Source organism: Rousettus aegyptiacus, unplaced genomic scaffold (genome assembly GCF_014176215.1).
Source record: "Rousettus aegyptiacus isolate mRouAeg1 unplaced genomic scaffold, mRouAeg1.p scaffold_m13_p_1, whole genome shotgun sequence".
Lineage (NCBI taxonomy): Eukaryota > Metazoa > Chordata > Mammalia > Chiroptera > Pteropodidae > Rousettus > Rousettus aegyptiacus.
This window is the reverse complement of record NW_023416284.1, coordinates 71770718-71914896: the sequence shown is the minus strand read 5'-3', so window position 1 is coordinate 71914896 and position 144179 is coordinate 71770718. Positions and strand designations below refer to the sequence as shown.

The window sequence follows — 144179 nt, the reverse complement described above, 5'->3', positions numbered from 1 at the left end:
GAGATAGAGAAGAGAAGGGCCAAGCCCCACTTAAAGAACCAATCAACAAAATTAATGTAAAAGTTCCAGGAGCATTTGTTAAAAGATCTCCTGAGACAATAGTTCTTAAGGGTAGGACACATATTTCTGATGGCTCTTAAATATCCTCCAGGTGGTCTGTGAATTCCTTATAGGTCTAAGAACAGTAAGAAGAATTTAAGACAGCACCTCACTGCTCTAAATAAATTTAGATCTCTCAACCCAGATAAATTATGTCCCAGAAAACAAAGGCAACCAGCCATGGAATTTGTTATATAATTGTCAATTGTTTTTAAGGAATCTTGGAGAATGAAAGGAATGCCAAAAAATTAAAGATAAGAAAATATTATCTTCTTATTCATAAAGGATAGATTCTGTGATTCATCAGTGTATGTATTTAACAGAGATTCTTGACAAAATTCTAGGGAATATTATTAAGTACTTAGTCTTTAAGTACTCAGAAAATATAGGGGAATAGGCAAAAATTTTAAGGATTGATAATAGTTTATTTTACTTAGGGAAAGAATATATACAACAGTGTTTATCAAACTTTAATAAGAATGTGAGTCACTTGGAAATCTTGTTAAATGGTGGATTCTTATTCCATGGGTCTGGATGGGGCCTACGAAAATACATTACTAACAAGACTATGAGAATTCTTTTTGTCATTGGACCACACTTTGTATAGCTAGGCTATAGAATAATATCATATACTCTTGAAAGAAATGTATATTGGGGAAAAATTTATAATCATTAGAATTTTAAAATACGCATGCTTTTTATTATAGCAATTTTGTTTTTAGAAATTAAGTCTTTCTCATTTGCATGAAGACCAAAGGATGTTCATGGTTGCAATTGTTTATAAAAGCCAAAGTTTGACAACAGCTTCTCAGTAGAGGAGTAATAAATTGTGGTAAACCAAAGATTATTTTGAAACCATCAAAAAAATATTTACTGTCATGAAAGATCTTCAGATATTTCATTAAAAGAGATAATGTAGAGCATTATCCAATGTACACATTTTAAGAAATCAAATATGTACATCAATACAGAAGGATATACATCAATTTCAGAGTGCTTTCCTTTGAGTAAAGACATAGGACTAGAGTAGGGGAGTGAAAAGGGAATTTTCACTTTGTAGTGTTTTTCCTCTTGTATTTTATATACTTTAACAAAGACTTTGTCTACAGTTTGTGTAATTGTTTGTAATAGAAAGGCAAGAGATGACCAATGAAAGTTGTGACGAATTCATGAAGAATCTCTTCATGAATGATGTCAAAAAGAAAACTGCTGTTTTTCTCTACTACTACTACTACTACTACTACTACTACTACTACTACTACTACTTCTGCTACTACTACTCACACTACTTCTGACACCAAATGTGTGTACTTTCCACACTAAGTATTCTGACTCTAACTGCCTGGAACTAGCACAGATCCTACTGGTTAAAGGTTCTGTCCCACAAGACTTTCCCCACTTCAGAAGCCAATCACAAATCTGGGCCTCCAGTATATGTGACTATAAATCAGGCATTCCCAAGACCTTCTCAAGTTTGCTAATTTGCTAATAGAGCAAGATATGCGGGAGGGGTGCTGAGCTTCTGTTCTCTCTCTGGTTGTGTCACCTTCCCAGAACCTTGATGGGTTCATCAACTTGGAAACTCTCCAAACCCCTTCAGTTAGGGTCTTTTATGGAAGCTTCGTCATGTAGGCATGATTAATTAAATCATTGGCCATTAACGATTAACTCAACCTCCGTGCCTTCCTCCCCTCTCGGAGGTCCAGAGGTGGGGCTGAAAGTTCCAGCTTTCGAATCACATGCTTGATTCCCTTGGCAATCAGCTTTAATCCTTACAGGTTTCCCAAAAGTCACCTCATTAACATAGATTTAGTTATAGCTCACTGGGGATTGTTATGAATAACAAAAGACACTTCTTTCCCCTTTATTGCTCTCTCACTATTTTAGGAACTAGGAACAAAAACCAAATAATATTTTTAAAAAATGTTTCTATCACTTTGCCACTTAAGAGATTATGAGGGTTTCAGGAGCTCTGTGCCAAGAACAGGGAACAAAGATTGTGTGTGTGTGTGTGTGTGTGTGTGTGTGTGTGTGTGTGTGTGTGATATTTCTTATTAGATCTCAAGGACAATGACATGGATTTGTAATTATTAGAAACAACCAAATCCAGATCCCCATTCACCATCAAGAGAAGTATCTTGCGGTGTGCTCCTAAACTTTGTCCCTGGTTTTATTTTTAAAATATGTTTACCTGCGGCTTTCATGGGAAAAGGAAAATGTATTTTATCAAATTTTCAAATATGTTAGGCTGGAAAAAATAGCTAATTCATTGGATGATAAAACTAGGAATTCAAAAATATCTTGACTATCTGGAAACATTGACCGTTTCTAAGAGAATAAAATTGATTTGGGATAAATATTAAGCCCTACTCTTAAATTTAAAAATCCAACAACACAAGCAAAAAACGAGAGAAATATGGATTAATAACATCTCATTTGACAAGACAGAGATTTTAGCTGACTGACACTCCAAATAAGCTAAGAATATAATTTGGCTGCCACAAACATTTGATCACATAGTTGGAAAAAGGTTTCTCATGATTCCAACTAGAAACAGAAAAGAATTTTCATGAAAAGAAATTTCAGTTCTCTATAAAGAACTGTAGCCTGTCTAACCAGAAAATGGATTGTTTTGTGAGGTCTTATATTCAAGCAGAGAACGACCTCTTGCCAGATGACATAGAAATGCATCAGGTACACGACCTTTAAGGCCAATTATGGAATTTTAAAAATATACAATTTTATGACATGAATTAACAATTGACTAGTGATTTTTAATATTTACAAACTAGATATAATATGATACCTTAAACAAATAATTTTATTCATTTGATCGATTCTATCAATAATGATAGTTTTACGATATGAATAAGATTTAGAGTCAGTGGTCCAAGGGATTTTTGCCTCACTGAATATGGTGTATACTTCTTTATTAAAGGTACTTCCTTAAATTCCAAACCTGAAAGAGATGATGAACATCTAGTCTAAAATAATCTCACTGAAAATGAAATAGAATTGTGTGGTGAAGCAGAAAGAATCCTTTGTGTTCACCCTTAGCCTTACCCCAGTGGGGGTGAAGAGAGCTGCTTTTCATTCCTATACCCTTCTACCCTGGCCACAACAATGCTAGGGCACCTAGCATCAAGGATGGCTGCTACATTTGAGATACTGGTAGTAGTGGTGTAGCAATTCCTCTACCACACCTATGTCCTACTCTGACCACAGTTTTGGGTGATATTTCAGAAACAAAATCCCTCACCTCCTAGGCAATGAAGATCAGAGCCGTAGATAGATTTTCTGCCCTGCGCATAGCCCCCAGCTGAGGACTGTACTTGGTACTATGCCTGTCAATTTTACTGATGTTAATGGGAGTTTTCCAGCCAAAACATTTTATGGTGCCCTTACACAAAACTATTGTGCCATAAATTTATGTTTTTAATCATTCTTCTGCTAAAAAAAAAAAATCAAACTACTAATCCTAATATTTTCATGGCTTAATTTTTACAGGATATAAATTTGCTATCAGCTGCCTTGATGTTGGTGTTGGTTTTGGTATGCATGCTGTTGGTTGTCAAGTTAGGAAAAAAAATAAGCCTTCAAAGAAAAAAGCAAATAGGTCCATTTAGGGGATTTATGTTGTACATAGGAGGGAGGAATTTGTATCTGTGTATGTATGTTATGCTGTCACTCTAAAATTTGATTCAAGTGGGCAGAAATATGCTAGTAGTTGTTTAGCTACTCTCCATAAAAAATAAAAACAACACTGATTTGTAGTAGTTGACAAATTCTATGGTTAATTTCAAGCTAACAACATGGATACCACTCAACTGGGCTTTGGGAAGAGATATGCTAATAGTAGTCTCTGACGAGTTAAGCGAGCCTCCTAAACTGGAAGTGAGGGAAGAAATTTAGTTGGGTATTTAGAGTAAAAAAAAACAAATGCCTATAACATTTGACACCTGGACTGAATCTTTCTTCATAAAAGATTTTACAAAGGTATTTCAGGCTTGTTGGGCCTGGTACATTAAAATAAAGCAATATTTGTTTCTCTTTCCTGTCCTTTCACCATTTTGATCAGCTGTCTAAATTTGCATTCTTACTAAAAACTATTTTAAGAATGAAAATTGCAGCTATTCTAATATTTATTTTGAGGTCCTTCCTATTTTGTAAAGTTTAATCTGTATTTTTAGATCAAAGAGGAAACTTTAATAGCAAAATTTGGTGATTATAAGAAACATAATTAGATATCTTTAGAATGATTCCTATACCAGAGACATCCCTCCCTCCATAAAATATCTACATAAATAGTTTGGCCTATTTAATATAATGAAATCTATTAGTTATGGTTGATATTCCTTGTTAGTCAGAGTGTCAGAAATTCTTAGCTGGATATCCTATATCCATTGCCAATGCCTCTTCCTTGCCTTCCTGAAGAGAAGCTGGAAAACTAAACCATGTTTAACAGGTCTGTCCAATAAGATGTAACATAAAGCTCACTTACAGCTTATAGAAAAAAGGAACAGATACGACTATCAGCAACCTCTTTCCTCCCTCTTCCTTCTTTCTGAGTTGAGTGTGAATATAATGCCTCAGTCAGTGGCAGGCTAGCTCATGAGGCAAGTAGCATGAGGATGAAAGCTAACATCATATGGATAGCAGATTGAAAAGAGAAAAACATAGGATGAATCCTGATAATGTGGTCAAACCATTGTCTAGACTTGGAGTGTCTTGTTCTATGAGAAAACAGCCTTAATTTTGTAAATAACATCATTGAAGTATAATTTACATACTATAAAATCCTTCTATCAAAGTATAAAATCAGTTGATTTTAGTAAATTATAGAGTTGTGTAACTATCGCAATGCACTTTTTCCCTCAAACTCATGTTCAAACAATTTCCATTCCCAGCATTGACCCTAGACAAGCAGATCAGCTTTCTGACTTTAAACTTACCTTTCCTGGACATTTCATTTAAGTAGAATCATGCAGTATGCAGTCTTCTACATCTGGCTTCTCATTTACAATAATGCTGTTGAAGTTTATCTGTGCTGTAGCATGTACCAGTATCTTCTTCTTTTTTCATGCTGAATGGTATTCCATTTGTATAGATATACCTCAGTTTGTTTATCCATTTGTCTATTGGTTGATAACTTGGCTGTTTTCAATTTGGGGACATAACAAAAAATACTGGTAAGAATATTTATGTATAAGTTTTTCTGGACCTAAATACATTTTCATTTATCTTGGGCTAGATTCCTATGAGTAAAATATGGGAGTAGCAAATATATTTATGACTAACATTTCAAGAAACTGCCAAATTGTTTTCCAAAGCGGTTGTACCATTTTACATTCTCACCAGCAATGAGTGAGAGTTCCAGTCTCTTCACATTATTGCCAATATTTGGTATTGTTTGCCTTTTTTAAAAAAAATAAACATTTTTACTAGGCATATAGTGATATCATGTTGTAGCTTTAAATTTAATTTCCCTAATGATTTTGAGTAATTTTCCATGTGCTTACTAGCCATTTATTCATCTTCTTTGGTAAAATGTCTATTAAAGTCTATTGTCCATTTTTAATTAAGTTGGTTGTCTTCTTATTTTTCAATTGTCTGAGTTCTCTATAGATTTTAGATACATGTTCTTTATCAGATATATAATTTATGAATATTTCTCCCAGGTTTATCTTTTTGTTTTCTTAATCTTGTCTTTTGAAGCACATTTTTAATTTTAATAAAGTCTAATTTATCAATTTTTTATATTTTAGAGCTTGTGCTCTTGGTGTCATGTCTGAATTCTTTGCTAACCCCAAGAGCAAGAAGATTTACACCGATGAGTAAAGTTTAACCATTCGCTCCATTGGAGCTAATTTTTTAGTATGGTGTAAAGTAAGAGTCTACATTTATTTGTTTATATTATTTATTTATTCCAAGTTTTACTTTTTTTGAATATAGATACTCAATGACCTCATTACTATCGAAAAGACTGTCCTGTCTCCATTTAATTGTCTTGGCATCTTTGTTGAAATCAATTTACCTTAATAAAGGGTTTATTTATGGAGTCTCAATTTTACTCCATTGATCTACAATGGAGGTCACAAAATATGGTCTGTAGGCCAAATCCAGTTCACCACCTTTTTTATAAATAAAATTTTATTGAACGCAGCCATTTTCATGTGTTTACATTGTTTGAACTGCTTTGACACAGCAACAGCAGAGTTGAGTAATTGCAACAGAGGCTTTGCAATAGTGAAATCTCAAATTTGCTGTATGGCACTTTATAAAAACCAATTGCAAATCCCTGATCTATATGCTCATCCTTACATCAATACAATATTTGTGACTTCTGGTGCTTTACAATAAGTCATGAAATCAGATAGTAGAATTCTCCAATTTTGTTCTTCTTAATAAAAATTGTTTGCACTATCTTAGGTACTTTGCATTTCCACATAATTTTAAGAACAGCTTGCTAATTTCTGGGGAAAAAAATGGAATGTTAGAATTTTAATAGGAATTGTGTTGGCTTTATATACCAACCGTTTTGATAATATTGAGTCTTCCTATCCATAAACATGACATCTCTCTATTTATTAGATCTTTCATTTTCTTCAATAATTTTTTTATTTTTCAGTGTACAAGTCTTTGATTTCTTCTGTTAAATGTATTTTTAAGTATTTTATTATTTGTGATGTTGTTATAGACAAAATTATCTTCTTAATTTCATTTTCAGATTTTTATTGCTACTATTTAAATATACAACTGATTTTTATATATTGATCTTATATTCAATGAACTAGATAAAATAGTTTTTCTCATATCTTTTTGTGGATTTTTTAGGATTTTCTACATATAGGCTCATGATATATATACATAAATAAACAGTTTTATTACTTTCTTTCCAATATGGACTGGATGCTTGTTTTTCCCTCCAAACTTATTACACTGCCTAGAATGTACAATATAATGTTGAACAGTGTTGTGAATAGACATCTGGCTTTTTACCGTGATCTAAGGGAGAAAGTTTTCAGTTTTTCACCAGTAAGTGTGATTTTAGCTATAGGTTGTTCACAGATATTTTTCATCAGGTTGGAGAAATTTCCTTTTATTTTTGATTTGTTGAGATTTTTTTAAACCATAAATTGGTGTTGGATTTTTCACATGATTTTTCTGTAACAATTGAGATAATCATGTGATTTTTGTTCCTTACTATTTAATTAATATGATATTCTATATTAATTGATTTTCATATGTTAAACCAACCTAACATTCCTGAAACACGTCACACTTTTTGATGGTGTATAATTCTTTTTATATATTTCTGATTTCTGTTTTTTAATATTTTGTTAAGAATTTTTATATACATGTGTATGATATTGACTAGTTTTCTTGTGATATTTCTATCTGCTTTGTTATCAAATTTGTTATTCTATGATGCTTTCATAGAATGAGTTTAAAGTTATTATCTTTTCTATTGTTAAGAGTTTGGGAAAAATTAAGTCACCAATGAAGCTACATAGATCTGAATTTCTCTTTGTGAAAGATTTCTAACTTATGAATATATTTAGATTTTCTATTTCTTCCCAAATCAGTTTTCAGAATTTGTGTCTTTCTAGGAATATTTTTACATTTTATCCAAGCTGTCAAATTTGTTGCCATGATATGGTTTATAATACTCCTATAATCCTTTAAATATTGGTAGGGTCAGTAGTAATATTACCTCTTTTGATCTTGATTTTGGTCTTTTGCATCTTCTTTTTAATGTTCTTGGTCAGGATTTGATAGTTTTATTGCATTCTTAGTTTCATGTGTTTTCTCTGTATTTTTCTATTTCAGTGACTTTGATTCTAATCTTCATTACTTCTTTTCTTTTTTTTTTTGCGTTGGGTTAAATTTTCTCTTTTTTCTATTTAAGTTAGAAGTTTAGGTCATAGATTTGAGACTTTTTTCCTGAAGTTGGCTTTGCTACAGATTAGATGTTTCTTAATGAATTCAAGGCAAACAGGAAGTATATGTGAAACGTATCTTGTAGTGAAGTCATTTTGATAACAACTAATGTTTACTTTATAATAAGGTCAAGATGCTTCTTTTCTGACAAACATTAAAATAAAAAGGAAGATCTCTGTTCACATGCTGATTTTCAGTGGCTATATTTTCAAATCTTCGACTATAAAAGAAGACCCTAATAGAATTATATAAATACCTTTTAAGTGATAATATACTCTATCAAAATTATATGATTGTACTTTGATATCAATATTTGACAGCACCAATCTATGTAAAAAAAAATATTTTCAAAGAAAATATATAAAATTTCATTAGTATTTGCAATCAATTTGATAACATTGAATACTAAATTTGAAAGCTAGTTAACCAAAATGTCATCCCCCAAAGAGAATTCCATTCTTCTTATTACTGGACTTGTCTTACCAAAAAAAGTTTTCAATTATTATATTTTCAATTTTCTCAATATAAAATGCTTGAAAATTTATTTTCTCATTTTACATAAATATGTACATAATACACTTGATTTCACGTCTTCATCTACAGTATTTAAATGCCTTTTTTTCAACTTTTGGAGCTGCTTACACTTTCATTGCCTCTTTGCTTAATAATTTATAGTATTATTTTATATTGGTAGACAATGAATACACTATTTAGTTTTTTTCTCTAACATAGTTGATTATTTCCTCAGTTAGTAGCACTTTTAGGCTTTGTTTTCTCAGAAAGCATTAGGCTTTGTCAGGGCAAACCGTACAAGTTATGTTAACACACAATCCAATACATTAATATACATAAAAGTTGTGACATCTTACACAAACATACTCACTCTTGGTGGCAGTGCTACAGATTTGTGTTCTACAAATACAGTTTTTTGATGTATGTTAATTTACAAAATTCTCATCAGAAAAAAAAATGCACAATACATTTATAATTGAATGCACTATTATTGAGTATTTTCATGACAGAAGAGAACTTTCGTTTTGATCAGATGTTAATGAGAACTAAATCCTTCGTTTATAATTTAATATATTTGATGTTTGGAAGAATTTTTCACAGACTGTTTCTGACTCTACCTTTCAAGCATTGTTTCTCCTCCACTATATATATTCCTCTATTATTGTGTAAATTATGACAATCTCTGGCTATGCACTCCTATGTGTTTGAGGCAGGGTAATTCAGCACAGTAGACAGTAGAAGTATTCCTATAATCTGTTCTTATATTGGAACAGCCACCAATAACTTAACTATACATGAAAATAACTATAAACCCCATAAATATACCCTTCTAAACTTCAATTAAATTTATCCCTAATGCAACTTTTCTTTGGCTAGTTTCCAAAATAGAATACAACCATTCTATTACCACCCAAATGAGGGAAATTATAATCGGAGGAAGGTTGGAACAGAAAGAGACAATGCTCTTAACTTATTACAGTTGAAAATATTTTTGCAACAATTACAAAAATATACTTCTTTGTGAACACATTGCTGGTACCCTACCCAGGCCTTGGAAGACACCTAGGCATATAGGATGTTCTGAAGCTTAAGCTTAGTTAGATAAAAAGATAAGTAAGAAATAAGTAACAATGATTAAGCAGTGGAGATTTGGAAACCGAGATGATAGGGGTAACAGAAATTTTCCACTACATGCCTTTTTATCATTTAGACCTTGGTATACCTAATTAAATTACAGTGTTTTAATTGAGACCAGATACGATAAATTGGAAAATAGTGGGAACTACATTAAGCACTAAGTGAGCACTGCCAGAATCCTAACTATCTGACTGAAAAAAAAAAAAATCAGAAACTGACGATATTTGTGAATAAAACAGTATATCTAAGAATTCTGAGGGCTGGCAGTAGACCACAAAAACTGAGCAAGTAGTGAGATGAACATTTCTCATCAACCACCTTCAGTCTCTCACCATTTAGAGGGTCTTCACTAATATTGTATTGAGATATAGCCAAGTATTACATGACATGATTTCATGGGTACAAAAGTTCTGCTGTTATAAATTCAGGAAGTGTTGAGCTCTAAAGTTACACTATTGTCCTAGTCACTTGTGTCTTTTAAGCACTTAAAATATGGCTAGTACAAATTGAGATGTGCTCTAAATGTGAAATATATATAGTGTTTCAAAGATATAGTATAATAATGTTAAAAATAAATTTCACAAAAATTAATTGGATTTACCTTTTGAATAATATTTAGAATATATTGAGTTAAATGAAATCTATTAACTTAATTTTCTCTTTTTTTTCACTATTTAAAATGTGACTACTAGAAACATTTAAATTACGTATATTCTCAAGTTACGTATCTGGTAGAGAATGATGCTCTAAACGCACACTCTCTCTGCTCCTACAATTTGTAAGACTGCTGAAGACATCACTTGACACATCCACACCAGCTTTACTACTTTTAAAGAGAAAGTGAAATTTCAAAATATCAAGAGTTAAAAAACTCCCAGAATGAGAAAATTACATATCTATCACTACATTTGAATAGATCCATTAAGGTGTTATATAATTACATTGCTTCACAAGTTTGAAATTATCTCAAGAATTTTCTTTAAAGTAATAAGTAGCTTCTCCAAATAGTTCATTCTCGTTTTTTTACTTATTCATTTTATGCCTCTCTAAAACATCTTAAGTTACATAAAATGAGAATGATGGACTTCGATAATTTAAAAGCAATTTTATAAAAAAAATTAAAAGCAAAAACAAGAACATATACAAAAGCTGAATGATTTCTTAAGTAATCAAATTAATTATAGAGTAAATATTGTACTGGCTCACTCTTCAATGTCAGCTAGTCTACAGATCAAAAACTTATGTAGGATGATTCAATATATGGAAATCAATCAGTACAATATATCACATTAACAGGATAAAAGAAAATAACTATATATAATCATCTCAACTGATGCAGAAAAAAGCACTTGAGAAAATTCAGCGCACTTTTATGATAAAAACCCACAGCAAACTAGGAAGAGAAAGAAACTTTCTCAACATACTAAAGGGCCATATAAGAAAAATCAATAGCCAACATCATACCCACTGATGAAATTGTGAAAGCTTTTCCTCAAAGATCAGGAGCAAGAGTAGGATGCCTGCTTTCCCTACTTCTATTCAATATAGAACTGGGAGTCTTAGCTAGAACAATTAGTCAAAAGAAAGAAATAAAAGGCTACAAATTGGAAAGAAAGAAGTAAATTTATCTTTGTTTACAGATGGCATGATCTTCTGTGTAAAAAACCCTAATGATTTTACACACACACACACACACACACACACACACACACAAATGTTAGAACTAATAAACAAATTCAGCAGAGTTGCACCATATGAAATCAAGACTCAAAAATCAGGTGCATTTCTATATACTAACAATGAACAATCTGAAAAGATAATTAAGAGAATAATTCCATTAGCAATATCATTGAAAAGAATAAAATATTCAGCAATAAACTTAAAGAAATGAGACAGTTGTATACTATAAATTACAAAATGTTGCTGAAAGAAATTAGAGAAGACATCAATAAATAGAAAGACATCCAATGTTCATGGATTGGAAGACTAAATGTTGTTAAAATGTCAATAATACCCAAATGCCAATAATACCCAAAATGATCTATAGATTCAATGCAATCCCTATTAAAATTTCAATGATTTTTTTCCAGAAATAGAAAAATTCATGCTAAAATTTATATGGAACCTCAAGAAACCTAGAATACTCAAAATAACTTTGAAGAACAGAGTCAGAGGTTTTACATTTTCTGATTTCAGCACTTACTACAAAGCTATGATCATCAGAACAGTCTTGTACTGGCATAAGGGCCAACATGTAGACCAAGGGAAAAGAACAGAGAACCCAGAAATACATCCTCACACATATGGTCAAATGATCTTCAAAAAAGGCAACAAGACTATTCACAGGGGAAAAGATAGTCTTGTTAACAAATGGTGTTGGGAAAATGGGACATCCACATGCAAGGGATGAAGCGGACCTTTTGCATCATTTTGTGTGAAAAAAATTAACTCAAAACTGTCACTCTTTTTTCTAAAATGACTACATCATTTTGCTTTCCCTATTTTTAGTAAAATAGTAAATATTTTACTATTTAAATTTTGTCAAGAGTATGTTTATTTAAAAATGTTTTAATGTTAATTAAATTTTTTTCCTTTATATAAAATCATCTCTGTGCTATATTAATCTTTTAATAGGATTTCATATAATAAATATAAAGATAGTAGATTATTCAAACAACTACGAAGTAATCCAGGCTTTGAAGAGGGTTGCTTCCAAATCTATAAAAAGATATCTCCTCCATTTCTTTTTAATTCTCTTAGTTCAGACCTAAACATAAAATAAAAGTAGCTATTCTTTATTTTCATGTTTTTAAAACAAAAATAAATAACCCATCACTTTGGTGACTTTAATTAAAAAAAAATTATAACAAATCAATGTCATATGCTCAAAGCATGCCTATCAGATGAAGAAATAAAAGTTCAGAAGAAGAGCAATGTGGAATTTTTATTAGAGACCAGAATGTCTAAAATCTAACACACCAAGTATTGGTGAGGATCTAGAACAACTGGAACTGTCATACACTACTGACGGGAATATAAAATGTTACAACCAATATGGAAAACATTCTGGATGTTTCTTAAAAAGTTTCAAAATACCCATATGACCTAGTCATTCAACTCTTAAGCATTTACCTGAGAGGAAGGAAAGTACATGGTTACAAAAAGCATAGTACACAGATGTTCCTAGTAGCTTTATTTGCATTTCCTCAGACTGTCCAGTTGTCCTTCAACATGTGGATGGATAAACATAGGCCTATTCATAAAATGGAATATTGCTCAACAATATCAACAAAAAAAGAATACAAATGAATCTCAAAATAATTATGCTGAGTGCAAAAAGCCTGACGACAAAAGAATACAAGCTATTTGGTTCCACTTATTTAAAATTCTAGGAATTGGAAAATGATCAATAATAATAGAAAGGAGATCAGTGGGTACCTAGAATGGAAGAAGAAACATGGAAGTTCAAGAGGGATTACAAAAAAACGAGAGTATACAATTATAATCTTGGTTGTGATGGTTTTGGAGGTGTATGTAGATGCTACAACTTAACAAATTATGTGATTTAAATCTGTGTAATTTATTTTATGTAAATTTTCCATCAATAAAGCTGCCAAAAAACTGAATTCCAGCAATATCTGAAAAATGTTTGACCTCCTTATCATGTCAGTATGTTACATAAATAAGAAGCCTTGTTGACAAGTTTGAACTGTAAGTTGTGGTTTTTAACACTTAGAAGCATTAGATGATATTGATGATAAGGAAGAAACAGTAACAGAAATGAGCCATTTAAATGATAGAATCCCTTTCTCCCTTTAACTCCTTTTCTCCTACAACCATTGAACAGCCAAATGTTGTACTCTCCAAAAGTTGCCACTAGCACATGTGCCTCCTGAACACTTGAAATATGTCTATCGAAGAGCTCAATTGTTCATTTTATTTTCATTAATTAACACATTAAATTAATTTTAACCTCAATTATAATAGCCACATGTGTTTAGTGGCTTTATACAATATTAGGCAGAGCAACTCTAGAGCACTTGCTAGAAATCTATTTCATTGTCATTCTTCCCCTGTCTGATTGCTCTTTTTAATTGGTCTGTCCTCACCAAAGGGTAACAAATAAAGATGATGATTCCTGGCAGTGGTGGTGGAGGCTTCTGCTTTTGAAGATAAAGCAAGTGGGGATGATGAGGTAAACACATCTGAACTTAGATGAACACTTCCATCCTCAAAGAAATTTCTTTTGGACAGCACTGCTCTCTGGAGGGTTGTCGAAGGTGTTGGAACATGACAGGTTTGAAATAACGTGCAAAATGAATTTTGCTGTCTGCTTACTTGCAAAGCCAGGAACTGAAAAAGTTATGAAGCTGTACTGGTTGCCTGTCTAAAAATACACAGAACAAATACTACAACGAATCAGCCATCATCAGGTGGGCTCAGAACACAACCTGGTTGGTCATCATTGCTCCAGACACCAAGGAAAGATGAGTCTAAAACTTGGCACCAAGGCTGGATTTTATGTGGATACTTGAAAAACTATCTACAGAATGTACTCTTACATAATAAATAAGCTTCCCTCACCGATAAATGCCAATTTTCCAGTGGACCATGGAAAATTGGCTATTTTTGGCCACTCCATGGGAGGCCATGGAGCTCTTACTTGTGCTTTGAAGAATCCTGAAAAATGCAAATCTGTGTCAACATTTGCTCTAATTTGCAACCAGTTCTCTGTCTTTGGGTGGGTGGGAAAGCAAAAATCTCTCAATGGATATTTGGAATCAGATCAGAATAAATAAAAGGCTTATGATCTTGCTGTTCTTAGGAAGTTTTATTCAGGTTCTGGTTAGAAATGCCCTAGGAGATGATGACTAAACATTTCTGCAAGACTGCTGTTTCCTGACATCAATTGTTTCTAGATTACAAAAAGATTATGTCTATAGTTACTTTCCATTGCAATCTTTATTAATGACCACATCGGACTTAATGCAAAATTCCTGAGTACGGGAAAAATCAGACACAGGAATCTTCTGAATTATAGAAATTAGAATAAAGAAAAAGACAGTTATTAGATTTAAAATATAGTGCTAAAAGTTTCATTCTGTAGTCTAATTATCTTCTAAATAAATGTATATAATATAAATTTTAAAAGTTCAAGTGTATAATTATAATCTTAGAAGGCTTATCAACCATCAGACACATTTGAATGGCACCACACAGTTATTCTGACTTTTCTGTAGCTGCCTTTTAAAAATGAGGGCAGCCGGATCTTATCTTACAGGTCTCTGGCACTTTTTATGAGGTTGTAGTAAATCATTCAAGATTTGTCTGAAGATCAAGTTTTGTTGAATGAAGAATGAATTTTCATTGCTACATCTGTGAAGTAAGAAATTAATCACATTTTTTTCCCCAAATCAACTGAGATTTAAGCCCCTGGTATTATTTTTATTACTCTTCCTCTTCCTCTTTTTCTCCTCCTCCTTCATAGCAGAATCTGTGCTCCATTCTGTGCTGTAGAATTCTCCCCCTTCCTGTTGGCAGCCCTGTCTCCATAGGCGTTTGCAGAGGTTACATTGATTTTACTTCATCCACTTTTATTTCATCATGACTAAGAAAATCCACAAAAGCATACTTGGGTACTTACTAAAGTTTCAGAAATGCAGAATTTCACTCATTAATGTTTTTATTATTCTTAAAACATGAAATCAAAGATGTAGCCTCTCTAGGCTGTTTCAGTTTAGATTCAAGACTACTTTCACTGACACCTGCTCCATGGTCATGGACCATGTCTTAAAAGTTTTTATTTCAGCTAGGCCCTGGTCCTACTCCCCAACCCCACAGCGACATGCACCCTTGGCAGCCATGCATCTCACCAGCCCTGGCACTGAAGCCTGATCCTATCTACAGTTCTGTCTTCTCTGGCTTGCATGGTGCCCCATACCTTTAATGCTGCTACCCCTGCCAGGGCCCCCGTCCACCATGCACTACCTGATGGATCCATACATATCCTCACCTTTCTCTTTTCAGTCACTGTGCCTCCAGCTTCTCCAGCCTGCAGCCCTTATTGATCTCTCAAAAGTAGAATTATGGAAACAGAGCCAATGCTGAGCAAGATCCCAGCTCCTCAGTCAGAGCTGCTACCTTCCTCCCACCACCAGTCCACTGTTAACAGATTCAACAGCACCCATAATATTTCTGAAATGACATTAAGTAAACAAGATATGCTCTCTGTATCATATGGAACCCAGCTGCTAATGGTCTAGTCCCACATGAGATCTCATTTAAAAGAATAGTAACGCAGAAGCTAAGAGAACAACAGCAAAAGCCAAGACTTTACTATAGCTTCAGATATTCTTCAGGGGGCTCTGGTGGGTGCAGACAAAGGTACCCCACACACTACTACCAGCAGAAACCTGAATGGTGTAAGAAAAAGTGTGCATGTTGACTCTTTTTCTTGAATTCAGTAATTTCTTTCTGTATGATCACGTTCTGGTGCTGGCAGCTGAAAAAGCCACTGACAGCTGTGGAGTTATTTTCTCCTTTAGTCACAAGATGATGGAGATAATCTAGGATGGGAAGTGTGGGGGAGAGAAGGAGACAAATGCTCACTGCTCTGACCAGAATTGGGTAAGATGGCTCATAGATCATTCCTTCATGAGGACAAGACACCTAAATAACTCATGATTCTATCTCTTTCATTTGATGAGAAACAACTGGTTCATATCAACAAAGTTCTTGAAGTGTCAGAAAGAAAGATCAAGTTTTAAAAACAGACTTATTGTCTAAGCAATGTACTAGATACTCAAATCTAATAATAAATATATATTTTTTTAAAAATAGCTTTATTGTCTTTTTTTTTAAGGATCATTACAAAATAATTCATCTGGATTGCATTGTTTCCCCCCAAAAAACTGAGGAATCCATAAAACTCAATAGAATACTATTTTCCAACTATGAGATCTGTCCAGAAAAATTATTTAAAGTTAATCCTTCTGCTTTTGTTGATGACTGTTGAACTAAAACATACAGAAAGTTGGATATCTAGGGTTGCTCACTGCAATAAGTTTTCAGGTGCCCTGACAAGGAGTGTATGTGATTAGAGAGAATTATTGTTTTGAAATTTTTCTACTTGCTGTCTTAGAGATTCCATGAAATTGCAGATCAGCCACTCTTTTTTATATATGTGTGTGTGTGTGTGTGTACTCTCTATTTAATACAGGTAAAGTACAAATACATGTATAAAATATTAAATTCATAATAGACCATTAATTATTATATTTATTCTTTAAAATTACTTGGAACAATGAAAGTTTCTTTTAGACAGTGAATATTTTCACAGATTGTTTCCTGAGTATTATGTATCAAAATATTCAGTTCAAACAATATCTATTGAGAGCCTTCTATGTTCCAGGTAGATGGATATTTTAGCATTTCTGCCACTTCCACTTAAAAGGGAGTTGCTAATTTTAGCTAAATTCTAGGTAGACTTCTCCAAATCCCACGGTTTTTCTTTCTTCATCACCATTGACTGTCTATCTTATAGCAATAATATAAACCTTTATTTCTCTATTTTAGCTGTATGTTATGGTTTCACTTTTAACTTACAACTACGAAATACATCACATAGAAGAATCACACAAAAATATACAAATATTAACATGTTCTGTTAAGAATATATGATCTTTCTTATCTGTTCTATATTTTCATTATTTTAAGATACTACATTAAAATAAAAAATATTTGTTTGCCTTCTTACTATTAAACCCTGACAAACCATTTGCCTCAGGCAATTTCAATTTCTCAATCCCTTTTTAAACTCAGAGTAAAAGAGCTGAATACCAGATTGGCATATTTTTCTATACCCACTCTAAATTCAAACTGGCCTCTAAGTTTCTTAAATTTTCTTAAAGAATCTCCCTCCCAAAAGTTTAGGCTGTCTCTAAACTTTTGAATCTGGCATTGCTTTTATTAGAAAATAATAATTCTCTTATCGGCTGTTTTTAAAGCCATTATCTTATTTTTCCCCAATAATTGAAATTTAAAAAAATATTAAACACTCTTGTTTATAGTTTTATTTTCCTTACTATTTTGGACAAACTTGTCTATTTCTCTAAGCTCTGACTTTACATCAGTTAGCAAACCAACAAAACTGTTTACCTGCCACTGACTATATATCTTACACTGTCCGTGATTAGGGCCACTGCATACAGCTGTGTGCCTGGCACGAGGGCACCTAGCTAAGGGGTAAATAGGGGCAATTTGTCAATATATGCCAAGAAGAAGAAACTCTGGGCAGCCCTTGCCTTAGTATTGGATAATGATATAGAATAAATTTGAGATATGTATGATTATGCTTTTAGAAACTTAAATATAGATAGAGGAGCCTTAGAAAACAGAAAACAAAAAAAACTTTTTTAAGTAATTTATTTCCAATTTAATGAAACTGTAAAATTCAAAGGTATTCAATGGAGGAAGAGTGGACTGGATGGAGTATCTAGGTATAACTCCAACGAGTCAGTGGAATATAAAAAGAATCCTTAGGTCTATTTCTAGTTACATAAAATTTTCATGCAGGGACAATCTTATCCACAAAGTGGATTATCAGAGACATGCCCTGTGGTTTGAGTAATGTCCACCAGCCCCCCGCATCTTCTCAAATGCCTCTGAAGCTCACCCACATCTACCTCAGTGCCTGGGACTATAGAGTTTTTCCTATGAGTTAAGGAACAGCCATCACAAGACGTCCTTTTAAAAAAGAAGATATTCCCCAGAGAATATCAGGTTAAACATACCAAACATGATCTGCCTGGATGATTCTGCTGAGCAAGGCTGTTCACGCCTCTGCTCTGGGGAACCAGAGCCTGTGTTCACCTGAGGCTGAGAGGCTGGCTTTGAGGGGGACTTGGAAAGAAACGGCAGGAAGGAAATCCTTTTCTCTGTTTTTCACTTTTGTAAGTTATTGATATCTTGATAAATTTTTAGATATAGATGACTCCGAGAAAATATGATAAAAGCTGTGGACCATCTTTTCTGATAAATGTTCAAAACCTAAAACATTATAAACAATTCATGGAGCTCCCAGATTCCTAACGTTTGTTTATAGATCCTAGGTTAAAAATCTCTGTTCACTGAACAAATAAAATGTCATTTTTAGTATCTACATTGCTGGGAAACTGGCGTTGTTCACCTCTCTTTATTCTATTTATAGTTCATCTACTCAACTTCCACTCTCATCCCTTCCTTTCCCCCACATCATTTATAGGTTGACAGAGCCATCAAAATAATGACCAAGGGGGTGGCTCCATAGTGTAGTGGTTAGCACGTCTACTTTACACGCAGAAGATCCTAGGTTTGCGCCCCAGGTGGAGCCATGGGCCAGGCCCAGGTGAACACTGCAAGCTTGTGGGAGGAGATACCCCGCCTTCAGAGATCCCCTTCTTAAGGGGAAATGGCAACATCCATAGGTCAGGGGTGGAAATGGTAGTGGTAGGGAATTAAAGGGGGGGGGGGGAAATAATGACCTTCATGTAGGATAAAAGAAGGCTGTGTGCTGCTAACTCCAATTTGTTTCCATGTTCTAAAACTATGTAACGAAGAACAAGGAGTAGCCAAAGGAAGCTGGGATGTGGAAAGTGGCAAGGGGGAATGTGGGTAGTGGAGGTGATGTTTTAGAGGTGATGTGATGCCGCCAACTCTGCCATACTTGTTGCTGTTTGTTCAAATGAAAGCTCAGTATAACGTATTAGGAAAAATCAGACCACAGGGCATACCATCAAAGAGTTTTCTCTCATAGACTTTGGGTCAGGACATATGGAAATAAATGAGCTAGAAGTCCTCACTAAGGACTTCGAATGGCAAAAGTTTGAAATATTTCAAATTTGTTTTCAAAGTCTTTGACATTTTGGGCACAAGGTTCCAATGTTGCAATGGAGAGAAGGAAAGTCAGGATGCAAGAGTTGAGCTACCCAAAGCAATCATGGCTAGGTATTACCCCTGCCAAGGGAGTTTGTATTGCAGAGATGGGGCACACATAACTAACATAACTTAATTTTTCTATATCCCATAAACCTCCCCCTTTCTCTGCACAGCTCACTCTGAGGTACTATAAAGTTCTACCACTGTCTTTAGTCAGGTTTATTCACATCAGCTCAATGGAAGCAGGATATCAGTTTTTATTTCTAAGTATTCTTGGTAATGCATAGACATCTAGCCCATCACAACTGTTCAGGTATCTAGTCTTATAGTAAGTGTTTCTGATATTAACTAGTAGTTTCTATTCATTCCTATTTGGGTTTTTGTTGTTGTTGTTGTTCCTACAAAGTGTAGTAATTAAGTGCACAAAGTCAAGCCAGACTACTTGGATCCCAAATTTCACTACTAATGCTGCTTCGTGATCTTGGGCAAATTGCTAAACCTCCATTTGCCATTTCTTCATTGATAAAGTGCACATAAGAACAGCACTCACTTAATAAGGCTGGCGAGTTAACCCCGTATAAAATGCTTAGAACAGAGCTTGGCACATGGCAAGTGCTTGTTAAGTCTTAGCTATGGTTATCAGTCACTGTTTGCTGAGAGTGCTGCATTTTCAGCACCATGATGTGGGAAACAATTGCTAGTAAAATTATCATTGGTAACTTTCCACTCGGAAGTCATTATAATAAAATATAAACTTCCATGACACACTGGGGACACGTCCTTTAGAACTTCTGACTCCTGAGAAGATGTGTTTGTGGAGGCACATACGTCACCATTATCCTTTCCTCGTCACAGGCCAGGAAAAGCTCCCCAAAAGAGCATCATGGTCATGGGATTTTCCATTTGCCAGTGAAAGACCATATCAATAGGGAAAAGGGGGCTAAGGTAAGAAAGCACAGGGGTAATAATCTGATTTGTCTTCACAAAGGATGAAGCAGCCATGTGGGTAGAGCAGGCTTCACAAAGACCTGGGGCCCAACATTCATTTAGGGAACAACTTGGAATCCAGAGACCCATTCTTTCTCCATGTACCAGGCGAAACACTGTTCCAGAAAGAGCATCTATTTGGGCTCATTGGTTTCCATCCAGTATACCCCTTGTGGGGAGAACTTTTCACCAAGTCAGCACAGAGCTGGATAGTCTCCTGCATGTCAAACTGATACACAGATACATTTGGACTCCAGGAGCAAATTCTGCGTAGGGATCATGAAACCTGGATTCCATTTGATACTTGTAGAAGCTTTACAGGCTATGAATTTTGAGGATCTAGTCACCTACTCTCTGTCAAGGGTGTAGAAAAGCCCTTTCATATACAACAGTTAGTTTAACAGTTTTATGGTACCTAAAGAAAGACCGAAGAACATTAAAATCATTCTAATGATAAGCACCACCTTCCCCATGTGTTTACTCTATCTTCAGCTCTTGATACAGCCCTGGCTGGTGGCAACTATCCTTTAATCCAGGGGGACAAAACAATGGCGAGGAGGAGACTTAGATGCAAAAGTAGGAGCCCAAGGTGGAATAAAGCCAAGATATTGCTAGCTTTGGTGAGGAAGAGGTGTAGAAGTTGACGTGGCATCAGCAGATCATAGTACAGCAGATAACAAGACCATTTGCTAAGGAGAAGGACAATTTTGGGTTGGAATCTCAAAGAGGACTGAAAGATTTAGAAGATTTCCTTGACTCATCTCTTTCCAATCCCAGAGAGTAACATCAAATTAACCACTGTTATCCTGATTCTGCTCCAAAACTGTCTATAGTTCCCCAGCGCCTGCCTAATACCTCAGGCTAAGATGAAGGCCTCTACCAGCTGGGATCTAGCTTTCCTTCCCAGATCTGACTCCCACAACTTTTCATCCTAGCTAAGCTCACTGACTGTCCTTACATGTCCCATCCTTTATCACCACTCCGCTTTCATCCCTGCTGATTTTTCATCTTGAGTGTCCTTCCCCCATGGTCCACTCATTATTGTTTTTCCGCTTGAAGGCTCAACTCTTACTACCACCAGAATGCTGATCCCCTGTACTACAAACAGCCTCCCTCTCTTCTTCACGTCCACAGAACTTTGTTCATACTTCTCTTAGGACACTTTTTTCAGTCTTCCTTACACTATAGTTATGTGTACTCTCTTTATCTTCCTACTATATTATAAATGTAAGGGCACAATTTCTACCTTACTCACCTTTCTACTCTATAATACTTTATACTCCAATGCAAAATATACTTAGCTAAAGGAAATGCTCTATTAATATTTGTTGAAGTTAATGCTGGGAGGAAAAAAGTCATATTACACTGGATGCCTGGAAGTGTCCCGTGAACCTACACAAATTGGTCTTTATGGATACATTATTTTTTGCATTCCTGGAACATACATGTTCTAAATACTTACATACTTCATTCATGCATTCATTCATCCTTCAGTATAAATGTGTTGAACACGTATCAAATACAAGGCATGTGCATGATAGATACGGCACTGGTTTTGGATATATGCAGTATGTGCATTCAGTTCTCAGGTTTGTTACTTAGTTTCCCTTCTTTTCGGCCAAAAGGAAGCAAAGAGGCACTCTTCAGCAGACTATTGGCCAAGAGCAATGTGTAATAGAAATAATCTTTATTTAAGTTGTGACTTATATGGTTAGGATAAACCCTGTAAATGCACAGAAACAAGTTAGATGCAATTTTAAAGTCAACATGAGATATTGGCTTTTTAGACAGTCATCCTTGTGTTCATTTGGAATTTTTGCATTAAAAAGTATCATTCACATCCCATCTTTTTCTCTCTTATCTGTAATTATTTTCCTGGCATTCATTCAATGAAAAACTTCAAGTTCACTTTTGAAAATTGAAAAAAAACTGACGAAAATTGAAAATCAATGTTTTCTTCTAACCTTTTGAACAAAAATGTAAAAAAGCCTCCACTTTTGTAATTATAACCAATATATAATGAGGAAATGGCCACAAATTTACACACTTAAAAAATAAATTAGTTTGGGATACAGATGTTTTAAAATAATCATTTAAAAAATATACATTTAAAAATGTTGTTTGAAGAAATGAGTGCATCTGAACTTGATGGCTAGCTAAAGTTGCCTCTCCTGCCAGGGCCTTTATCCATGTACTGAGGTTGGGGGACATACAGGCCTGCCTCTTGCTTCTTAAGGATCTATCATTTCTTTACGCAAGTCTTCGAGGTCCAACCTTTCTGTGACCCCTTCAGCCAGCAGCTTCCTGGATCTTTCCAGGCTTTGCGATGCTGCCTGATGCGGTGACTTCATTGCTTTCATAGACTGGCTCTTGGCTGGTTCTCTCTCTCTCCCTTTCCCTCCTTCCCCATCTCCCTCTCTTTTCTCCCACGGCCCATCTGCCCCTCCTTTCCTCCATCCCCCTCTCCTCTCTGCTCCCCTTTATTTCCACTCCCCACACGCGTAGCTTTGCTCTCCTTCACTCTCTCTCCCCCTCGGCCTGTCTGTATTTGGAGCTCCCGGAAGCTGCCGGCGACTCTCCCCAGGAGCAGCGTGACTGACACCGACTCTCTCTTTCAGGGGGGAGGAGGAGGAGAGGAGAAGGGCAGGCGGGAGGAGGGTGCGAGTGGCTGAGCACGGATTTGCATTGCCGAGGACAGGACCCCAGGACACCAAAGCAGGTAATCCTGAGGGGCTGGGCCGGGTGAGGGAGGGGAGGGCTGCGGGTGCAGGCGAGGGGGACGTCCGTGGCTGGCGCTCGGAAGTTGCACCGAATAGGTGGGGTGCAGAGGGGCCGGGACGCGGCGGCGGCTCCCGAGAAAGAAAGACGGTGCGGGCGCCTGCAGAGACTGGACGCCGGGGACCTGGGGCGGGGGCGCGGACCCCGGGCGAGGCCCGCCGCCTGGGCGCGGGCGGGGGCGGCCTCCCCATCTGGGTCAGCGCAACTGCGCGCCCTGCCGCTGCCGCCGGCCCGCGCGTTCTGGGCGCCCGGGGCCGCTTACTAGTCGGGTGCGGGCTGAGAGCAGGTTTGTGGCTGAGCTGGCGGCGGCCTCGCGCTCCAGGCTCTTCTAACTTTGCGGTGCTCGCCTGCCCAGCTCTGAGCCTCATGGGTGCGTGTGTGTGGGGAGAGGGGACTGGTATTGGACTGGTTCTGATCACAGCCACCTCGGTCAGAAAGTGCTGAGGGGGAAAAAACAGCCCTGTCTTCTCTGCAGAACCTGACTTGAGGCAATGTATCACTGTAAAAAAAAAGAAATTGCAAAGGCAACTGAGGCATTGAAGGACAGCTTGGAAAAGGGCTCCTCACAGCTGGGTCTCTGGTTGCTTTGGATAGAGGGTTGTTCGTGGTGGTAGCCGAATTATCACTTTTAGGGTTAATAATCATATATGCAGATGGTCTCGTCGGAGTGGTGTCTGACGTCACAAATAGGCTGCAAGTTTTAGCAATAATTAAACTGTTGCGTTCTTTATAATGAGTAAATATCCGTGACAGCATTTAAGATATTGAACAAGGATTGAGTCCAAATGGCCAAAGCAGAGATGAACACTTAGTAAAAAGATTTGCTTATATAGTCATGGGAAGCAGAAGCTATGGGACTTTCGCACCTTCGTTGACCAGAATCTTTTGCAAAGCGTTTTTCTTTACTGTAAATAAAGATTTATTTTAATTTAAACTACATGCCTAAACATTCTGGGGTAAAATACCCAAGCCCACTTAATGTAAGATTACAACAGGGGAGAGATATTTGGGGAAATTTTTGTAGTTACCAGTGTCTAATTAGACTGTAAGCCTCTTGAAGACAAAATTGGGGGTTTTGTTCTTACAGCGCCAAATGGTATTTGATTCACAGCGTGTAATGAGCAGACAATTTATTAAAATAACTCAATAGCTTGAGTGTGGCTATATCATGACTTCTTGAAATTGCATAATTTGCAAGAAAAGACTACTTCATGAATCCCTAAATCTAAAAATCCTTCATAAAGTTAGAATAAAGGTGTCATATAAATATTTATTAAAGATAAAGAGAAAAAAAGAAATTGGCTACAAGAAATCATGAAAGTGACTATCAAGTTGGTCTTGACTAGTAGAAAATAGGATTTTGATACTCATTGTTGAGGTTAGGAGTCAGTTTTGTAACTATAATATAGGGTTTGGCAAACTCTTTGAGAAAAGGGCTGGATGGTAAATATGTAGTCCTTGCTGGCCAGCTGATCTGTTTATTAACTACTCAGCTATGCCATTGTAGCTTGAAAGCAGCCAGAGGCGATATATAAAGGAACGATGTGCCTCTATTTCACTTGATTTATGGACACTGAAATTTGAAGTTCATGTAACTTTCACCAGCAGCAACATTTTCTTCTTTTTTCCCCCCAAGCTTTTAAAAATGCAAAAATCATTCTTAGGTTGAGAAAACAGGAGACATAAAAACAAGAAAGGGGTGGGAGTGTCCCGTTGGTAGTAGTTTGCTGCTGGCACCTACTATGTGACAAAGTTTGGAGAGGAACATTTTAAAAGTATTAATGGACTGATTCTCCTAGTCCCTAAGTCATATCTGGGAGTTAAGTTAAATGCCTTGAAGAGTAGTAGCATCAGTTTATTTGGGGCATTATAGTATTTCGTTTTGTCTTGAGTATTATCTAACAGATGTCTTCATGCATGAGGGTTTTAAAGCATTCATTCAGTATGTAAATTTTATACATAAAAATAACATTCTAAGTTTATCTAAGCTCTAAACATTATATTCAACTGACCACTTGTGACCCCATCACACAGCTTTAAAACTAGGGCTTAAAAACTAGATAATCGTGAGAAAATAACCCACAAAATGGACGAAAATATCTAAAAATCATATATCTAAGAGACTTGTGTCCAATATATATATAAAGAGCTCTTAGAACTCAATTAAAAAAAAAAAAAAGACAATCCGAATATAAAAATACTCAAAAGATCTGGACATTGCTCCAAAGAAATGGCCAATAAGCACATGAAAGGATGCTCAATACCAGTTATTCACCAGAGAAATGCAAATCAAAACCACAGTGAGATACCACTTCACATCCACTAGGTTGGCTAGATTCAAAAGGTCACGTAAGTGTTGGTGAGGAAGTGGAGGAACTGGAGCCTTTTATACACTGCCGGTAGGAATATCAAACAGTGCAATTGCTTTAAAAACAGTTTGTCAGTTCCTTAAAAGTTAAAAATGGAGTTACCATATAATAAAGCAATCTCATTCTAAGTGTATATATACAAGAGAAATAAAAGCATATGTCCACACCAAAACCTATATATAAATGTTTATACCAACACCATCTATAATAGCTAAAAGATGGAAACAACCCAGATGTTCATCAACTGATGAATTGATAAATAAATGTGGTATATCCATACGATGGGATATTATTTGATCATAAAAAGGAATGAAGTACTCATACATGTTATAATGTGTATGGATCTTGAAAATATTATTTGAAGTAAAAGAAGCTAGTCACACAAAAAAAACATATATTGTATGATTCTGTTCACATGACAACGTCCGGAACAGAGAAATAAACAGAGACAGAAAGCCGATTAGTAGTTGCTTAGGGCTGGGGGTAGGGAAAGGAGGGAGATGATAGTTAAAGAGTACAGGGTTTTATTCTTGAGCTACTGAAAATGTTCTAAATTTGACTGTAGTATTAGTTGTACATGTTATTGAATTGTACATGTCAAATGGGTTAATTGTATCATATGTGAGTTATATCTCAATAAAGCTGTTAAAGCAAGTAAAAAGGCTGGATAAAAAGAACTAGATTGTTACCTATACTGTTGGATCTTGCTTTGTGCTTCTCTCTTATACCATTCTCCATGTTCCTCCCAACCCTGAATTTTGTGTTAATCATTGCCTGGTTTTATTGTAAAACAGTTTTATGACATATGTGTGTATTCCTAAACAATATGTTGTTTAGGTTTGCTTATTTTTGATTTACAAATAAGGTATATGTAATAGTCTCACTTTTAAAAAAACTCAACGTTAAGTTTTTGAGGATTATCCATATCGTTACATGTAACTATACAGTATTTGTTGGCAAATATTTCACAATTTATCTATTCTCTCACTGATATGAATTTGGATTGGTTCCCATGTTTTACTATTAAAAAGAATGCTGATTAGAAAACTTTTTTTCATGTGTCTTGGCACACATGTGCAAGAGTTCTACCATATGAATGTGAATGTGCCATGTATTTTAATGATCACCTCCAAAAACTTTTTTTTTAAAAGTTGATTCTCCTGACTTTTACAGTAATGGCATGTACCCATCTTATGCATTCCCTCAGACCAAGATAAAGTGACTAGAACTGAGAGCCTAATTTTTCATCCTATTTAAATTCTAATTGTAATATCTATTTTCTCATATCCTAAACAAGTGTAGGAAAATGCTAATCTAAAACTTTACAATTGAATCATAACAGGCCCACTTAACCCAATCACTTATCAGCATCATTTAAATATTATATCAAAGGGACATTACTTTAAGCAAGGTACAAAATAGTTGCTAAACTTCACTAACATTTTTCTTATATGGTATCCTGCTAGGTAGTCCAATATTTCTGACATGATCAGTTTGGTTATCCTGGTAACAAGCCAGTTGCAAATCTGGCATTTTAGCCTTGGGCACTTTCTAAGTCTGCTCTGATTCAAGCTGCAAGCTTTTGCAGTTCATTCAGGATATTTCCACTTTACTGAGGAAAGGGAAAAGCACTCCAAGATCAGAACAGAGCATTTATAAGGGATTTTTTCAAGTGGTAAAATATACATAACATAAAATTTACCATTTTAATCATTTTAAATTGTGCGATTCAGCATTAAGTACATTCACAAAGTTGTGCAATAATTGGCACCATTCATCTCCAGAACTTTTTTATCATCCAAAACTGAAACTCTGTACCCATTAAACAATAACTCCCCATTATCTCCTCCTCCCAGTCCATGGTAACCACTATTCTTTCTTTCTCTGTGAATTGACCTATTCTAGGTACCTCATATAAGTGGAATCATACAGTATTTGTCCTTTTGTTACATAAGCTATTGTATCCAAAGGAATTCCATCTTGTTTTGTTTTTCTGTTTAGTGAACCCTTTTTCCACTAAAAGAAAACATAATTTATTTTATTGAGAAAGTATGTAATAGGATTGTTTCCCTATAATATACAGCCCTGTATAGGAAGGGACAGACATAAGAAATTGTATAAAACCAAAAGAACTTTCAGTTATTATAGATGGGGTCTTCATCTGCCCATTTAGTTATTAAGTCATCTAATAATCCTAGTTTCACATTAACCACTTAATCAAGTAGAGAAGTGCAGTTGGTTCCTAATTTTTAAAATTTTACATCTATCTGATGACTGGATGAATTAGATAACTTTTGAGGTTCCTGTTAGCTCCCAGCTTCTCAGAACTTAGAAGCCATTCTACAATATAAAAGTTCGATCTAAATCATTCTTGTTTTGATAAGAAGGAGTATTAAAGACCAAGAGGGTTCTGGGAGACTGAAAGTAGAAATGAGGTGGTCTAAATGGCACTACTGAAGAGGAAGATGGTTCCTGGAGAAGCTAGATGCTGGAAACACCAAAGACAAACCTTGCAGTACATAGACAAACACTGGTTGTCTTGTGTCTATACTTGTATTCAATTTCATGAGAAAATTACCTTCATTACTTTGCATCAGTCCATTTGGAAATCCACAGAAATGGCTGGAATCCACTGATTATTTATTCATTCCCCCATGTTGAATGACTGTTACATGCCCAGCACAGTGAAAATCACTTGGAAAGCAAAGATGAATATCAGTGAAGGATCTGACCTAAGATAGAACAGAAGGCCAGTTAAGCTGTGAACATAGGTCTCAAAGGATGTGCTTAGTTCCAAGCTCGTTTCTATTTATTTAGAGAAGAATCACAGGATTCTTATGTTGGTTATTTTACTCTAAGGCAACAACCATCAGTCTAATAGGACCACATTTTCCAGAACCAGGTAAAATAGGCTTCTGAGTGATGAATGCATATTTCAATCTGATTGTAGTCTGATGTGTGGTTGGGGGTGTCCATTTTACAGAATCTGAGTTTAGAAGCCTCTGTATTGCCCAGCGCGTAGGTTAGTGCAGTATAAAGGTGGTCTTTCCATCAAATGAATACTGTCTGGTCCTTCTGCTCACCTCTTTCCAGTAGCAGGAAGCTCAGATATTTGGTCTAGATAGTAGGTTGATGGAAAAGTCCATCTAATTGGTTGCTTGGTATTAGGCTAAACACAGACAGTCTTTTTCCTGGCATTGTCTTCCTGCATGGTAGAAGCTGTGACTAGAGATTTTTAGGGCTACAACACAAGTTCGCGAGTATTTGAACAAAATTTTAAAGTTCGAATTTTGATTTTTCTTCCATATCCACTTCTTCTTTGTTTCTTAGTACTCTCATGGTACCTACCGTCTACCCTGTCCGTTCAAAGTCCCTGCTGCCGACAACCCTGCATCCCTGTTCTGTCATCCTGCTTCCTAATGGCCTCTCTCTTCATCAGGGCTCCTCTCCCCTCAGTGTCTCCTCTGAATGGAAAGTGAACAATTATCTAATTTAAGTTCTTCAGTAATTGAAAGCTTTAATAAAGAGGTTTGTTAATGCAGATGAGTCTAGGTGGTCTAGACCAAAAACTAGTCTTTTTGATACCCAAATTCTCTTTCCCATCTCCTTTTCCATAATCACCTTTCTTTCACTTTACATAAGAAAAGCCTATCTCTAACATATCTTATTAGTCCATTTTACTAAAAGACCTACCTCTAATACATTTTATTAAATTGCATTGTCCAAGGATGTAAAAATCTAAGGAATGGGGAAGGCAAAAAATGGGGATGTTTCAGAATATCAGTTTTAGGGGTGAGAAAGTCGATGATTATGATTCCCGGACATTGCAAATCATGTGTTTTCTAAGTCTTCGTTAAAAAAAAAAAAAAAAAAAAGAAGGTCAATCTAATCAAATCATAAGGAAAAATTTAAAAGAGGATGAAATTATGACTCACATACAAATTTTTTTAATGAACATTTTTAACATTAAGGAATGAAAGAGCCAGAAAGGTCTATAATCAGTAAAAAAAAAAAAAAAAAAAAAAAAAAAAAGGGACCATTGATAGGAACGCTGAAATGAATGTGTTTAATAGATGTAATGTTGACTTCACAAGTCGAGAGGGAAGTCAGTTGAACTTCCACTGGATAAAATTTATTTGCATTCCTATAGACAATAATTACTTGCTTTACCATAAGTTTTCTGAAAGTTAACTTCTATGTCTTCAGAGTTGTGAAATAGCCTACTCAAGGATGATGAATAGCTGAGATAACCAAGATGGATGACTAAATAGAGTGCTCACTAAATTTCAGTCTTTCCCAATTTTTCCTTACATTGATGATTAAAATAATTTTGATATTTCATCACCATGTGATGTTTAGTATATAACTCAGAAGGCATTCAAAGGATTGAATGATATTTCTATTCCTGTCTTCCCATCCTCATTTATATGAACATAGTTTCCCAACATTTACATTGATAAGAACAAAAATTGAGAATTAAATTGAAGTTCAGTCTTGACTCATTATAGTAATAGGTATAGTCATTCACATGTGCGTTAAATAATTGAGAAATAAAAGTGCCCCAAAGAGAGACATTTCCAATTAAAATTTTTATTTACATTTAGTCATATTTGACATTTGCAGTATTTGTATTGCTTTGACACATTGCATTCTAATAATAGTAACAATCAGAAGAGCGTTTTTTGCCATTGGGTGTAAATTTAAGTGTATAAACGTATTTTTGCTGCCGAAAAAACATGTGATAAGGTAATGAATAAAAGACATGCAAGCATAAAATACATAAAACTAGGATAAACTTCTATAGGTCAAGTAGAATGGAATTATAAGGTCAAGAAGAAAATATAATTATGCAAAATTTGTGATTGTCAAAGAGCAGCCTGTTTTTTCTTTTTAAATGAATGATGATGAATTTCAGTGGACATACTTCAACAAATGATAAAATAATTTTATATGTCAAAGTTTACCAAGAGTGCTAAAAGTTACATTCTTCACAACTATTCACGTTTTAGTAAAAGTTCTTACATGTCTGCCTAAAAATGTGCAAGAGACTTTAACACAATTATTTTAAATTAACTGCAAGTAAAAATTTGAAAATCTCTTTGTAGTTCATTTTTGGTCAGAAAACATGACCAAAAATCAAGGGTCTATAATATGGCTAACGCTTTCTGCTAATTTAGTAAATAAATCAATTTATTAATTGACATGGTTCTTGTGACTTTTTTTTTCTGATAGATTTAAGGAAGACATTTAAGAACTAGGTCTTGGTACTTGGGACACCTCTCAAAAGGGAATGGTAATCCATTACATTTTATTTCTTTCTTTTAGGCAGTTAGTTATATCTCCATTTTACACACATTCCTATTTCTCCCCTTTGGAGGCACTCACTGTAAGGTATTATGTGTGTAGCCATGAATGTGTATAATAAGCAGACAGATACCGCTGTTTAGATCTGTAAATGTATAATGGTCACCAAGTTTGGGAAGTTTTTGGTCATTATTTCATCAAGTACGTTTTTTACCTCAATCTCTTTGTCTCTCCTGAGATTCAAATGACACTAATATTAGACTTTTTAATATTGCATCACAGGCAACTTAGGCTCTGGTTTTTTTGTGTTATGTGTTCAAATTTTTTTTTCTCTCTGTTCTTCAAATTGTATATTTATATCGAATTCACTGACATTTCCCTTTTTCATCTCCATTCTGCTATTGAGCCCATCAGTGGATTTTTAATCATTATTTTTCTGTTCTAAAATTTTTATTTGTTCCTTGTTTATAAGTTTTGTGTCTCTGCTGAGAACTTCTGTTTTTCCATTCATTTCAACAGTGTTTACCTTTACCTCCTGGCACATAGTTAAAATATCTCCTCTAAATCTGATAATTCCAACATCTGTGTCATCTTGAGGTTGGCATTTGTTGATTGTCTTTTCTCTTAAGAATTGACCACATTTCCCCAGTCCCTTACATGTCAAACATTGTAAGAGTGAGTTCTTGACATTTTGGATGTTATGTCGTGAGATCTGGGTCCTTTTGAAATGCTCAAATTTTTGTTTTATCAGGCAGTCAACCCTGTCTTGCATTCTGTGGGCAATAGTTCCAACCTCGGTTTATTTTTCAGAGTCTTTGCTGGGCTATTTTGGGTCCCATGGAAGCACAGTGTAGGGGTTAGTCTGGGACGTGAGCAGTTGCTTATGTCATAGTCCAGTTCTCAAAGGTTTTGTATCTGTCTCACCTATGCACAGCTCAGGGAAGGAACTGGGGCTTGTGCAGAATCAGAGAATCCTCTTCTTCAGTTCCTTCCTTTCTGAGATTCCTCTCTCCCTTTCCTCTCCCCTAAGAGCCTTTTTTCCTGGTCTCTTGGCTAGAAAGATTTGGTTTCTCTTGAAGTTTTAACTGCTCATGCTGCTGCAATATAGACTGAGGCTACCCTCAAGGCAAAGCCATGAGAGGAAAGTGAAAAGAAAAAATAACAGGGATTCTCCCACACTCTTTGGAGCACAGGGGCCCTTTCCCCTGCTCCTCGGCTTTTGGAGAAACTTTTAGCTGCTTATGCTGCTGCCTACTGTTCTGCCACATAGTTCTGTGACTGTGGCCACTCATGGGAGAGAAAAAGAGAAAAAAAAAATCTGGACTGCCCCTCACATTCTTCCATTTGCAGGGGCCTCCTTTCCAGGTCCTCTAACCAAAAAGAGAGGGTTGGTTCTCTCTGAGTTCTTGCCTGCACCCTCTGCACAGTTCTGAACTCAGGCCAACTCTGGAAAGAGAGAGAGAGAGAGAAAAGAAAACAGAAATGCACTCCCAAGTGGATCCCTTTTTCTAGTTTTGGTTGCTCTCTTGGATTCACTTGCTACTGTTTATCTTTCAGAGTCAGGAGTTGCTTTTTGTGTTTTGAACATAGTTTAGAGATAGGCGGCAGTAGGTTTACCCTTTCATGACCATCGTGGTAGCCCTCTTCCTCCTTTCCATGCCTTCCCTTATTCCCTGTTTCTCTCCATTTCCCCCACACCTCACCATTCTTTTCTTTCCACTTTGTCCTTTTTCTCTGTTTCTCTTTTCATTTGGGCTCCTAGGTCTAAAAAGCAAAAAAGAAGAACCTATAGTTTTTTTGGTGGTCCACAGCTCTATTTGAAAATTCTGATTCTGTTACAAGTAATAAATCACAGTCAAGTTTGAAAATAGACCCAGAGTCTGGAGACACATGGAGAAGCAAAAGGGCTTGGAGGAACACTCTTGGCTCCATCACCTGGCTATTTTAGGTCAGTGATCACAGTCACACTTGTTGAAAATGTCCCCTTATTAAACTCGACCCAGCACTTAAGAATTGATCCTTCGGATTTTTATTTAAGAGAGTTATTGAATCTGTTACTCAATTGTACATAAATCTTACATTATAATGCCAGAATGTTGAGATTAGGAAGAATTTCAGTAAACCTTACTACCTTCATCATTCTAGAGAAACACGGAGTTCTTAAAACTGTAACAAGCAACGTTTTTTTTAATAAAGTAAATATTTGTAGTCACGTTGTGAGAAATAGCTGACCCTATGAAATGATATCCCCTTTTACACTTTCAGTCAATTGTTTCTGCAGTTTACCTATTCTGTGGCATGATCATAAAAGTGTGGTGTATGAGATGTTATGGTCATTGTGCTTGGTGGATAGGAGAGATGGTAACACATGCAGTAATAAGTCACAGATTGACTACTCACTGGGTACAGATCACAGTGATAGTGCTATGGAAAATTCAGAAATAAATTATAGTATGACACTTAGGTGTCACTTTATAGTACATGAAGTTCACCTCATCGTCCCCTTTCATCTTCCCAAGAATCCTAGGCAGTCATTATTATTAGATTAGGTAGGTAATACTTACCATTTCATTCCAGAAATCCCTTGAACTTTGCAGCTCCCAACTGTCATCTCAGTATCACTGTAGGCACTTCAAACTCCCAGGTCTAAAACTGAGCTCCTCCTCTTCATTAGCCACCTCCATTCTCCATGGCTGTTTTTACTGGCACCACCCAACCCCAGAGCAGGACATCTAAGATGTCCTACCTTCTCTCTTTCCTTCCCACCCCCATTTATCCCATTTAATCCTTTCTCAGATTTTACTATACATCTATACATCTCTCAAATCTTCAATCCATTGTCATCTTCATAGTAAATCCCCAGGTCCCTTCCCAGTTTTATCAACCACTCTTTGTAACTGCTCATCAATCTCATTTCTCCAGCTTTCTTTGATAGTTCCTGGCACGTAAGCGAATGCTCAATAAATATTTTCCGATGGTAACACCTCCATGTCTTTGCACATGGTGGGCATAGGCTCTGGAATGCCTTTACTCACCTTTCCTCTGACTTAACACTTCATCCTTTGAGAGTTAGTTTACTTCCTAACTAAACTTTAGTAGCCTCCCTAATTCCTAGAGCTCAGTCGAGTATCCCACTTCTTGACCCTCCCATTCCCACATGCACTCACAGCATTTTTGTGTACTTTTCTACTATAGGATTTCTCAAACTGTGGGTCCTTGTACTCTGACATGTACTTCTTAAAAATATGGATTTATGGAAATACCCAGAACCACTGAATTAGTATAGCTGAGACTGGGGCCCAGGAATCTGCATTTAAAAAGCCCTACTCTTCCCCAGTGATCCTGATGCACATGAGAGAAAGAACAGTGAGAACCAATGATCAATTCCGTCCCCTGTCTTGGACCCTACGGATAGTTCCAGGAGTGAGGATCATGACCACTCGGAGAAATCACTGGCAAAGTTTAATTACCACCTATGACTTTTCAGGAGATGGGAGCAGCAAATTAATCATATTTAATAGGTTTTCGACTACACCTTTATAAAGAGGAACATCACATTTCTTGTTTTTTTTTAAGGCTTTATTGAGCTACAATTTTGCATACCATAAAATTCACCCATTTTAAGAGCACAATTCAGTAATTATTAGTTCATATACAGCATTGTGCAACTGCTACCACAATCCTATTTTAAATCATTTTCATAACTTCAAATAGAAATTTTGTCCCTATTTACAGTCACTCTCCATTCCAATCTCCATTCCTAGGCAACTGCTAATCTACTTTGTCTTTGCAAATTTGCTTTTTCCAGATATTCATATAAATGGACTTGTACAGCACATGGTCTTGTTCTGGCTTTCACATAGCAAAATGTTTTGGAGGTTCATCCATGTTGTAGCATGCATTAGCACCTCATTCCTCTTTACTGACAAATATTATTCCATTCTATGGAGATAGATTTTGTTTACCCATTCATTGGTTGATGGATGTTTAGGTGGTTTCTCTCTCTCTCTCTCTCTCTCTCTCTCTCTCTCTCTCTCTCTCTCGACTATTATGAATTATGCTGCTATAAACATTAGTACACAAGTTTTTTATGAGTGTGGACATATGCTTTTAATTTCTCTTGAATAGATAACTATGAATGGAATGGCTGGGTCATATAGTAAATATATGTTTAATATTTTTTATTGAAATTATTGGGATTACATTGGTAATAAAAATCAAATAGCTTTCAAGTGACAATTCAGTAATATGCCATATATATATATTACATTGTGTGTTCACCACCCAAAGTTAAATTTCCTTCCACCACCAAATATTTGACCTCCTTTACCCCATCTCCCTCCCCGCTTCCCCTTTCCCTCTGGTAATCACTAATCCACTGTCTATGTCCGTGAGTCTCTGTTTGTTACTTGTAGTTTTATATCGCACATGTGAGTGAAATCATACGGTTTTCAACTTTTCCTGTCTTATTTCATTTAGCATGATAATCTCAAGATCTATCCATGTTATCTCAAACGTTATCTCTATCCATGTTTATGTTTAACTTTTTAAGAAACTTCCAAACTGTTTCCACAGCACAACACCATTTTACATTCCTATGAGCAACGTAGAAATGTTATGATTTTCCTATAACCTCACCAGCACTTTTTATTATCTGTCTTTTTGGTTGTAGCCATCATAGTGGGTGTGAGGTGGTATCTTATTTTGATTTGTATTTCATTAATGACTATTGATGTTGAGTATTTTTACACGTACTGTTGGCCATTTGCATATCTTCTTTAGAAAAATGCCTATTCAAATATTTTGCCCATTTTTAAGTTGGAGTATTTGTTTTCTTATTATTGAGTTTAAGAGTTCCTTATATAGTCTGGATACAAAGAGAGCAATTCTTTTACTTTACGGAGGGACAAAAGGTCCATGAAAACCCTATCCTGCTCTGATCACCTGGCTGGTGGAGTCTCCATAGTTCTTCTTTTCCCAGTGCCAGAATATGGCCCTTGGCAAATTCTTGGAAGCACCTCTTTGACCTCCACTCTCTATGGCCATGCGGGGACACAGGAGTAGTCAGAGCTTCCTCAACAGCATTGAAGCCTAGAAACAAGCCTGGAGAGGGAGTTTCTTTTACCTGAGGAGTCGTTGCCTCACATTTAGCTAAGGGAATTCCTACTTCAGGAATGGAGTAGGGGTCTGTCCTGGTCCCACTTAGCATGCAGAGTCTATGGTTTTATGACTCTGTCCTTACCCAGTTTCACCACCCCAACTCAGGGCACAGATCCAGCCTTCAAGGTATAGTTAGATTCCCCCGTGGCCTTGTTGAAGAAAAATTACAAAATCAGATCTGTGAGAAACCAAGCAGAACTCAGAGAGTGGAAGAACTTACGTTTATTACGCTGGCAGACCCAGAGGAGCTAGGGCTCTGAAAGTCGGGGCCCAGAGCTCAGTTACAACATTGCTTATATAGAATTTATTTGGCAAGGGCTGATTGGTTCATTTGTCCTCAGATGGTTACAAAGCGCAGGAGTTGCTAGGGGGTATAGGAAGTTATATTTGTTGCTTAGAACAAGCAAAAGGGAAAATGAGTCTTTAGTTAATTTCTAGTACAGCCTATGCAGCAAATATATCTACAGAAGCAGAACAAAGAGCCGATTAGCCTTTTTGAGTGAAAATTCCTCTTTAGCCTCAATTCCCACTGAGCTCTTTCCTCTTGAAATAACCCAGTTCCCTGTGGCCGGGCATCCTAGAGTGCTGGCCTGTTCCCAATAGCCAAACTGTCAACTTCTCAGGGAAATCTTGGTGACTTGAGGACAGAGTCTATGTCCACCTGTGTGGCCCCAGCAGCCAGCATAGAACACTGTGAGACATGTTTGTATGTGATTTCCTTAAGTCAGTGAATGAAGAAGGAATGAGTTCGTGCATTGGAAGTGAGAGAGTGAGACTGAGACAGGCTAATTAATCTGTCCAGAGTCATGTGGGTTGTCAGTTAAGGGGCAGGGTCTCAAATTAAGGTTCTCTGATGCCAAAAATACTTTTTCCACTACATCAAGTTACGAGTGCTAACCTCTTAGTAGATTCCAACCTAGAGGAGAAATGTTTTTGTTACAAGACTGATCAGGGATGGTTAAGGAGTGGTACTACCAGAGTGCAGAGGGCAGATGAGATGGGAGGTAATTTCTATATGTGGCTTATTTTACCTTCTATAGTCTACTTTGGATGTGATGAAGATGAAAGGAAGTAAATACTTCAAGGTAAGTTGCCTCTGATTCTTGGGACACCGAATAACCTCTTGAAGGGATTAGAATTTGGAGAAGAGGTACAGTGGCACCTGGAAGGATGCTTGAGGCAGTGGAAACAGCAGAACCACACAGCATAGAGGAGAGATTGGGGGCCATGTGGGGGAAAGAGCAAGTCATCTCTGTGACTGGGTCTCAGGAGGCTGGTGAGGTATCGAAAGCTGGAGCAAAGTCCTTTTGAAAATCAAGCTGAAGAATTTGCTTTATTTCCTCCACAGGGGAACATTACTAGAGGCTTTAGAGCAGGGGTTCCCAATCTCAGGGCCAGGGACTGGTACTGGGCCATGTCCTGTTAGGAACTAGGCTGCACAGCAGGAGGTGAGCTGCAGGCCAGGAAGTGAAGCTTCATCTGTATTTGGAGCCACTCCCCAGCGCTAGCATCATGGCCTCAGCTCCACCTCAGATCATCATGCATTAGATTTTCATAGGAGCACCGGTCCCTGGTACTGAAAAGGTTGTGAACTGCTGCTTCAGAGGAATCAATTGGTTAATCAGGATCTCATATGTTTTCCCCAATTTCATGAAAAATGTAAAATATTTTTTCCCTTGTGTAACTCTCTGATCTTTTATATTCTGATTACACTGTTTCAACATTAAGCAACTCTTGGAACTCCTTTGCAATAAAATGAAAATAGTAGGGTTTTTTTCTTCCTCTTCTTCCTCCTCTTTGGTGAGAAGCAGGCTCCAGAAATGCTCCATAGGAGAGTAAGCAAAAGATATGAAGGCGGGCACCTTGACAATGTCAATGTATCTCTTAGTGAAACAACTCCCTGGCTTGACTGAGCAGGGTCCACTTCCAGCCCCTTCCCACCACAGTTGGGCAGGAAATGTATTTCATCACTCTTGATTTTCTAGGTATGTGCATTTTTACTTAGCAGATTGTGAGGACTAACTGAATGAATGAAACAGCCACATTCTGTGAGCCAGTCACTGAACGAGTGAATATATACTATGGTTTGATTCTTCTGTACATACTGTTACTGCAGGTAGTATTAATGAATCACAAGATCACGTCCCCCAATGATTGGTAGCTTCCTGAGAAAGGAAAGAAAGTAATTGATACAGTGATAGTAAAGAGAATTTAACAATCTAGGAGAGCTTGGTTTGATGGCAGTTTAATAAACATTTTTAAATTTGGGTGGAATTACAAAGAAAATAGTTTGTTGTAATTTGATTATTTTTTAGGAAGCTCACCTATAAGCCAGCTGCCCAGCCTCACTAGGAGAAAAGGTTTGAAAGTCTTCAGTTACCTATCACTTCAAGCCTATTTCTTGTTTAATCTTCAGCTCATGATCTTTGGAATTCTTTGGACGTGGGTCTCCTTTGCAGAATCAGGGGAGAAACTGTCACCACAATTGTTTCTGCACCTTTGGCCTAGTGAGGAGAGCTTTTAAACTAGCAACTGGGCCACCCACAGACCTGGCCCTTTTACTAACATGAAAATGTTACCAAAGTAGCATTCTGCCTTATTTGTTTCAGGAACTGGTTGTGAGGAACTTACCAAACCCTTTGGATAAGGTGGAGTTTTTTAAAATTTGAAATCCTGAAGAAGGAGCTGTGGAAAACACAAAGGTTCACGTTAGAGGCAGCAAGTGTGCTCTTGGAAATCATGGGAGGAACCACTGCGGCTATAAGTGGGAAAAACTAGTGTCTTTAAATGGAAGTTTCTCCTATGAAAATCTGGCTTTCCTCCTGATCTGGGATTGTGCCAGTGCGTGGGCAGGCAAGGGAAAGGCAGTGAGTGGTAGCCAATTAATTAGTCAATCAAATAATATTTATAGAATTCTCCATGTTCGGGGCAGCATGCAGACTCAGTGGGAGATACAAAGAAGAGCACTGGTCCATGAAAAACCTGGACTGGTCTCCTTGGGAGGCAAGGTTGTGCATGTGTTAGCAGAAAGATAGCACAAGGCGTTGTTTTGATTGGGCAGCATGTCTTATGAATGCCAAGAGTGAATGCAAACAGGCTGTTTTTCTGGGCTTATGAACGTTTACTCTAGGCCATGGTGTGTCAATTTTCAAAGCAGCTATGAAAGCTGTTTTTTATAACTGGGTAGACTGAATGGGTAGGACGTTCGTAGACCCTTACCACTGAGCACACAATAATTTGGGGGAAAAAATATGAGGGATGAGGAGCATTACTTTCCAAAAATGATTCCACAGAGATTGTGCTTGTGTCCTTTGGAGAGGACTATTTAAAAGCAAAGGAGTCATTATAAAATTGTGTAGGGGGAAATATGTGACTAAAAAAACTACTAAAATCCAGTAACATTTTCATTTTAAAGAAACCATTAAACATGGATTTAAGGAAACCTCTTCTACAATGTTGGAGGAATAAGTACATGAAGAGAGGGAAATGAAAGATTGAGAATAATAATAATGTGTATACTGACCTTAAATTTTCAGGTAGTCATTTCTATTGGCCAGATCCTCTAGATGACTGCTGAACATTTCACATGCACAGACTTGATGCAGTGCTACGTAGGTCTAACTATTCCCACGGAAAGCAAAACGTGATGGCATGTCTTCATAACAGTCTTTAACATGTTTGTCACTGAGCATGTGTCAGACTTTATACGCCCTCACGTATATACTTCCAGCAACCCTATGTGTAGGTAGTAACTAAAGCAAAGCAAAATTAAGCTTTTTTCCCAAAGTTCCCCAGCTAGTGATTCCAAAGCCTCTGTACCACCCTAGTTAAAGATGGGCAAAACAATAGAGACCTTATAAACTGTTTGAAAGTGTGGGAAACTCTTTTTCTGGGAGCTGCTTTGAGAAGGATAGAAATGCTCTCTTTTAGTTCTCTAGGACAGTCGTAGTACTATTGGTATAACATTGGACATTGCACATAGCACTGCACAGTCTTAGGAACTAAATATTTGTACTTTGAGGACAGGTTCTGTGGGATGACAAATGAAGCCAAAAAAAATATTTTACACATGATAGCTATCTTTTCTCCTAGGAAAATATTTCCCTGATACCTTATTCCAAGATAGTATATGAGACAATACTGACTGGCTTTCTTGTTGAAATGTATGAAGTATTTGGTGTAATTGATTTTTGAGTAGTGTAAGAGATGTTTGAATTATTTAAATATTTAGAATGATAATTTTTTTATTTGAAAAAAAAAATAAAAACCAAAACTGGTTTATAAACTCACCCAGAGACAAATAATAGACAATGCCTGTTTTCCTGTCTTTTGTACATGTCTTGAAAACAATTTATAAAGAAAATATTTGATCAACAACAAAGCACATCATCATGAAGGTTCAAAACACTGGGGACAAAGAGAAAATCACCAAAACTTTCTCTAGAGAGGAGAACACAGTTTACATCCAAAAGATAAGGAATCGGAGTGGATTTGGACTTCTCAACGGTAACCTAGGAAGCCGGAAGAAAATGCCTTTAAAATTCCGAGCAAAATTGCAGCCTGGAATTCTATATTCAAACTGCCCATAAAATGTGAGAGCAAAATAAAGGTATTTTCAAACTTGCATGAGCTCAAACAATTAACCTTTCATGTACCTTTTTCAGAAAACAATACTCTTTCTAATTAAGGAAGTACACCAAGAAAAAAAAAGGATATAGAGTCCAGGAAACAGGTATACTACATCAGGGGATGGGGGAGTGAAATCCCTAGAATGATTTTTTTATTCATCTTCAGTGAAGGCGAAAGTAGATCTCAGGTTACAGATGTAAAGCAGGCCTGCGGAACAATCATGCAGTCAGAGTAATTCTCTAGAAGAGAAATCTCTGAGAAGATAAAACTAAAAGAATTCCAGATGTGTTTGGCTCTGTTGAAAGGAGACTTACACAGTGTGGGGAAGAGTTTGGAGAAAAGTAATGTTTAAATATATAGAAAACCGAGAAGCTAAAAAACATGACTCTAGGAAAACAGGGTGTACAAAAGAAAAAGCGAAAAATAATCTTAGCATACCTCATAGTTGTGTCAACACTGATTCTTGGTCTCACAAAAATTGTGATGTAACACTACTGAGAGGATGGAATAAAAGGAAATATGCATGTATGTACTGGTGGGAATGGGACAAGAAAAAGGTAAACCCTCATGTTTTGGGTGGGAACTCAATAGATAATGCCTAAAACTGAAGAAAACAAACAAGACATAGATGTATAACCATGTTACTTAGAGATAGGGAAGTAATTACTAAAAGAAACAACTAAAATAATTGAAATGGTTGACTCTCGAGACAAAGAATGGAAGGAGGGCAGTCAGGGGACTGCTCTGTTTTTGTCATAAGCCTTATAGAACTGTCAACTGTTTATATTCTGTGCATGTTTGGCTTTGATAAAAATAAAAATTAAATGTCAAAAAGGGAAAAGTGAGGAGGAAATTCAAATAAGAAAAAAAAGACAAGGATAAGTTCTACTTCCCATTGTAAAGAAACTCAAGCAAGAATACTCAAAAATTAATGCAGAACAAGGAATTAGGATTAATCTCAAGTATCATTTCCTAAAACATTGAAAGAGAAATTTGTGAAATTCGATATTCCTCCATTTTTTCCCCTACCCACTCTCACACTCTAGTCAAATGTTGGTGTCTATCTTCGGTAACCTGTAGGATGTAGGGGACCTCAGCTTATGGTTGACTTTTACTTGAGTAGAATGACTGGAAAATCTGGAGGCCAAGTTTGAGCTGTGTCATTGAACCCCGTTGCTTGATCTTCCAGCTGTGTATCTTGCTTCTTTATGTTTCTTGTCTAATTCTTAGAACATTTTATGTCAGGCCATCTTGCCATTTTTCCCTCCTCCACTGGCTTCCTGATCCAAACTCATTCGTCTGTCCACCTGGCCTTGATTCATTCCTTACTCTAACCTTGCCGTCTGCATTTGCTTTGACTGCCCTATCCATTTCCCCTGCTTAATTCTTAATTTCTGGCTCTTACCTCCTCCTCAAATCTTGGCTAAATCCATTTTGAAAAACCAAGGCAAATGGAACTGCCTGGGAAGAATTTGGAGAATCTGCAGCTCTGTTCCTTCTTCATTCTTGAGAGCCAGGACAGCAGCTGAAGGCACATGTGGGGAGGTGTGTGTGTGTGTGTGTGTGTGTGTGTGTGTGTGTGTGTGTGTGTGTACGCGCGCATGCATTTTGGGAGAAGAGGATACAGCCGTCTTGGACCCTGTCATTTTCCCTGGGAATACTAACATTTATAATTTTGCCATCCTGGTGTTTTCTTTATTTGTTCTTCCATTTTTCCTAGAAACTGTTCTAAAATTTTTAACCCAGAGGCATCTTTCCAGCTTCCTTGCGTGGTCGTATTTTGACCTCTTAAGAGGCTGTGGCAAGACTACAGTTCATGGTGACTTTACATGAAGTGACATCTGATTTGCTTTTAGACTGCATTCCACACCAGTCTGCCCAGCCCTGCAGTTTATGGGCTAACTCCTGTTGTCTTTCAACATATGGGGCACTATTAGATAGTGTGCGTTTGGGACTTGTCTGGGAGGCTGATTAAGCCACAGTCAGGAATAGCCGTCCTGCATGTGAAATGAAACAGCTCTGGAGCTGCTGGAGGTGCTCAGTGTTTTTTTGTTGGGGGACAGGGCGTTTGCTAACAAAGCAAACACATTTTTTTTTCCTAACATGGGCTAGGTCTGTGGTGGTAACATTTGGCAAGTTTAGTAACAGGGAACATAGATGACTGTGAACAGATGGGCAACTATTAAAAGATTTGAGGGGCTTTTATCATTTCTCAAATGGCCTTCACCCACCTACAGGATACCCAGCTCCCTTACAAGCTTACGTAATGGATTCAATTAATTTTCTTCTTCCTTTTCTTTCTTTTTTTTTTTTCAATTGCGATGGAAGCAGAAGCTCTGACGTTAAGAGGAAAAGAATAGATGAGAAACTTCTAATTTTGAATCCTTTTGGGATTAGATGCTGATTTCAGCCATGCAGAGAACACTGCCCCATATTTTGAAAGAGTAGCTGCTGGCGGTTTTAGAGGAGATGACTTTCCAAAATAGCCAGTGAACTCCCCCATCCGTATCTGATGACCATCTGACATTTGGATGCAGAATTACAGAACTATCCACATGTTTTGATAAGTATAACCTTGCTTTTAAAAAAGGCAGTGGCAAGTCATCACTACATTTAAGCTCGAAACTAATGGACTACAAAACACAAAAGAGAAATGCATTGCCTAGTTCCTAGCAGAAATAGAAAATATTTACACATCTTAGAGCAATAAAATTTACCCACGCTCTGGGGCAGTGCTGTCTCTGATGCAGGAGTGTGCCAGTTCTCTGTGGCTCAGAACGATGCTTGGAAAGTTCACAAGGGTGAGAAACAGACACTAAGATGAGGCCTCTTTCACTCTCTCTGGGGCAGCAGCCTGATTTTGCCAAGAGCAGTCGTAGTTGGTATGGTCAGAGTTATGGTACCTACCAGCTGGATCTCATGAACCTGGACAAATGAGACTGGGTTCTCTTAATAACATTACGTTCCAGGGGCAGTAATTTTAAGGTACTTACCCTAATTAGATACACTCGGTGTAGCTATCTGAGATCTGTTCCTGATGGGTAGAAATACTCTCTAGGTCATTAAAGCCCTTTCAAATGATTTTTATTTTCCTTTTTGTTGTCGCCTAAAGTTTGATGGTGTCAGCCTGCTAATCCTGCCTGACACTCACATGGCCTCCATTTGTACCTGTGTTCTTCTAGAATGGCAGAGCTGCAGGGACTGATGGAAAGATTGGAGCGGGCAGTCAGCCGATTGGAGTTGCTGTCTGCGGAGTCACACCAGCCTTCTGGGAACTGTGGGGAAATGAATGGTGTCAACGGAGGTAGGGCCACAAACCGTTGTCGTTACTGGTCTCTACGTGGTTCACTTGGTTTTGTCCCTGTCATTTATTTCTCAAGAAATATTTCTATCGACTTTCTTTGACTGCCTCACTCTTTCCTTTATATGTGACCATGACATTAACCAGATGCAAGCAATCCCTGTAAAAGAGAAGGGGGAAAAACGTTTCAACCCACAGTCCACAAAAATCACCAGTATCTCTGCCTGTTAAAAGCATAATCCATGTGCCAAATATCATCATGCTTTCATTTTAGTGTTTATACTGCTGTTCCACAGTCAACGACTTAAATATATTATCTAAGTAATTATCGAAAAAGAAACTAATGTTCTCAGAATGTAAATGGGAAGGAATTATCATTCTGTAGATTTTAATTTTAAAGAGAACAAGTCATTAAATTTAAGAACTGCAGTTTTAAAGGAAGCCAGCCTGTTGTGAACCCAAATATCACGTTAGTGTTACATGATCACATCACGTTGTTTTACCTTTGCCTGTTCCTAACCAATATGCTTTTAAAATTATATGTGCATACCACACTTTTAAAAAAACATTTTAAAAATTATATGAGCAAATATAAAAAGTTAACTATTTCTTTAAAATGATACCATGTATGGCAAACTCTCTAAATTATCTACAGTAGTTTTTCCAATTCTTGTCTAAGGTTGCAGATTTAGCAAATGAAAATACAGGACATCCAGTTAAATTTGAATTTCAGATAAACTACTTTTTTTGGTATAAGCGTGTTCCAAATACTGTATGGGGTATAATGTATGGTACACACTTATTCTAAAATTTTTTCCTTGTTTATTTGAAATGCAAATTTAACTGGGCTATCTGTATTTAATCTAGCAAGTCTATTCTTGTCTCACATTCGTTTCCTCCTTATCTGACCCATTTTGAATCCTGTCAGACTTTTAGGGGCTGAGAAAAGCCTTAGGAAAGAGGGAGCTTCAAACAAAGCTTTGACCAGGCGAGATCCATGCTGGAGCTTCTAGAATTTCAGGCATATTTGGAGCTGTGCCTTGTATTACATGCCCTGGGACAGAAATTACTGTGTGAGCACAAATGCACAGGCCGGTTTTCTTTTTCTCCTGAACATAATGAAAATTAAAATGCTTTGAATGAATTGAAAGGGGGTGTTATTTAAAGGAAGGCTGCCAGGGGCCTGTAAGTCTTTTTCCGCATCAACTGAGACACATCTATGATTTCATTTTAAGCCTCTTTTTGTTAACTATATGGTTGGTCTAAGAGATTCAGTAAACCTTATTTGTAAGAAAATATTTTTATGTTCTCTTCCGTAACTTTGTTTCCTTATGACTTTGGCATCCAGTGAACAAAAGACATTTCTCTAAGATGGCCAACCACAAATATAAAACCTACGAATACATAAAATAAAATTAAAATCCAATTCCCAAGAGATCGTATAGTGTTGTTGTGTAGTGTTGCTGTGTAAGGCTGGGGGTGGGGGAGACCTCCATAATTTTAATTTCATTTAAAGAGCTACGAGACTGCATTTTTAATTTTCTTTAATAAAAAAAATCTAGAAAAATGAATAAGCCAAGCAAAATTGGAAGCCATAATTAAATTACTTAAATATTTAAGCAAATATTTTCTAATATAGCAAATCATTCCAAACCAGTTATTAAACCGAGGTCTTTTAAAACAACTTAGCTAGAAATTTATTATCCTACTTAAAATTAAGTAGGGTAATTAGTAAGTAGGATAATTAGTAAAATGTTTGAATGATAGCCTCCTTAAAACATTTGACTAATCTTAAATAACATTGTTTCCATTTCTTCTTAATTAGTAAGCTTCGGTAATTTTCTAAATTCTGTTTTTAACAAAACCTTAGAGACAACTTCTCGCTTTAAATATAAACATCATCATTGCAATGATGCTATAACTAAAGTTAAGTTTTTCTTTTATTTTAAAAAGAAAGAAGGAACTCGATCTATTACAAATCCATTATATGCACAGATCAAAGAACCACCTTCTTATGATACTTGTGTTATGATGTTTCAGTGTGTTTTGTTTTCCTCCTGACAATCAGATAAATTTGGCTCAGAAATGGAAGAAATTTTTTTGCATGCCTGCCAAGTGACAGGTACTATGTTAAGTTCAAGTTCTAATCCTCCAGAATCTTTGGTCTCCATGCATTGCTATACAGGGCCGAAAATGCCTAGACTGAGGGCTGCTCAAAGGATCAAGCTGGGGTGAAAGACAGGTTATTAAAGGCTTCCTGGAGGAGGTGTGAGCAGAGCCGAGAGATGAAAGGAAATTGTAAAATACTGCCTTTTATTATTATACCTTCTTCTGGGTAGAGGGTTGTAACATTTCTAAAACTTTCCACCACTTTAAATACCCAGCAGAAACCTCTCAGGCTTTTTCCATAAGACTCTTTTGGATGGTTTATCTGTTTCCGGATGGATCCATAAGACTCTTTGGGCTTGTACTCCTTTTATGTTCTGGAAGTTGGTACATACTGTATTTTGAACTTTAAGATAACTCAGTCTAACCTTGTTAGAAGTTAGACTAGGTACAGAGAGCTGTAAACGGTATTTTCATCACTCTTTGGGCCTGTGGAAATGGGTACTTGGAAAAAAGGGACAAAGAAGAAAACTTAATATTACAGAGTTATGAGTTAGATATTTCTATCCTATATGAGAAAGGGAATCCTAGGTTTTGATTTGTATTTTAATAACCTATAGTGCTGTTTCTCAATAATATCTTTCTCAATATTAGGGACATAGGAAGTCCAGGGCTTAGACAAATATTTTTCTGTGAAAAATGCAGAGCACACCAGATTGAGCTGTTGTCTCTTCAGCTTTTACAGTTATTTGGCAAATCAAAACTCAATCTATATCACCTCAGCAGTCATTTTCATACCCACCATCACCACTTCTCCTCCCTCTGGAAGTGAAGAAGGAACAAAATATGTAACATCAGCTTTCTTTTCCTACTTGCCTAGAGTCTGTTATTACCTTTTAATTTTCCTGGATAGCATTTGTAACTGGTCTGGTCAGTAAGAGAGAAAGTATGCTCGGCTTTGGATTAATAAGGTTTGGTTCCGTTTTTGGGTCTGCTCCTTATTTGACAGATGGCTTTGGTCAAGTCACATGCTTTTTACTAAACTACCAGGAACTAACAACATATTCTCCTTCCAAAGGTGTGGCACCCTCGGTGGAAGCTTTTGATAAACTGATGAACGGCATGGTGGCTGAGTTTTTAAAGAAGAGTAGGATCCTTGCTGGTGACGTGGAGACACATGTGAGTACTTTCCTCCCCTGTTCTATGTGGAAAGGATCACTACTATTAAAAAATAATAATAAATTAATTTTTAAAGAAAAAAAGTAATGAGGATTAGTAAAGATATTGAGAGATTGGAATCCTTGTGCTCTGCTGGGGGGAATGTAAAATGGTACAGCCAATATGAAAAAGAGTATGGTGCTTCCTCAAAAAATTAGAGATAGAATTATCATACAATCCAGCAGTTTCCCCTCTAGATATATACTCAAAATAATTGAAAGTAGGATCTTTAAGAGATATTTGTACCCCTACACTCATAGCAGCGGGATTCACAATTACCCAAAACACGGAAGCAGCCCAAGTGCCTGTGGATGGGTGGCTGGGCAAGGAAAATATGGTTCATACATATAAGGGAATATTATTCAGCAATAAACAGGAAGGAAATTCTGACACATGCTACAACATGGATAAACCTTGAGGATATTATGCTAAGTGAAATAAGCTGGTCATAACAGGAAATACCGTGTGATTTCATTTATGTGAGGTACCTAGAGTAGTCAAAATCGTACAAACAGAAAGTAGAATGGTGGTCAACAGGAGTGGGAGGAGAGAGAAATGGCAACTTATTTCGTGGATATAGTTTTAGTTTCGCAATGCAAAGTAAACTTCAGCAAAAAATTCTGGAGCTCTGTTTATACAACGACATGAATATATGGAACACTACTGAACTACCGTACACTTAAAAGTAATTAAGATGGTAAATTTCATGCTATATGTATTTTGAAAAAAAGTATAACTTTAAAAAAAGTTATAGACTGATAATCCATGGATTGGTAGAAGGCTAGTCATTTTTTGAATGCATTTAGTGAAAATCTAAAATAATAGCCAAACTAAAAACCTAAAAGAAGTTTATCACCAGGTTCTTCTTGTTTATTTGTCTTTGTTTCTCACAGAGGATTGAATTCCAAATCCATCTGCTTATAGATTTCTCAGCAATGACACAACCCTGGCAAAAACATTTTCAGTACAGAGTCACAGAAAATTTGATTCTTGAATAAAGTTGTGGTTTGGGGTTAAAAAAAAAAAGTAAAAAAGGGATTCTCTTTTGCTCAGTCCCAATTAGACATTTTATGCAACATCCAACACCGGTCTTCCAGGGGATTTGGTGACTGAAGTTATACCAGAGGTTCCAGGATTGTAATTAAATAGGTGCTTATCTCATCACATTTGCAATGAATTTGTTTGCCACATCTAAGAAAAATGGAGATTATTCTCATGACCTCTGTTTTTATTAAATATTCCTGTTGAAATACCCATTGGCAAAAGAGGGGAAGTTCTGACATATATGAGTTTTAGAAAAGTCTGTAATAAAACATGTTCACTTCAAATATGTCACAGAGCTCTGTAATTACTCTGCTCTGTTCTTGAGCTTAATGTTTTTGTTTACAAGAGACCATGTATGCAGTAAGATAGTGGATGAGCTTCTTATATTCTAAGGCATGATAGCACCTGAAAGCTAACATACAAAATGGAATATTACCCCAATACACTAAAAGGGATTTTTGAGTGATTGATGAATATTTACTCTCTTGAAGACAGTGACAATAATTATTGTGTCATTATTGTTAGTATTAATTAATGTTGACATTGTGCTTCTGTATAACTCTTGTTAGTAATATCATAAAATTATATATAGGAATTTTTTTACTAGAGAATGAGGCCTATAAATAAGTATATTTAATTTTATTTTAAAAATGTAGATTTTGCATACTAGGTCTCTTCAAATTGCTTAATAAACAGTTCCTTTAAATTCTTTTTAGGATAAAGTTGAGTTATAAATAAAATGTAGCTTGATTTATATTGTTTTTTTCTTTTCTCTACTTAGTAACCTAAAAGCAGTGTGACTCAAAAGAAATAATACTCTCAAGAATGGATATATAATACTTTTTTAAAAAATGAAGGAAGGCAGGAAAGGAGAGAGAGAAGGAAGGAAAGGAGAGAGAGAAGAAAAAGAGAGAAAAACACATCATCTGAAAGTTTAGACTCTGATTCTACAACACAAAGAAAAAGTACAGACAGCTATCATCCATCTGCACATTATTTTAATATATCGAACAAGTAGTTTATTTTTTCTCTCTTATAGAACCATGTGTCATTGACATTAAGCTTGCAGCTGCCGCCTCTCACATAAGCCAGTAGTGGGGGTTGAACTTTGTTCCAAGAACACACCTGTTGCCTAGAAAAAAAACCTCACATACCTGATTGTGTAGTATGGAAATCTGAGAATGACACAAATGTGCATCATGTTAAATCCTGTCCCTGTGTTTAAAAGCTATTTCACAGATACTAATAATGAATAAGGGCAGTCAAGCTATGATTTAACATCTGTCTTGATGTGTTGGCTGCTTGTTGGGCTTAATTAACTGAACATTCAATAGCCTATTGACAAAACAGACCACAAAAAAAGGGGTGAACTAATAGCTACAATTAGGAAGCTCTGCTGAATCGACCAACATAACAGGTTTAGCAAAGATTAGATCTTGTAAAGCCTTCTTATATGCAACATAAACCAAAGGGCTTATTTAAATTACTCTTAAACCTTGGAACACTGACACAACTTGCACTCCTTTTAAGAAAGAATAAACAATGCATCATTTTATAATAGATGTTTGGAGTAAATATAGTCCTCAATGTCACAGGAAAGGATCCTCTAGAAACTGGGCGTGCTTAATACCAAGCCCTTTGTCAGACATAATTTATCCTTAAATGAACAAATGTGAATTTTTTTTGTTTACAAAGCTGTCCTGTTGTTTTTCATGGTATATGGATCTACTAAATCTCAAGTCTATTTCTAAATGATTTGACAATTATGAAACAGCTGCAAATCATATAGCTCTTCCTAACTCAAACCCTATAGCTCTTCCTAACTCAAACCCTTTTATAGAGGTTACATTTGAAATGTTTCTAGATGTCTGGAACATTTATTTATTATTCTTGATTAAAATGGATAAAAAAGAAACACTCTCTTATCGTTTAATAAAAATGACAGAACCATGATTTAAACAAAAGGGTAATAAATTCAACTGAAAAGTATAACACACTTAAGCATGGTATGATTAAATCGCACTGCACTATTGCATTCTCTGACTTTATAAAGGATGGACCTTTTTAGATAATTGCTGTAGCGTCACTTTTGATGGGTCATCATCACTATTCTAGAGTTCCTAGTCCTTGCCATTTATTTAAACCATCTACAAAATGTTTTGTTCATTTTATACTGTGCTGGCTTGGTAGAGTTCAAAGAGTGGCAAAATTAGTATTTTCCTCTGACTAGCATTGGCAGTTTGTATTTGGATTTTAGAGCTGGGTCTGCTTTTTACAGCATGACCTTGAGTTAGTCCCTTAACCTGCTCAGTAACAAGACTGGATGACCTCACTTCCCAGGGCCTTCCGGCTCTCACAACCTGTTTGATTGAGTGACTCACCCGCTGTCTCAGCATTAAAGCATGAGGGGGCGATTTGGTTTCCAGTTGAAAAGCTTGTGATAAGGCAGCATTATCACTATTATAAAAAGCATCTTGGACTACGCCTGGGAAAGTACCTCAGTCATCTGAACATGTGAAGCAAGCAGAAGGCAACATGTCAGAAAGGGGATATACAGAACACTAACGATAAAATTCCACCCTCCTTTCCCATGATATATAAGGAAATCAGACTCCTTCGTGTAAAAAGACCTTGAGGTCTCCATGAGTCTGTCCTTCTTGGTCTTATAGGTTGTCTCTTCTGCTTTCACGTGGAACTTACCTCTGGGACAATTAATACAATCTCTGCAATAAATAACACAAAAATATGTGTTTATTTTACTAATTCTATTTGTATTCTTCCTTTGATCTTAGAAAACATTTATAAGTAATTTGTACTCATCTTAAAAAGTGACCATTTGCATTTTGGGTGCTTTATAACCTGGGACTACATAGAAACCCGCCTGCCCCTGCTAAGAAATATTATCAAGAGCACAAGTTTGGGATTGACTTAACAGAATAGCCAAATCTACACAGATCTCCCTCACTCTCTCACTCACCTTCAGACAAATTGTTCCTCCCATGAACTTCTGGTTTCCTGATAATTGTCTTCATTTGAACATTTATTTTTATTATAACTAGACAAAGAATACCTTGGCAGTCTCAAACCCAAAGGATCTGTATGTCTTTCATATTCTCCAAAAGGCAGAGATCCCCCAAAAAATGACTATGTAAAGAATTCTGCCTCTCGGTTTCATACAGGCTTTGAATCTCCTTTCTTACTGTCTTAGCCAGTTACAATAGTTAGAATTATTAGAGAGAGAAATACCTTAGAAATTATACATTCCAATATACAGCCCCTTTTCTTTTACTTTCTTTGACTTTCTTCCTCCTTTTCTTCCATCCATCCATCTTTCTCCCCTTCTTTCTGCAGAGAAGGAAACTGAACACTAGAGAGGCTAAGTGATATGTTAAATGGAACACCACGTCTTGATGTCAGAGCCAGGAATCTTGTCTCCAGAGTGTCAATCTGTTACATTGGGAGATGCCTGGCTGTGATTGGCTGGGCAGTTATGCCTCCCGACACCTTCACCTTCGTCAGTAACTGGATTCCTAGTGAGAAGCAAATGACACTTACCTGCCCTCTGCACTCTCGCTGTAACCGTTCTCCTCACCAAATGTCCACAATATAAGGAAAGGTCATTATGACAATTGGCTCAGGAACAAAGGCTGAGAGGGTGAAGCATTTCTGTAACTCGTGCCTTTCGTGTGTCTCCTCGGAGGAGTGCTGAGAGTCAGGGAGCATGGTGACCTCCAAGACAGATGAACTCTGTCCCTCATGGGTCTTCACTTCTGCCCCATTACATTGGCCTTATCTCAGCCTGATCATCATTCACTCCGTTGTTATTACCAAATTTGCAGAAGGTCATAGATAGATTAGTCTCTGTTATCATTCCTTCCCAAGAACGTGTAGAATTTTTATTCTCAGCATCGAACACATGCTTTGCTACCAAACATATGCTTTGACTAACAGCCCATCCCCTGCTAAGTTGTTGGCCTAAGTTGGAATCTCTCAGGTTAAGGTAATACCTGCCCTTTTTTTCCTTCCTGGACAGTATATGCTTTTGCTAAACTTTCATCTGAGTGCTTTTCTTTTGGCTCTTTAAAGGAAAGCTTCTAAGAAAACCTATGGAGTCTATTTCCTCTTTTGTTCTTTATTCACTGGCATAAGCAAAGTGGAAGATCCAAAATACACAGGCTTGCATTCTGAGCATGCCCAAGCTGCTGTGGGTAAGGGTAAGTAAGCTGGGTTACGCACCAGCAGGCACCTCTTGGCCTGCACCGGGGAGAAAATTAGATTACTGAGTTTCATAAAAATGGCTTTGCTCTAAGTAAAAGCACAGCAAGAATTTATAGCTCAGTCCATGTTAGGTGTTCCTGAAGGTAACCAGCAACTTTTCTCCAGAGATTTTTCTCCCCAGAACTACCCTTTCAGAGGATCGTTTCCCGTGTCAGAATTTAGTCATACTACCCAATGCTGCGAAATATGTGTCCTGTCCCTTTCCTTTGCCTGTTCCTTTTTTTCCTAGCTTTCCCTTCTTCATGAGACTATGACAATAATTTGAACATTTGTTGACATTTTCTACCTAGATTTCAGGATTATTTAATTGTTTGCCTGGAGGCTATTTCAGCATCTGAAAATTAATACATTGTAATGACCTCATTTCATTTAGATTATCTTGTTATTTCTATCCATGCACCCATCCCTACAAAAGACACACACATGCATGTGCACCATTCACATAAGAATTCTTCATGATGCTGTATTAGCTACATATGAGAAAAAAAGTTTGGTCAAGGATATGGGAGCTCTGACTCAAGAGTCACTCTGAGAAAGAAATGTGTTTACAGATTTGTTAGTGTGCATAAGGCAAGTACAAAATATGCTTTATTACCTTTAGTATTTTTGTTTTGTTTTCCAGTTGTAGTTAGATTGCAGTTCAATATTATAAGTTTTAAAATGTGATATTATACATTTTATAACATTTTGTAAGCCAGCTCTTTTTGCTATATCAATATAAGATGTTTTGGTTATGTAAAAGAAAACAAGGTATTCAATGAATTAATAATTTATCACTCCTCTGCATTTCCAATAGAATTCCTTCCCCTTTCAGAAAACACTTTGCAAATAAATATTTTAAATAGTAAGGTACTTGGAATGCTGATACTTTCAATTGCTTTAGTTAAAACAGCTTAATATACAGAAAAAGTAGTATGATTTATCTTTTTGGGTCCACTTGTTGAGTATTGAGGTTTATTTCAAGGTTCCAGAAGTATGCTGTTTTTCTCTGACCCTCTCAGTGTCTAGCACTGTGCTCATAGTAAGTGGTTAATAAATGTTTGCTAAATGAATGAATGAAAATGAATGTTTAGTGAATGAATCAACTCCTTAATGAATTATTGAATCAATGAATGGATGAATGTACTATGGCCGACAATTTGAATCAAACAATGTCCTAAACTAGCAGTTAAAATAAAAATCAAGGCCAGGTTTTAAGTAGTGAATTAGCAAGTGAAATACGGAGAAATATAGACTCGATAGATTTTTATTTCTCTCTCTCACACACACACACATACAGAAGAGTCCTAAATTTGTCATAGCCCAGACAATTTTTCTGGTACCTCCCATGTCCTTTTCATTCTCGTTCTTGTTTTGTAGTTAAGGAAAGTGAGCCATTGAAAGACTCAAGTTCTAAGGCAGCTGAAGAAAGCTAGATGAGAATTCATAAGTGATGTGAAAAATCATCAATAAATTGACATAGTCATTTCCAATAAAAATCCCATGAGCTCTTTCTGAAAATACTTTGCAAATAAATATTTTAAATAGTAAGGTACTTGGAATACTGATACTTTCAATTGCTTTAGGTAAAACAGCTTAATATACAGAAAAGGCAATATTTTAAACTGAAGGTCTCAATATATCCAAATATAGACAGTACCAAATTTTGGTACTTTGGGACTCCCACCCCAAAAATCATTTGTAAAATAGTTTCTTAAAACTTGGAAGACATTTGCCCATAGACCTAATGTAAGCAATGAGTGGTTTGGTTCCTATGCCAAGGTTCAAACAAGCATTACTCTGTGTGTAGTACATAGACCACTACCGTCCACAGAATCTTTACTAATGGTCTATCACAAGGTATGTACAGAAATTGTAAGACTTCAAAAAACTTTGATAACACTCCAACAGAGCAATTTTAAGTCTGTTCTATCTAGTAATTTAAAAAACCGGGACTCATGCTTTGTATGTCTGGTTTTCATTTCATGTTTCTAGTGAGGCTCTTTATTTTACCAAAGTATTAGTCTGTGACAGATGAGAAATTAAAAAGAAAAACCTCACCAAAGGTTTTTTTGAATAGCACTTATGTAATGCAAAATGCTGGAAAACATCTTTCCACTATGCTTAAAATGGATGCAAGGAAATAATAACAGTAAATGAAAAACAGTCAGTTATTATGAATACTGGTACCTGGAGGAGTATGAGCTTAATTAGAGAAAGACAAAGAAATTGGTGGAGATTTCTATGCAGATTATGCTTACTTTCAGCTGATGCTGGGCCTCATTCCTTTCTACTTGTGCTACCTAACATAGAATTTTTATTTTTCTTTATAAGTGGATATCACACTCCTTTGATTATATGGATTACTTTGGAATTCACAAGTGGGACAGAAAAATGCAAGAAAAGAGATTTTTCTAAGGATAATTGAGCAGTAATTGAAAGAAGAGAAGGCAAAGAGGACATATATACACTTAAAAAGATTCGTCTTATCAAAAATGAAGTCTGGACCAGTACTCATCTAATTGCTGACAGTGGTCATTTTTAAGGAGCGAACTTGCTAAGAATTTTTACTTCCTAAACATCTATGTCTTTTGCTTTTTACAAGTATGTGTTAACTCTTATCACCAGAAGAGAGGAAAAGGAACATTTGGTACTTAAAAAAAAATCTTTGAATCCAGGTATTGCCTGGAAGAGAGTTCACTGAGCACCAAAAGACAGACGAGAAAATGCAGGCACCAGGTGGTATGGATCCCACACGGCTTGGTTGTAGGGCACCTTAGTCTTCAGGGGTCCACGCTAGCTACACATTCATGGGGAGTAAGGGAACCAGTGTTTCAGCAAGGACCATTCACAGATTGAGTATTCATAGTAAAATCTCAGTGTAGATAAATTGATGTTGGGTGGACACAGTTAATGAATGAACAAAATCTGGTTCATAGCTAAATTTCGTCATCAGTAGAAATCAACCTTTTTTCTCTGCCTTATTTTCATTTTCCATATTAGTAAGAGAGGGGATTGTAAAGAAGGGGAAAGAGAAAGAACTAGTATTTATTGAGGGCCCATTATGTGTCAGGCATTTGGCCCACTGGTGACAGACATTGCTTCACTTGATCACTAGGCAAACACTTGAGGTAGGTAATGTTCGCGATAAAGAAGCCAAGCCTCAGAAAGCTAAGGTAACTCGCTTATGGCCATGCAGCTAGTAAGGGGTGAAGTTGGACTCTATCTAGGCCTATCTGAAGATCTAAAGCTTTCGGTTTCTCTACTACATTACCCTACTTTCCACCCATCTTAGTTCTTCATTATTGAGCAGTAGTTACTGAGTTTCTGTTGTAATAAAGGCCCTTCTATGTAGGAACCACTATCCTAGTCCTCAAGAACAGTATTACCTACTTGAGGACATAAGGCAAAGACATATGTATGACAGTCAAATAAGAGAATGGCTTAAATAACACAAGTGAAAGGACAGTGTTCAGTGTCACAGTGCATTCTGGAATCAGGAGTACCAGTTGTCTCTAATATTTCGGAGTGGTCTTAGAGCAGCCAAGTATTGTTTACTTGTATAGACCCAACATTCAGCAACCATGAAGAGTTCTGGCTTTTGCAGTCAAAAGATTTGGTTTAAACATGTTGATTAAAATGCTTTAGATTCTTTAAGTGTTAGAAAAACAAGTTAGAGATTTGGAAAGGGGCCAATCTGCCAAGTGTTTTGTAGCTAGACAATGATTGAATTTGAAAATGAAGTTAATTTAAGAGAATGGTTTCATTCAGAATATAAACTTGTAACAATATTCATACCTGTCAGAAAAGCAAATGGATTTAAACATACAATAGTGGTTTTTTTCCTATTCTCATGCCTCAAGAAATGTTCACTTTTTTAACTCTTTTAAACCTTTGATCTTCTAAAATATAAATTGCAACAATTCATTATTGAGAAGAGTTTTATGTTGTTTTTAAAATTATAGTGATTGTTTTTATATTACAAATTTTGCAAACTTTTTCTGAGCATTGTTTTTGTAACCTGCTTTCTCAAGTTAGACCATATGTTCTGGGTTCTTTCCATATCATTAAGTCATGGTCTACATTATCACTCATAATGACTGCATAGTATTTCATTGTATAGTTACAACATGATTGATTTGCACAATCAAAATTGTGTATAGGTGAGATAAATATACGACTATGAATGCAGGGCCCAGATGAGGGTGAGACGAGCAAGTCCCCGGGGTGTGACCCTAAGAGGGAACACACCTGAACTCCTCAGCAGTCTCACCCTGGTTCCGGCCCTGTAAGGATGGTCATCTAGTATTATTTATAATCATTTAAAAAATTAGTGACATTTGATGTTTTTAGATTTTCCCCTTTTAGAAATGAAATTGCAGTGCATATTGTTGTACAAACATTATTTTATAATTGTACAATTATTTTCTCAAGGCAAATTTCTAGAATTCGAAGTGTGCTAAGTCAATGGCAAGCATTTCCTAATATATATTGTGCCCCTTGCCCTCTCTCACACACACATCATGCTGTTTCATACTCTGCAGTATCCAAAAGTGTTGTAAGCTAGTAGGTGATAATTACCAACATGAAAAGTAAGAAATTTAGGGAAACAATACATGCTGTGAATGTGCATTAATATTCACGGAATTAATTGTTTAAAAATACTTTGCCCTCTGCTGGATGGGCAGGAAAATAAAAATAAAGCTATACTTCCCTATATAAATCATCCTTTTTGCAAAAGAAAACAATTCATCAGTTCTACCTTTGATCAATTTGACATACCAAAAAAATTTGTTTAAATTGCCTCTTTGAGGCTAGATATGACATGTTTTGGATGTAGCTTGTTGGTTGTTGAGGTCACTTGAAGTAGGACCAATAATGTCGCTGAGATACATAATAAATTTCAGGCATGGATATAGAAAGGACATGTTGGAGCTGTTCCTTAATGTCGGAACTGTGCACAATGGCTGCTGTAAATACTTATGAGAGCTGGAAGTTGCCAAGGCAACAGTCCTATTAGTGAAAACTAAACCTCTTTTATTATCAGTGCCTGAATGGTTATCTTTTTTATAAAATGTGGCTAGTAGTCTAATATTGACATTCTCAATTTACCTACTCATCTTTCCTTTCTAAACTGCAGAACTATTTAGCTCTATTCAATAAGCATGCCTCCTTTCTCTGCCATGAGAGTGGGATCATTGAAAAAAAAAAAACTGTCAACCGTAAAGGCAGTAAATATACTAATTTATAAAAATTACATAATATAAAGTTATTGACCTTCTGATATATGCTTTGGCTAAGACACAGCCTGAAATCAACTGGGACTTGGTTGGTATTTGAGCAGGCCAACGTCTTTAAATTAACTTGTCTTTATGATTTAATGGAGCATTGCCATTTTTTAAGTAAGTGGAGTGTGACATTACTGCTTCCTTTCTCTAGTGAGACTGTAAATTTAGACTCTGTAAATGTGTGCACACTGGAAACTTCAAAAAGGCAGCTGTGACTGAGTCATAAGCTTTAGGGAACCCGGTCGTCTTAAAGAGCCAGAGAGCCATAGTAAGGGGAACGATGGTCAGAAATGACTGGGTACCAAGTATGGTGCTTCCTGGGTTCTGGAGAGAAAGAAATCTTTTCTTCAAAAAAGAATGTCTTTCCCTGTTTTATTATAATGCTTCTTGTGTTTTGTCTAGCTAACCAAATGGGAAAACTTACCTTTTCAGTCATGGTTATCAGACATTCATTTATTTTAAGATTAAATGTTATCTGTTTCACACAACTAGCACCTTATCACTTATTACTATTCACACTCACTAATCACTCTCTGTGCTCATGATTCGTTTCCCATGGTTTATACCTGGTAGCACCTAGGCACATAACATAGGTACTTAGGAAATGCTTTTAGATTATGATATTAAATGATAAACTTCTATTTCACTCAGTGACATCTTTTAAATAATTTTTATAACAAAATTTGAATGTTTGATATAGAAAATTTTAACAATAAATTTGAAGAAGAGAACAAAAATCACTTATAATCCCACTACTCAGAAATGACTGCATGGCTTATTTATTTCGTAAGGACATTGTTCAAAGTTTTGTTTTCTCCTCAGTAAGATAGAATCAACACTGTAATTTGTGCCAGCCATATGTATAAGACAAGTGACGCACGCCAAGTACTGGCAGGATACGGGTAGTCCAGGTGAGCTATTAAGATGCTCACTAAAATTACAGGGCCAATTACAGTCCAGGTAAAGCTGGATGCTTCTTCTGTGTCACTGTGGCAGTTCCATGTTCAAGAACAAATAGCAGTCAACCTTATTTCCCATTTCTTAACTCTTAGGTTTAGACTCTATTGCTGACAAAACAGTTTTGCCCTCAGAACAACTTTTAGCACAAGCAGATATGCCAGTTTCTTTAGTTAATAGTAATTCTCACTTCTTGTGACCTTTCCTATTGGCACATTGGGAAGAGGGAGAGCTGTTTCTCAAACTTATCAGGCAAAACTGTAAAAGTCCATGGGAACTAAATAAGTCCTAAAGAAGAAGCATTATGTACTTGTATATTTTATTCTTGGCTGTGATGGCATAAAATGGCAGTTTGGGTGTTGCTTTAGTTCCCCAACCCCAACAATATTCTGAAGTACTTCCAAGCATCCCCAGATAAATATGATAAAAATAACCATAATAAGCACAAAGAATAAAATCTTGTAGTAAGTATAAAAGCATCTTTGGAGAAGTTGCCATTTTGAACATTCCAGTGTTTAAATTTTCGAACACAATGTTTGAACAGAAACATTCCAAGTAAAAATAGTTTCACATAGAGCCTCTTAGTAACCTCTCATCATCATAGTCACACCATCCTTTCCACCAGATAACTAACTTCCCCTAAGCCCTTTCCACATAGATTTGCATAATCTCCACACCTGCACCTTATCCACAGTCTCCACATACATACATCAAAGGCAGGTAACAGGGAGATGCTCTGTCACCAAGAGGATAAAACTGGAATGGAAGTTCCAAAATTCGGTCTGAATACTTAAATGGAATAAGTTTATTCTCATTTTTTTTTAAATGGAGGAGGGACTTCCAGTTTCTGGTTCCATATGTAAGGAGCTTGGAGATTGCCACTCCACCCTAACAACAACTAAAAACCTGCGCAGGCTGAAAAACAACAATTCTTCTTAGATCCATAAGAAAAAGCAGGACACAGGGCAAACTGCTGTCCCCAAGATCTGAGAGACAGATGAATACAGAAATTGCATCGTTCCGGAGCAGAGACTTATGAGGGAAACTGCCACAGGAACCAGTGCTGGGGTAGGAAAACCTGACCTGTAATTGACGAATTTTTGAAAGTTCAGCGTGGACAACTATGAAAGTGAAGAACTCCAAAAGCAACCAGTCATGAGGGAGGGCTGGGTCGAGGGTGCTCCACAATATTGTGAGATTTACCTCCAGCAGCTTGATCAGGTTTCCACAATAAATAATGGGGGTGGGAGGGGAATCCCCTCTGGCTTCCAGTAGAGCAAGGGAAGAAGAAACATTTTGAAATAAACCAGAGAATTCTATTCTTAACAAGGCCTGTCCTCACAGGAAACTAGTTAACCAGAGCCTAACCTGAACTGGGGGAAGGAAATACTCAATTCCAACTGGCTCTAGTCTTCCACATGGGGAAGGAAAATACCCAAGTCAAGCCCAATACCCATCCTTTCGTGCCTGAAGGGGAATTAGAAAATTGAGAAAGACTTGTGAAGTTCATAGTCCAGAGATAATAGGCTTGCTAAAAGGCTGAGGCCTAATCATAGGACTAAAGTACACTTCCCCTCCCCTCACACCTCAACATCACATTACAAAAGTCCTATTTGCAGCAATTTCTTTTACCCAGTACATCATGTTCATCTATCAAGAAAAAATTACAAGGCATACCAAAAGGCAAAAACAATTAGAAGAAATAAAGCAAGCATCAGAACCAGAAATGGCAGGCATGTTAGAATTTTCAAACTGAGAATTTAAAACAATTATGAGTGATGTGCTGAGGGTTCTAATGGATAATGTAAACAGAATGCAAGAATACATGGGCAATGTAAGCAGAGAGATAGATGTAAATAAAGAATGAGAAAGAAATGCTAGAGATCAAAAACACTGTAACAGAAATGCAGAATGGCTTTGACAGGCTTATTAGTAGACTGTACATGGCTCAGTCTCTGAGCTAGAGAATATGTCAATAGAATCTTCAAAAACAAAAAACAAAGAGAACAAAGACTAGGAAAAAAAAAAGGAACAGAATATTAAGGATTTTGTGACAACTACAAAAGATAAAACATGTATAATGGGAGTACCAGAAAGAGAAGGAAAAAAGAAAGGAACAGAAGAAATATTCGAAACAATAATAACTAAGAATATTTCCTAAATGAATGTCACACACCACACCACAGATCTAGGAAGCTCAGAGAACACCAAGCAGTATAAATACCCAAAAAGCTACACCTCCGTGTATCATTTTCAAATTACAGAAAATTAAATATAAAATATTCTAAAAGAAGCCAGAGGAAAACAATACCTTACCTACAGAGGAACAAAAATAAGAGTTACATCTGACAGCTTCTCAGAAACCATGCAAGCAAAAAAGAGAATAGAGTGAAATATTTAAAGTGTTGAGATTGAAAAAGAAAACAAAACTATCAACCTAGAATTCTGTAGCCTACAAAATTGTTCTTAAAAAGTGAGGAGAAATAAAAGCTTTCTCAAACAAACAAAAATTAAAGGAATTTTTTGCCAGTAGACTTGCCTTATAATAAATGTTAAAACAAGTTCTTTAGAGAGAACAGATATAAGTCAGAAACTTGGGTCTATAAAAGAAAGGAAGAGCATCAACTAAGGAATAAATGAAGGTAAAATAAAAACTTATTTTTACATTCTTAATTGATCTAATAGATAATTTGTTCAAAATTATAAGAGCAACAATATATTCAATTTTGTGCACTTATGTATATAACATATATATATACTTATATATGCTTACATATCAGCGTAATGAAAGACAGCAAGGGACAGATAAAGGGGATTAAGATTATTTTGTTATTATGAGGTACTTAGACTACTGTGAAGTGGTACAGTGTCATTTGAAAGTGAACTTGGATTAGTTGCAAATGTATTTTGCAAAGTCTAGGGCAACCACTTAAGCAAGTACAAATAGAAGTATACCTGATATGTTAAGAAAGGAAAGAAAATGGAATCGTGTAAAACGCTCAGTTAAAATCACAAACGGCAGAAAAGAAGAGGGTGACAAAAATAGAAACAAATAATAAAGGCAACAAATAGAAAACAGAATGAATGTGGTAGATATTAAACCATCAGTAATCACTTTGAATTTCAATAGTGTGAATGAATGCAGCAATTAAAAGACAGAGATTGTCAGAGCGGATCAAAAACACAATCCAACTATATGTTGTCTACAAGAAACACACTTTAAATATAAAGAGATATAAATTAAAAATAAATAGATGCAGATAGATATACCATGCCAATTTTAACCAAAAGAGAGCAGGTGTAGCTATATGAGTTTCAGATAGAGCAGACTTCCAAGTAAGGAAAGTTATCAGCAATAAAGAAAACCTTTGCATAATGATTAAAAGGTCAGTTCTCCGAAAAGACAATTCTTAATACATATGCGCCTAGCAACAGAAGATCAAACTGATAGAAGTGAAAGAAGAAATTGATGAAGCTACTGTCATAATTGGAAACTTCAAAACCCCTCTCTCAGAAATGGACAGAAGATACATTGTCAGAAAATTAGTAAGGATGTAGTTGAACTCAACAATGCTGTCAATCAACCGGATATAAGGGACATCTGTAGACTAGCCAACAGCAGCAGAATCCACAGTTTTCTCAAGCTTACATTAACATTCACTAAGATAAATCATATTCTGGGTCATAAAACACACCTTAACAATTTTAAAAGAACAGATTTATACAATGTCTACTCTCAGGTTTACTAGTAGACTAGACTCCTAATAATTAACAGTTCAATGTCATTGTGGAATTGAACTAGAAGTCAGTAAGAGATTAAGCTATGCACTTTAAATGACACATGGGTCAAAGAAGAAATTTAAAAATATGTGAACTCAGATGTTGCCTAGGTTTTTCATGGTGATCTTTTAGCGGTATATGCAAATATCAAATCATCATGTTGTACACCTAAAAGTAACAATGTTATATTCAATTATACTTTGGCGACAAAGTTACTTCGAACTAAATGAAAATGAAAACATAAGATCAAAATTTTTAAGATTCAGTCACTGAAAGCAGTGCTTAGAGGACAATGTATAATATTGAATGAATGTATTAAAAAAGGAAAAAAGATCTTAAATCAGTAATCTAAGTTTCCACTTTAGGAAACTAGGAAAAGAAGAAAAAAAAAAATAAGTAGAGGAAAAATCAATAAAATTGAAAACAGGAAATCAGTAGAGAAAACCAAAGAAACCAAAAGCTGGTTCTTTGAAATGATCAATAAAATTGATAAGCTTCTAGCCACGCTAAATAAAGAAAAACGAGAAAGGACACAGATTACTAACATCAGAAATGAAAGAGAGGACATCACTACAGATCCCATGGAAACGAAAAGGATAATAAAGAGATACAGTTAACAACTTTACATCCACAAATGAACCTAGATGAAATGAACCGATTTCTTGAAAGGCATATCTGCCGAAACTTACACAAGAAGAAATAGACAACCTAAATAGGCCTATATCTTTTAAAGAAATTGGATCAATAATTAATAACCTTCCAAAAATAGCACCAAGCCCAGATGGGTTCACTGACCAAACATTTAAGGAAGAAATTATACCAATTCTCTACAATCTCTTTCAGAAGATAGAAGCAGAGGGAATACTGCTTAAGTCATTATATTAGGCCAACATTATCTTAATATCAAAATAGGACAAAGACATTGTAAAAGAAAACTACAGCCCAATATATCTCATGAAAATGCAATATATTGCAAAAAAAAAAAATCCTCAACCAAATATTAGCTATTTCAAATTCAAAATATATAAAGAGAATTATGTACCACAACTAACTGGGATCTATCCAGGTGTGCAAGGCCAGCTCAACATTCAAAAATCAATTAATGTAGCATATCATATCAGCAAAATTTTTAAAAATCATATGATTACATTAATAGATACAGAAAAGCATTTGACAAAATCCAACCCCCATTTATGACCAAAAAAAAAAAAAAAAAAAAAATCAGTAACCTAGGACTAGTGGAGAACTTTCTCAGCTTGATAAAGATTATAAAAAACCTACAGCTAACATCAGATTTAGTAATGAGAAACTCGAAGCCTTCCCACTAAGATCAGACATATGACAAGGATGTTCTTCTAACCACTTGTTTTCGACATTGTACTGGAAGTCCTTACTAACACCATTGGGCAAGAAAAGGAATTAAAAGGTATACAGACTGGGAAGGAAAACAAAATTATCTTTCATTACAGATGATGTGATTATCATCTGTGTAGAAAATCCAAAAGAATAAAAAAAAAAAAAACCTCCTGAAACTAATAAGCAATTGTAGCAACCAGTATTTTTAGAGAATTTGTTAAAAATGTAAATTCTTGAGTCCACCTCCAGAATCTGAAACCCTGGGCATGGGATTCAACAATCTGTTTTAACAAACCCTCCAAGTGGCTATAAGGCAGGGGTCCCCAACCCCCGGGCTGCGGACTGGTACTGGTCTGTGGCCTGTTAGGGACCAGGCCACACAGCAGGAGGCAAGTGGCCTGTGAGCTAACGAAGTTTCATCTGTGTTTGCAGCCGCTCCCTAGCGCTAGCATCACTGCTTCAGCTCCACTTCAGATCTTCAGGCATTAGATTCTCACAGGAACACCAGTTCCTGGTGCCAAAAAGGTTGGGGGACCACTGCTATAAGGTACATTCAAGGTCAAAAACTGCTGGTGTAAGTCTTCTTCATGGCTCTTAATATGTTAACCCGAGTACCTTCATAATCTGATTTTATAGGGTCAGTGCTCATGTTTATGTCTACAAAATTAGGAATCTTTAATCTTATTTTAAGCAAAATTGTGAAGTGGGAAAAATTTGTCTTTGGCATCCTATCACCTCTTTTTGTGGGCCCATTTTCCTGTCTTGTTTTCATCTATCAGGTCCCTCTTTATCTCTTCATTGGCTGAGACTCAAGGGACTTCTCCTCTAGGGTAGATTAGAGAGCCCTACGGAATAAGATCTAAAATTATAATATCTCTAATTATGAAATGTAGTACATTGGTAGACTAATTAGGGAAGAATGTGGGAGTGGCATTGACAGTGACTTTCCCAGGGCCCACAAATTGCACCTGATGAGCAGATGCCCATTCCCTTGACCTTAGTCAGAGGAGGAATCCCTTTCTTTCACTGTCTAGTTCTCAAGAAATGGGTTGATGCAATTTCAGAAGATCTGGAAACACCTTTGGCACAGGCCCCTGGCTGGATGCGTTTTGCGTTCCTTTGAGTCTTGCCTGTGGCCCTTTCTCACAGTTGCAGCCGTTCATTTTGTCATCCACATGGTACTTTGCAGCCTTTAACTTTCCCAGTGAAACAATGCAAAGCTTTTGATGAGCATGATCAATTGGTCTTCCTCAGGGAGCCAGCCAGCTCTCTCCTGAGGGCATTAGATGGAAATAAATCGTATTTAGCTGGTGTCTCTTTGTCCTGAGACTTGCTTTAAACTGATTACCGAAATTCATTCTACTCTTTTCCTTAGGACCACAGAACAGGGTGGCCCACAGACCTATCCATTCATGAACCCCAGTTGCCTAAGTGATAGTTGATAGAATTCAACCAAAATGCACGGCCTTGACTCTCACCAGAACTGTCCCTTTCCTCTCTGCACACACGTGCTCACAGGCAAATAGATGTGCATGTATATCCGCAAAGGTCACTGAGGCGCTCTGAGCCCTGCACATGTGTGATGGACAAACTCAGCAAAAACCTTCAATTATTTGTCGTTACTGAAAATCCCTACGTTTGGCTTTTCTTTCACAATGTTTTGAACTGCCTGAGTGAGCCAAATTCTCCCTTTCAAGTTATCAGAACTCAGCAGGTTCTGTAAATTTCCTCCTAATTAGGGCGCTGTCTGTTTGACGGGACTCATGGAACTTTCCAGAAGTAAGAAGCAGGTAGGTCAGAATATTCCAAAGACGGCATGAAACTCCTTTGAAATGTGGACCAGTGAGGTTAAAAATGAATGTGGTTTAGAGTCTGCTAATTATGCCCAGAGTTCCAGGGAGCTGCAAGAAGTGCACAACTGAAACCTCTACATAAGCAAAGTGAAAGGGAGAGTCGTAGATGTCTAGGTAGTCGGCCATTCTCTTTCTAACCTGTATCCTGATTATTGAATGAAAGGCCATTTGGAGGAAGAAACTAATTAATAAAATTGACCATCTTTGCTAATCAGACCCACCAGAAAATTGCTCCATTAGCAACAGGCTAAATGTTGTTTCTAGGGAACATAAAAAAGGTTAATGATAGTGTTCATCCTGGGATAACTACAAAAATATTGTTACCGTTACCTCTGAGCAGCAATTTTAACTGCAGAAGACTGGCAATACCAAATTAATGTTCCCACAGCAAGTATAATTCAGTCAACTCTGCACAGCTTTACAGAGATGAGGATAATGCCTCTGTATTATTGTTGCTGGGAGAAGTGCAGTTATTTTATTTATATTCAAGCTGTGGACAGCTGTATTCCATAGTCTTCTTTTTGGAAACGTGGTTGACAAAGTACTTCTGAACCACTGAAAATACATGTTTTGATACATGGATAAACATTCATGCAGTTCAGAATATCGTATCCATGAGGTCATAATGGCCTCTTGGATAGGAAAATTTGAAATATTCCCCCCAGCAGTATAATCCCAGCAAACAGGCTACTGAGACAAAGAGGAGTTAGTGTACTGCAAAATGGAAAATATACCCTCATTTAAACATTCATGAGACTTAATCAGTTATACTGGTGATGATTGAATTTGTGATTTTAAATAAATGGTCTACAAATCTTGGTTGGACTTCTAGTATTTTTTTTTTGCATTAGAAAAAATAAATCATCGGACAAGAAATAATGAGAAAAGTTAGAAGCAATATTAGGGAATTCATTTCAGTAAATATTTTAGAAAATTTGTCAGATATCAAAATGTGATAATGAAGTAGAATGACAAAAACTAGTCATTTCCCAATTACTTAACACATTTATTCTTGCAGCCCAGAAATATTGTCTGATATTGACACTGGTATCAAATTAACCTAATTTTATTGCTGCTTTTCTAGTTATCTGTTTGTGGAATAGTATTAAGCTGATTCTTACCTACCTATCAAAGAAGTGAGTTGTTATCCAGGATGACGGAGAGATAGAAACTGCCCCCAAACACAATGCAAAGCTAACAAGGAGGAGATTAAGGGTGAAATCAATAAGTTTATGAGTATAAATTTACAACCAAATAAAACTAAATCAGAATTTTTCCCTTCCGCGAAATGCGGGGAAAGGGTGTCAAAAAAAAAAAATCAGTAATAGTAACCAAAAAAAAGCCATAACCTAAACTAATATATTTCAGTAACTGCTGGCTGAACAGCTTTTAGTTCTAACTCTGCCCCTATTTTCCATCCCTTAAAGACATACCTTAAAAGAAATGAGATCAGGAGAGGAAAATGTGAAACAGGAAAAGGTAGACATACGGCTGCTTCCCAATGCAGATGTAAAGGTTCATGTGTGGGCTCTGAATTGGATAAATAATCTAAAATCTCATCTCCATCAGGATGGCCTATGTTCCAAGTAGACTGAGTGAATTCTGGTTTAGGACATTAAACATAGTCCCAGAAGAATGAGCGCCCAAATTCTCAAAGACTGGACAGCTGAGCTCTCCCTTTTCCTGTGCCCTGTAAGAGTAGATAGAGCACAAGACAATTAGCCCTCAAACTAATGCTTGAAAGAGAAAATTAACTAATCTCAATATGGTAGCAAAGGCTTAACGAATCACCCACATGGCAGCTACAAATACTGTGTCAGAAAGGAACCTAGAGCTTGAGAAAGGAAAGACAGACTAGCCTTCAAAGAAAAAAAACTTAAGGAACAGAAACAGATTTCGCACAATGGCTTAATAAGAATATAATATATTCTTAGAACTTACTAAGAACGTATACGTATCTTTTTAAAAGTTTAAAGCAAGGTGATAAAACAGTAAGAATGAAATGAAAAGAAAAATTGAAAGTCTAACAAATCAAGAATAAAAACAACATTAATATAGGAATCATATATAAACAGAAATGTTAATGTACATGAGCCCCTGTTGAAAAACTGTTTACCAGCAATAGAGAAAAATATTCATATAATCACAGTAAATACTGATGACAGACAAGGAAATTAAAGGCAGAGGAAGAATCTAAAAGATATGAAGACATTGAAATATTATACAATCTGAGGATAATAATTGGAGACCCTGAATAGAGATTCTAACAAAAGAAACAGAAGAAATACTAAACAATATAAGAAAATTTCCCATAAATGAATAAAGGACCAAATCTATTCCAAGAAATATAGAATGAGCGAAACCTAAACATATCTCAGTTAAGCTCTTAAACTTCAAGGAGAAAGATGTAATTCTTCGGATATAAAACCAATTTCCTACAAGAGAGCAAAAGCCAATTTCCTACAAGGGGTAAAAAAACCAAGCTGGCTTCAGATTTCTCCATTGCCACATTTAGTGCTATGCTATATGAAAATGCAGAGAGACCCAAGGATGTTACATTCGGCCAAGATGTGGTTAAAACATAGAGGTTACAGGGAGACCTGCTTAAACCTGAAGAACTAAAGAAGCTGGGACTCTTTTGAAGAAAATACTTGATAATTAGAGTCCAGCCAATAATAATATATCAAAATAACTCAGAAGGAGAGGCATTATGGAAAAGTGACTGGTGAGAATCACAATGTATATTTAAATGTAGAACTAATATCTAAACAACTATGAGAATTAATCTTAAAGATAGAATATAAATACTATCAATTGGGCAAAATAAAAATATTAACTAAAAAACATGGAAGATAGAGATAGAAAGAAGAGAGAAAGAACTGAAGTTTTTCTCTTTCCCAATTGATTCCCGGTCAATATTGTCTAAAATTGTATCAGATACTTTAAAATGCCAACACACAATTATTTCAACTTCTTAATATTTTGTAATCTTTTTTTAACCTTAGAATGATCATTCAAGGCATAATTATTATAGTGCAGAAACTTTTATTTGAAGTTTATTCTCTATGCAATCATAATTAAAATGTATACTTTTTATTTTTAAAAATACACCAAGGGTATGGTCTCATTTTATAAAAGTCTCTTTACATATATATCTTAAAAGGAGGCTGCAACAATGTTCATCCGATATTTTAAAAATGATTATTTCTAGGTCATGAGGCATTTTTTAAAAACTTTAATTTTTGCAATGTTTGGCATTTAAAAAACATATTCTAAATGATATCCTTTGTGTTATGAAAACAACTGTGCAAATTTTTTTTCGAATTAGGAAAAAATGCCAAAAATGATTAATTGTGGATGATGTGAATATTTGGAATTATTTTCTTCTTGGTACTCTTATGTAATTGTTTAAATTTTAAAAATTAAAGAATTAATGAATAATAGTGGGTAGAGGGTGAGGATAAGAGAATATGATACCATGCGTTTGATGACATCTCCCCACACAACTCCTTTTGAGGAAATTCAGACCAGAGAGCAATGCAATCTCTTCCAGGGCCATCTTAATGAAAACAGTTGTAGAAGCTACTAGCTCTCAGTGAGCAGATCTTTATGAGGCTGGCTTAAGGGGCAATTTTCTTTCCACCAGAAGAGATAGTACAGCTTTGGGCACACTATGAAAGAGGACAGGAAAGACACTTTTTGAAAACAATTCCACTTTGGGACTCAGACTTTTGAATGGCTTTCTGGAGATATGATTCACATGTCATAACATTCACTCTTTTAAAGTGTACAATTCAGGGGTTTTTAGTATATTCACCAAGTTGTGAAACTTTTAGCACCGTCTAGTTCCAGAATATTTTCATTACCCCCAAAAGAAACTCCATACTCACCAACAGTCACTCCTCACCCCTTCCTCCCACCAGCCCCTGGCAACCACCAATCTACATTCTGTCTGTATAGATTTGCTTATTCTGGCCATTTCATACAAATGGAATCACACAAATGTGATCTTTTGTGACTGGCTTCAGTCACTCAGCATAATGTTTTTAAGGTCCACCCATGTTGTAACATGCATCAGCACTTCATTTCTTTTAATGCCAAATAATATTCCATTGTTTGAGTATATCACATTCTGTTTATTCATTCATCAGTTGATGGACACTCTGGTTGTTTCCACATTGGCATTATGAATAATGCTGCTATGAGCATTTATTTACAAGTGTGTGAACAAGTTTTCATTTTTCTTGCTGAATCATATGGTAACTCTGTTTAGGAGCTCAAACATTTAAACTTCCCTCTTCTTCTTTGTTCCCAGGCAGAAATGGTGCATAGCGCTTTCCAGGCCCAGCGGGCTTTCCTTCTGATGGCCTCTCAGTACCAACAACCCCAAGAGGTAAGAGTGTATCTTGAGAAGGGACTGGGAAGTGTAGGATAAAAAACAAGGAGCCACAGAACCAGTAACTGTGAGGGACATTCCCAAAATGCGATTTGTAACATGTAGATTCTATCTCTAATCCAGAGAATGGATTAGAACATTTCTTCTGTCTACATAATCTTATCATGGCCAAATTCACACTATAACAATTGACATCACCAGTTTAAAAGGTCAATTTATTTATATCATCTGTATCCTATTCTTTTTACTGGTCTCACAATCTTCTTATAATCAAGGAAGGGTTTACTACTAATTCTTAGTTCATACTTGGTGCTGCTTTGTTACTGAAAAGTGTTCACATCTGTCGTCGTCCTCATATTCTGTGTCTGAATTTGATGATCTTCTATTTCCTAAGTAGCATAGACAGGCTAAATTAGTGTGTAATGAGTAAAATTATTCATTAAAAAGTAGACCTGTTATCAGCATACCTTGTTAAATAAGAAAAAAATAAGAATTGTTCTTTTGACTAAGTATTCTGCATATGAATTTTGGTAACAACCATATAAATATAAGATAATTTAGTATTCATTATAACACAGTAGCCTAAATTGAATAGCTCACTTTGAATTCTAAAGCAGACTCCTGAAATTGAAAAAGTTGAGCCAATAATCCTGGGAAACTAAGACTTTGGCTTTCAGGGTATGAAGCTCTGTTCCATAAAGGGCCAAGACCTGAGACCCAAGCCCTCCCTGGAACAGTTGTTCCCAGCCCTGCCTGTGCAGTAGAATAACTCAGAAAATATTTTTAAATACCAATGCTTAGATCTTACTCCAAGAGGTTCTGGTTTAATTGGTCTGAGAAGTGGTCTTGGCCTTGAGAGTTTGGGGACTTATCAGGTGATCTTAACTTGCCACCAGAGCTGCCAACCCCCACCTGGATGGAAATTTTGTCTAGGAAAATGAGGCATTAGCACACAGCCTAGCCAAGCAGCTTTGTAGGGATGGAAATATTCTGTGTTCCACTGTGGATGCATTTCCTCCTCGGCTTTCTCAATCCCTGATATTTTTCCCCCCTTTTGCAAAAGAGAACAATGAAACTAGATCACGATGTGATGTATTCTAGAGACAGCCTTAGCCTGGCTTTTCTGTGATTAAAGCAAGAGGAGAGATGACTTCAGTGCATCATTAAGAGTCTCAGATAGAGGGAATAACCATGACTTTTCTTGTCTGGTGCCCTACGTGATCCCTTCTTTAAGCATAAAACAAAAGATCTCTTTCACATAAAAGTCGCTTATTAAATATTGGGTAACGAAGTGAATAAGTGAACAAATGAATGCATTGGAACTGTGGCATCCCAACCCAGAATGAGCCATGATCAGGGATAATGTGTGACTTAGCATATGGCTGTGCAGATTCTTGGGTACAATATCTGTAACTCCACCTTCTTATTCAACTGCATTCTTGATAAAAGAGAGAAGAATGAATCTGTTCCAGGGAACTCATACCCAGGAAGGGCATGCACTGGCAATGTTCCTTGTAGCTCTTATTACGTGCTCTGAGCATAATAAACCCCAGCAGGATTGGGTAAAGAAAATGCAAAGCAGTTTTTTGATGGTCACCTCCCTTTCTGTCTCCTCTATCTTTACCCAGAAGACTGTCCTAGTAATTCACTCAGTAGAAAACAGATATGAGAGGTCACCCCACAGTGGTGAGAATAGTCCATGGCTAGGCCTTGGTTTTCCCCATATACATTCTAGAAGATAGATCGTAAAGATTATCATAAAGCAGGTCATAGTTTCTTGTAGGAACAATGTTGTAATTGTCCACATCATCCTTGCTTCCTTCTTTCAGGAGAATATTAACTCTTGTAATTTTAATTCTCATTAATATATGGCAATGGTTCCCAAACTTTAGTGTATATGAGAATCATCTACAGGGTTAAGACACAGATTGCTGGGCCCCACTTAGAGTTTCCCACTCAATAGGTACTGATTGGGGCCCAAGAATCTGCATTTCTAAAAGGTTCTCACATGATGGTGAGATGGTGCAGCATGCTGGTCCAGGGACCACACTTTGAGAACCTGTAGTGTATGGATGGCTCTCACAGTTTATCTCTAGCTCAGATTTATTTCAGGTGCTTCCTATTTTCATTACCAGCTGCCTCTAGAGACTACCACTTCTCAAACTCTAATCTTCATTTGAATCACCTGGAGATCTTGTTGAACTGCAGAGTCTGGATCAATAGGTCTATTGTGGGACACAAGAGTCTGTAGTTCTAACAAGCTCCCAGGTGATTCTGCTGCTTGCTGCTGCTGCTGCTGCTGCTGCTGAGTTGTTGCTGTACTTTGAGCAGCAAGAATTTGTGTCACCACCTGAAATCCTCTGAGATGGGGCAGGGCTTGGAAACAGGCATATATTAAATATTAGGTGGGAAGAACCCTTAGAAATCATCTCTTGCAGCACTCAATCTAAAGATGAGCCAGGAGAGGTTCAAAGAGATGATAACTGGTTTACTCATTAGTTCCAAAGCTGATGACTTACCCCAGGATAACTCTAATGAATTGCCCCAGAAATCCCAGCCAACCTGCTTCACCACTGCACCAATACTCTACACTGTTGCTTTAAGCCAGAGTGCCAGCCTTCAAAGAGACTGCAGTAGAGGGTGACCATCAAAAAGTAAAAATTTTTTAGACTTATCAATCATGAGCAAACTGCCAGTTGAGCAAGGTAAACCATTAGTGCTACCGAAATTCAGGAAAGTAGGGATCTTGTATCAGGAAAGACATCAGAGAGAAAATAAAATGGCAATACAAGAGCAACAATACAGCTGCTTCCAATGTCATGTTAGTACTACAATAATATTAATAAACTCAAAAAAACTGCCCCAGATTAAACATGTTTTGGAAAATCCCATACTCTGTTCAGGAAAGAAACACGTTAAACCTGATTAAGCCTACGCTTTCCCAAGCTTATTTGACCAAGGAGGCTCTTTGTAGCGTGACACTTATTCACATCCTGCAGGAAGCTGGTGCACCAGTTTGGAAAATGAAGACGTGCACATTGCTTTTAAGTTGGTGGCAGGATTCTCATGTGAAAAAGGGCCAAGAAGCCCCCATTCTGTAAGTGCAGAAATTTTCAAGGGACCCTGGCACACTCAACTATCCATTTTTGATGGGCAGATATGGGGGAAAATATGTTATTTCTAATTTATGAGCACAAAAAATGAAATTCAGTCACACATTAATGACCTGGCCCTGGGGTCTAGCCCTGGGCTCGTTCCTTTACTCACCATTTAAAGTTCTTTTCATAGACATTATACATAATAAGAGCCATACTGCACAGTCATTTATAGGATTTATATGTCAAAATAAAACTGTCGAAAGTGTTTAATTGAATAGAGAGAGATGAAAGAAGGTTTTTTTTTTTTCTTTTAGCATTGAGACATCTCACATCACTTGGGAAAGATGTGAAACATAATCTTTTATCACCTTCACCATCAGTGAACCCAAAAGTCTGGCCTGAGCTAAAAATGTAACCTCCAGTAGACCAGTGCCCTGGATGGCCACCACCATAAGGAATGCCATCACCAGAGGTCTCCAGGCATTCACCCATGTAGGCCCTACCTCCTCCAGCCCCAGTTAATTTGCAGGCAGATGGGCAGCACTGGGGTGGAGGAGAACTGCCCCTGTCATACCATACGTAGAGCAGGCATTCCCCCTCCCTCCCATGCACACTATCCATATTCTCTCCAACATTTCTTATGCTGCTAAGACCAGGCAATGAAATCGTCTGCATGCGCATGTGTGCCTGTGTGTGTGTGCACGCGCGTGTGTGTATGTGTGTTTATGGCATTAACTGGTCCACAGAGAAAAATATTAACCCTAAGTTTCTAACTTCGGGAAAGATGATTTGTGGTCATTGACTGCCCTTTGGATTTTATTCTATTGAAAAGACTAAGAGTCAGGATTTTTATTCCTCTAGAAGGAGAGGTGAGTTTCTTCTATTTGTCTTTGTTTGGGCTTGTATTTTAAAAGGAAATAGTGCCTTCTCATGCATAGAGCAGGAATCTAAAACTGATTCTTGGTCCTTTCGTTTGTATACACTCTGGAAAATTAGAGAAGGAAGGAAGATGAGAGACTCCTTCTGGCCATTCCTTCTTCTCTGGATAAATATGCACGCCCAGCATAGCGCTATCTTCAAAGCATGCACTTCATAAGGATTTTCTAATGCATGGAGTAGTGATCTCATTTGTTATAACCTGTTACTCTTAAACTAAGCAACAAAGCCCCATGGCAGCAACCTTAGGACTTCAGCTTGGCACACTGAGAGATCCAAATTACTAGTGGGTATAAATATGTTTACGATTTTTATAAAACACATCAATTTGTGAGGGTTGTCAAGAGTAGAAACTTTGGACTTGGGCCTACCTGGATTTGAATCCTAGATCTTCTACTCCTTAGCTCTGCTATTCCAAATGCAAGAAAAACAAATTTATCTGTGCCTCCTAAATTTGAGAATCTGCTCCTTTTTAGGGTGACTTATGGTAAGCCCATGTTTCCCTATGTGAAATGGGAATAATAGTTCCTACTCCATAGAGTTATTCCGATTACTGAATGAGAAAAAGCAACAAGCATCATGTGACGGAGAAGAGTTTAATATTAGAGAAGCCCATCTGCGTTAGGAAACAGTCCCCAGTTCTCAAAGGCCTAACAGAGGAGACATTTTTTTTCTTGCTCACGTAAGGCCTGCTCTGTGTTTTTGGCTGAGAGTCTTCTGTATAGTCATTCAGAGACCCAGGCTTCTTCCATCTGGCAGCTCCTATCTCCCCTAGGTCTTCAACTATCAAATTGGGAAAGAAAATGCGGGATCATTCCTGAGAAGGTTTTATAAGCCAGGCCTGGAAGTAGTAGCATGTGTTACATCCATGGTCATTCCTAGCAGCAAAGGAGGCCAATCAACCTGTATGCCTGGAATGAAGAAGTCATAGATTTGGTGAACATGTAGCCAATCTGCCAGAGTGGGTAACTTGGTTTGGCGAAAATGAGGTCCTTTTCAGTGGAAATAAATTGTCTTTCTAAACATTCATGTGGGTTTTTCCAGGCTAATCTCCCAGTAGCCACTCAAAGAAGGACAAGAAAACTTTCAAGTCTAACAGCTGAATTTGTTTTTATTACACTAGGGTATATAGAGAAAAATATATAGATACATGTATACAAATATCTGAAAGTTTCTCTTAATTAGAGTGAGTTCATCTTTTGTGCCTCTGTATTGTTTTGCCATAACTATAAGGTATCATATTATTGTCCAATATTTTAAAATGCCAAACAGAATAGACACGTTACTTTGATCTCAGAGCATGCCTTGGGTAAATTACTAGGTGCCAGTGGCAGGTCTGGAAATTGTAAGAAAAAAACAAACGAATGAACAAAGCCAAAATCCTAAGTGTTTTCTTACATCTGTGCCCAGAAAATGTCACTACATTGCTCAGTCAGAGTTACTGAATCTTCTTGAAAGATGTGACCATGATTAGTGCTGCTAAGTTCTATTGTTAGGGGGCATATGACAGATAACATAATGCAAGAAAGTAATTTTGGCCCTAATGTAAAATGAAATGTGTGCTTTAAAACATCACTATAAAGTTGTTTTCTTAATACAAAGTCATCAGGAAAATATTCGGTTGAGTGACCGGTATTAATTATATGTGCTGAGCAAGTATTTTTAATGTATTTTAAATATATAATTCTATATTTTGGAAATAGAAAAGAAGAACTACAAGAAAAATAAAACATAAAAAGTTGTCATCCTCTGCATCATACTGTTATGTTTTCATTAAGTAGAGGTATTTCTGGTGGTCTGAGTTGACAGAGAGAGTTTCAGGAAGGAGTAGCTCTTTGGAATCTAACCAGTGGCCCACTTCATGGCCTTTTCCAGACTAACTCTTATGTTCCACTAATATGCTCTTGATACTGCTGAATGCGTTGATTCTCTTCACTACCAACTCAAAAGCACCCAAAGGCAATGCTTTTAATTTCTAGAATAAGAGTATAGGCTTAAGCCCAACTGAAATATCTACTCGAGTACAATCTATGAAGAGAAGGTAAAAACCGATTATTTACTGATACCTACAGGATTGGTTTTTGGAGGAGGATTTCATGTCGTAGGTGGACGAGTGATGCAAAAAGAAAGCTTTGCTTTTCTTATGAGCCTTTCCATGGCAAGAAAATTACTTTGGTAATTACACCCTGGCTAGCATGTGAAGGCTGGATATAGATGCTGGTTCACGAAGAATAAAGCACCAGGGAAGAAAGAAGAGGAAGAGGTTTGTGTGATATCATCAAGGTCTGCTTGAGTTGACAGCTTGAAGCTACCCAGGCAGTGCTGAATCCCAACAGGAAAGCTAATCATTAGTTTATCAGGATGCAGAGAGGAGAGTAATCAGAAAGGAGAGTAATTCTGTCATTCTTCTGCCCAGACTGTTTGCTTTAGCAACATAAAGCTGTGAATGAGCCTGTGAACTGTGACCATGGTTAGTAGCTTTATAGGTATTTAGAAACCCAGGACTATGGAGGCAGAAAGGATTTGCTAAGATCCTGTGCTGTTGGACATCACTCATGGTGACTTTTTTTTTAATCTGATAAGGCACATTAGCTCATCTCTCTTTGTGTAAGACATGAATTGGATAATGAATGGCTGCTCAAAGGAAGTGAGGTAGTTATCACACACAGGGGATTTGGGGATTATCTGAGGGGTAAAGGTTAATAAAGAAGGATAATATCCTTTGTTTTATCAACTATTTCATACGAAGTTTGCTACAATTCCAGACTGCCTTGATGGCAAATTCTTCTTAAAGGCTAGAGCTGTGTATATGGCTAGAGAGTGTTTCATTCTTTGTTTAGTCAAATGTTGGGATCGCTTCGCATTTTTAATAAAATAATTATCAACTATCGTTCTCTACTGTGAAGCTAAATGTTTATATGCTAGCTGCCATTAATCTGATATTTAAAAAATTCAGCCTGAATCAAAAATTAGTTTAAAAAGAAGTCACCGAGTCATTCAACAATCTTTTTAAAAACCAAATATATTTTGGCCTTTGATTCAGATTTGCTACTTGTTCATCATTTCGGCAGCCTTAATTTGGATCCTCTTTGCAGGACGTAGCTTCTATCATCTGTACGAAGCTGTATATGTGAAAATAGCAGACGGGGAGAAGGTAATTCCAGCTGCATTCCAGTCTGGATCCGCTGTCATAAATTACTTAGCAGAGGGCATGGTCCATTACTTTTTATGGTCATGTTCTATATTTGTATGTGCTGGGGGCTGGATCACATGACAGAACCATCATTTGATATTAGTGTTTATATGCTCCAACTAGTGAGGGCTAGATTTAAGCTTCACAGTGCAGTCCTTTTAATTTGTATATTTAGCTCTTAATTGAAAATGCAGACATTTCCTTAAGAACTAGAATTACAAATAATCCAAATAAATTTTACATAATTGTTTTTAGGAAAAGACAAGTACTGTATATTCCAACTAATTGAAATGCACTGTGCCTTCCAGAGATTTTAAAACATAAATTTTGTTCATGAACAAGTCAACATTGCCAGAATAATAAAGATCTAAATTCACGATTTTATATCTTCTAGACCCTCTCCTAACTTGAACGAAAGCATCTAACTGATGGCACTTTATTTTAAAGAAGATGTATTTCTCAAACTAATTGAAAGAAGAAAACATACAACCTTTTCCCCCTCTATTCTCAAGCTGTTTTTCCTCTATTCTCCACATTGCTCCCTCCAATTCCAGTTTAATATTTAGTTTCTAGTGGCAAACACCTAGAGAATGTACTTCTCTGATGATTACTTCTTTTCATTAACTAAACAGAAAAGAAATGTTCTTGTCAGGTTTTAGTGGATTAGCTGCTGTGAAGACTAGTGTTTCCATAGCTGGAATCGCTTATTAGATAAATTTGCCTGTAAATAGTTTCTTCAGTTCTTTGTTAGGCCCTATTCGCCTTACATACTCCAGCCCTCTTTAATTTCCTTGACTCCATTAATTTATTTCTTGGGGCTCTTTTTTAAGCAAACTTTTACTGGATGCCTACTATAGAGCATTCACAGCGTTTGGCACTCCTGCAACTATTATCTCATTTCTATGAGAACATACTTTGGAGAAATAGGGTCTGGGTGATGTTGTTTGTCACGATTCATGTATTCCTATGCTTTGCACTTTTCTCAACTGTTACCTTCTACAACCATTCAGACTTTTCTACCCACTCTCTTCTATTCAGTAATATATTAGCTATGCCTTCTGACAGTCTCTTTATATAGTAGTTTCTGTCAAAACAAAAATAACTTGTTTATGTGTCATGTTAGAAATATTCCACCATTATTTTTTGTGCATATTTTCCACCCCCTCAACAAGATTCTAAGAACTTCAGAGATCTTTGCATTTATGAAGTATCGTGATCTTAACTATATTTTATTCGTTGTCAAGTTTGACAAGAAGAGAGGCTTGGGCTCCTGATCACTTTTGGTTTGAGGAATAAAAGCTGGATGAATGGAAGAGAACAGAGTGAGATTACATTTTTGTTTAGTGATACTATTATCTTTTACCAAACAACAACAACTCAGAATTTGGGACAATATTTGGTAGAGATTGAGATATAAATTGAGGGTATAATTAACCAGTAAAATAAAGTCATGGATCAGGCACATAATTAGCCTTGAAAAACTATTCCTTGTGGGAATTTGGAAAAAGGAAGATTAGAGGAAGAACAAGTGAGTGCCTTCGAGGCTACCACAGAATGGTTCATTTCTGGATGTGAGGAGCTAATGATGAGAAATGATCACAGCCAGATTTGGGTGACAGATGTAGCTCAAGCCTTCAATGATTATATAGGTTCTGGGAAGAGTATGCTGATTAAATTCACATGAGCTGTGGAGAGCCAGCTGGCTTGATATTTAAGTGCTGTTGAAAAATGTTCCAATTAGATAGATTGTTCCCTGTGAGGAGTTTTCATGTAAATTGTGAAAAACAGTACTTTCTCGAGGCTGTGAAATTGTTGTGAGTGTCCAATGTCAGCCCTCTGAAGCTGATAATCACACAGTTAGAACCACAGAAACTTCAGTGCAGAAGAACCCCAGGCTTTATAGCTTCTGCATGCAGATGGATTCTCTGTGTGGAGTAATGGGCAGCATGTCACACAAATTGGATTTAAATGATTCAAACAAGAGTCCCATCATTTTCTTTGGCTGTAGTTATATGTGTACAGGATTCCTCTTGGAAAGTCACAAAATGGATTATATTTTCTTGAAGGAACAGGGATATAATTTGAAACTTCATATTTTACCAACTCGACAACACAGGCAGGGCAAACCACATCATAAAAACTAATATACAACTGAAATAGTATAATTATTTAAAATGGGAAAATGTGGCTCCAGGTCCTGTAAAGTGGTTATAAATATACTGTCTACTTTAACTGTGAGTCCCTAATGTACTCGAACTGCATATACAGCTCATAAAAAGTCTATATCATAACTTACCTATCTGAGACTGTTGAAAGCTATAGTAAATACTAATCAATAATGGCTTTACTTGACTTTTTAGAATTCGAAGGGTCTTTTTATAGAGATGTACTAAATGGTCCATATCCTTTGTTTAGAGAGTTGTGTTTTTTTATTTCACATATAAGACATATTTACCTTGATGTAAAATACACAGTTTATGGACAAGATAAGATAGGTTTATACAAAAATACCAAACCTCTGACCTCGAATCAGTATATAGGATGACATTTAAAATACCCTTATTCTCTTAGCTGTTTCTAATTATATCAGCTTAAATGACTATTACATGATAACTGATTTCTTTTTAAATTAAATTTATTGGGGCAACATTGATTAATAACATATAAGTATTGGGTGGATGGACAGTTTTATAATACATCATGTGTGTATTGATTGCATTGTGTGCTCCTCACCCAAGGACTAGTCTCCTTCTGTCACCATGTATTTGACCCCCTTTACCCTTATCTACCTCTCCTCCCCACCCCACCCCACCCCCAATTCATGTCTTTAAAAATACTTTTTGTGGGAAAGTGAGAACTCTTGGCTTTTCTTTTTCTCTCTTGACAGCCTTTTCTGGCCTGGACAGAGACTCTCTGAATCATTCTATGATTCTCTAATACTGAATGATTCTTTTCAAATATAGCAACCAAAGAAGCACAGCATTTAAAGACTTGATCTTCCTCAAGGATGCGTTTGGGACGGTTCTTTTGGTCCCGATCTTCTCAGTAGACTTCTCTTTGTTCTTCCATCTCCTAGGACTTAAAGGGGAAGGAGATTTGGAGAAGAGGAATGTGAGGAAAGGAGAAAGAAAACCATGTCCCCATGGGTTTATCACCCGAAAGGGAGGGAGGCAGTCGTGAGCCAAGCATGCAGCTGTGCACCGTAGAACCCTTTAGCATATGACTTCTCTGTGCTAAAAAAGATGTCAAGTGTTATTGCTCTTATTTTCTTCTTTGTGTCTTTGTCCACCAGGTGTAGCCTACGAAGTGGGGAACGTAAAGTGTAGGCACTAGTTAGTAAGAAGACAGCGATGAAGGAGTGGACCTATGATATACAGTGCTGCCTGTGCAGTTACTACATGTCATCAGAACACTTTAATTTACTTGGACTTATTTTTTAAATCTTTATTTGAGTCAGGTTACCCTAAACTTAGTTGTTTTCCCTGTATTAATGGACTCTTTACTTTCTTATGTTATCCCTGGCACCAAATCAATTTGATTGTTTACCCAGGTAGTGAGTAATCACTTATATCACTACCAGTAAGTAGCAGGGAGGGACTATAACAGGATATGATTACTCAGTACCTCCGAGCAATGAATGCCCAGCCCTGTGTCCAGTGCTCATAGTAGGTGTTCCACGAGAGACACAGTGAATAAACCATCTTAAACCAACTGCACTTGAGGTATTCAAGTTGATTAAGACCTTATCCCAAGATTACTTATTAAATGAGTCTCTGGGAACCTACTCTTGTTTTTGTGTTTGTGGAAACAAGTAGTACATGGAAAGTCAACCTCAATACTTTTTACAGTAAAAATCTCGAGGAGTCTGGAATGCATATTCTCTAACAAAGGGAGATTCACACTCAACAAGACCATTATGAAAGCCCTTAGCATAATTATCACCTGGCCTATAGATTAATTATGAACAAATATTATTGTCATTTCCACATAAATAAGGAATAAAGCACAGAAAGATTACTTGTTTGCATCTCTCAATAAGAGTGAAAGAAAAGCCAAGATTTTCCAATTCGGAGCATGAATGTATCACCTCAGTCTCTCTTTGGTTTGACATTTTTGTTCCTTTTTTTTTTTTTTTCATTAAATGCTAATTAAATTTCATTTTTCTTACGTGAACATTAAGATAACTGGCTTATAAGATCTCCAAAGCAAGTGTCACTACAAATTTCACCAATGAGCTGTTCATTGCTCTAAACTGTTTTATGTGATTTTAATCTCGTTTGGTTTTTTCTAAGTGGAACATTTTACTACGTACGGGTGGGGCCTAGAGATAGATTTATCTTGTTTAAAAGAGTTCTTTTGCTGAAATTGACCTGCTCATTTTCTTCACTCTTCAAGAAGCATAACCACTTTTACATTTTGTCCTTGATTTTTTTTATCTTGTTAAAAAAAGTGAATTTAAGAAATTCTAAAGGAAATAATGTAATGAACATTATACTTTAATGGCTTATATTATTTCACATTCCCTGCAGTTCTGCATCAAAGTACCTTTTCTATTCCTTGCATGAAACAACTAAATATTCACATTTTCTTGTAACCTAATCCGTATATATGTAATTTAATAGACATACTGTATTTAATAATTATATGTGACATGATTTTATTGGGCATTTTATTTTGAGTTATTTTTGGATAATCATAAATTCTTATCTTAATTCTTTATTCTAGTCTCCAATAAATTTTAGCCCATACATATAAAACATAATTTGTATTTATAAAGAAGAATGAGTATAGAAGACCATCAAACAAATCAGCCTTTATAAAGAGCGGTAACCACCCAATGTCCTCAGCTGAGTTTGGGGAGAAATCCTGAGGAGTTGGAGTAAAAGGATAGATTCAAAGGGTGAGATTCTAAAACAAATTTAAGGGTACAGGAGTTGGGCTATAGCTTGTCTCTTTGATTGATATTATTTATAAGAAAAACATTAATTGTATGATATTGCTTAAATAGAATTCAGTTGATACTATTTTTCTAATTTTATTTAAGTATTTTATAGGTATATATTTATTAAACATGACTTTATCTCCCTTATGTCTTAAATTTGGAAGAGAGATCTGTTTTTATCTTAAAAAATATTTCAAATTCTGTCATTTAGGTTGTTTCATATATTTGTTGGCTTTTCCTTAATTATTGCAATTTTCCATTTTGTCTCTATTCTTCGTTCAGTTTTGTCTCTATTCTTTGTTCAGGCAGGTCCTGAATAGAGATTGTCATGCAATTACTGATTTTATTTCTTCTTGTATTTTCTCCACTTTTCTTATATGATATTTTTATGTTACTTGGGACATAAACATTTACTCTTTTAGATAGGTTGTAACTTTTACAATCCTATAGTGACCCCTCTTTCCTTTTATTCGGAATTCTTTTTTTAATCTGATAACATTATAAGTATCCACATTTGTGTGACCTCCTTTTAATTTCTGTGGAACTTTTATCTAATCAATCATTCCCTTCTTTCTTTCCCCAGTGGCTCCTTCTGTTTAGTCTACAGACCAAATCAGGTTTCTCTCTCCTTTAAAACAAACAAAACAAAACAAAACAAAACAAATTCCTTGAGCACCCAAAACATCTCTCTTCTTCTCTTCACTGACAAACTTTTTAAGAACACTCTGTCCTCCCAGATTTCATGTCCTCACTTTCCTGTCACTTGTCAGGCTCCTGTCATCTGTCTTCTCTCCTTATCATTTTTCCAAAAGACTTGCCTGGTGCCCTGCTATCTTCCTAATTGTCCCGATTCCATTCAACCTCCTTGAAAAATCTTTATCACTGACTATCACCCTTCTCCAAGCTTTTCCTTCCCTTTTGAACTAAACTTGAAGTTGTCTATTTTATTTAATTTCTTTCTCTGACTTCTCTTCCTTCTTCTACCCCTGAAGTATACATATTCCTTCAAGATTTTATTCTTTATCATCGGAAGAGGACTTTCTTGAACCTAGGTGCTCCCTGGTTGATTTCATCCAATTCCATGGCAGTATCAGTCACCCCTGTGCTAATGGTGCCGACTGTACATCTCCAGATTCCAGGCTCTGACTCTCTAACCCAGGACTGGGCGCCCTATGTGAGTCTCAACTTCACTTTGTCTAGAACCACACACACACCTCAACCAAACACTGTTTTCTCCCCTGGTCCTTTCTCTCAACTGATGGGACCCCAGACCATCCTGTCACTTATACTGGAAATTCCTTCTTCCTCTTGACTCCTCCTTTGCCTTCACCTCTCACATCTAACCAGTCTCTGAGTCCTGACAACACCTGGACCACAAGAATGTATGGGATCTGAAACCTGTGCGCCATTCCCATTGCTCTAATGCGGAAAGGAAGAAAGAATGAGAGAGAGAGGAAGGAAAGAAGTAAGGAAGTAAGAAAGCAGGAAGGGAATGAAGGAGGGAGAGAAGAAGAAGAAAGGAATAGATAACTTAAAAGAAGGTGAGAAGTAAGAAAACAGAAGGAAGGAGAGAGAGAAAGAAGAGAGAAAAGAAGAAATGAGATGTCCTGCTTTTTAACTTTTTTAATATAAAGATATTACAAGCTAGCTTTTTAAAACACTGTGAAATGAAGAAAGGCATAAGAAGAAAAAATTCCACCACTTACTGACAAGCACAATAGGTATGACCCTTAGACTAGTATCTCTGTCCCAAATCTCCCTCTCCTCCAGTTTGTTCCCATTCTTTCATCATAGGTATTGTTACCAACAACAACAACAACAAAAAAGGAAGAAACAAAACAAAACTAATCTGGAATCCTATCCCGTTGTTTCCCATTGTCTATACAATCAATCCCAGAGATGGACTCTATAGGATGACATTTGAGGCCCTTTGCAACTTATTTCAGCATCTGAGTCCTCTCCCCAAAATTCCTCCTCTGCAACAAGCCCGATTTCTCAATCACATTGGACAACCAAAATTCTCTGAACATGTGTACTTTCATGCCTACGTTCCTTTGCTCATGTGAAGGATCGATGGGCCTGAAATCCTTCTCTTCCTAATCTATATATTTTTTTTATTTTAACAGATCTATCACATTCCATAATTTGATTAGCTATGCTTGGAGACAGCAAGAGCTGCTTTTTCCGGGAGCTGACAGTCTAATGCGGGCAAAAGATAAATCTAAACGTGGTACATTGTAGTTAAAACATTGCAATAAATGCTGAAGTTATGGGGGCCCCTAGGTAGCAGACTTAAACACTGCCTAGGGGCGGGGCTGGGGAAGTTGGAGGAATCTCAGAGAAGAGGCCCCGCGAACCCAGGCTTGCAAGATAAACAGGATTCAGGTGTGTGAAATTGCATGTAACAAATGGAAAAGCTCAAAAAGTATCTCTGCTCTTGTATTTAAGTGGGTTAAATCTCAGACTGTTCTCTCCCACCCCATCTATTAAAATGATTTGGTATTAAATATATTTTTTCTTTTAAACAACAGGTTGTTGAAATTTTTTTAATTCGGTCAATTGCTTTTTTGTTTTAATAAGCAAGTTTAGGCTGTCCACATTTACTTTTTGATACATAATTTGTCTTAAACTCAAGTAAATTTTTATATTTGTTATAGTCATTTACTGCTTTTTCTTTTCATTTTTGTTTACTGTGCTAGATTTTAAATTCTTCATTTCTTTTTGAGCTAGGCCAAAAGATAACTTTAACTGGTCAATTTGTTAACATTTTAACATTAATATATTTCATAAAAAACACTTTAATTGCTTCTTTTATTTCTATTCTTAACTAAATAAATTTTTATTCCCTTTTGGACCCAGAAGGAGCCTTTGTAGTTATTATCTGAGATTCTTTTGAGGTGCTGCTAATACCCAAAAGTTCTAATAATTTGTTTGCTAATTTACCAACAGTTTTCATTACTGATGAGAGGATTACTAATTAATCCTTGCTTAATACTGTAATTCATGTGTTTCTCAAGGAGATCTTAAAATCTCTTCTAGTCTTAATTATCTCCTACAGTGTCATAATGGCTATGAGTCTTTGTGGCCCACTGTTGGTATTTTTAGTTGGCCAATTGTTTTAAGTCCTCTAAGTCTTTGAAGGCTCCCCTGCCTTCAAAGAGCAAGGTGATCCTGTTCAAGTTCTTTTTCTCGGCTTTGTTGCCGTTTCTCCATATGGCCCTCCTCTCCAAAGTCTAAGGAGATAATAATTACATTATTATCATATATCATTAAATACCAACTTTCCTGATTTGTGATAGCTTTTAAGTTTTGCCTTTGTCTTTATATCTTTTAAAGTGATGATAGACAAGCATGTGAAAGAAAATTTGGGCATGGAAGTCACTCACCACTGAATAGATTTGTCTGGATTCTCATGATGCCTCTGCCAGAATTGTTCCCATTCAGTAAATTTTCTGTTCCTAACTTTGTGCTGAGCACAATCCTTTTCCTACTCCATCGGTCTTCCTAGTCTGCAAAGCTTGAGATTCGTTTTCTAATGCCTAGGAAATTAGTTTGCTAGAACTGCTGTAACAAAAAAACACAAATTGAGTGGCATAAACAACAGAACCTTATTGTCTCATAGTCCTGCAGACAAGAAGTTTAAAGTCAAGGTGTTGGCAGGGCATACTCCCTCTGAAGGTACCAGGGAAGGATCTTTTCCCAGGCTCTCTCCCAGTGATTTTCTGGCAATCTGGTATTCCTTGGCTTGTCGACACATCACCCTTCTTCCTGTGTGCCTGTCTCTGTGTCTGAACTTCCCCCTTTCATAAGGACACCAATCGTAATGGGTTAGGGGCCCACCCTACTCCAATATGACCTGATCTTACCTGACTACACCCGCAACACCCCTGTTTCCAGATAAAGTCACATTCTGAGGTACTTGGGCTAGGACTTCTGTGTATGAATTTGGGGGAGACATGATTTAGTGGTTAATACTCAGTTTGTCAGGTACTGATCTAATATTATTACCTGTGTAATGCAGCTGAAATGTGGGCCAGTTGTTCTATCATTGTCATGGTAACACTAACCATCTGTGCAGCACTGATTCTCCTCTTTGTGTGTTTCTTTTTTTATAATATTTGCAAGTTTTGCTGAGCTTCATATCACTCCAAATTCAGGTAGGTAGCCCCAGGTTCATGGGGCTTTGCTCATTTCTCTTTAAATTGCAAAACTGTTACACAGGACTCAGGCTGTTAATTGGTGAATTTTATTTGTTCGACTTATTTGTTATTTATGAAGCATGTCATATTGTGTTTGTTGTGTCTTATTGTTTCCCTATTTCAGATCGTTTTATGGGGGGAGGAGGTTCCCATCCCCAGAATTCTTTCTCAAGACTTCAGGATACCTAACACGTAATTCTTTATTCCTTTTTCCCTCTTCTTTGTTTCCTTTCTAAATCTTATGACCAGTTCTAGGAAAATGTGTGTGACATGTCTAATATGTCATTTGTGCACATGGAACACAGGTAAATGTGTGCAGGTGGCCACACTCCAGGGAGACATGGCCAGCAGTAGATGAACTCTGCAGGGTGCAGAAAAGAGATGACAAAAGGGTACAGTTAACTGGGATAGGGTTGGGCTTAGGCCCCTGGGTGAAAGAACCAAATACCAGTTCATAAAGGGAAAGTATGAAAGGCTGGAAATTAAAACCTGCATGGAGCCCAGGACCCATTGATATAGCATTATCACAGGTCTGGCTCCCACCACGGGGTCACAAAGCCCTCAGGAAGGTCGACCTTAGAGACAGTTTTGAGATCTTTCCCTGGTATTGCCAGCAGTCATGTTTTCCTGTCAGGTATCACCACCTCCTTGTTCAATGATAAGAAAAGTGAACTGTACTCATAAACTATGTACAAGAGGACCCTGAAAAAAAAAAAAAAAACAGAGGCATTTGCCCTGGAAAATGGCCCTCTAGGCTCTCTCTTGTGTCTCTCCTCTATGTCTTCTGGACACATACAGGTCACTTCTATTTGGACCTATGCAATTTCAGCAGGAAGAGATGTCCCAGGAACCTTAGTAGGAAGAACTGATCCTTTCCCATGCTATGTCCTGGGAGACATGTCTACTCTGCTAGTCTGAGATGAGAGCCATTTTGGCAGTCACCAGAATCAAAGATGATTGGCTCAATTTTCTTCCCAGACCTCTTCCCTGACAGCAAGGATGTTTGTAGGCAGGGAAAAATAGAAACGGATCATCGCAATCCCACTCTTATGAGTGTGCTTCTGTGTATTCGACACTTGGACAGCGCCCCTCTCTCAGGCAAGCCCTGGTAATGAATTGTTGGAACCCGCAGCCAGGCTCAAATGACTACTGGATGCCTTTGTCAGACATACGCTGTGCATCTGGCGGCATCACTGGGGGTAACATGATAGGGCTCACGATTTTAATTTTAACCAAAAATACATCTGTCAGGTTCATTTCAGCTGACAGGATAAATATCGTATTTCTTTACTAATTTGTAAACATCTTGCTTTTCATCTCAATTTAACATGTTTCCTGGGTGTTTTACAAATGGAAAAATCAAGTAGGATACACTCGTAACTAAAGCAAATGTCGTGAGTGTCAGTCAAGCGTCAGGGTAGCTTTATGTGGAACTGGGTCAAGTACAAAAACACCTTTATGCCTGACCAGGAAATCTGACTGTAGCTGAACCACAGAATTGTCTTAAGTAAGAAAACATGATAGACAATCTGGTTTTGAGGACATTCACCAGCTGCCTATATAGGCACCTGGAGTTGTCCCTATTACAGATGAGTAAAGAATTGTGTCATTATCTTGAGATCCACATCCCATTGCTTCTCTAGACACAAAGTGTCCCTAAGCAAAGATAGTCTTCTTTCACTGTCTTTGAAATTATGCTTTATGATTTTTCTAATATGATGATTTTTCTAAATGAATCCAAAATGCAAGACTCAAATGCTATTGTCCAGTTTCTCTACTCACAATGAGAGTTCTGATATAGAAGGAACAGTATTTAATTTTGTGAAGCAGGCGAGTTCATTGGGGAGATAATTTGAGATAAGCAAAATGGCAAATAGAAATAATATTTATTTTTTTCCCCAGTCTAATACAAATGACATAAACACTGATGGCATTTTGTGTGGATATTTATGAGCCCTTTTAATTCAAGGATCTCAAAATTCTTTTATCACCTGTTAATTTTCACAGTGTCATGCTAGAGCGTGTGGGTAGTAATGTTATACTCCATCTACAGATGGAGAGATCAAAGCTCACAGATGTTCAATTACAGAACTTGCCAGCGACCTGCAGTGATCAGTGGAGTTTTCTCCAGCCCAGGGCACAAAAGCCTCTGGTTACCTGTACTACCTATCTACCCATCTTTCCCTAGCTAAGCTTGGTTACCAGTGACACTTGGGCCTAAGGCAGCAAGTTAGCTAGTTCCAAGAATCAGGTCTATGGCTAACCCTGGGATCAATGGGAATGGTGAATTCAATCTCATCCTCCCAGCACCCATCATCAGCACCCTTTTCCTGCCATGCAAGCTCCCACGTTCCATCCACTGGTCCTTCTTTCTTATCAGCTCCTTTATTGGTCTTGGTTGATTTCCATTGACCCTAGAAAAAGGGTTAATAGATAACTAAAAAGGTTAGTGCTTATTAATAAGGTTATACTTTTCCAAAAAGTATATGCATTATGGAAGGAAAATTTAAGTGGCAGCCATGTCTTCCCACACTTACCTCCTTTTACCTTTTTCAAATGCTATGTCCCTTCATTGTCAGGAATCAGAGACTCAGACAACTTTCTACTGACGTAGCCCTCAAACTGCACCTCCATGGCAAGTTCTACCAGGCTGCCACATCATGCAGGGCCTTCTAAAGAGGAGGGACAAGGGAAGAAGGAATGGGGGAAGGATGACCTGCACACACTCCCACCATCCGCAGAACCATATGCTGTGAAAGTTTGAAAACCTAAACATTCCTCATATGTGACAATCTCCTTTGTTTGTGGCCAAACGTATTCTAAAAACAATAAAATAGAAAAATCCTACAAAATAAGAAGTAAAAGTCTGGGAATTTATGATTATCAATAATTTAAATTTTTTCAAGGGAAAAACCTATATAAACAGCTTATAATATTTAAGCATGACCAGGATGTCATAAAAAGACCATAGAAGTGCTTCTTATAAAAGATCCAGGGATCTAAAACTGTTTTCTTTTATCGACTCTATGACCATAACCCAAAGGCCAACTGAAGTCATGTTTCCCCTTGAGATTTAGTTGAGATGGGCTTGAATTCTCATTCCATGTCCTGTGGAAATCTCAGGATTTCTGTAAGTCATTATGCAGCACATTCTCATGGTCACTTTTGGCTTCCAGGGTGAACTGCTTTGGATGGCGGGCACCATGTCTGTTCTGCTCAGTGGAATCCAACAGTTTTCCTTGATTTCATTAGCAGAAGGCAGTCGCAGCTTTAAGTAGAATCCTCCAAATGTGGAGCCTTGGAATTATCCTCCATGTCTCCCTCTACTATCACCTTTTATGCTCACCTCATTCATCAACTCAGAATTCAATTATTGAGTGCCCACTATGTGCCAGGTGCTAAGATACGGCATAAACACACACACACACACACACACACACACACACACACACACTCTCCATCCATGTCCTGCATTCCTCTCAGAGCCACCCCCTTCTCTCAGTCCCTTATCAATACCTTATAAATACCCCCTACTGATCTTCTGATCTTGCTGCCTCTGCTTTGGTGCTGCCTTGCTGCTCCTTGCTCTGAATCTCTCCTGCCTGCCAAATTGGTTATTTTAAGTTTCTAATTCAAGCACTGCTCTACTTAAGATCCTCCCAGGGCTCCTTACTAAAATCCACATTCCTCAGCATTGCACGTGAGGCTCCCCAAGAGTACATCCCCGTCTGGCTTGGCAGCCTCATCACCCAGAACACCCCCACAGAATTTCTACTTCATGCCATCCAGGAAAATGTGTTGTTTCCTGCATATCACGCCTCTTTGCTTTTGTGTATGTGTGTGTGTGTGTGTGTGTGTGTGTGTATTTTTGTCTGCTGTTCTCTCAACCTACAATGACTTCTCCCCTCATAATTCTTCTCATCCTTAAAGAATGAGCAGACATGGCCCCCTGGATTGTCCCACCTCAGACCTGCTCCTAGCTCACCTTCCCGATGCTCAGTCACACAGCTCCACTGACAGTTACCATATATCCATGTGACCCATCTCATTTATCTGTGAATAGCACAGTGCTGGGAATACAGTCATTGTGGTAATTAATAGTAATTGTTCAATGAATTTTATACCCTGTTTTTTAAATATATATATATATAATATTACAAGCCAATATTAATTTTAGAGAGAAAATATTAGTCTACCTAAACCTCAGTTTCCTCTGCTGAAAAATGGAGATAAAACTTAATTTCAAAGTCATTATGAGAATTCCAGCTATTGAAGTGGAAACCATAGTATCAGTCACATCATGGCATCTCACTAAATAGTAATTTGCATTGTCATTGAAGTATGTATGCACTCTGAGTTAGCACAACAGCCTCAAATTACACCCTCCAGAAGTGTAAGGAGGAAGGGGATTAATGATTCTATAGCACCTGTTGATTCACATCTGTTCCTTTAGGTGTTAATAAGAGGCAGAGTCAAGACTAAAACCCAGGACTGACTGGTACCCAAGGTGTATGGAAACATCCTTGTCCAGTCCCTTCTTCTGCCAGGGGGTTTGTAGCAAATATGACATTCTGTCACCAGAATTTGACATGTCTTTTGCTTCTGGGCCCCTCCTATAAATACAGGGAAACACTTGCACCAGAAAATCTAAAAAGTGACATGAATTCCACAATTGATAAAATGAATTCTATAAGAGAAATCGCCTTTAAAAATAATCTACAGCACAACAATGGCTATCAGCTTCCAGTAGGTCACAATGTTAAGTTCTCAGAGTCCAGCACATTGCCAGCACATCAGAGGTGATACAGCTATGCCTGGAACTGAATTTAGGCAGCCTCTTCCAAGGACTATGCCTCAATGCTCCAGAGATCGTCAGGGTACCCCATCTGTGCTATCTAGTATGTACCAGGGGCATATAAGTAAATTGCCCAGGCTCTCAAGAAGACCTGAGTATCCACCCCATCCAGGAGGGCCTGACCTGTAGGCTTATTCTTAGTGCATATTGTGGACACTCTGCTCTCGATTCTTTTATCAACCATGATGTTTGAGCATTGATTCAGTTTTGTTTGTCTATCAGCTACATACTGTTTCTTCAAAATCTGAGGTCAGTAAAATGCTTGAATAATTATGAAAATAACAGCTGCCATTTTTAGGCCTCTATTATGTCAGACATTTTGCACATGTGATCTTATTTATCAGAACATTACAGAGGAGTATTATGTATTTTATAGGAGGATACTGGGGCTCAGAGAGGAATTATCCCCAACTAGTGTGAGAGGTATAGATGTGACCTACTACAAAGTCAGTGCCTTTTTTGGTTATGCCTAAGAGTATAAGTTTTGGGAACCAGATATATCTGGGTTCAAACACTACTTCTAACTAGATGATCAAGTCACTCAGTATTTCTCAACCTCGTTCCCTCATTTCTAAAACAAGAATAATAATTCCAATTTTTCAAGGGTTTATGATGTTTAAAATAGAATATAGAATACAATATACAGTGCCTGATTCATAGTAGGCAATCAATATCTATTTCCTCCCTCCCCTAAACTGATTCTCAGATGATACACACTGCCCAAGGACTTATCCAGACTTTTGTGGGGTTTCTAACATGACCTACTGATGAGGACCAAATCTTATTGGCTGCGCAACTCAGCTGTTCTAGGCCCCAGCCTGTTCTTGTGTTTATCCTGCAAGGAGTTGGACTTTGTAGGAACTGTATTTTGTACTTTGCAATGCTAATGTGTGATGCTGGAAAGGTATATCTTAGAAATATAGAGAAATTTTCTAAAACCAACTCTGGGAAATGGTGCTATATTTTTCTTCTCTATAAATTTCCCAACTTCTTATAATGTTGGCCATTAGTAGGGTACATGTACTCATATTTTAATTTTGTATTTTGGGGTCATCAAAACAAAAAAAAAGGAACTGACTGTATTTAATGAAGTAACTCTATATGCTGAAAGTCAGAAGGACCCAGAGCTGACCAAAAGTACCTAAAAGAAAAAAACAAGGTTGATATAACACCAAGACGGGCAGGCCGGTACTTAAAAATGTAGCTGGCAGGTTTTATTGTGTAATGTTCATCAGCAGCAAGCATATTATTCTGTACAATGTGCCAAGGTCAAGAGTGGAATTGAAAGTGAATTCTGCAGCCTCTGAGTGGTTGCATTCTGGTTAGCTAGTCGGAGGGAAAAGCAACCTTATCCCCTTCTGCTTCCCGTTTTCTTCTCACTGATGCTCCATATTCCATTCTCATCAGTTGTTAGCATGTGACAGACCAGCTGATCAAACAGAATTAACCAAATATTCGGTCAGGTATTTTAGTCAGCCAAATATTCTCACTTAAACCTTTTTATATTAATAAAAAATGCCCCAGCCCTCCCCCCGATTCCTTTTTACTGCTTTGTTTACATTCATTTATGTCCATTGTTTACGTTCTGTTCACCACTTGTAAACCCCATATGGGAGGTCTTTCTTTTCTCACTAATGTCTTCCAAATACCTAGGATTATACCTGGCACATAAGGATTGTTCAATAAATATTTTAACGTATAATAGGAAGAAGAAAGCATGATGAGGTCAGGGCACGTGGACACCAAGCAGAAAAAAGCTTATGATAGAAAACAGAAGAGAAGGACATAGAAGAAGAAAATGTCTGATAATTTCACTCACTTATGAAAAGAAAAAATACACTTATCGAACCCGGTTACCACTGCCATCTTTAAATAGATAACTTCATTGCTGCTACCCAGATCATATCAGACTTCTCAGAAGTCTCATTTTTATTTGTCACTTCACATTATTTTTTTTTTTATTAATTCAGTCTCCTGTTATGTGACAAGCACTTTAGTATAAAAATGCGAGCTAGATAAAGAACATACACTTACATAAATACGATCAGGTCTACCCCAAAACATCTTAAACAGTGTGTCTCCATTTGTTACTACAATTAGTTAAACTATGGTAGAGATGAAGCCAAGTCCAAAGGATTGATCTCTCTGTGGGCCAGCTAGTTTCAGGATATAATGAGTAATTGACCTGTGAAATTACCAAAATTAGTTTTACCGCCAACCACAGAATGTACCCATAATCCAGCTAGCTGTCTCACAAATGTTTGCCGCTGGCCAGAGTGGATGACTCAGCACAAGCAGTCACCAGGAGAGACACAGCACAGAGCTCACCTGCTGCCAATTGTGGGCTAAGAAAACCATCTTTGTATGTGGGGAACATTTATACCCTGTGTTGTACTAAATTGAGAAGATCCTCCTAAGCAAATCAAACTGAAGAGGAAACTGGAAAGGGACCAAGTTTTAGGGGAAATGTTAGGGAGATCAACTGCCATATTACAGTTAATATTAGTGAATTGCGGCCCCTAGAAGAGCACGGTTAAGGGTAAATTAAACATATCAAATCTGAACTCCTGGCCTTCCTGCTAAAATCTGTTCCTTCTGCAGTTTCTCCTTGTCAGGTAATGGCAACTCCATCCCTCTAGTTTGCTCAGGTAAAAACCAAGGAATCATTCTCGACCTCCTCCTTTGTTCAGATAGCCAATGTCCAATCCAGAATCTGTATCTCACAATCTCCACTGCAGTCACTCTAGTCCTAGCTCTCTCGCTCTCCCATCTAAATTATTGCAAAGCTTTGAATACGATCTCTCCATTTCTATCCTTACTCTTCCCCCGACCCAAACAATCTGTTCCCAGTACAGCAACCAGAGTGATCCTTATGAAAGAAAATCACATTATGTCATTCCTCTACTCTAAACTCTATGGCGATTTCCATTTCCATATTCTGGGTAAAAGCCAACGTCCTTTCCACAGTCTGCATGATCCGTTCCCTGCTCCCCACCCGCCATGCCCTCTCCCACTTCAGACTCCACCACTTTCCCCCTCGCTCATTCCAGCTCCACTCGTCTACTTGCTATTCCTTGGGCACCGGAGACACATATTAGCCTTAAGGTTTTTGTACTGGTTGTTTCCTGTTACAGTGGTTGTACCTGCTTCCCAGATATATGTGGAGATATACTAATGCCACATCCAAATATTTATTCAAACATCACCTTCCTAATGAGACCACTCCATTTTAAATTGAAACCTATCCTCACACATATTTCTGATCCCCTTTGCTTGACTCTACTTTTTTTTTCCTATGGCTTCTCACACCAAATATACTATGTAATTTAGTTATTTATTATGTTTATTGCTCTTTGTCTATCTCCTCCCGTGATGGTTAGTTTTATATATCAGCTTGACTGGGTCACAGGTGCCAAGATATTTGGTTGGACATTATTCTAGGTGTTTCTGTGAGGATTTTTTGGGATGAGATTAACATTTAAATCAGAGGACTGAGTAAAGTAGATCACTCTCCTCATGTGAGTGGGCCTTGTCCAATCAGTTGAAGGCCTGAATAGAACAAAAGGCTGACCTTCTCCCAAGTAAGGAAGGGTTCCTCCTGCCTGATTGCCTTCTCTTTAAGACATCAGCTTTTTCCTGCTTTTGGTCTCAAACTGAACATTAGCTCTTCCTGGGTCCCGAGCCCATTGGCCTTCAGACTAGAACTACACCATCAGCTCTCCTGGGTCTCCAGCTTGCCGATTTACTTGTCAGCCTCCAAAATCTCTTTCTCTGGAAAACCCTGAGTAATACACTCATTACTGCACTCAAATGAAAGAGGACAGGGACCTGAGAGTCTCTGTATCTTTACTGCTGTAAATTGTACTCCACCCCAGGGCCTCTGACTATCCCTGTCACATAGACAATACTCAGTAAATATTTGTTGAATAAATGAAAAAACAAATGAACTAACAGGTAACAAGGTGACTCTCTTTAGAGATGTAGTGAATGCAGTCATCTCTATTTTATTACATAGTCAAGAGCTATAGGCTTTATACCTAATAACTAGGCCAAAGATCAAATAATAGTCTTCCTGCATATGCCTCCTAGAAAGTAGTTCTGGACGTGCACCACATTTTATGCTGGCTTCACACATACTGTTAGCCATACTTTCCCTTTGTGAAAAGCCAAGCGCAGCAATCTACAAGCACTGATAAGACTTTGAGTGCATGTGATCCGTGGCATAAGGGAGCCTTCAATCAAGAACAGCTCTAAGATTCCTCTGGACTTGGAAGTAGCCAAAATCCCTCTTAGGTAACAAAAAAGGCATCTGTGGCCATGGGCAGCACAGGGCAAAAAGAGTTTAACACCTAAAGACTAAAGGCAGATGTCATTAGCCATTGGTTTACTCCGCAGAAGGAAAAGAACATTGTGATTCGGTGGCATTATTTTTAAATGGTCTGCCTTTTCACACAGAATGTTAGATGTGTGAGAGAAGAAAGAGAAAATGAAGAAGATAAGGAGAAAGTAGAGGAAGAGATTGTAACTGCCAATGGCAATTAGAAGCAGAGGCAGGGCTGGCCAAAAAAAAGACCAACAGAAAAACAGCAATAGAAGGTAGAATCTCAGTGCAGAGGGGGAAGGCTAGGCCCACAGCCCTCTCAGAGATTATTCTAGCTCGCAAAAGCAGTGTGTGTGTGTGTGTGTGTGTGTGTGTGTGTGTGTGTGTGTACATGCGCACGTGCACGTGTGTGGTGAGAGAGAAGAGACTTCTTTTCCTCCATTATATGCCCTTGAGAGTGTCTCATGGTAATGAGCAAGAACAGGTGGAGAGGAGGAAGACAAAGGAACATACAGCGAGCAGCCCAGCGGGCCTCCATGAATCCCCTAACCCACTCCACAGACCCTCAAGCAGGCTTTCCCAGAGTCTGTTCCACTGAATACCAGTTCCCTGGGAAAATGGAAGGGAAACAAAAGTTGCATGGGCAAAAAGCTTGAGAAACATCAGGTTAAACAAAGTTAAATAGGTTTCTCTAGAACCTCCTCTAGTATTCCGAGGCGAATTGTGATTCTCCAACAGGGGAGGCCATATGCAGAACTCCCACAAGTCCACTGACCAGGAGGCACTATTTGTGCTGAGCTGCTCACCAAACTGGGGCCAGTGCTCTGTAGGATGCACTGTGGGAAGCACTGGTCTTGGGAAAAGCAAACTGTGGAATCTTATGAAGATTGTACTAACTTTAAAAGAGAAAGCAGATTTCTGGTTAAGGTTGATTAGAGCTAAGTATCAGTAGCTTGGTATAATAATGGTAAATCTATCCTGTGGAATGTCTTAAGACTCACAGGGTAGTTGTTCAAATCCTTTGAATTTCCTGAGTTTGAAATGGAAACTATAGATTAACATCATCTCAGCAATGTTCTATATAAGTGAATCCCCAAGAAAAGATCTGGCTGTCCCTGAACCATGGGACACTTATCCAAGGGAAAGACGACAACCCAGTAAATGTAGTTAACTGGGCTTGGATCGTTCACATGGTGACTTTTGTAGTTTAAACAGAGATTTATCATTAGAAAGTAGACACAACCGGTGAAAACTAACATGGTGTTAGTGTACAGTCAATGCTCAACAAATGTTGGTAGAAAAAATTAATGGCAGTTCAGATTTTTTCTATTTGGAAGAACTAATTTCTGATCACAGGATATTGTTTTAGATTTTATGAAGCTGGTGAATTTGAATGGTTTTGGCAGTTTTCTCCAATTTATATCTCTAGAGATTGCTAATGAAGTCCCGGTGCATTTAAGCACAGTGAGATCTACTGCCTTTCAGCTTTAATGTTCAGAATCCCATAAAGTAAAATTATAGGTGATCATAAAATTCATCACCGTCAGAAGCCAGATGGTACTTACCCAGATAGGGGAAGAGTTGATACCTTCTCAGCTATGCCAATAAAATAAGCTGAAACAATAGCAAAGTGCAAGATGAGATTCTTCTTGGATGCGCAGTCTATTCTATGTTTATTATGGATCACCGGGTTCAGCTTTTGATTGTCGGCTTCATTTTCCCTTCTGGTTTCTCTCTGCCGTGATTTGGTCTGTATTTGCCATTCCCCAATATGACCCACTGCTTCCTTCCTGGATCTCAGATAATCTAGCTAAAACCATGTCCCTGCCGTGAAACCAGAATTTTCTAGAACCCGTTTAGTCAAGTCCAGCCATACAGGAGAGATACACTAGAGCTTCGTATGTGTCCCAGGTTCATTTGTTAGCCTGCATTTCAAAGGGAAAGATATGTTTTCTCTGACTGGCCATTAACTTTTTGCACTACCAGTGAAAGACTCTACCTATCAGAACAACTTTAACGAACACTGTAAATCTTAACCTGAGGGAGCATTTAATGTTAAGGGGTATTTTTTTAACTATCTTCTGACCCCTGTTACAGCAAGATTCAGGATATGAGATATTTTAAGGACACAAACTATTGTGGGTCACTGTGTAAACATTTAGATCTCCATTGAACTTGACTTTTTAATTGCATACCTCCCCTTCTGAGACATGTCAAACACTGAGAGCTTAGAGAAAATTGTGGTCCACATATTATGTGAACAGAACTGTGTTCTTGGTCTGACGAATAAATAGAGTGAGCACTCCCCCAAATCCTGTAGCACAGAAACTAGAAATGATGAGAGATAGGGCTCACACCTGTGAACAGTGTGGCAAAGACCAAAAACAGTAAGTGGAAACTGACAAAGACATGTCCATTGCTTGTGTGAGCAGCCCAGAAATCCTAAATAAATCTTCAAATAATTCTGAAAGTTGAAATATAATAACAGCAACAGTGTAAATTATTATCTGAAAAGTAAGAAAATGACTTTGGAGAAGGCTCTTTAACCTGTTTCCTGAATGCTTTTACAGAAGAGACTTTACATTAAAAATGCTTATTGACAACTGCGAGTGCACTGTTCTACGGTTAGGATTAAAAAAAAAAAAAGAATAATATGAGATCAAGCTTCATTGCCACCCCAGAGGTGCTGTCTAGGTAGTCCCATGTTCCAGGCTCCACACCTCTGTGTCTCCAGCTGTTCTTCAGCAAATGTCAGCAACGGGCCATCGTAGTGATGATCCTGGGCCCCGGTGCGATATTAAATAATGTTTTATGTGCGTGGTGCTTGTCATTATTATTTTCTGTGCTTTTCTGCATGTCCGAAATTGTTTGTTTTCTAAACAAATTATTAATGAAAAATATGCTGAGGAGTATAATGGGTTTTTGAAAATTTTGTTTTAAAATGCAAATAAGGGCTCGTGCATCTTAGAAACCTCTCTTAGGCATCAGAACAAGGCATCGCTCCAAAGCAGTTTATCCCTTTGGTTTTGCACTGTAAGAATTATTTCTAAGGAATATAAGCAAAAGGCTTTGGGATTCTCGAGTGTATTTTTAAGAGAGTTTAACAACCCAAAGTAAGATATATATGTGGAATTAATGCCTTATGAACATATAAAAATATTTTCCAAGGAATTTATTATGATGCAACATAATGGCAACTACCACAGTATGTACTTGTGTGGTGCTCAATAAGTTTTGTTTATTTAGATTGACTTCTGTGACAGTTTGCAAATGTTTTCAAGTTTTAAGAAGTCTTAAATGTACAAACGTTTCTGAAAGAATTTCCATGAGGCATATTCTGAACTCTACAAAATATTCCTGGACAGTGGAAAATATTTATACAAGAGGAATATGAAGGAGAATGAGCCTAGGGAAATATCTACAACTGAACCAAAGCAGGTTAATTCAAATTAACATTTCTGATCATGAAAATATTTGCTCCTGACTTAAAATGGTGAAAACAATTGCTTCATGATTAGAAGTTGCCTAAATAATATATTTTTAGAAGCAAATACTGTTCCTGATTTGGATAACCTTTGCCTGAGAAAATGATAACTATTCTTCTTTTTCCAAATAGTTTATTCTGATAATTTCTGAATATGTTTTCCTGAAGCTACTTTCCTGAGGTTAAAAAAGGGGGCTTCATATTTTTTGATATATGTAAACTTACTACACCTATGCACAATTTTTTCTACCACTGAAGGTACAAAACTGGTTTATATGTTTTAAAACTTGTCCCTTAATTACAAAATACTTATGTACATATTAGAAAATTTGGAATATATGGATAAACCAATAAAATTAAGTAGAAATTTTATGTTAACATTTTGAGGTATATCTTTCCATATGTTTTCTGTGCTATAACTCACACACATATACGTACATGCACCCAAATGGAATCAACTGCTAAAGCTTCGCATAAAAGTACATAAGCTAAAGTAATAATGATTGACATTGGGTAGTATGATTGGCTAAGATATGAACTTTCTTAGAATTTTACTGCTTGATATGAACTTTCTTAAATTTTAAATGTAGGTTGGATCCAAATATGAAAAAGTCCACTTTTTACTTTAGTGCCATTAAATTTGCCTGGGTTGTACTAGTAATGCCTTTGTAGTATTTTTGTTTAAAATGTCCTTTCTAAAAATGATAGCATTCTCTTAGTACTTGCCAAGAATATACTGATGGGTTTTTATTTGCTTTTGTGCTTGTTTGTTTTAATTGAACTGCTTGAATTCAACTCTTAAGACCATTCTTTATGGTCTTAATAACCATTACTTTAAAATCAATCGTCATCTTTGAAGATATCTCTAATAATTATATCTATAAGAAGAAAATTATTTAGCAGCACCTCTCTCCATTTGGTGAAATTTAGAATATTTATCATTCTCTTTCCCTCTGGTAAAGCCCACCGTTTGTGTCCATGAGTCTCTGTTCATCCTGTTTGTTGCTCGTAGTTTTATAGCCCACATGTAAGTGATATTATGTGGTTCTCAACTTTTTTTGTCTGACTTATTTCGCTTAGCATGATTATCTCAAGATCCATCCATGTTGTCACAAATGGCAATACTGGTGAGGTCAAATATTTGGTGACAGAAGATTTAACTTTGGATGGTAAACATACAAGGCAGTATACATATGACATATTATTGAAATATACACTTGAAACCTATTTGATTTTATTAACCGGTGCCACCTCAATAATTTTAATTTAAAAAAGAAAATTATGCTAGAGAATTTTTTTAAAAGAATGTTTATTGTTTACTTATGTTTTCCCATCTGTATTTTCCACTGCTTCATAAAGAGTATACAGTGTTAGTTTTATAACCATAAAAATAAATTATTTTAAAAGAAATAATAATTGATTGATTCGTTTTCTACCTGATGCTAAACTACATAAGAACCCTGGATTCCAGAAATAAAAGGCTTATTTTGTTTTAATCAATGACACATCTTTGAGGTCAAATCCCAGGGTTTCTTCCATCCCTTACAAAACAGCATGAGTGGGAATTTGGTTTTCCTTTTTGGGTAAAGTTTCTACAAAGCTCGCTGATAAAGCTTTTTAATTTTACTTTCTGCAAAACAATTATTTCTGGAGCTAAACTGAGATGACGCTGATAATGAGTCTCAATTCTTCAACTTTAAAGCAGAAACTAAAGTCATAAAGTCCTGAAATACTCTCCAAAGTACAATCCCATCAAGCTAAAATAGCCCTTGGAAACATTTTCTGAAACTTGCAGTTTGGGCGTGTATCTCCTTCATTTTGGCCATTTTTCACCTTCTGTTAAAGCTACGGAAATCTGGGGAGGGACAGAGGCAGATTTTTTAGCTAATCTTCACATGAGCCTTGAAAAATGATTTTCTTTTCAAGGAAATGTCCCTCAGATTAGAAGAAACATGAGTGATACATTTAAAAAATAATCTGAGCTAGACCTATGTAAAATTGACTGATTTAAAGCCATTCCAAAGCACACTAGATTCTAGATATGTCTAAGGAGCCACCACCAATGCATTCCACTGAAAAAAAACCCAGAGTGCCTCCTTAATTTATCTTCTTCTATCAGTAAAAAAGCCTTTTGCAGTATTAATTGACATCAGTATAATTTAACCTGTATTTATGGAGTATGCCTAATACATGCTTAATACTTAAATAGGTAGAAGTACCTCAAACTAATAACCTTCCCTATTTGCTTTTTGTCTGACATCCACATGATCAGCCTTGATGGAAATCACACCATAACTTTAATATTCTTTCTATGTTTTTGATTCCAGCTGTGAAAGTTCAGAATGAGCTGGAGAATGTAAGCCTACTTTAAAGTACAGGAGAAATCTATTGGCATAAAATAAAAGCTGTACTGTTTATTAGGGTTGTGCAAATGACCGTTGAACTTAATTCTCTTGGCATTGCTTTTTTTTTTTTTTTTAATGAAGACAATTCTTCACACAATTGCCAGACTAAGGCAGAAGGAAACTTTCACAATCTTTATAATGTTTTCATCAGATAACCAATATAAAATATCTTCCAGAATACTCTGTCTTCTTGGACTTTAGAGTTTGTTCTTGGGAAGTTAGAAATAAATAAAAATGGCCTTAATAAATCTATCTAACATTGTAAATATATGATTTCTGGTTCGTTTTCCCTTTGGGGCAATAAGCCAGATTTCACCAACAATTTGGATATCCTGGCCTTTCTCAAAAATATCTTTGCATAAAGAATATTATGGCTTAACAAATCATTGGAGAAAATTAGGATTCTTTTTAGTAGTTTTGCTAAAATTAAAAATTAGCTGTCTTTTGGGAAAATCAATAGCACACCTTTGACTGGGTGTTGAATTTGGAATAAAAATGAAGAGAAAAATGTTTGCTTTCTAAAGAGCAAGATTCCAGGGAGAGGAATTAAACTTGACTTTTAGTAGCCATTTACAGACATGGAATGGTTGTGTTTAAGGCAGAGAGGGTTTTTATTTGTTTTATTGTGTTTGAGGGTTCAGGATATTTATTGCTTTTCCTATACCGTCATTTCACCCCTTATATTAGTTTGTGTAGGCTGCCAGAACAAAGCACCACAGACAGGGAGACTTAAACAAAAGAAATTTGATTTCACACAATTCTGGAGACTGGAAGTTCAAGATCAAGGTGTCAGCAGGGTTTGTTTCTCCTTAAGCCTCTCTCCTTGGCTTATAGATGCCACCTTCTCTCAGCCTCTTCCTGTATGTCTGTCCCAATTTCCCCTTTACATGAGGACACCAGTCATATTGAATTAGGGCCCATCCTAATGACCTCATTTTAACGTAATTACGTCTTTAAAGGCCCTACCTCCAAATACCGTCACATTCTGAAGTACCAGAGATTAGGACTTCAACATACAAATTTCGGAAAAACATAATTCAGCCATAACAACCCTGGCCGGGTCTTCATGCCAATCTATAAGATTTTTTCTTTGTAATAGCCAGAAGGGAAAGTGAGAAAGTGGGAAGGTATTCATGAATTTTTCACAAGACCTGGCTAGCTTCTGCATTTACTTTTGTTGCTTGTCCCTTCCTTCAATATGGAAGATTTAAAAAGTCCACTGAGAACTTTGAAAACATTTGGCTTTTTTCCCGTTGTATTTCTTTTTGTTTCTCCCAAATGAAAACATGTCTCTGTCCAGCCGCATAGTTCAATTAGGAAGTCACTCTCCTTGTGTTTGTATGTTAGTGATATGAGCTGGTCAGTGACTCTGGTCACTCTGGTCACTCAGAGACTTTTTAACTGGCAGATACCTCAGAGATCACCTGCCATTGGTTGAGAACCCACAGTGTTCTTAACTCTGCACTAAGGGTGGACCTGTTCTCTCATTTACTCCTCACAATAGCCCTGGGAAGTTGGTACTATTATCGACATTATTTTGTAGATAAGATCATGGAATCGTAGACGTGTTTGGTAATTTTTAGAAAGTCTTAGAGCTTATTTACTGGAGACCAAGGACTTGACCAGATAGCCTCATTCCAGACCTGAGCCCTTAATCTCTTCATAATAACTCTCCCTAGTCTTGTTGGCAGAGAAGAAGTCTATGTGTAAAGAGCTAACTGTAATTCTATAATAACTGTAATCCAGTACTGTATAGAATTGTCTTGGGACCTCACAGAAGACTGGGTTCTAGCTTCAGCTCTACTAACTCTTGCTAGCTGATCATGCCTTAGTAAAGTAACCTCATTGAGCTTGTATCCCAATTATGTAAAATGAGAAAATTGGATTAGAATCACATTCCCAAACTTCTGTGAAATTCATAACAAGATGTATATTTTATTTTGCAACCCAGTATACACACACACACACACATGCACACTATATAACTGAAACAAGTGTTCATAAAATACTCATTCTTACTCATATGAATGCCCTCTAATATTTTATATTCTGTTCTACTTTTTAAAATACTGATTGTGACCTACTCAATTGAGTCTGTCAAAAAGCTAAACTAGATGACCCAGTTTAGATTCCTGTAACCCTAAAATCCTCTTAGCCTTCATGTATTATATTTGGAACCTCTCTTATCTTAAATACACAGTCATCGTCATCAGAGAAATGCAAATTAAAACCACATAAGATATCACTTCACACCTGTCAGAATGGCTATCATCAATAAATCAACAAATGTTGGCAAAGGTGTGCACTGTTTTGGGATTGCAAATTGGTACAACCATTGTGGAAAATGGTATGGAGTTTCCTCAAAAAATTAAAAATAGAACTACCATATGACCCAGCAATCCTACTTCCGGATATTTATCTGAAAAAATTCAAAACACTAATTTGAAAAGATATAGGCATCCCTATGTTCATTGCAGCATTATTTACAATAGCCAAGATATTGAAGCAACCTGAGTGCCTGTCAATAGACAACTGAATAAAGAAGAGGTGGTACATATATTCAGTGGAATATTACTCAGCCATAAAAAAGGATGAAATCTTATCATTTGTGACAACATGGATGGACCTAGAAGGTATTATGCTAAGTGAAGCGAGTCAGACAGAGAAAGACAAATACCATATTATTTCATTTATACATGGAGTCTAAAAAACAAAATAAACAAACAAAACAGAAACAAAGTCATACATAGATCAAGAGAGCAAGTGATGGTTGCCAGATAGGAGGGTGTATGAGGGGCTAGGTGAAAAAGATGAAGGAATTAAGAAGTAAAAATTGACAGTTATAAAATAGTCATGGGGATGTAAAGTACAGCATATGGAATATAGTCAGTAATATTGAATAGTTACATATGGTGTCAGTGGGAACTAGAATTATCAAAGAGATATCTCTTATGTTATATAAATGTCTAACCACTATGTTGTACATCTGAAACTAATATATATTATAATTAAAAATTGAAAAAAATACGGTCATTTATGAAGCAAATGAATATCACATATTAGGGGGACATCCTTTTCACCTTCAGTCTGAGCTAATTTCATAATAGCAATAATGATAATTACTTCCACTTATTGTATACTGCTCACATACCAGAGAGTTAATATGCCATGTCTCTGTAGCTCATAGGCTGTAAGTATTATTATCTCTGATTTACAGATGAAGGGACCAAGGCTCAGATTAAGTAATTTGCTCAAGGCCACATAGGTAGTAAGTGATAGAGCGGACTTAAACCAAGGTCATTCTAATTCCAAAGCTCTTACATAGATTTCTTTTAGGGGAGGATATACACAGGGTTTAAGAGAGAGACATGAGGTCCAGAAGCTGCCACAGCTGAACATAATTTCTTCCTTAATGGTTTGCTGTCCCTGGTAGAAAAGACTTTGGGGATGTTAAGCCACCACTGTAGCGGTGATTAAACTCTGTACCTGGGGGGCCCCAACGCAGGCCACCTCCAGACCAATTGAATCAGTCTCTGAGGGTGGGACCCAGGCCTCTGTTTGTGAAAGCTCACAGGTGATTTAAATATGTAGCCAAGGCTGGACACTTTACTCTGAAGTCTTGATTAGAGAAATTAAAGAGCCTTAAGGGGCTTTTCTATTTTATTTCCTCCTAATGAGATTTAGTAAAATACTGCTCAAGCCTCTTCAACTGCTTTTACAAAGCTGACACACAAGACTTGCTGTTTCTTTGGAGCACATACACAAAAAATTAGATAACTTTGTATCTGCTCTTCAAAACCAAAGAAAGTAGAGAATGCCAAGGGTAGGTGTTTATCACTGTGATGCTTCATAACTCAGATCACGTGATTTTGAAGGAGAAATCAGTTGTTGAACTAATCAGAAATGAAAGTGACCAGTAGTCATTGGCCAGGTTGACCAGGGATGCTGTAGAAGGCCCAACCAGACTAAAGTAACTATAAATATTACAAGCCATCACATTTTCTTTAAAAAAAACCTCAGTGAAATATCTCCGCTTTTTCACATGGTTTATGGTAACTCTGGTAAAAACAAGGAACCTCTGTCACATTGTTTTCCCACAGAAACAGGAAGATAACCTTTACTAACTCTCACTACCCACCCCGATTTTAGATCTGTGTTACTGTGTCGTGTGATCTGTTCATTCCATTTGGAAATACAACTGATTTACACTCAATTCACTCTGTTCCATGCATGTTTCTCTAAAACAGGGGCTATATCATATGCTGGGGGTGTTTCCATGTCTTAGGAGACAGCGTTAGTAATGTTAAAACTTTGTGCAATTTTCATATTTTAGAGAATAAAAATACAGTATTACCAAAATGAAAAAGAAAATCCTATTTTGAAAGTCCCCAACAAATGGCAAGTACCCAGTACTCCTGCTTAGGGCAAAGTAGATAAAGGCTCTCTGCTTCTGTTCTGTCTTGGTAACAGTGTTCACTGTTTGCTTACAGAATGACGTGGCTGCACTGCTGAAACCAATATCGGAAAAGATTCAGGAAATCCAGACTTTCAGAGAAAGGAACCGGGGCAGTACAATGTTTAACCATCTCTCAGCTGTCAGTGAAAGCATCCCTGCTCTTGGATGGATAGCTGTGGTGAGTCCGGATGGAGCGTTACCCCCGCACTTATCGTCTTTTGGGAGTGTTTAAGAGAGTCCATAGCTATTTTCAGGCTCCTTTGTCCTCTGTCTGTTACACTGAGGGAAGATTCTGTGCAGGCTGAACGTAGCAGCTCTTTTTTACCCTGTTTGAAGTTGTGAGTGCTTTGTGTTCTAAAATGTGGGAAGTGTTTAATCAATCTTTACAGAGCAAAATGTGCCTCCAACTTTCAAGTCAACATCTCCATTGCTTTTCTTCTTCTTTAAGGCATTTTCTTTCTTATTCTATTTTTTTTTCCATTATATGCTTGGGTGATGGTCCTGTTCTCTCAGTCCCCCAAACCTGGTCCTTATGTCAAGGAGATGAATGATGCTGCCACCTTTTACACTAACAGGGTTTTGAAGGACTACAAACACAGGTATGTACCTTCTTTTACTGACCAAATTTTCAGTTGATTGATTGTTAGACATTTGTCCCTAAAATTTAATATAGTTCATTACTGATTCTTTTCAAAGGCTGTTAACTACTTTACTATAAACATTAAAGAAATACCTCGTCTTTGCAAGTAAAGCAAAGTGCAAAGTGAAATCAGTTATCCAGATAATATGTGTGTTTTAGAAAATCTGCCTCAATTCTCTTGCAATTAATAAACTCTCCCCACTTAAATTCATGTCCTCTATTACATATTATCATAATAATGAGAGAGCTCTCTGACAGTTTGTGATAGACCAGCCCTGTATGGTCACAAAACTTTTACATTGTCAAAATAAGAGTTTGTGGGTGAGCAGAGAGAAGAAAAGAGGAATCTAGAAATGAAGTATATATGAAGAATGCCAATCAGATGAGACAATAAACCAGGCCACTGAGCAGAAAGATTGCATTAAGATGAAATACAATTGGGGTGGACAGAGAGGCATTTATAAGAATACTGACCATTCAGAGTACTGTTGGAAGGACAGATGAATCTGAACCAAGGGATTTTGCCTGCCAGAAGAACCAATTTAAAAACCACTGCATTCTACAGTACAAATTATTGATCCTAGAGGGACTTAAACTGGGGTTAGAATGGAAAATGGAACCAAACGGAGAGACTCCTAAGCTACAGTGCTCCACTCCCTTACTCATTCCACGTTGGCAAAACAGGTCTTGTAGCTTTTACGGGCAGCTTTAGGAGACATCAGTGTGCCTCTTTCCTGTTCTACCTCAAAGGAACTTTGCTTAAAGCAGTTAAAGTAACACACTTTCTGCGCCCTGAGAACTGTGGGTGAGGCAACTGTTTCCAATGACGAAACTCTAGATACTGCCCTGTTGTATTAGAGACTATAGAATTGTATAAATTGAATGAGAAAATGCATCAAAAATGTGAGACAGCCACATAAAAATAACAGTGTAGGAAAGAATAAATTTAAGTTCCAAAACCTGGACATAAAAATATGTCGGCATGAACATTCACCCATAGGGACTTCCACATCATAAAAGATCTTCTGTACTTAATCTTTCCCCCCACCCCAAGATATACAGACACACACCTATACATGCCTATTCAGGACACCTTAGGTACCCCATAGGCCTCTGCCTTTTTACTAGTCACCCTTGGAGGTCATTTTTGTTCTTATCTCAGGTCATCGGTTCCTGTCCTTCCCCCAGTCCCTACTTGAGGGTATGAAGGGGCCAAGGGTGTGAGTGATTCTCTCCAGGTGGCAGCATAGCAAGGAGGCTTGTGATTTTCCACTTTTTTGTACACACATTAAATAGAGTCCAGTATTTGCCCTTTGATGTCAGCTATTGAGTGGAAAATGTACTTCTGGCAGCATCAAGGACAACTCAATTACACTTAATGGACCAGGAAATGCAGCTAGAGGTGTGGACTCATTCACTTCGCTCCCAGCCACCAGTTGAACTTCCGGGGGTGGCAACCTGACAGAAGCAGAATACTGCACATCATCCATTTAACACTCACTTATCAGTGCGCCCAGTCCAGCTGTGCCTTCACTCTGTGGGCTCAATGCTGGCCGCGGGTTGTCGCCGTCCTCTGCCACTCATTGCTGCCTACCTGCAGACAGGCCCATGGGTAGAGGAGTTGAGTCAGGCTTCCTTGTGGTTTAAACAAAAGGGCTGTGGGTGGTGGAGTCTGCGTCTTTGCAGCCCTTACAACTGGGTTGACTGGTTGTTGGGCTCTTTTTCCATAAATGAATAGAGCAAGTTAATTGTTTTGACTTTATAAAGGTATGACCTCTCTGAGTCATGATCATTAAAATCATATGCCCTTGCCATGGCTTCAGGGTAAATGAAAACTAAGGCCGGGTAGTTGGATCCCCCTCAATGTGTTTTCTCTTAGAGATTGACTTCAGGCTAAAAGACACTCTATTGTTATTCCTTATTAAAATGTTGCTATAACTTTCTTTAGGTCAAAATCATACTGTAATACTTAAAAGGAAAATGAGTTTCCCTATACATATTTGGACTTCACCACCTGTTAAATTTTTAAATAGAAAGTATAGCCTGACATTTCTATAATATCTACAGACATATTTGTATATTGTATGAACATACACATGTGTACACATGTGCATATATGTATTAAATGACCATGTGTAGAAATATGTAGGTACATTTATTTTGAAATGATTTTAGTGCTCTAATAATAGCTGTTGTATATACTATCTCCTATGTGAAGGACACTGTACTAAGACCCTCAAAAAACCCCACAGGATAAGGAAACCGATATGAGAGACTGTGGAGCTATACTTAGCCTTTTAGGTTTTAACTGGGAAAGCGAGAGAAAGTAACAGCAAGATTTTTCACAGATTTGATTGATATAATCTCTAAATATAAAAATGTAGAATAAAACTACATTCACATGTTTTCCTCTTTGAGAGGAGGATAATTATGATTTCAGTTCCCCTTTTCCACTTTTCTTAAGTGGCATGACCTAATGCAATAGAATCTAAACATGCTGGTGGTGCTTGGAGCTTTTCAAGGACAACAAAATGTAATATGTTTAGAGAAAAGTCATTATTGACAAGAACTTTAATAACAGAGATTTCCTTCAGTGATTATCTTCAGATTAATGACCTGGGTTCATGATTAAATTTTTGTTAACTGAGATTTCATCATTATCTCATTTACTAGTACTTCATTCAAAGTAGAAAAAATAATGTATCCAAAGGAAATGAAGCTACTTTTCCCTATCATAAGTTTAATATTTTAATAGTTCTCTCAGTCCTGTGTGTTAATCCTGTGATAAAAGGTAAGCATTTTACTACATCTTGGTTCAGTAGAATTGGGATAAAAATGCTGGTAATACCCTGCCTGACCTGCATTTTCATTATAAGTACCAAATTAAGGTAATTTAAGTGAATATCCCTTTAGAGTGCTATCCACTTGTAAGAAATCCTTTTTCTTACAACTTCTTCAGTCTAAAATTATCCAATTTGGTTACACTTTCAACTGAATAATCCAACCAAATTATTAGAAAACAAACCAAAGAACTGTTTTTGTTGTCAATACCATTCTCCTTCCTGAAAGCACAATGTTCACTTTGCATCAGAAGCAATACAAAAAGGAATGGTCTCCTCTCCACATTCGTCTCCCCATTTGAAGTGACAAGAGGACATGACCTGAATTGACTTGGTTCTGTGGGATTCCCGTTTGTGGTCCTCTCGGCTTCATATCTGGAGCTCAGGGCATTTAGCTTCTCTCAGGAGAGACCTGGACCACTTCCTTTCAGGGTTCTCTTTGAAATCAGTTCACATTGACTGGACTAGAAATATAATTGCTCTCGGATCATATGGAGCCTTAGTTACTAGATTATTATGTTCCCCACCACCCAATTTTTAAAAAATGTTATTTTAGGTCCTAAACCCACTCTTGTCCGCTCTCTTTTATAACAAAGTGATTTACGCCACGTGGATTGGGTGAAGTCGTATTTGAACATCTGGAGTGAGCTTCAAGCATACATCAAGGAACATCACACTACAGGCCTTACTTGGAGCAAAACAGTAAGTACCAAACTCTCTTCCACCTGGATAACAAAGTGCCATTAAAATATTTATTCATGGTTGCCTAGTAATATAGAATTTACCTCAAGGAAAACATAATATAAAATATACATGTAGAGACTTTATGAAAATGTCATTCATCACAAGAAAATCTAGAAACTGCCTACATGACATACAGAAAGAAAATAGTTAAGTCATTTATGGTAAGAACACAATGAAACACTCTACAACCATTAAAAATAACGTATGATAATTACATGGGAAATGATTTGCTGGTCTGTTAAGTGATAGAGTCCATAAGTTTGTGGGTACTAAAATGACATCTACATTAAGAAACTGTATGATAAAAATTGAAGTTTACAGAAAGATTTGAAATTGTTATTAATTTCAAGAAGATAGAGTTATGAATAAAATGTCTTTTCGATTTTTTTTTTAATTTCAGTGTTTTAAAGTTTATTGAATTATATTTTCGAAGACTTAGGCAATTCTAATCCTGGGTTAAAATCTCAGCCTGTGTCTGTTCCCACTTTCAGTCCCACGTGAGATGTTGATCTGACCTTTGCCTTCTCCTTCTGCCTTCTCTCCTATCTTCCCTCATCCCGCTGCCTCCCAGCACTGCCAGACTACTTGTGGAATCCTGAACACATGCATTGCTTAGGTCAAACAAATCAAATTGTTGTCGTTTCAATATTTGCAAGTTAAATGTGCTTTTAGCCTTTTTTGCAATGTCCCAAACAAATATCGTGCTGTATGGCCTGAGTTCCCTGGGGAAAGTACCTTTCCCTCTTGTCCAAGATGCAGCTTCAACATCATCTTTCTAAGAAACATCCATCGATCTCCATCAGCTCTCTGTCTAGAATGGATGGCTCCCTTCTATGCCTCCTTCATAACTTGAGTATACCTCAATCATAGCCCTTAGCATACAGAACTATAATTTTTTGTGTGCTTTTTGACCCCCTCACTCTACTGGAAACTCCAGCCCCTAAGGTAATACCTGGCACAGAATAAGTACGTAGTAAATAGTTTGGACTAAATTGTGAGTCAGGGGTCTCTTAGAATTTTTCTTGCCCTTTTAAGACTGTACACTTGTTTGGGAAATGCTTCTCATGGAAAATGCCTTCCATTAGAAATGAATGTTACCTTTTGGTGGTCACAGGAAATGTTCTAACTGGAATAAACACTGAGAAGATGAAGTGGCATATCTGTGAGTTCTGTTCAAGGGTAGAACCCCACACTCTCCTGAGAGCCATACTCCAGCACCTAACCCTCATTCTGAATGCTGCTTGTAGAATCTTGAACACAGTAGATAATATCAAAGCAGAGTTTGTGATTCTTCAAGAGAAAGTAGGACTTCTGCATTTGTTTCCAAACACTTGTACAAATGTTAACATTGACCCCCAAAGAATGAAACTTTTTATTTTCTACTTTGCCTATTTTCTCCATAAGGTGAAATGCACAGTACAAGATCGAATAAGTTGATTATTTTCTTCTTTCCACAACATTATGATTTTTGAGAATAGAGTTCATAAACATTTGGAGGGTTTTAATACAGAGGGTATGTGTGGATATAGGTGGGTGTTCGTGTAGACTAATTGGAATTATTTTTCATACATTTCCAGTGAGGTGCTCCTTTGTGACATATTAGTTTGCCCTAAAGAATTGTCACATGTTTGCCATGGAGATCATGGGAGAATAACAAACTAAACATCAAGAGTCCTTGGGTGTCTTATTATTTCATGGTAGATAAATAGAAAAGGAATGAGAATCCATTTGTGGGAAATCATCATGTCAACAAATGCTAACCTATTAATTCTTTAACGGTGCCCATGGAAAATGAATAGAAAATTACCTTTAAATGGCTTGAATACCTTTAATGCAATGTACAAAGCTGAGTAATTATTTGAATATAAAAAAGAACTGATTATTAATTATAGAAAAATAAATGCAGTTGCTTTCCTTTGCTCTAGAGTGAATACTTGTATTTTCATTATGTTCATTAGAAATATATGCCTTGTAATAGTGACTTTTAAACTTTTAAGATAATCTATAGTAAGAGATGCATTTTACCCACACATACACCTTACCCATAATACTAAAACAAATTTCAAAAGAAAATACTTTCTCTCATCATATGAAATACATTCAGATATTTCCTTTTCTATTTTATTTCATTTTTTATAAAATTCTGGCTGAGACCCAGAAATTGATTTTTCTACCCACTAATGACCTATACATCCCATATTTTGAAAAACATATTATAAAGCATAAATGGTTTATTTATGTAAATTACAAATGATTCGTAGAGCATGCATTGGGCAGCATTGCCATAATAATAATGAGAGTTATTATTTATTGAGCACATGTCAAACTATGGGAAAATTCTATTCAAAATGATAATCATCATAAAGCAGAGCATCTACTTCACTTTCTTAATGGAAGAGTAGTATGATAAAGTTTTGCCAGATATTAAAAGTGAGGAATGATTATGGTAAGAAAATGTCATTTCAGATATGATATCATATGTATAAAATCTTTTGATAAACTTTAAGACATATACATAGAAACCTATTTCCTGATAGTTTTCTCCTCTTCTAAGGTTTCGGGTAAAAAAAAAAGCTATGAAATTTTTTTAATTATAGTTTTTACTTTAAAATCTAAATTTCAAATATTTTGAGAAATTTTTTTTCAAATTGGATTTTGAGATTTGCGCTCGATGGGGTTTTTAGTGACTAAACTGCATGCTGCTCAAGACTGAGTTTCCAAGGGCACATTGCTCTACGAAAGAACTATTCCCCCTGAGTTGGCAGTTGGAACTGTATTTGCCTTCTCCCACCTCCTAACCTTTGCGTTCAGACTGCAGCTGTGGCAGACAACTGTTGCTCGCTTCAGTTGTCACGGTGAAATGTAAAATTTTTGAGGCCAGCGATATTTCAGTGATTGGCGAGAGTCTGTGTGTGTGTGTGTGTGTGTGTGTGTGTGTGTGTGTGTGTACACTAACATGGGGTTGGGAGTAGCTTTCGGAGGACAAAGCAGGTGTGGAATAATCCATCTGGAATGTCTTGTTCTCGTGGCCAATGGAATCTTCTCGTTTCTGTCAGCTTTTCTGCAATACGACTGTGCACTAGAAGGACTACACCAGAAAACTTCTTGCAGTTTTGAGTTAGTTTAGTTGTTAGGAACTCTTTTTCATATTCATTTACTTGGTTTCCTTGGTGCCGGGTCTCAAATGCACTTTGTGGAATAAATTGATCTTTTGGCAGGAACCCAACAGAGGCACGGTTTTTTATTAGTATCCCTTGCAGTTGGTCAGATTTGTAATATTCATATTATATTCATGCATTGATGGTTCCCGAAAAGAAGATAACTGAAGCTGAAAGACTAAGGCCTGATCTTCACACTTGTAATACCAAAATAACTGATTTTTTTCTATGAATTGTCTAGATCAGCATTCCAACTATCCTATCCAACTATTATTCTATTCTGTATGGATCTGGCCACGAAAAGGACATGAAAAGAATTCCATAAATAGATTAAAATGTGGTTGTTTTCTTAACTTTCTGGTGTTAAACTTGTTGACAGATTTTTGTCTTTCTGAATTACTTTAGCTTTGGACACAAACCGGGGTATAATTATTTGTAGAGTAGAATAGAACTGCGTATGTATAGATGTGTATAAAGTCTTATGTAGTGGTGATGCAATTCTTTCTGCTAATAAAGAGGATTTTAAAAATCTACCCTATACATCAATTGTCATCTATCTTATCCTCCACTGAACCTCTAGGAAATACAAATAGTTTAGAATGGTTGCAATTATAGTCGAGGTGAGGTTTCATTTTTCTCAAAGCAAGGCACTTTCGGATCACTTCTTTTCTTCCAAGTAGATATTTCTTTTCAACTTATTTCTCAATGTAAAGGCCAAATGTCCATTAACGAAGTGAAAAGTTAAGTTCACTTGTGATCAAATTAAAATTCAGCCAGAGGGTATTCTGACATTATAAATAATGTAGACTCTGTAGCATGTCATTAAATATGTATGTCTTTAAGTTTTCAAGTCTTCTGGCTGCTCTGGCTTCCTCTCGATTTTATAAGCAAAAACTCAAATCTTCTATATCTAAATTTTCATTTAGAACTATAACCAGAATTAGTTTGTGTATTTTTAAAGAAAAAAATATTTAATAATCATTTTTCCTACTTTTTGGCAGTTTATACAAACATTTATTTACAAAAAGTCCAAGGTACATATGATACAACCTTTTAACACACAATACTTTAAATTCGTTCCAAATCTATGTCTTAGGTTTATTAATCAAAGCGAATAGCCTGGGATGGTGTCACTTGTCTGAATCGCAAAACTCATGGATCTCTGTGGCTACAGAGAGTGCCCATCTGACCACAGCTATCTTCAGTCTACTTAATTGCTTTTGGGTTTTTAGCTTCTTTGGGGGGCTTTGGGTAGCCAATTCCTTTCATTTACCTGTGGAAGAGATCTAGGCTGCTCAGGAGGAGTTAGGAATGTCATTGACTGAAAAACGAGCTCCGAATGCACAGATAATGGAGTTAGGTTGGAAATGGCTGTGAGTTCAACCTGAAAGAGACTACATAATTAAGCACCTACTGTGCTCCAGACTCTGGGCAAGGTGCTAAGAATACAAAGGTGGATATATGACACAGTAGACGCAGTTCCTGTCTACTGAAATGCATTCTAGCTGAAGAATATATAAACAGCAGGACATGATAGAACAGGGTGAGCAGCATCCTGGAGGTAGGTGCAGAGGTAGGTGAACAACACAGACCAGGAAAACATGGGGTACACTCAATCCTATAGTGTAGTGTAGTTCTTCGGCCTGCAGCAACCTGGGAACTTGTTAGAAACGCAGAATCTCAGGCCCCACCATGGACCTTCTGAATCAGAACCCACGTTTTAACAAAATTGTCCCAGGTGATTTATATGCATATTAAAGTTCAAAAAACATTGCTCTGGTATATTCAAGTTGGACCTGAGGAGTCCAATTTGAGCGAGACTCAAAGGGGATCATTTATTTTTCCTCTTTAATTTATTTAATAAATATTTATTGCTACCTACCACATACAGAGCACACAACAGGCATTATATTTATGCTGCAGTTTTTGCCATCAAGCAGAACATTTTAATTATGGTGCAAAAATAAGTAAAACAATATAAGGCTTGATGGAAATACACCTTGCTAATTAGACTCCTGAGTAAGCAAGAAGGGCAATAAAGGAGCTGACATTTGATTTGGGTCTTGAAGAATGACTAGGCAGACAGTAAAGAAGAGGGCAAATCTGATCAGAGAATTCTGCGCATGCACATAAGATGTGAACAAAGTACTTTGAGGGAAAAGCTGGTAGTTTTATAGAGCCGAATGTGGCAAGAAAGCTGAGTGAGGCCAGAAAGGCTAATTGGGGCCAGGTGATGAAATCTTTATGCGTTATTCTAAGAAATTGGGTCTGTATGTGGTGTGCATGGTTTTTTTTTCCCCCTTCATCATAAGATTTTTAGGCAGAAAGTTACACACTGTAAATAATGATTTAGGAATTGTGCAAGACAGATGGAAAAGGGAAGAGATTAGAGGCCCTGGTTCATGTTAGGCAACTAGAGGATGGCTAGGGGGAGGGTAGTTAATATGTGACCTGGAGTGTGACAATGGCAATGCAGAAAGAGATGAAGTAGACACCCAGATGGAATAGACAAAGGAAAAAGACAGAGAGAGGGAAAGAGATATCAAATCTAAACCCAAAGTTTTCAATCTGGAAGTCTGGGAGAATCATAATAACATCCATAGAAACAGGGAAATCAACAGGAAGAGTTAGCACAGGAACAAGAAAAATATTCACATGGTGTGTTCGGGGCACAGGTGAAACAGAGACATCTGTTGAGATGGAGAGGTATAGCAGGTCGGTGAAATGCAGGTCTGAAATTCACCGAAGTGCGGTGGGAAGACCTAAAAATGATAGTGACATAAGTGAGAGGATGGGGAAACGAAGAATACAATGGGAGATAAAACCTTGGGGGACACCACTGTTTAGAAAATGGTATAAATCGGTCAAGTAGACAAAGAAGAGTCAAGGGTCTCCAAGCTCTAAGAAAGACAGGGTGGCTACCACTGTCGACTATGACAACCTGGGGAGAGTATTGGAGAAAGGCTGCCATCTATTTTATCAGTGACCTTTAGAAAGCAATTTTGGGAGGGTTAGAGGTAGATGCAGGCTTATAGAATTAAGGAGTAAGAAGGTTTTTGTGTAATGATCTCTTGATTATTTATTGACCAGTTGCCTGGTTTGATAGATTACTGCTTGTAGCTTCAATTTCTGCCTTTTGAAGTTTTGGGATTATTTGTGGTTTTTATTTTTACCTGTACTATAGCTTCAGTAGAATAAGTGTAGGTCAAAAAGAAATATCTACAATTTTATACACAATAGTTTAGAGTTAGTGGTGCTATGAAGCTCTAAGAAAGCTTTTTACATTTAGAACTATTTTTATTATCTCATAAATACCTTTGAGTTTTATTGTTAGTTGATAAGAATACAGATGTTTTTAGAGTGTTTAAATCTTTCTCTCTCTAAATCAAAACAGTAGTTCCTTTTAAAACTCCCTACTTTAACAATCAGATTATTTTATTTGCTAGAACGTTTTCATAACCAAGAACTCAAACTCTAAACCTGAAGGCCAGCAAGTTAATATATGTTTCTAATTTATTTAAACCATCACCTCAAGAATATTTTAATTAAGATGTGCTTATTTAAAATTCTTTAATGGATAACATTGAAGACAGTGGTGTAACTGGGGGTGCCCTGTTGCCCACTCTTCTCTTAGGAAAATCAGGAGATAGTGATGTGGGTGCAGGCAGAGGTGCTCCCCAGAGCAGAGCTGGGAGGCCTGGATAGGAGACTTTGAGTGAACTTGGCCTTCAGTCCCAGCCTAGAGGGAGCCACACTGGGCATCCAATGTTCTCATTCACCGCTCAGGTCCCGTGCCTCCAGCTCCAGCCTCTCAGCCTCCACTCCCTCAGCACCCCCACCATTTTCTGAGACTGGGCCTCCCAGTAATCACCTCCATAGCTGAATAGCTTTATCCATCTTCCTTTCCCTCCCCACTGAGAAAGGGCAGTGGCAGGTAAAACCTTTGGTTCATCCTTTTTGGGATACTAAGTTGTAGCAAATCTTTCTTTTTTCTAAAGTGAGTTTGATCTTTTCAAATGGTGAAAAGCCATTGATTGAGACCGTCTTTGGAGAGGTTTCATGTAATATTCTTTTCAGTCGAAGGGAGCAGAGTGCAAAGTCATGAGTGATTATTTGGTGTGTATGTTTATGTAAACAGATCTGAAGGCAATCCTAAAAGAAAGTGTTAAGTAGTGATAGTTTTATTAAACAAGTGTGTTCCATCAGAAAGAAATGCTTAGAAAGACAATACCAACATGGATCTGTAAATTCTTGTGTGACTGCTAACGATTCAGTTGCATTTGTTTGTTGTGATGACGTCATTCATGTCCCCTGCTTTTGGAAATCCCCATTCTCTTGCTTCCTTGTTTCACATCGGGCTACTTTAAATGGTCTGCTCTCCAAGAAGCCTCTCTGACCTGCTCTGCTTATCACCATGTCCTGCCCCAAGCTGGAAGCTATCTTTTCCCTCTGCAGAACCTCCATAATATTTCTTAAAATCTATTTATTTTATGATGCTTAGCACTTTCTACCTTATAAAGCAGTTACTTATTTACTTCAGTAAATATTTATGAAACACGTACAGTGTCTCAGGCACTGGACCACACTACCAGTGATGTTAAGACAAATAATGAGTGGCTCTTCAGAGCTCAGGCTTGGGAGATGGCCAAACCTGAATTTGTAGACAAGAAATTACAAGTATTATCTTAAAGGGGTCCCTAACGGATCCTTGTAGTGAAGGAATAGGAAATAAACAGAAATTTTCCTCTTAGGAAAGCTGAAGAAAGTCTACAAAAGAACAGAACTTGGAGCTGAGCCTTGAAGGATATGTAAGAGTTTTCCAGATAGTAAATTGGGGAAAAGCCTTCCAAACAAGGTACAGCTTGAGCAAGACATGAAGACCCAGAGCCCAGTGCCTGTTGCCTGGGAACACAGAAGTGTCTTCTCTCCTCTGAGCCTGTGAGCTCGTTGAAAGCAGAGTCCTTTCCCCAATCCACCTCGAGTGTGCAGCAATGACTGGTACAGGGCCAATCGCCAAACATATTTGCTAAATCAAACGTAATTCGTAATCACATTTCTCCACAGTGAAATTTTCGATAGTGTTATTCCATTAACTGCAGATTGTGTCCATTGTTCAAGAGCCATGTAAATAATATTTCTTTATTTCTTCTATCAAATGACAGCAATGGTCATAAGAGGTGTATTTTGTTATAGACAATGGCATACTGGTTGCCAGTGCCTCCCCTGCACCTGTCACTTGCCACCCGCATGCCCCTTATTCCCAGGTGGTATAAACTCAGGAAATGTAATCTAATATTAGATTCAGCAAAAAGAATATAGGGGGAAACTGCAAATTGTCTTTTAAAGGTAAAACAAACCCTTCACAGCTCACATATAGCTGAGCCCAAACCACAGTTTGTTGGTCCAGGTTGCACCCTTGATGCATGCTAAGCTAATCACCCACCTTTTCCCCAGACCAAAGCATCAATTAATCTTTCCTGTGAATTTTGGAACTGAAATTGAGAAAAAATTTTTTGTTTTCCTAAGTAAATAATATATAACATAGTATATATAATATACATCATATATATAATATAAAGATAATTTATATCATCTTTATAACAGCTATTATTTTCACTTCCACCTCTGCCATCTACTAAGTATGGATAATTTGAGGAATACAACAGTTTATGACCTTAAAATCTGAAAGAAAAATCAGAAACATCGATTCGACAATAGTTCAGACTTAAGCTTTTTTGGCCAAATGAGGTAGTTGTCCAGATAATTCAAGCCACATGTCAGTCACTCTTCGTCTCCATATAACAGTTGGCTATCTATAGTTTGTCTCTTTGATGGGTATACTCTGCTATCTTTATCTCTGGGAAATTTTCCCATGGAAAATTTAATTTTATCTTTCCTTTTTGTTATGAGAAATTTTATTTTCAAGCTGCCAATGCTGGAAGGCAAGAAGAAAAGACAATCTGGAAATTCCAGATTTGGTTCCGAGAGCAAGAGCAAAGCGAGGCCAAAGTAATAATTGAGGCTACTTATCAAGACCATTTATACAAAATAGCCAGCTTGCTTGAGTGAATCAGAATGTGTTCAGTCTTTTCTTCTGAACTCTGCTCTGAGGCCTTGATCTGCTCTTATCAAACATTTCTACTTTTCTGTAGAACACAAATCACTACCTATGTTTTTCGAAGGGCCACATTTGATATATAAATTAGAACAAGTATAAAAACACTAGGTGGTTTCTATGAACTGATGCAGATTGTGTACGTTATTCCCAGACTGTTTTCCAATTTAAAGCTGTTATTCCTTTTCGAAGGGACTTTATTTCTTGTTCTGTCTTTTTTCACTTACTGCCATGGCTCACATCCCTCCAAGTCATCAAAGACAGGATATACAGAGACCACAGGCAGGTAGTGAGAACAGGAAAGAATGAGGCCATTAGAAGTCATTAACAGAACCATGAGATTTGGGTTCTCATTACCTTTCTTCTTTACTTCTGTCTTGACATAAGGGTGTTCGGAGTCTTACCTCCGAAGGAAAGTGAACAAAATAGACCCCATATTTTTTTCTTAACTGTGGTACCATCTTTTTTGTTACAACTACATATAAGTAAGCACCACTGATATTTTTATGGAAACCAAAAATTCAAGTAGTGTTCTGTAACTATAGATGAACTAGGAAATATTCCCTAAATTGACTTTTTAAAAAATATTAATAAGCGTATGTTTAAATTGTTACACAGCACTTCATTGTAGTATTTTTAACAATTCTGTTGTTTTTTTTTGGGGGGAAGGCCCCAGAAACTTTGTTTTCATTGGCAGAAGAAGTCTTAAAATTATAGGAAGTGATAAAAATAAGAGAATAAAGACTAAAGTCATAAATTCACTTTGGCTTACAATTATGTTGTATGGGATGATCGTCTGTTAGTTTATGTGCAATCTTTTTTCTTGATTATAGTTGTCTGCCAATAAAAGTGTGATGTAAATATGAATGTTAAATTTGCAAGTACTTATAGAAATTGACAAATTTGGAAATGTATCAGTTTCACTCAGTTCATGATCAAACTACATCTCACAGAAAATAGAAACTAGTTTTGACGTCTAAAACATAAACAAACCTTAAATCACAAATTTGTGAAGCATCTCTTGCTGCCGTGAAACTGATTTATGTATATAAAAGTTAGTCTTTAGTTCTGAAACTGATAGTTTCTTCTTTTAACCCCTTCCTTATATTGTGATATATGAGAGGTTAATCATCTCTTATTTTATGTTTCATATTACACAAGACCACTTGAGATTCTTTGTCTTTAGAAAAATTGATAAATAGCATTTGACCAGAATGTTCAGTTGTACAACATTGAGAATTCCTGTAGTTTTAGCATGTTAATGTAAGTGTATTTGTGACTAAAATGGCTTTGTGCTTTTTAAACTGCTTTTAAAGCATGAAATTGGGCACATGTAAGTTGTTACTGCTACCATGTGATTCATGGGCCAGGATGGCTTCAAGCTGGACCGCTAAAGAGAGCATCTAACCAAGAAAGAGAAGAAAGCCAGGTGTGTGTGATCATGAAGGGAAGTTGGCTTGGTGGCCTTGAGGAAAGGATGGAGGCTGGGAAACCCACAAACGGTACCACTGCATGTCAACTGTTTCATCTTTTAGCTTTATCTATGATCTCTACAAATACTTAAAGATAGATGGCTCAAAATATTACTATCACTAAGTTCATTTTATAGAAGAAACATCATAACAAAAGCTTTGTTGTGAGGGACATAACCCAATTGTTCCAAGAGAATATCACATGATATTTTTTTATATTCTTGGTCTCTACTTTTAAAAAATTGGGCCAAGATATAGGTTGCCTGACCTATTTTTAGAGTTGAAGATTAATGTTATCTCTATATGTACATATATGTATATTTCTCCCTTGCTTAAAACCCTTCGATGCCTCTCTTAATAGAGCCTCTGTCCTCTATTAAGATGCATTCAATGATATGGCCCAGGCCTAAAACACAGCAGTGCCTTCCCTGGCTCCCCTGACCCCACTGTCCTGAGAAGAGCTAGTCACTTCCTCCTTTGTGCTCCAATGTCCTTTGCTCATATAACACATGACACATATCAAACTGGATCTACAATTATTTATTTATGCACTTGACGCTCCCACTAGATTAGCAGTCCCCAACCTTTTTGGCACCAGGGACCGTGCTCTTATGAGAATCTAATTAATGCTTGATGATCTGAGGTGGAGCTGAGGCAGTGATGCTAGTGCTAGGTAGTGGCCACAAATAGAGATGAAGCTTTCCTTGCTCACCTGCAACTCACCTCCTACTGTGCAGCCCCATTTCGTTCCTGCACTAGATTATAAGCTTAGGAGTTAGGGACCCCTGCACTAGATTATAAGCTTCTTAAGAAACAGGACATGTCAAAGCCATCCTGAGAAAAAAGAATGAGGCTGGAGGCATCACTCTGCCCAACTTCAAATTATAGTACAAAGCGACAGTAATCAAAACGGTATGGTATTGGCAGCAAAACAGACAAACGGACCAGTGGAACAGAATCGAGAGTTCAGAAGTAAACCCATATTTATATAGGCAAATAATTTTCAACCAGAAAGCCAAAAACACACAGTGGAGAAAGGAAAGCCTCTTCAATAAATGGTGCTGGGAAAACTGGAAGGCCACCTGCAAAAGAATGAAACTAGACTGTTGTCGGTCACCACACACCAAAATTAACTCAAAATGGATTAAATATCTGAATATAAGACCTGAAACAATAAAATGCATAGAAGAAAACATAGGAACAAAGCTCAAGGACCTTGGACTTAAAGAGGATTTTATGAATTTGATCTCAAAAGCAAAGGAGTAAAAGCTAAAATAAATTAATGGGACTATATCAAACTAATAAGCTTCTGCTCAGCAAAAGAAATCGTCAACAAAGTAAAGAGACAACCATCTGAATTGGAAAATATATTTGCAAACAACTCCTCTGATAAGGATCTAATATCCAAAATGTACAAAGTACTCAAATGACTCAATAACACCAAAAGAACAAATGATCCAATCAAAAAATGGACAGAGGACCTGAACGGACACTTCTCCCTAGAGGACATACAAATGGCCAACAAATATTTGAAAAGGTGCTCAACATCATGAGCTATTAGGGAAATGCAAATCAAAACCACAATGAGATACCATCTCGCACCTGCTAGAATAGCTATATTCAACAGGACAAGTAATAACAAATGTTGGAGAGGATGTGGAAAAAAGGAACCCTCATACACTGCTGGTGAGACCGAAAATTGGTACAGCCACTAAGGAAAACAATATGAAGTTTCCTCAAAAACCTAAGAATTGATCTACCATATGATCTATCAATCTCTCAACTGGGTATTTACCCCGAAGACTTAAAAACACATATTCAAAAAGATATTTGCACACCGATGTTCATAGCAGCATTATTCACAGTGGCCAGGACATGGAAACAACCGAAGTGTCCTATGATAGATAATTGGCTAAAGAAGCAGTGGTATATGTATACAATGGAATATTACTCAGCCATAAGAAGAGATGAAATACAGCCATTTGTGACAACATGGATAGACCTTGAGATAATCAAGCTAAGCAAAATGAGCCAGACAGAAAAGGTTGAAAAATCACATGCTATCACTTATATATAGGATATAAACCTAAGAGCAACAAATGAACAAGACAAACAAACAGAGACTCATGGACAGGGACAATAGACTAGTGGTTACCGGAGGGTAAGGGGTGAGGGAGGAGGGGGTCAGTAAATGGTTAAAGAGGGTCAAATATGGGGGGGGGGGGTAGGAGGAGAGCGAAGTGGGTAAAAGGGATCAAATATATGGTAGCTGAAGGAAACAGGACTTTGGTAAACACACAATAGAATATACAGATGACATTATAATGTATACCTAAAAATTATACAATTGTGTAAACCAATGTTACCCCAATAAACTTAATTAAAAAAAGAAAAAGAAACAGGACATATGCCCACTTCGTCATTATATACCCAGGTCCTTGCAAGGTAGCTCTTGGTAAATGTTTGTTGGATAAACTGACAAATGAGCCCTTATTTATTTATTCTAATTCATTTATTCTAATTCATTTTCAATCCATCTATTAAAGAGTTAGGTTCTATTTAGACCAAATTATCTGCTGCCCTTATTGTAGGGTTTTCAAAAATCTTAGAAATTAAAATGTGAAAATTGAAAATTTCCAAACAATTTAATTACTAAACAGAAAATCTTAGTTGGAAAACTTTGCAGCTGATTTTTTTCCTTAAGCAGTTGTGTTTCGCTTTTTGATTAATTTTGTCACAAAGACATAAAATCTCTGTCTAAAAGTACCCCATTAGTCCTGGTTTCTACAAACTGAACAAAATAGATAATTGGAGTTCTTTTTGTAGATCATTTAGGTCCAAAGCTAGACTATACCTGAATTAACTGGATAACTAGGGCAATGAATAGTGTTTATGGTTGAAAATAGAAGTAGGTTGTTAATTACACATGTAATTGCCACCAGCAAAACAATGTGGAGATTTCATTTAAGAACCAGAAGTGGTTTCCCTTTCAGAAGAAAATTTAAATTCTGAAGGAATAAAATGATTAGTAATTATTTCAAGTAACATTTAATGAAAAAGTTTATGCTCTTTAGTATATAACTATATTATATACATATTATATAGTTATACAATTTTATATGTTATCTGTATGTATAAACTAAAAACACTACAAGCCTTCTATGTGCCACATACAGTGGCTTCATTATTTTATAGTGATAGTTCATGTACTTAAAATCAGAGGAAGCAGCTGTTCCCAGGACAGTCAAAATTAATTTAGAGAAAGGGATTTGCAGATGTTTTGAAAAGGCTTTGTGCCCTCCTCCAAAAAAAAAAGTGTGTAATCAAATATCTGCTCACAAAATTTATCTTAATAGAGCTTTCAAACGCAACATTTTTAGATTTTGTGCTGTGTTCTTGTAACATAAGTGAACCTTTGCACCCTGAATATGGCCATTTAAAATACTAAATGTGCTGCTTTTTTTGAAGTTGTAAACTATTGTTAAAATGATTTTAATAAAATGTACTTTTCAGTTGTTTGCAGTCTGGGACTCTGAGGTACTCAAGACTCAGCCTCCACTCCCCCAGCATCCCCACCACTTTCCGAGACTGGGCCTCCCAGTATTCGCCTTCATAGCTGAAACAGTATTTTAAAAAGCATTTGTGGGGATAGGGGGTCATTGTTGCTTAACTAAGATTAAGTCTTTCCTTTACTTTCCAGTCCATGTGACCTGGGCCAGTCACAAGATATAATAATTCTATAGGTCCTGAGTTTTTAGAGGTATAAATCTACACTATAGAAATAAAATAAAAATAATTGTTGGGGTAAAACACACAGTAAAGAATTTTTCTTAAGAAAAGGGTTCCTTTAGAAGGACAAGAAATATTCAGATAATGTGCAAGTAAACTGTATCTTTTATTAAATGTCTTTGTTTCATTCTGCATGTGTAGATTTGACCCCATACCCTCCATTCCAAGAAATGAATGTGGTTGGCAAGTTAATTAAATGTCATCCCTGCAACTCTTCCAGGACACGCTCAGGTTTCGGGAGCAGGTACTCTTGGTCTAACCCTTGTCTCAGTATCCCTAGACAAGTTTGCCCATCTGGAGCGATCTATCATATCCCTACACAGACCTAACCTAAGTATGAGCTATGCCAAGCCTGACCTCTCCCAGGGCTCTTTTCTCCTCTTAGCTCCACTTCCCACAGGGCCTACATCCCACTGAGAATGAGAAGTAATGGATCACTCAACAGGCAACCGAGGCTCGAGGCCCTGATCTGATCCACTACTTCTCATTCAGTCTAGACAACTTGGTGTGTTACCTCTGGCATGAGTTTCCTCTCTAAAAGGAAATCACACCAAGAGACAATGTCCTAAAGTCGCCAGTCCCCGGGAGAGGGGTCAGGCCCCCATTCCAGAACAACTTGAGCAATAGGCAGGGAACCAAGAGTTGGGTGCAAGTATCCTATTACTGGAACCAGTTGGTACTCAGGAAAAATTAATAAGAGGAGAGGCCAGTTTTAGAAGCAGGGAACAGAGTAACTACAAACCAGCGTCATGGGTGACTTGAAGCTGGGGTGCTAGTGTCAACATCCAAGACTTCTTATATTCCCATTGCATCAAGCCTGGGTCCAGAGTTGGCTGTAGGAGTTTGGTCAGCTGCTGAGGCATTAGAGGGATGGAGCAAGGAGTAATGGAGGAACAATTAAGCTGGTTTTACACCACCTCCCAATATTTCAGTCTTACATAATCAAGCCACAGGCCCAGGAACAGCACTACCTATGTCTTAAGGTAGCCCATATCTCTGGTTCTTTAATCTGACTAGTGACTATTAAAAAAAAAAAATCCAAATATGACATAAAAAAATCTCCCTGCAAAAGGCTTTATTTTTTTCATAATTTTTCATTGAGCTACAATTGCCTTATAACATATTAGTTTCAGGTTTACAACATAATGATTCGAAATTTGTATATATTGCAAACTGATCACCATGGTAAGTCTAGTTAGCATCCCTCCAACATGTAATTAATAATTTTTTTTGCATGATGAGAACTTTTAAAGTCTACTCTCTTAGCAGCTTTCAAATATACAACACAGTGTTATTAGCTATAGTCACTACGTTGTACATTACATCCCTAGGACTTGTTTATTTTATAACTGGAAGTTTGTACTTTATGACCATCTTCACTCATTTATCCCAACCTCCACCTCTGGCAACCACCAGTCTTGAAGAAGGCTTTAGAATCAAGCTGATAATGTGCTTGAGTTATGTCTCTGCCATTTACTGGCCCTTTAATATTGGGTCAGCCTTACTGATTTTCTGCTTCATTTTCTGTTAAAGAGGGATTTCAATACAGCCCTAGTAATATTTTTCTGATGACTAAGACTAATCTTAGCACATAGCATAGAGTGGTTGTTCCCAAACTCGTCAGCACACTGGAATCACCTAGAGAGCTTCAAAAATAAGACGCCTGTGTCCCACCTTCCCAGAGAGCATTTCTGCAATGTGGCCTAGGTTTGGAGATTTCTGAGAAATCCCAGATGATTCTAATGTTCAGACAAGTTTGGGAACACCTGGCATACAGCATGTCCTATACTGAGAATTAAATATCTGTTAAATAAATGGAAACAATTAGTATCTGGCACACATTAGACTTTCCAGAATTCTTGGCTCCCTTCCCTTCCCTGACCATCTCCCCTCTGTTTTTATTGGGATGCCTGGAGACTTAGTGTTGGTCTGGGATTCCAGTCGATGTGGCTACCACTCATGGACAGGCACATGTGAGTGTAAAAAGCTCTGGTATCGTGTGCTACAATATCCTACGGAAGAGGAGAAAGAGGCAAAGTTGAGCTGCAAGGGGCAGCTCACAGAGGTCCTGTTGAGAGAATGTTTAATGAGTATGCTTTCACCACACTGTATGCAGTAAAGCCCCTGAATGCTAATTGTAAAGTCACCTTGGAAACCAGAGCCTGGTTTTATGCTCTCGCAGGGGCTGATAGAGGAATGAGCCAGAACCCACAAAGGATAAGTCGAAGGCAGAGTTTCAGCTGGTCCAGAGTTCTCTTATTTTTTTTGGCTTTTATATTCAACATTCATTGCAGTAAATCCTTTGTTTAGTGTTCCTGGGTCAGCCATTTGAATGTATCAAAGTTCCAAAAAGTTGAATATGTGGCTTATTGGTTTCAGTGTCCTTTTATGGCTCTTGGAGAGAGGCTCTGAATGCTGAGCGAGGACACGTAAATCATTCTAAGATTTAGAAGCCAGTATCGTCTCCCCTTTCCACAAAATAGGAGAACTATAAAGAGGCAGTGTTTCAGATGTGCAAAAGGGGTCTGTCGCTTCGCTGACTATTTTCGAGTTATGTGTTTTTGTGAGTAAAAATAATACTTCGTGGCTCTCAGTGTCTGGAACCGAGAACTGGAATATTATTTGATGCACAAAGCTTATAGTGTATACTCTTTATGATTCAAAGCAAATTCTCAAATTTCACCCCAGTAACATAATAAGAAACATTTAAGATCCTGGGGGTGGGGGGGGAGTCAGTATCAAGAACTGTGTAACCATTTCTACCTGACCTGAGAATCCTGATGGAGTCAGGCTGATCTTCCTTAAAAGTAAAAAAGCATCACAATTTATAACCTCAGGAGACAAGATCCCTAGCTTGCTGTTTTTAAGACATGCATTATAAATAGAGAAGAATCTTTTTTGAAATTTATTTTTCAGTTATAGTTGACATACAATATTATATTAGTTTCAGATGTACAACATAGTGATTAGATGTTTATATAACTTAAGAAATGATTCTCCCTGATAAGTCTAGTACCCATCTGACACCGTACATAATTATTATAATATTATTGACTATATTCCTTATGCTGTATTTACATTCCTATGATTATTTTTGTAACTAGAAATTTGTAGTAAGACAAGAATCTTTTATTTTCCGGGTACTTCTATACTTAAAAGCAATTATGTAAGTACTTTGAAAATTGTGTGGAGTTGTTCAGCTAAAAACTACCACAGATTAAAAACCTGATATTGACACTTGTAAAACTGGGTTCTTTAGGCAAATACAGATGCACTGTCTTTGTTAACATTTAGCACTCTGTAATGTTTTAGATCTTGTATTCGGTATTAAAAATGTGGCCTAAGCCACATTTCTATCATTCTCAACTTAAGTTGCCCTTTTATTTCATCGAATTAGCTTATAATTTCTTATCACAGGAATACAGTGTTCTACTTTAGGATTTAAAAGTGAAATGATATATAACCAGTTTTTGTATACGTGTATTTCTCTCGTGCTAGTCTTAAACTCTATGATGATTGCATTTATGGGGCCTTCTATGAAGTTAAAACACATCCTTCTATTGTCTATCATCTTTTACTGCCATTTGAAGTTGTTAGAACTTCATATTGAAAATAAAGGTTGCACTTTACATAGCATAGAAAATAAGAATAAGCATAATCTTGCTCAAAAGAAATTCAGCTTTTATTTGGTTCATTAACAATCTGTACTAGATGAACCAAACCACCAGATGGATCCTGGACTCTGACCACCTTCAGGTTTGACAGCATGCAGATCACACATGGTCCTTGCCTAGAGGTCAGTTTGAGGCGTGCATATTTGAAAAATGAGTTTTGAGGAAGAGTTTTAGTATCTCTTTATTTGCTCAAAAAGCTTCAAAAACATCTAATAATCACTGGATAATTTTCACCACTCTCTCTTATTGGTGGTTGCAATTTCCAGTGTCCCAAAACAGCGAATCCTCTTATTAGTTGTATCACTTTTTCTTATGATTCGCAGTTGGCCAAGGCCCAGTTTCATTCATATCCTGGTCTTTGGACATGAACCTGTGAACATAGCTTTGTTTGCCTATGAGTTGGCTGCATGACTCTTGAACATGGAGTTTCTACTGACAGGGCCGTACCACTGAGTCATGCTCCGTGTTCCTAAGGTGAATCCCCCCTCAGTCCCAGGTCCTCCCAAACCGACTGGTGGTGCACAAGTGTAACCCCTGGGTGCCCTTTTGTGAATCTTGAACCCCACTTCATCTTTGGCAACAGGTTCTAACTGACATCGGCAAAATGCCAGCTCTCAGCAAGAACATCGGCCTTGACGTAGTGCTTTCCATTTTCTCTCTCCCACAGGGTCCAGTAGCATCAACCACATCAGTATTGTCTGCCCTCTCCCCTGGGCCTGGCCTTCTTCCACCCCCTCCTCCTCCACCTCCTCCAGGGCCACCTCCACTTTTTGAAAATGAAGGCAGAAAAGAAGAGTCTTCTCCTTCACGCTCAGCTTTATTTGCACAGCTTAACCAAGGGGAAACAATTACGAAAGGTGAGGAAACCTGACCTTGAAGCTGTCTCCGTTGGGCTCCAGGCACATAGCGCCCCGCCCCCCCCCCCACACGCACAAAGCCCACAGTGATGGATGCATCATTCCATCCCAGTCCCCAACACACAGGGAAGGTGGGAGTCCGCAGTGTTCGTGTCAATGTAGATGGGCTCAGTGAGCTGTTGCATGGACCAGAAAGAACTCAGAGACTCTGGGTTCCAAATTGACCACTGCACTGCACAAGCATGTCAACGCCATCTACAACCAAGGCATCAAGATCAAGTGAAATAAAAATGACAAACAATAGCACGTGTGACCTCAAGCAGTGTACAGGCTTGTCAAGGAATTATGTCATGGAACAACTTTTGTCCTCACAGTGAATGATTAATTAAAAAATAATCATACAACATTTAATAAAGTCATTGCCAAAAACTATGCAAATGTATTTTCGCTTCGCAGAGGTCGTAGGAATGAAGTATGGTATAAGTGTCCCTATGCACTGAATTTGGAGTTAAGAACCCAAAATTCTAAATTTCTCTCTTGCTCCAACTAGCTGCACTGTCTCCTCACCCGCAAAGGGAATAGGTCTGTAACCTTAAAATCAGTTTTGTACTCTGACATATCCATACTGGAAAGCTCTAACATTTGGGTACATCTAGGGAATGATTCAGCCATGAGGAAAGAAATAAATCGAGTGATCCTTTTTGGCACTATGGTTTACTTTTTGCAGAATTTTTATCTCTCATCTTATCCCCTTAAAGAAGTTTCCTCAAATTGAAAAATCCTTACAGTGCTTCCATTAACTCTAATTTATACAGGTCTCAGACTGCTTATTAACCTTGAGAAAACACTAGACTGCTATAAAAATAGCATTAACAAAAATTCTTGAGCTGCTTTTATCATGTTGATCTAAGAAGTTAGGGACACTTCCCTTTGTATGAAATATAAAAGAAATGTGTTTGTATATTTATTACCTTCCTAGGACTTCGGCATGTCACAGATGATCAGAAGACATACAAGAATCCCAATCTGCGGGCTCAAGGAGGACAAACTCTATCTCCTACCAAAACCTACACTCCAGGCCCCAAGTCTCCCAAATCTCATCCTCCTCAGAAGCATGCTCCTGTGTTCGAGTTGGAAGGAAAGAAATGGAGAATAGTGAGTAAAGCCCTATAACCTTTGTTCCTGACATGCTCTGACATAAAGACTAACAGCTAAGCTGTGTACCAAGGTCTTAAGGATTTCCAAGTGAAATGACATTAGCAAAACCCTGGCTAAAATAGAAAATGGGGGCCTCTCTGAATGCTTCCATAAACATTTTTTTTCATTATTTCCCATTCATTCTTAAACTTTTTTAAATTATTATTTTTTTAGTTGTGATAAAATACACATAACATAAAATTTACTGTCATAACATTTAAGTGTATAGTTCAGTGGCATTAAGTACTTTTCACACTGTGTGCAACCATCGCCACCATCCGCCCACAGAACTCTTTTCATCTTTAAAACTGAAACTCTTCACCCCTTAAACACTAATTCCCCATTCCCCGTCACCTCAGTCCCTGGCAACTGCCTTTCTACTTTATGTCACTGAGTTTGACTACTCTTTCCATAAACTTTTAATCTGTGCAACATTCTGATCTTCTGTAGGATGTTTTATTCTATCGCACTGACAGAGGTGTTAATGTAACCTACCGATTCAGCAGGACAGACACTTGGAATGTGGATGGAAGTTGGTGCTCCCTGCTAATCCCGAGGGCTTCCCCAAAGATTAAAGACCAAAGTCCTCAGAAAGGTTGCCATGATCTGAAAATACATTGTAGTGACCCTTACCAGCCTATTTACCCAACTCCTTCTTGACACACTAGATTTTGCTGCACCATCATTAAGTCCAGACGCAACAAAAAGCTCTCACATCCCTACTTCAATCTCCACCCACTAGCCAGGGTACCACATACCCGACTGTTTGCAAATTGGCACCAACCCCTTTCCAAGCAGAGGTCCTATCCATTCAAAATCTTACAATGACACAGTAAGAGCTGCGGTTTAGTCTCTAAGAAAATGGTTCTAAAAGAAAGAACATATTGGAAAGCTATCATTAATGAATGCTGAATTCCATACTAATTTCAATATGCAATAGATTTAATTTATCTATACATCCTTGTATTTAATATTTGCGTATGTTTTAATTTTAGGAGTACCAAGAGGACAGGAATGACCTTGTAATTTCAGAGACTGAATTGAAACAAGTGGCTTACATCTTCAAATGCAATAAGTCTACCCTACAGATGAAAGGGAAAATAAATTCCATTACAATTGGTAGGGTTCTGTAGTTACCTTGATAAGTTGCTTATATTAACATGCTCTGTGTATTTAGTGAAGTATTTTTTCCTAGACAACTGTAAGAAGTTTGGCCTGGTGTTTGACAATGTGGTGGGCATTGTGGAAGTGATCAACTCCAAGGACATTCAAATGCAGGTAAGTGGCCCTTTCAGCCGTGTTCTGCCCCCGCTCTGGCTTTGTACAGACCATCTACTCTGCCTGCAAGGGGCCTTCTGTGCCCACCTAGAAAACTCCTATTCCCTTTCTTTCTAGACACAGTTCTATCATCCGCTCTCCTCTGAAGTTCCTCTTACTTCTTAGACAGTGTTAATTCCTCCTTTTCAATCTCTTAGAACACATCCTATTTTACACTTTAATTGCTGGTTTACTATCTCTATTTAAAAACAGTTCAGTAATCTTTACAGCCCCAGAAACTTGCACAGTACCTGTACATAGTAGGTGTCGAATAAATGTTTGATGAGTAAGCGATTAAAATAAATCAACCAATAAACAAAAATACTAAGAGGGTCTCCTAGCATAATAGCACCATCCTGGAGAGATTTTTTCCCCCCTCAGGAAAAACTGATTCTGGGTAAGGAAGGGGAAACGTTTTTCTGAAGAGTCAATGAAATCATCAAAAAAACAACCTGAAAAGTAGAATTGGAATTGAATTTGCAAAACAAGAGAAAATCTGCATCCCTTTAGTAATTTTGAGTTAGCCAAATGGGATTTTATAATACACAAAAGCTAAAGAACTTCTTACCTTTGGCCAACTATAACTTCTATCTTTGATTACACAATTTCCATATTGTTAATTACCCCTTATTATCAGAAGTTTCCTAATAATGTTTGTTAAAATTGAATTCTAGTTTTATAGATCTTTGTCTTTTCTTTTACTGAACTTTTCACCATTATCAAACATTTAAAAATTTTTAATTAAATTTATTAAGTGACTTTTTTAATAACATATAAATTTCAGGTGTACGACTTTATAATACATCTGTCTACTCCATTGTGCGCTCACCACCCAAAGTCTAGTTTCCTTCCATCACCATATATTTGACCCCTTTTACCCTCTTTGTCTTCCCCCTACCCACCTTCCCCATTGGTAACCATCGTTCTGTGGTCTGTATCTATGAGTCTATATGTTTTGTTTGTTGCTTTTTGTTTTATATTCCACATATAAGTGAAATCATACAGTTCTTGTCCTTTTCCATCTGATATTTCATTTAGCATGGTACTCTCAAGATCCATCCATGTTCTCACAAATAGCAATATTTCATCTTTTTTGTGGAACAGTAATATTCCATTGTTTGTATGTACCACATCTTCTTTATCTAGTCATCCGTCAAAGGACACGTAGGTTATTTCCATGTCTTGGTTATTGTAAATAATGCTGCAATAAACATTAGGGTACATATATCTTTACGAATACGTGTTTTCAAAAATTTCAGGTAGATACCCAGAAGAGGGAATGCTGGGTCCTATGGTAGCTCTAGTCTTAATTTTTTAAGGAACCTCCTATACTGTTTTTCATAGTCACCACTGCCATTTTTAATTAGAGTAGATTCAATTGTACATTTTACATTTTACTAACTGCCACTTAAAAAGCTGGTTTTGCATGTGTCTGTTTAATAGGAAAGAGTCCTGAACTGGGCACCATGAGACCTGGGCGCTAGCTCCCTCGCTGCCCTCATCCACTGTGTGCACTTGGCCTATTTACTTCCTTTCTCCTTTGAGTTCCCTTCTTTGAGACATAAGGCAGGCTGAGAGATTTTAAGTCCTCTCCAGACCCAAATTCTAATATTCTTACCACATAACCTCTATGGATGCATTTATTTCTTTCACACTCCATTTCCATATATTCTCTTCAGTGCTTCTGTGTAAATCCCCTTTCCATAACCATTCTGCTTCCATCTCTTCATAAACTCCATTCCATGATAGAAAACTAAAAGAAAGCAACCAAGTAATGTCTCACAGACCCATATATGGTTACCTTCACCTTGTAAACATGGAAACTTGACCATTCTCAAATCACACTTCAGCTTCTAAAATGAGAGTTATTTGTCCAACATTACTTAGCATCAAGCACTCATTCATTCATTCGCTAAATATGTATTGAATATGTCTGATATGCCAGGTGTAGTTCTCAGCACTAAAAATATCAGTAAGCAAACAAGACATATGGTAATTCTATTCTTAATTTTTTGAGGAGCCTCCATACTGTTTTCCACAGTGACTGTATCAGTTTAGATTCCCATCAGCAGTGTATAAAGGTTCCTTTTTCCCCACAACCTCTTCAATACTTATTATTTGTTTTGTTGGTACAAATAGTATTTTTGATAACCACATTTATGTTTTTAATAACACTGCTTCTCTCAAAGTATTATGCATGAAAATTTGAGAAAATCTCTCATCATCAGAAAAAGTCCAATTCCTCAAGGCCAGGTATGGTTCGTAGAAACCTAATAATGACTCCACGATTTCTGAAGAACTCTTTTGGATAGTGGAAGCTCCTACATAAAGACCTAAGCTTCCTCCCACTTCACATTATTTTTAACCAAAACAAAAAGCAAACTAGAAATAAGATTGGAAATAATCTAGTCTAATATTCCTACTCTTAATTTTAGAGCGTTTATTTCAAGCTTCCTTTTATTCTTACAGAAGTGGAATTGGGTGGCAGTGATGATATCATGTATAAGAACTTAGCATTATATTTTAATATGGATAAATCACATTCAAAATTTAAAAAACTAATGAACTAAATATAAACCAGGAAACTATAGAGGAGTAAAGAAAACAGTTCTAAATTTTCATCAAATACCTGGAGGGATACAAAAAAATTCTAAACTGGGAAGTAATAGAAGAAATTATTTAAAAAGATGGATATGCCTACTTAAAAATTTAAAACTTCTGAATTTTGTAGAATGGAATACTATGTAACCATTTTTAAAAGTCACCTATAAAGATAGCCATGATATCTTGTTAAAAGGAAAGAACACTTTTATACCATTATGTAGAACATGAGTTCATGTTTTCAAATACATACACATACATATAAACAGATATAGCTGTAGCTAATAATTCTAGAAAAAAATGGAAAAATACTTATTTCTGCAACCAAATTAAGGGTAATCTATCAAAATCCTATAGCAAAAATCATTCTTCATTTGAAACTGTAGATTTTTCATTAGAATCAAAAAGAGAATTCCTTCTATCATCGTTTCTGTTCAAAAAATGCGTAAAAGGTTATAATTGAGAAAAATAAAACTGGAAAAGGAAGAAACAAAAATGTCCTTATTTCTCAACAAAATTATTGCCTTTACATAAAATCTGAGAGTTTTGACAAACTTAAAACTATAGAAATTCAGCAAGATGTTTGAACACATTATCAACATGCAAAAATCAATAGCATTTCTTTATGCCACAATTAAACATTAGAAAATGTAATAGAAAATAAGATTAAAACAGCATCAAAAACTGTAAAGTACCTGGGAAAAAATTAAACAAGAGAAATAGAAGGTGCTCATGAAGAACACAAGAGATATAAATAAATGGACAGAAAGACATCAGTATCAATCATTGCCATTTATTCGATCTATAAATTCTATGAAATCTGACCAAAATCCCAACAGTTTTTAATGAACAATGATCTTAAAATTCATTTGGAAGAAAAATGGACAAGAATAGCAAAAACAGTTTTAAAGAAGGACAGTGGTAAAGAGACTTGCATACCAGATATTAAGAGTCATTGTAAAGTGCTATGTTGTTGAAGGGATATAAAAATAGACTAATGAAACACAATAGCAAGCACCGAAATAGACAGATGCATACATGGAGATTTATTTTAGGACAATCCATGGGGGGAAAATAATGTTGAATTCCTACCACACCATACATAAAAATAAAGTCCTAATTATTAAAATAAAATATTTCTAAACTTTGAAATACAGAAGAAAATCTTTGCAGTCTCAAAAAACACAAACTGTAATGAAAAGGACAGATTAATCTAACCACATTAAAATTAAAATTAATTTTAATTGAAATGAAGTAGTATCTATAACGTTATTAAAAACTTAAAATTATATGTTCAATAGAAGACATCATATTACAAAGATGGAAGAGTAGCCACGGATTGAAAAAAGATACTTGTAATGTAGATCATAAAAAAAAATTTATAACCAGAGTTTATAAGGGACTTAACACAAATCAACAAGAAAGAGACTAATAATCCAATAGAAAAATGGGCAAAAACTTTTAAAGCGCCTCAGAGAAGAAAAAACAAGTGTTTGATAAATATATGAAAATACACATAACCTACCTAATAGAAATAGGAATTCAAATTAATACCACAATTAAATATCTTTTCACACTCATCAGTTTTGTATTCAAGTTATCCTTACTTTGTAAGGGGCATGTTAGCTAAATCTCATGTATGTCAGAGGACTGCCTGGATGTTAAAAAATATGATGGTCCAAGGATTGTTAGCTCAGTGGAACAATGGGAACCCTGGTACATCGCCGTTGGGAGGTAAATCTGTTCCACTCACTGGCACCATCTAAAAAAGTTAAAAACATTCATATCCTGTAACCAAGCAATCCTGTTCTTAGGTATATACACTAAAGAAATTCTAGTACATATGTCCACAAGACATGTAAAAATGTTTATTGCCATATCATTCATAATGACAATAAAAACAAAAAAAAAAATTAAATGTCCACCAACTGGTAAATGAATAAATAAATCCCCCAATAGAATAGTGTACACTAGTTAAAATGTATGAATTATAGTTACATGTATGAAAATAGATAAATCTCAAAAACAACATTGAGCAATAAAGGCAAGTTACAGAATGGCAGGTACTGTACAATGTGTTCCTTTATGTAAAGATTGAAAATGTGCAAAACAATATGCACATATTAAATATACTTATGAGGGCTCAAGGTCACCTACCCAAGGGACAGACCTGGTATGAAAAACACAAAATTCAGAAGAGTAGTTACATCTGGGAAGGGAGGTAGGGAGGTCAGTGAGGTGGTGGGTGGTATAGAGGAGGCTTCAAAGATATCATAATGATATAGTCCTAAAAAAAAAAAAATGTAAAATCCTGATAAAGCTGTTTGACAGAAATACATGTATTTACATATTTATTCTTTGTATGTTTCCATGTATGAAATATATCAGTTTTTTAATAATATGGGCATGTGTTCTAAAAATAATCTGGAAGGATAAACTGGGGTTATCTGTTCAAGAGGGATAGAAACTTGGCAACGTAGCTCAGAGATGAGAGAGACATTTTACTGAATAATTTTTGAATTTTTGGATGTTCAAATCATGTGACCGTCAGTACCTATTTAAAACATTTAAGAAACAAACAAAACAGAAACAAACTCAGATACAGAGAACAAATCGATGGTTGCCAGATGGGAGTGGGGTTGAGGGCTGAGTGAAAAAGGGGAAGGGATTAAGAAGTACAATCGGCAGTTACAAAATAGTCACGGGGACGTAGAGTACAGCATAGATTCGGAACATAGTCAATAACATTGTAATAACTATGCATGGTGCCAGGTGGGTACTAGACTTATCGGGGGGAATCACTCTATAGGTTATATAAATATCTGATCACTATGTTGTATACCTGAAACTAATATAATATTGAATGTTAACTGCAATTGAAATTTTTTTATTTTAATAAATAAATTTTTAAAACATTTAATACATTGTTTTAAAAGGGCTTGGACACAATAGAGACAGAAAGCAGATTAGTGGTTGCCTTGGAGTAAGGACAGGGATTGACTATAAATGGGCATTAAAGATATTTTGGGGATGATGGAAATATTCTACGACTGAATTGAAGTGATGGTTGCATGACTATAAATTTACTAAATATAATTAAATTGTACACTTAAACTAGGTGAGTTTTATATTTGTGGATTTTACCTCAATAATGCTGCTTAAAAAGATTGAAAGAGGAAAAAAAGGCATGGACTAAAGTTCATATGATTTAGTCCAGTAATTCTGTTTTTGGCAAGCTATCCTACAAAAGAGTACAAATTATGGGAGAGGGAAGAGACTAGGAGATTCCATGAAATTTTGGATATTTTTATGGAGAAATAAATTTTTGAAAAACAAAACTAACACAGAAACCTGTATTAAATGCTAGAGCATTGGCCTGGGCAAAATCACATATCACCTGTCACTCAGCAGAGGAGTTACTCTTTGGCCCAGTTCCCTGATAAGAAATAATCTGTTCTTAAAGTGTTCACAGACTATCAGAGAGAAAGCACATGTATATAGTCTACTCTAATGCAGTACCGACCAAAACGCTGTGGAAGGGACTTTCCTTACCATATCAGGGCTATTTTTTTAATTCCGCTATTGCTTTTCAGGTTTTCAAATACATAGGGCGTTTCAGCATTTTTAACATAATATAGCAATATATAAATCTAAATAAAATGTATTAGCATAATGTGCTTGCCTCAGATGGCCCCATTCTGTCTCATGAGAAAGACTCACTGACAATTTACTCTTTTCCTTTACTTGCCTGGTATTCATACAGTCTGGTCATTATGTAAATACTCTTCATCATTACAAAGTAAACAAATTTAGAAATTGCCAGTACGTTACTGCTGACACATTCTTGAAATACAGATATATGTATTTATTTTATTTTATTTATGGCAAAGCCCTGTGCTTACCTGACCTTAAACTACCTCTGCCTCTTTTTTTTTTTTTTTTTTTTTTTTTTTGTACTGGGGCTCAGTTCCAACTCAGTGTCCAGTTTCTATGGAGAGAGGAGAAAACAAAGAAGTGTGGTGACCCGGCTAGACTCCCTCTAAGGAATTCTTTACATCACCTGCACCATCAACAGGAGTTGTTCCTTTGGTTTGCAATTCAGCCTTTTCTTCAGGGTGAAAGAGGAGATGTGTTTATCGCTTTAATTACCATTATAAGAAGGAAAATTATAGAATTGTAATACGTTCTTCTTTGGGGGAACAGTCTGCCCATAGAGATTTTGGGGGTATGCCTGAAAACTGACTGGTAAAGAGAAATTTAAAACTGATTGAAATTTTTATAGCACTTAGTTATTTGTAAATAATACAAAGAATTGCCTCCTCTTGTGTATGGTCCCTTTTACCTATACAATGAGTGGCTTGAACTGAGTCTCCAGTTTTCACTCCTGAAATTAATACATTTCAAAATACCTAGACACTCATTATCTCATTTAAGCTTCACATTCAGCCAGTGAGATTTTTATCTAGCAAAGGACTTATGTGAAAAGAATTGTAATGTTTCTCATTTATTCTTATTTAGGTTCAAGAGAAATCTACTCAATTACAGAATGATTTGTTTGCTCTTAAGTGACAGTATTAGTACTTGTTTTAATTCAATTTTCCTAGAGATTTGTCAAAACTAAAATTTTAAGCACATAAAAGCAAATGCATCTTGTTTCTTTTATCATGAAATCAAATATATGTTTCAAATCCACTAACTGGGGTTGTGAGATTTTTTTCTCAACATTTAGCTGCTGTTTTCAAATTAATCCCTTTATTTCAAGTGAGGAAAGAAACCCTGAGGTTTAAGAATCCCCTTGTGTGGTCCTTTTGTTCTGTCCCCAAATGACACCTACAAATTCAGAGTAGAGATGTGAACCAGCCTCTCCGGCCCTGACCCAGCTGTTCCTAATGCTTGGTTAGGCTCCTGGATTGGACTTATTTGGGGACACTGTATTTCTATTTCTTTGCTTTAGTCCCAGATTTCTGTTCCTATTTCAGGTAATGGGGAGAGTGCCAACAATTTCCATTAATAAAACAGAAGGCTGCCACATATACCTCAGTGAATATGCATTAGACTGTGAGATAGTGAGTGCCAAGTCATCTGAAATGAATATACTTATCCCTCAGGATGGCGATTATGTAAGTACCTTTTAAAAGACTGTAAGAATTTTTCTTGAGCTTTCGTTATTAACATTCTTAGAGCTCGATTAATCAGCTACCAATCTATGAGCTTCATTTGTAGAACAATTCACAGGCAGGAGTGGCATTCAGAGTCGCCTTTACATATCTTCTACCCTGTTAGTTTCTTGACTATGCTCTCTCCAAGATTAGTGATTCTCAAGGCAGTTTACTAATAATTACCTTAATAGGCTAGCTTTTTTCAAAGAGTACACTGTGCATCTGAGTTCATATTAGTTAGGACTAAATATTTTCCTTTGCTATGGTGGAGGCAACCAGAAAAGAGAGAGAAATGCTTTATGGAAAATGGGAATGAATGATAATAAGTAGACCTATTTGTGTAGGTATTCTTATGTTGGAGGTTCTCAAACCCAGCGTAAGAATCTGCTGGGAAGCTTGATGAAAACGTGATTTCCCAGAGTCTGCACCTAGAGGTGGGATTCAGGAGGCTTGGAGCAGGGTCTGGGAATCTGTATTTTAATAAGTCAACACTCTGTGCAGTGACCCTTCCAAGAAACACTAGCCTTAGGGAGTTTGCCACCATTTATCTTCCTTGCCTCCTTTTCCCAACAAAGCAGCTTCTAACAGAAGCATGCAGATACCTTCACACATTGAAAAAGAAGTATAAATAAATACATACTCTGCATCACACAGTGTGGTGGGCCTGCCAGTCGCTGCTATTTGGAAGCAAGTTATTGCTTCCTACTAGTTATTGCTTCTTTGACATGTGGAAATAAATCCGGAGATCATTCCCTCGGATTCAAACTGTGCAAGGGACCAGTAAACCAAGAAGGATGGGAGAAAAACTTAGCAGGCACACAGTTAGAAAAGGGGCCCTCATCAGCCTGTGGGTCAATCACTAACCGTCTACACAGTTAGCCAGCATTCAGGTTAATCTCTGTAGACAGATGACATGATTGCTCTCTTTTTCTCCTTCCTTGTGGGACATTTGGTCCTGTCCAAATGTCCATGGAGACATTTGGTCCATAGTTAATAAAAATCCCACTCTTCTGCAAGATTCAAATCCCAACCCACCTCTCTAACCCCGTGTACCCATTACTAGCCGGGCTACCGAGGCAAGAAGGGCGATTACTGGCAATAGAGCCACAACGCAATTACTGAATCAATAAAACATGGTAGTACTCTTTATATATTAATCCTGTAACCCAAAAGTAGAAATAAACATTATGGGCTGTTTGAACCTGGAGACGTTTTCTAAGCTTGAATGTTTTGGACAGGACCAAATATCAAGGACCTTTGGGCGTGGACCAAAAGTCTCAGTAGATGTTTTGAACAGGACCAAATGCCCACTAATCTCCCTTTTCCCCACCTCTCAGTAAGTTCTTCAGCACGACCCAGACACATGCTACTTATTGAAGCCTAGAATTCGTCATTTGAGTCTAAAAAACAAAACTGCCAGCATTGGCCCATGCTTCACTATTAGGTATATGGCCAGCCTACCCTGAGCTAAAGAGTCTCTTCTCACATTCTCCACCTAAAACAAACTACTGAAGTGCTAAAGCCAATACAGAACAACTGCAGAGAGGAGAGCCAAAAATTAGGGTGAGCCCTGGCCTTTGCAGCTGTTTAAGCTAAAGGCTCAGCTGCATGGGAACTGGATCTTAGAAAAGCAATGGGGTTTGGTGAGCACTCCAGACTAATTAAGCTACAATCCCTGGGCATAGTACCCAGACATCTGTACTTGTTAAAGATTCCTACGTGATTCCAGTGTAGAGTTAAGAGTGAGATCCACTTACCTAATGGATGAGTATTGGTCAGAACCTGAGCTTAAAAAAGTAAAGTCTTCCTTCTATACATAAATTGTCTTGTACCTTGGCCTAGGCCCTGTTCACACATTTTCCAGTTGGAGATCATAGGGAGCAATATTGAGGTTCTCCTGTGAGCATTGTCATCTGGAAATGGATGGTAGGGTTGATTCATCCCCAAAGAAATCAGTCCCCAGAGAAGATACTTCATCATATTCCTATTACTTTAGTCCTCAAAAAGATTTGGAACAGCTGTAGTGCTGTTAACATCAAAGAGATGCTTCACTCCGGAGCATTTTCTACCTGGCCTTGTTTACTCATCAGGAAGAGCCCCAGAAAAGGTACCGGCTACACAGACACACAGACACACGCGCGCACACACACACACACACACACACACACACACACGTGTGCTCACACAGAGACATTAAAACTATGGCTCCTTTGCTTCATCTTAAGATTGCGTTGCAGATTTCACTCAAGGAGAATTCATCACACAGTATAGAAAGGACCTTCTCTTTAAATAATGGCTTCTTCCAAAAGAAGCAGTTGGATCCTACATCTAGGAATATAAGTGTATCCCATGAACTAGCACATCTACCGATGGTGAGCATAGGCATCAACTTATCAAACAGTTGGGGTTTTAGCAGCACTTTGTGTACAGGAAGTCTAGGGAGACCACAGAAGTCGGGGCCGAGGTGACTGCTCCTCGCCTTCCTTTGATTCTCTTCTGAAATGACTGGAGACTCACTCTCAAGGGAAAGGAAAGAGTCCACACTACTTTTATTTTGGCTATTCTACATGCGTGTGTGTGTGTGGTGTATGTATAGTGCATGGTATATGTTCGTGGTGCATGTGCATGTATTTCTCAATGGGAAGAGTAGGGTGGCAGGATGAATGTTGAATTTATATGTAACCCGAGGTACATTTTTATATTTCATCAACAAGTAGACAGATAACACCGGCATAAAGCCTTTCTACTCAGTGTGACTGGGGACCAGCAAACTCAGCATCCTCTGGGAACTTGTTGGAAATGCAGATTGTCAATATCTTTCCCACATCTACTAAATCCAAATCTGCATTTTAACAAGCTCTGCAGTCGATTTCTGTGCATGTTTAAGTTTGGTGGAAAGTCATGAGTAAGAGAGGCTAAGTTTGAACTCTGGCTGCCCTGCTTACCGGTGATACCATCTTGGACCAGTTGCTTAACCTCTGTTTTCCGTAGGTGGCATCTCAATTAATATCTAGCTCATAGGGATGTGGGAAATTAACAGAGTTCACATATATCCAGGGCTTTAAAAAATACCTGGTTCTTAATAAGTTCTAGCTTTAATGCTGAGATTGACAGTCACAGAACTAACATATGACTATGCACATTTCTCCATGTGGCACAGAAGTCCTCTCCATGATACAGGTTCGAGTTCTATCTTTCCTGTCATGTGACACTGATCAGCTTTCCATCTCTTTGCCAAAGGAAGCCTTGGTATAAATAACTTTGTTACTCTTGCCTTTTTCCAGAGAGAATTTCCTGTTCCTGAACAGTTCAAGACAGCGTGGGATGGATCCAAGTTGGTCACTGAACCTGCAGAAATCATAGGTTAACCTCCAGAGAGACCGAACCCCCTGATCTGAATCCCACCTCCCAACAACAACAGTAACAAAGCAGCATTAAAGACCTAGAAGTTGCAGTAGCATCTACTGCTTTAGTTTTGGCCTCCAACAATTCTGTGCTATAGAAACAATCATTTTTGGCACGCTTTCACTGGCATTTTGAAGTATTTAACATTTCTTCATGATTTGCCTTCGTGTGTGATTTGCGTTCCACATGATAACTTGTGAGCATTGCACATTTAAAGGGAAAAGATATTATATTCCCCTCATATCATTAACACAGTAGCTGATAGGTAAAAATATTGCATGATTCACTTTTGCACTTATGTTTAATTGCTAGCTGAGAAATAAAACCTTTGAGAACCTAAGATGTACATTTTTACCTTTTAGACAATTTCAATATGATGGAGTTGTATGCTCTGAAAAATCTACTATTTTTTTTCTTATTACCACATGTTCACCTTTATCAGTTTGATACACTGTCAAAATGAATACAAATTTAACCTATATTTTTACAAAACAAAAGTCCATACTAAGGAGCATATTTAGTTTCTCAGTCCTTGGAAGACTTGTTTTCTTTACGGTTACCAAAAACCAAAAGTAAATTCTAATGAGTTACCTAAAATATTTTTCTGCCATGTCACGTAAAAAACTTTTACTTTTCTGCATAAAGATTTTCATGCCAAAAGCTTGGTGGGAGGAAACAGATATAATACCTCACAATTTTACTCTAAGATCGAGCTTGATTTTTGTTTTCCAACTTTGAACCTATCAAATATGCCTTGTAAGTGATGTCTTTAATGTTTTATTATAGACTACTTTCTTTTCCACTGGCCAGACTTGTTGACCAGGCTCAAAAGTAAATATGAAAAAGCCATAGCTGTATTACTTTTTCTAAAACCTAAGGAACTGTTTGTTGGGTTGGCTTGCTGCTCCTATTTCATATTATGCAACATAACCGT

At 37.0% G+C, this 144179-nt stretch overlaps 1 protein-coding gene and 1 pseudogene across 1 annotated transcript; both read left to right on the top strand.

Moving 5' to 3' along the window:
* The first annotated feature begins 14225 nt into the window (after positions 1–14225).
* On the top strand, positions 14226–14738 carry LOC118612363 (annotated as a pseudogene).
* Positions 14739–22947: 8209 nt separating this feature from the next.
* CAP2 (cyclase associated actin cytoskeleton regulatory protein 2) lies at positions 22948–143805 on the top strand. The gene is made up of 13 exons (XM_016155878.2): positions 22948–23311; positions 44015–44136; positions 47318–47418; positions 70308–70385; positions 106312–106455; positions 106791–106876; positions 110354–110459; positions 129377–129566; positions 130546–130721; positions 131759–131882; positions 131959–132041; positions 139661–139801; positions 143125–143805. Exons 2-13 carry the CDS (start codon positions 44016–44018, stop codon positions 143206–143208), a joined length of 1434 nt encoding a protein of 477 aa, XP_016011364.2. The 5' UTR covers positions 22948–23311; position 44015; the 3' UTR covers positions 143209–143805.
* Positions 143806–144179: the final 374 nt, after the last annotated feature.

What these genes read in the sequence shown, in the direction of transcription:
- CAP2 (XM_016155878.2), top strand. Translation starts at nt 44,016, where the DNA reads ATGGCAGAGCTGCAGGGACTGATGGAAAGATTGGAGCGGGCAGTCAGC. An exon ending in CTCTTGGATGGATAGCTGTG is followed by an intron (nt 106,456 to 106,790) that starts GTGAGTCCGGAT and finishes CTGTTCTCTCAG; the next exon opens with TCCCCCAAACCTGGTCCTTA. An exon ending in AGGGGAAACAATTACGAAAG is followed by an intron (nt 129,567 to 130,545) that starts GTGAGGAAACCT and finishes TTACCTTCCTAG; the next exon opens with GACTTCGGCATGTCACAGAT.